Genomic DNA, 144,179 nt, shown 5'->3' with positions numbered 1-144,179 from the left:
GGTTCGCCGTGACCGTTCCTTTAGGTTCGCCGTGACCGTTCCTTTAGGTTCGCCGTGACCGTTCCTTTAGGTTCGCCGTGACCGTTCCTTTAGGTTTTTAACTTGAAGAGAACTCAAGGTGTTATATCACTCGGTCTCCGTACCTTACGTCATGCCTTATTGACCATTTGTCACGCCGTCAATTTGTTACAGTGACAGTGTGTCACAGTGACAACTTGTTACATTGACAGCTCGTTACACTGACGTTTCGCTGGTTATTCTCTCTGAATTATCTGTGTACCTTTTAACTTTTTGTGATATCTGACACCGTCACAAACACAGAATTTGGGGTTGAACCCCATTCAACTGTTTACCTTTCGCTATAAGTGGATTGTTGTAACAACGTACAACTTTCGCTTTTATAATGGACATGATTCTAGAGTAGAAAAAACAGAATAGCATATTTTTTTTCTTTTTGTAAACCTATTTCAAACTTTTTCTTTTCCATTCTCGACATTTTGATTCGGCAGAAATAAGCAGTTCTGGAAAATCTAGTTAAAATCGTGGGAAGACATATAGCCACAAGACCACAGTTACTTTAAAAGAGATATTTACAGTTTACTACAACCAGTGTTGAAATGGTGTGGTGGTAGACGTGCACTCAGCCCAGCTCGTCCTGGTATTACAGGCCATGTAGATGATTACAGAATCCTGTATCTCTCATCTGTATCACCCAGTTGAGACGACAGATTGCAGTGCTTTGAAGACGACCAAAACACGAATTGCATGCGAGAGCAAAGCAATATGGACTTTGGTTGCTATGGTTAACTGAATTGATCGTAGTGGAGGGACCTATGTTGGGGGGAAGTAATAATCCACCCACCCACCACCATCGTAAACAGGAGTACATTGACTCGTTGTGGAATGTGGAGTAATTATGGTCATGGAAGAGTCCTGGTCATCAGGGTCATGAAGAGAGACGCTGGTTCATGCTATTGTATATATTGGAGTCCCAGAAGTGAAGTGAGAGGGATGACTTATCAATGCGGGGGTCTGCGACAGTGACAGTATCATGGATGGTCCGTCAGTTCTCTCTCTCTCTCTCTCTCTCTCTCTCTCTCTCTCTCTCTCTCTCTCTCTCTCTCTCTCTCTCTCTCACATCACCACCTTCCAATCTGTTGGCCCTGATGGTGTCAACCTCACCTTCGGGTTGGGTCAGGCGGGGTTAGACTGTACATAGAGAATCCTTCCATTAAAAAAAAGTAGTAGTATGCTTGCCGTCCTGCTCAAGGGTCGTACCTTCGTCGTGTTCAAGGGTCGTGCCTCCGTGCCACACAAGAACAGTCGTGTTCAAGGGTCGTACGTATATACTAAGTGGCTTAATATAAAAAAAAAAAGAAAAGCTGTGGAACCACAAGAGACTGAAGGTCTCTCCCTGACCCATAGGGAGGTCAGTCCTCAATATGTGGTCGTGCGTGTGTGTATGTGTGGACGTGATCCAGTGTTTCCTCTTCCTCGGCAACGCCAGAAGTCCTCAGAAACGCGCGCGACTTTTGACATAAAACCTGGAGTAATTGTGTACCTTAGAACTCCCTCGATTCTGACCTGATATATATATTTTTCATTATTTTAGTTACTGGCGAGTGATTTTCGGATGTGAAATATTTTTCGGGTGTACAAAAGATAATGTGTATCTACGTAAAACCACTTTTATGTCTTTTGTAAATGAGAAGTTGTTTTCTGGGTGTGAATATACGTCAGTGAAAATCATGAGTGGGTAAGTGGAAGACATGAAGGACGAGATTAGTGCCATAGCCAAGCTTTGACATGTTTTCTTAAACCAATTTTCCCCCCAAAAAAGAATTCTTTTCCTCTCATTTCTGCTTCTGTTGTCAGAGAGAATGACGTCGCCCCGATCTGGTCTTTAGTTGACGTGTTCAGTAAAGCTTCACCAGGTTTGCTGAGACGCGAGGATAAGCTTGAGCTTTGGTGGGTCCTGCCGTTCCACTGTGTGTTCCATAACCCTCCCGCCTGATGCTGTTGTGCTCTGACCTCACAACAACCCTGAGGTAGTTGTTGTGGTGGAAGCTCACGGCACCCGACACCACAAACCCAGCAGGGTGGTCGCACGAATATTTTGAGCGTTCGAGGAGGAGGACGATTTCTGAGGCCTGCGTGAGACCTCTCTGCCTCGAGCGAGGTCAACAGGGGGGAGGGGGGGGTTGAGGACACCCCTGTGTTCTCTCTCTCTCTCTCTCTCTCTCTCTCTCTCTCTCTCTCTCTCTCTCTCTCTCTCCAAGGATAATCTTCACCACCTCTCACCCCCCCCCTCTTCTCCCCCCACACGCACACCTGTTCATGATGCTAATGAGGGATTTCCAGTCGTCACACTGCCTCAGGGGCATAATAGGCTGGAGAGAACATTAGGTTATTTTTATTTTTGGAGAGAGAGAGAGAGAGAGAGAGAGAGAGAGAGAGAGAGAGAGAGAGAGAGAGAGACGGAGGAGGAGGAGGAGGAGGAGGAGGACGGAGTTACCTTCAGGTTTTCGTCGTAAATGGGACGTGCAGGTTTGCCCATGCGGAGGGTGGTATAAACAGGACACCAGTGTTAGCCGTGCGTACCAGTGGTTAGTTAAGGGGTTAGTTAGAACCGTTCTTAGACTCGGTTACGTCTGCTCACAGTTAGAGTCGTTATTAGAATCTGCTAGATATGGCAAGAGTTAGAATCGTTGTTAGACTCGGTTAGATCTGGCAAGAGTTAGTATCGTTGTTAGACTCAGTTAGACCTGGTGAGTTAGTATCGTTGTTAGACTCGGTTAGATCTGCTGAGAGTTAGAATCGTTTACTTGGTGGCTGATCGTGTTTGAATCTTTTTTCTTTTTTTTTCATAAAGAATACAGACGATTTGGGGTACCTGAGGTCGATCTCGCGCGGTCGTCCTCAGCAAAAACTGAAGGGAGGAGGGGCAGGAAGCAGCGCCTGAGCGTCCTTCGTCAGGTGTCATGAATCCCTTCAGGTAGTGTAGGAGGTACGCCAAGGATGGGTTAAGGGGGGGTTGGTGGGGGGGGGGGCGCAGAACCCCCTCCTTCCCTCAGGCTACACCGGACAACAACGCCACCTTGGTTGGATTGTGTCACCTTGGGTAGTGAATGAGGAAGTGTAGGCCTGGAAGAAGGTGCTGGAAATCTTTGAGTACGACGGTACGACCAATGAGCACGAAAGGTACAACAGTCATTGGGACGGTACGACCAGTGAGTACGACGGTACAGTTGTTGAGCAGAACCAGTGAGCACGAAAAGGTACCGTCCTTTGGGTCATGACCTGACCCTTTTCACAGAGTCAGGTCGGAGGCCCAAGTTTCGTACCGTCGTGCTTGAAGGATCTTGCTGCCGTGCTCTCAGAGGTCATGCTGAAGGGCCGGACGCTGGTGCCCAACCAGTTCATTCTCTCTCCCCAGCAGGAGTTTGCCAGGTACTTCGTTATCACCTACGATCATTGCCCTTCAGGATTTCATCCTTTGAGACACGTATACACACACACGTCACCTCGCCAAGCTTGGCCCTCCTCCTCCCAGTCGCAGCGTGGAAACAGGTGGCGTTGAACAGCTCCCAGAGCGTTGAACAGGAGCCATATAATTAGAAGAGAAGGCCTTTAGTTTTTCGAGACTGCGTTCTCTCAGAGAGGGTCTTGGCCCTGGACTCGGGGGGGGGGGGATGATATAGGGGTCCTTATAACAGCGGCGGCGTCGCCCAAGGTGAGGCATTGTGTCAGGCGGAGGAACTGGCCGGTGGTCGGAGCTGTGAGGGTGATATGTTGGGGGGGGGGGGGGGGGGGATCAGTTGAAGCGGGTGTTAATTGCCTTTTGTTGTGGGGTTGACGCGGCGGAGGTTTGAATAAGGGGAAGGAAGTGGGGTTTAGTTTCGTGAGTGAGACTGTGGTTCTGATAGTGATGATGGTAGTGCTAATGGTAGTGATGATGGTGTGTAGTGATGATGGTGTGTATAGGTGATAGTGATGATAGTAGTATGGGGTGCCGGTTGATAGTGGTGGTGAAGATAGCGATGGTGGTGATTTAGCTAGTGGCGGCGGCGGTGGGGGCGACAACAACTGCGTTGATAGTGATGGTTTTTGGTGAAGATAGTGATGATGATGTGGGTGGAGGATATCAGGTATCAACACAGCGGGAAAACTGGCACACTCCTCCGCTCTGTGGCGTCATACACGGAAAGGCCTGAACAGGACCATGACCTTTGATGATGGCTAAAGTGAAATACATTGGTGACGTATTATGACGTCAGCCGTCAGTATTAAACTAGCTCTCTCTCTCTCTCTCTCTCTCTCTCTCTCTCTCTCTCTCTCTCTCTCTCTCTCTCTCTCTCTCTCTGGCTCACACACACACACACACACACACACACACACACACACACACACACACAATCATATATATCTTCCCTATCTATTTATACATCTAAGTGTCTATCTTCTATTTATATATCCTTCGTCTTCACGTCTACCCGTATCCTCTGGTGTTTTGATCAGTGGTATTATAACACACCTTGATGACCCACAGTCTCAGGTTCTTCCATGAAAAAAACAACTATGATATAAAAACTAAACTATTTATCCTATTGTATATATAGCGATATAGAAACTGGACTATATCCATCTGGTCTTTATAGTTTTTGTAAGAGAACACTTAAGAAAGATTTTTTTTTGTTTGATATGTTTATCTCAGTATGTCTCTTGTTTGACTTGGTGATTTCAGTATGTCTCCCTCTTGTTTGATATGAGTATGTCTCTTATTTGACATGTTGACCGCAGTCTATCTGTCTGTTGCTTGACCTATTCACCTTAGTGTATCTCAAGTTTGACATGATGACTACAGTCATCATTGTATGATGTGACATGAGGTCATCATGTCATCCAAGAGGCATGTACTGAGGTCATGTCATCCAAGAGGCATCATCTCCATGATGACCTTATTATCCCCGTGTCTGACATGATTCGCATCTCAACCATCGTCTGAGTCACCTCACTTGTTTCCTACTTATGATTCTCCAGTCCCGTTACCTCGTCCGTCCGTCCCTTACCTAGACATTGGTCGGTGTGGCCTCCCTCCGTCGCCTCCTGATGCCAACGTCGTCCCATTCACTTCACCTTGACACAGGCTTGGTGTGGTGTGTCACATTCGCCCCCTCTCCTTGATATGCATCCCTCGACGTGGTCTTTTGTTCCCGTCCATCCGCCCGTCCGTCTCAGCGTTGACCACTCCGCTGGGGGGACGTGCTTAAAAGTCATTTGGCCGTCCGCGGACCCCATCCTCTGGTGGTTCGGTATTTGACTTCTCTTGTCTCGCTGTTTGTTAGTGGGTTCGTAACCCGTCAGGTCCGGCCCTGAACTCTGGTTGTAGAGAGGCCCATTGTTGTTGAAGGGATGGATGGTTCCGGAGCCTCGTTTGAGCTGGCGTTACCGTAATGTTGACAGGCTGTGGACAGTGCCCCTACCTCGACGTATATCCTTTGTCTTCTTCCCTTCCATCGCTAACTCTCACACCGGTGAAGGGCCGCGGGAAGGCTCAGTGGGATGGAGAGTCCCCCGTGTAAACACTGGGAGGCGAAGTTTCAGTGGGGTGAGTGTCTTAGAGTTACGACTGGCGTTGGCGTTTGCTGGGACTAGGAAAGTTTCAGTGGGGTCAGGCTTTTGCCGTGGTGTGCCACGGTACTCCCCTCCTCCCCGTGAGGACTCAGAGGGACATAGCGAAGGGAGCGAAGATGGCAGGTCTCGAAAGGGAGAGTATGAAAGGGAGAGTTAGTGACTATGAAAGGGAGAGTTAATGATTATGAAAGGGAGAGTATGTTAGTATGAAAGGGAGAGTATGTGAGTATGAAAGGGAGAGTATGCGAGTATGAAAGGGAGAGTTAATGATTATGAAAGGGAGTCTTAATGATGAAAGGGAGAGTATGTGAGTATGAAAGGGAGAGTAGGTGCGAGTAAAACGTCATTGAGTATACGACCCTTAAGCACGCAACGGAGCGACCGTTAGATATGATGGCCTAGTCTTCGACCTGACCTCCAAGGGAGGTCAGGTCAAAGATCATTCTCTCAATCCCCAGTGGGGCGTGCCGGCATGTCGGGTCGTACCGCCGTGCCCAGGGATGAATTACGTACTCTCTCTCTCTCTCTCTCTCTCTCTCTCTCTCTCTCTCTCTCTCTCTCTCTCTCTCTCTCTCTCTCTCTCTCTCTCTCTCTCTCTCACCATTTGTACCATAGTGTCCAGTTTTCATTCGTCCAGTACCGACTCTTCAACCTTCATACCCTGAGACTCGATGAATATCGTCGGTGAATATTGTGGGATATTCCATTCTGTAATCACTGCATTCACACGATCTTCCCAAGGTCGCGTGTGTGGGCGGGGGTCAAGACATGCCGCTGCCAGTGTACTTACCACTTTCTTAAGGCTGCTGTCAAACATACCGGATGGTTGTAAAGCACGTAGAAAGACAATTGCGAAGTCTTCCTTAACCTTCAGCGGCGCAGGTTGTATCGCCGTATGAACTGATTTCATTTTACGAGTATTTCATTCAATTAATCAAGCTTCCTTCAGTTGTATTCACTGTATGAAGTATAAAAAAGAGGGTAATATGGCTTCATTGTATTCATTCCTCTGGTTTTTCTTGTGAGAACGGAGGGAGTAGTTAAGACTGGAAACTTCCGCGTTAACGGAGGGAGTAGTTAAGACTGGAAACTCCCGCGTTAACGGAGGTAGTAGTTAAGACTGGAAACTCCCGCGTTAACGGAGGGAGTAGTTAAGACTGGAAACTCCCGCGTTAACGCCTTCGTGTCTTAGTATGAGCTGCCTGAGCCGAGGTTCAGGTTACCACTCATAGATGGTGCTGTTGTGCCGCTGCGCAAGAACTGTTTTCTTGATGAGATAGGCTTCTCTCTCTCTCTCTCTCTCTCTCTCTCTCTCTCTCTCTCTCTCTCTCTCTCTCTCTCTCTCTCTCTACGGCAAGGTAAGGGGCAGTTTAAGGACGTACCCTCCACCCGGAGGGCAGCGAAGGTCGAAACGCCACTGATAAAGGAAGGGAAAGTGTCACCTGTCGGTTATCATTATCCTGACCCCATAATATGCACAACGAGAGGTCGCATTTCCTCTCTGATCAGATTAAAAACAATCTAATTGGTAGTTTTAATTCCATGCGAGTTATTCATTGGCTTCTTCAATCTAATTGGTAGTTTTAATTCCATGCGAGTTATTCATTGGCTTCTTCAATCTAATTGGTAGATTTATTTCCATACGAGTTATTCATTGGCTTCTTCATTTTTTCGTGTGCGCGCGCAGGTTGACGAACCTCCAGCGGACAATGGAGGTAGCTCTTTCTTCTTTATGATTCTTTCTCGGATATGATTGTACGCTGTACCGGAAGTCATTTTCTGACCACAGGCTGTTCGGGGTTCGTCCGTCCAGCTCCACAACGAAGGGACGACGAGTCCCGGATGCACGTTGTGGATCGCCCAGCCAACGACTAATGGCTCAACTAGGCGGAGCGGGGATGTAAGATGATGAATTAGTACAGGAATTATATCTATATGCATCTCATGGCCAATTATTTTTTTGTAGGTTTTTCTGTCCACTCGAGTAACCGATGGCATTAAGTAATTGATGTCACGTAAAGTAATTTTGAAAGTGTGCAAAAGTAATTCGTCAAGGCTTGGCAACCCTTTATTATTGATTACTGATAACATGTAACAAGATGTTACAGGTTAACGTCCTTAGAATAATTCATAATTCAGCTATAAAACCCACAGCTATATCCCTCGTGTGTGTGCGTGTGTGTGTGTGTGTGTGTGTGTGTGTGTGTTATTCCTTCTGCTGTATAAACCTCTTCTCATTTTGGGCCAAAATTCACCACGACTAAGGGGAAATTTGGGATTAGATGATTATAGAGATCTTGTGCAGAAAATGCTGTCCAGCAACTATACTTAAGAATGAAAGGCTGGATTGAAAGAATGCAGAAAATGGGAGACTGCCCACACGAGGGAAAAAAATGGACGGCACACGCACACCGAAAATGGGAAAAATTGGCACGATGAAAATGGGAAATGACCCACAGGGAAACAAGCCGGAGTACACATCCATAACGAAATTGGAGACTCTGAGTACCCGCACGAAGAAAACGGAAAAGTATCCAAACAAAGAAAATGGGAGAGTACCCACCCAAAGAAAATGGGAGAGTACCCACCCAAAGAAAATGGGAGAGTACCCACCCAAAGAAAACACACACTTAAGGAGTTCTTGTGTGCAGAAGAACTTTGCTGTCTCGGAGGCATCCGTGGAAGTGAAGATTTTCCTAAAAGAATGCCCGGGTGACCCCCGGTTCTTGCAGAGGAGAACTGGGTGGGTCCAGTGTCCACAAGGAGGCTTATTGCATCGCCCCGGCCTTTAATGTCAACACGTAAAATAGGTTAATGGGGCCAGTTTATAAGTCAGGCTCATTATAGCGGTTTAGAAACTATTTAAAATAGGTTGATGGGTTCGGTTTATAAGTCAGGCTCATTAAAACGGTTTAGAAACTATTAAAAATAGGTTGATGGATTCGGTTTATAAATCAGTTTCATTAAAACGGTTTAAAAATTACAAAAAATAGGTTAATGAAGTCGGTTTATAAGTAAGGTTCATTAAAACGGTTTGAAAACTACAAAAATAGGTTGATGGAGTGTCTTTATTGGTAAGGTTCATTAAAACGGTTTAAAAGCAGTGTTTTAATGATGCAAAAAGGACACAGTATAGTACCATATAAAAACGGTTTAGAAACACTTTGTTGTTAAATGATGCCAATGTTTGAAGGACAGTGTTAGTGTCATTCCGAACGGTTTATAAACAGTCTGTTGATGATGTACATGTTTACCGTTGTAAGTGATGAGTGTATGCAAATCGCGCGTCTCCTGCCTCCTCCCTCGTACCGTTAGCGGGTAAGGTGGTGTGTGAGGATGAGCGACTGTACCGCACCCGGCGGTGTGCGTGGGAAGGGGTGGGTGGCGCGGGTGGTAAGAGGAGGTGTGGAAAGTCCCACACACACTCACTCTCTCTCTCTCTCTCTCTCTCTCTCTCTCTCTCCAGGCTCAAGGGTGCAGGCAAAGAATGTTGTTTCATGCTGTCTCCTCCATGACCCTTTTATCTCCCTTCTCCCCCTTCCTCCTTCTCCCCTCTCCCCCTTCCTCCTTCTCCCTTCTCCCCCTTCCTCCTTCACCCCTCTCCCCCTTCCCCCTTCTCCCCTCTCCCCCTTCCTCCTCCTCCCCAGCCAGTTGTACACACCACTGTGGTGTTCATCAGTCCCTTCCTCCCTCCCTTATTATGAGCTCGATGAACACACACACACACACACACACACACACACACACACACACACACACACACACACACACTTGACCCTCGTTTACCACACATCACATTCTCGTTAAGCAGAACAGCTCACACTTTGTCAGAAACCATGTCCCTGTCGTTGAACTATTCCTTTTAAACGCATAGTGATAGTGTTTTGACACTTGATAAAGTTTTCGTTGAATTGGCATGAGTTTTCGTTAACCAGTCACTTACTCATCGTTTAATCCCCCCCCCCCCCCCCTCCTTCCTTCTCCTTCGTTAAGCAAGCACCGTCCTCCCATTATTCAACACCACCACCCCACCCCTCCCCAAACCCACACCCCCTTCCCAATCCCAACCCCATTTCCTTCCCCCCCCCCCTCTCCTCTTCATCCGCCCCCCCCCCCACCTCCCCCCTTCCCCTGTTCGTAAAGCCATCACGGCCCCATTAACACTCCCCCCCCCCCCCCCCCGTGCATGAAGGTCGTCAAGCAGCAATTGAAAGTCTTCAGCAAACGACTGACGGGTCTTCGTGTGTGTGTGTGTGTGTGTGTGTGTCATCCTTTCACTTCACAAGTTCTTACTCTCACTCCCCCACTTGCCCCTCTCCCCCTCCACCAAACCTCTGCAGTGTGGCACGTATATGTATATTCGTATATGAATTGTTTTATATCCCCCCACTTACCGTAACGTATTTATTTAAGGCATATTTGGAAGAGTATATATTTTTTTTATGTTTAGTTTCTTCTTTTTTCTGATATGTTCTTTTGATATTTTGTCTGACTTTATATAGCCGGGTTCGGAGAAATGTTTATAGTGTGTGTGTGTGTGTGTGTGTGTGTGTGTGTGTTTTACGGGCATGCATGTATGTGTATTTATGTATGCTTGTGTGTAGGGATATGTCCTCGATGTATGTCTTCTTCGATTTGTCTTCATTTTTTTTTATTATTATCATCTTTATTATCATTATTATTATTATTTTTATTGTTGTTGTTGTTGTTATTATTATTATTATTTTCAGTATGATAATTATTGATTATTATTATTATTATTATTATTATTATTATTGCTATATACATATAATTATTCATGTTTCACATACTATTACTAGTCATAGTAGTCTTGACTGCAAGCCAAAATCAGGAACTATTCAATGATACTTCAGAAACAGTAGAGGCAGTATAGAAGAGCGGAAGGCGTCACCCAGTTCTCCACACCAACCCAAGCGTGGGGGGGTTGACATACCCGTCTTAATCACTCGTAAGATTAACAATTAACAATGACTTGGATGTGGGTGGGTACGTGTCGCGGGTCCTTTACCTGGAGGGTATATGTTTCTCTCGGCGCTGGGTAGCGCCTGGTTTTTCTCCTTTTGGTCCAAAGATAGACTGTGTACTGTGAGGCCATGATGAGGTTTCCAAATTGGTCGATTTGGTTCATTGTGTATGTTGGATGCTGGAGGGTTACTTCTTACCATAAGTTCGATATGGTTTTTCTTGCTTAAGTTATTGCTCTGGACTCTGATTGCTCTATCTATCTTCTCGTCTTTCAAAAAGGCCTGTTCGCCTTCGACGTCGTCAAATTGCTGTAGATATTTATTTTGAAGACTGTGATCAGGTTTTCCCCCATATTCTTCTATGAGTGGACAGATGTATAACCAGTCACCATAATTCAATTATTTCAGGAAACGTCTTTGTCATCTTTCTCTGGATTTCCTGTTATCACATCTACACTTTGATAGATACGACCAAATCTGAGATATGTGTTATATTCAGATTTGAATTATTGCGTATCTCATTGGTATGTTTTTTTGTTGTTTTTTTTTAAATGCAGTTTTCATATTAACTGGAATACAGTTGGCCTCCTTCAGAACGCTCCTGACGAAGTGTTTCAGCGGCTGGCTGGCTCGATCTCTTGAGTCTCTTCGGCACACAGATTCCTGTACATTGTGGCTTGCTGGAGGACGAATGTGACACACACACACACACACACACACACACACACACACACACACACACACACACACACACGCCTACGTACTCTCACTGTGCATCATCTTCATCCCTTTCCATTTGCTGGGGTCGGATCTCATCAGACCATGTATAAACAGTGTCCAACTCCCTTTGCAAGATGTTGTACACTCTTGCTCAGATTGTAAGGACGTGTAGCGACCTATATGTACTGTAGGGGGATGGGAGGTCTACATTCGTGGGGGTTCCATCTCTTTGACATTTCTCTACAGCACAACAATTGTGACCTTTTTGTACTTTGTTTACATTGGCAGTTTCATGGTTCAGTTTATTCCGTGTGTGTGTGTGTGTGTGTGTGTGTGTGTGTGTGTGTGTGTCTTTCGTACGCCTGGCAGTGCAGTAGGTGGCCGTCTGTCGAAGGTGGGACCCAAGCTGCGCCCGCTGCATGTCATCTCCTTGAAATTATCTTTACGCCCACCGTTCCTGGTGCTTAGGATGACAGATCCCGGCCGCTAATTCTAACCAGAGGCCTTCCTTCCTTCCCTCCAAGGCTTTTCTTCCCTCTCTCCCTCCCCCCAAAGCATTCCTTCCCTCCCTCCGAAGCATTCCTTCCCTCCCTCCGAAGCATTCCTTCCCTCCCTCTCTCCCTCCGAGGCATTCCTTCCCTCCCTCCGAAGCATTCCTTCCCTCTCTCCCTCCCCCCGAAGCATTCCTTCCCTCCCTCCCTCCGAAGCATTCCTTCCCTCCCTCCCTCCGAAGCATTCCTTCCCTCCCTCCCTCCGAAGCATTCCTTCCCTCCCTCCCTCCGAAGCATTCCTTCCCTCCCTCCCTCCGAAGCATTCCCTCCCTCCCTCCCTCCGAAGCATTCCCTCCCTCCCTCCGAAGCATTCCTTCCCTCCCTCCCTCGCTTACCCTTTCCGCAGTGGCGCCGTGTACCGACGGAGCAGATATTTCCCCCACCTCCACAAACCACTGGTTGAGGCAGCGTTACCCTGAGCCATTATCCCCTCCCCAAATGTCGGGCCAGCCACTACAGGTCTCCTTAAAAGTTGCTAACTGGGAGAATTATCTCTACTATTATCCCTTTTTTTTATTTTTTTTTTTACTTTATTATCGAAAAACACTACTTTTTGCCGTCGTGGAGTTGCCCTATTATCTCCTGATAGCACGTAGTGTTGTCGAGGTGTTGGGTGGTTAGGGCGTCGATAAAAAAAGAGGAAGCTCCCGTTATCACCTAACTGCGAATTTCACTTTTAAGGCGCTTATCTCGAAGCGTTCCGACCACTGCAATGACATCCGAGAGAAGGAATTAGCATATATATATATATATATATATATATATATATATATATATATATATATATAGTCAGGGGTTATATAGCGGCTGAGGCCAATGCACTCTGTCTGGTCCAGCTCTGGGCGCTGCCAACACTGCCCTCATACTCTTGCCCTGCCAACACCCACAGGATCCCGCTGGTGCAGCTGAGGAGGTGGATGGTGTCAGGTGATGCTGTCGTGGGGATGACTGTGTACGCTCGACGTATTTAACCAGCTCCTGTACGTGTGTTCACAGCTGGCGACCCGTCAGACGGTAGGGAAGAGTCACTAAAGACGAGATCCGCATTGGCTTGTACTGAAGAATTGTCTTAAGGGTTGTTGTTGTTTCTTGTTACTCTGTCGTAAGCTCATAGCAACGATTGGGGGGGGGGGGGCGCAGCAGTGTTGTGTCCAGAGCTGACGGCATTGGTAGAATTCTTCCGTCAGAAGGTGACGATGCAGGAGGAAGCTGTTGTCTTACAAGACCACAGCTGGAGGATTGATTTGATTCATTGATTTGTGTAAACAACCCCCCCTTCCCTCCCCCCCACCCAGGACCCCCTTTGTCTGTGGTCCCTGCAGCTTCAAGGCTGCGCTCCGCGCAGGAGCAGGGAAATGATGATGGACCTCCTTTATTAGGAAGCGAGAAGTTCCTTGACGGAGTTGAACTTCTTTCCGTCCGTTGACAGCGGTACGACCCTTGGGTATGATGGGTAGGTTATCATACCCAGGGGTCGTACCGTCGTGCTCGAGGGTCGTACCGTCGTGTTCGAGGGTCATACCGTCGTGCTCGAGGGTCGTACCGTCGTGCTCGAGGGTCGGTCGTACCGTCGTGCTCGAGAGTTGTGCTGTCGTGCTTGAGGGTCGTACCGTCGTGTTCAAGGGTCGTACCGTCGTGTTCGAGGGTCGTACTGTCGTACTTAAGGGGGTTCATCAATAAGCCTTTTAGCTGAATCTGACTTTAGCTTTTATCTTCGCAGTTGATTACACTACCTTCCAGCTTGATTGAAGTTTAGCTTTCATGTTGAACTGTTAGCTTATAGCGTGTAAAGACACATCTATCTGGTTATATGGTTTAGTTAGACGTGTTAGCTTTTTAACTTTTACCTGTGTACTCGTTAGCTTTGATCAAAGGTTACGTGAGCTTTAAAGTGTTAGTTAGATGTTTACTAGTTGTTAGATTTTAGCTCAACTTAGCTGTTAGATTTTAGTTGTATACCTGATATTAGCCTTTATATTTTAACTGAGTACCTGTTAGCTTTTATTTTTTAGCTAAAATTCTGTTAGCTTTTAGACTTCAGATGAGCATGTATTCTCTTTTAGATTTGAGTTGAGCTTCATTGAGCTTCTAACATTTCGCAGAGACACTAGAGTTTTATACCCTGAATGAAAATATATATATTTTTTTAGTCTTCTAACTCACGAATGTGCTTTCAGAAACCATTTGGCTGAAGACCAGTCAGCTATGATATAACCTTTGAGAACCACCTTGAACGTCATAACGTCGTGTTCCGGTACCTGATGAACGCTCCGATACGCCTTAATTGCATGTAAAGGAGACCAGCCTTATCTCTGTTATCTCAGCCTTATCTTTGTTATCTCGATTGGCGTCTGTATGATAATGGATCTGTTGATGCCTGGAGGGTGTGTGTGTGTGTGTGTGTGTGTGTCTTTGTCTCTACGTGTCTTTCCACATCTTTTCGTATCTCTCTTCCCCATTTCTCTCGGTCTCTCTGGTCTCTCTCTCGGGGGATGGAGATCTCCCGAGAACCACCTTTGGAGACAGGTGGCTCGATGTCAGAGGGCAGCAGTCACGCCACACGAGGAAGTCATGTGTGTGTGTGTGTGTGCCACCTGGCGGCCCCTCCTCCCAGCTGGTGCCGCTATCTCGGAACACGGGCGTAGAACGTGTGGTTCTCCGTATTGCATGTGACCCCCGTGTGTTCTCATGAGTCGTCCCAGGACGTCGTGGCGACCACAGTGGGGCGCCAGTGGGTCGCCCCGTGGCAGTACATACCCACCGTCATACACCCCGGGGGGCGGGGCGGGGCTGGGGGTAATTGGTGATTAAGGATGGCGTTGGACGGTGTCGGGTGTCAGGGCGAGGTGAGGTTGTGTGTGGTTTTGGGTTGTGCGGGAGAATGGAAAGAGGTTATGGGACTGGTTGAGGCTAGTGGTTCTGAAGTTCATGACAGACGTCCCCCCGTCTCCCCTTCCTGAAGCACAGCGCCCCAGCCCACCTCCCCCCTCCTGAAACCCCCTCCTGAAACCCCCTCCCCCGCCTGTCCCCCTCCCTGCCGTATGTATGTCGTAGATCACTGATGATGAGTTGTGTGTGTGTGTGTGTGTGTGTGTGTGTGTGTGTGTGTGTGTTGGGCATGAGGGAGATGCATGGAGGGAGTCACCAGCTCACCTTGGGTGAGTTGGTCCTCCCTCCCTCCCTCCCTCCCCCTTGGTACGGTACGGTACCACCCTGTACCGTTGGTGTGGTGTACCTTACCACCCCTCACCCCAGACTTGCCCCCCGTCGCCCCTCTCAGAGGGCAGCACCTGCCGTAGCCCAGGGGCGCTCCCATCTCACCCCAGGGCAGAGGTTCCTCTTTACACACACCCCCACACCACCCCCAACCTTCACCCCAAACTAGCAATTGTGTGGTTCGTGGCTGGCATCCGGCATGTTGGCGAGACACTCCTGCAAGAGACACTGTTAGGGGGGTAGGTCTATTCAAGGGTCGTATAACCGTGCACACGGGTCGTACCGTCGTGCTCACGGGTCGCACCGTCGTGCTTACGGGTCGAACCGTCGTGCTCACGGGTCGCACCGTCGTGCTCACGGTTCACGGGTCGAACCGTCGTGCTCACGGGTCGCACCGTCGTGTTCACGGGTCGTACCGTCGTGCTCACGGGTCGTACCGTCGTGCTCACGGGTCGGACCGTCGTGTTCACGGGTCGTACCGTCGTGCTCGCGGGTCGTGGTGGACAGCATGCGATTGTTGAGTGAGGCAGTGGCTGCTGAGCAGGTTAGGTTGGGTCAGCATCACGAGGCATCGCTGTCTCGCGTTTGCCAGTGTTGTTATTCCCATCTCCTTTGTATTTGTTTTTCACTCGCACTGATTCCTTCCCTTGACCATCGGTCTTTCTCTTGTACTCCTCCCACTCGCACGGATTCCTTCCCTTGACCATCGGTCTTTCTCTTCCATTTGGTGATTTTTGTCGCAAGTGTTTTCATCCGTTTTCTCAATGTTTCTTCATCTTCAGTACATTCTTCTTTTCATGGCCTTTTTGAAATTATCTGTTAAGATTATTAATTTCATAATCATTTACTTTCCTTGTTCATTGTCTACCTTTTTTGGCGAATGCATTATATTCTCTTATGCCTTATTCCCTGTTTACGTCTTTTAACATTTCTCATTTCACCTCCCGTTAGTTCTCCTTGTAACAGTCTCTATTATATATCCGAGTTTTTCCAGAATATTAAACATTATGAATATATATAGAGCTGTTCTCTCACCCTGAACGAAAACATATGGTAAGAAGTGCCAGTGTAACGCATGATTCACTTTCCACTTGTACGTAATTAAGTTCCGTCGGCGCGCAGAGTCTGCTGGAGGAATGGATAGTGTTCAGTGTGCATGTGTGACCTGCGGGAATATATTATAATCCCACGACGGTGTTGACTGAGAGAGAGAGAGAGAGAGAGAGAGAGAGAGAGAGAGAGAGAGAGAGAGAGAGAGAGTGTACTTTCAGAGTTTGTGTGTGTGTGTGTAGTTCCAATGTATTACAGATGATAGTGTGAGAATGAATGTAGGCGAATGAGGCATTTTCTTCGTCTGTTTGTGGCGCTACCTTCCTAACACGAAAAACGGGGAAGTATATATATATATATATATATATATATATATATATATATATATATATATATATATATATAGAGAGAGAGAGAGAGAGAGAGAGAGAGAGAGAGAGAGAGATACAGTACCCGAACGCGACCCACAACTAGATATCTTACCGTCGTTTGATATACCAGATGTGTCTGTACCGATGATCTCATTTCACCAGGAAGAGAAGAAAAAAAAAAAGGAGTTTTGGATTTCGGTCGAGCGAGGAAGGAAAGACAGACGTTTCATCACCCACACCTGGCTTTCCAAACCTTTTTTCCCCCAATGCGCTCGACCCCAGAGCTCGAACCAATGTTCATGACTAATATTGCTTTTCACTGCCCCAATCTGCGGTTCATAAGGCCCTGCTGCTGTGTCCCAGAGTGTTCTGGAGTCGATAGACGGACGAATTCATAAGCAGTGTTGGGATGAGAATGTGATAGTTGATGCGTCAGTGAACTAAGGAATTTTATATATATAAATATATATATATATTTTCACGTGTATCCGGCATTACACATGTCTGGAGACCCGGATAATGTGCATAGCGCTCCCGTTTTCTGGGGAAATCTCGTCTTGGTTCTTCACAGCTGAGTGAGGAAAGAGAACATGGTGTTTTCATTTTACAGCAACGTCATTCTTTTGCCGGTCTGACGTATGAATAAATCCCTTCACCCCCTCCAAAAAAATGTGTAATAAATGTTATTTGGTTTAATGTGCTTCAGGCAGATATAATGAGTGAATATTGCTGAAAGATGTATGATGTATGATGAATTATTACTTTTGACAAGTAATAACTTGAGAATAATCAGTGTATTAATGATAACGATATGCTAATAAGGTTAATGAACTATGACTGTTTCGTGTGTTAGAATAAAGAAAAACTATTGTTTTTGTTTCCCTGCAGAAGTAAAAGAAGAAAATGGCAAAGTCCGAGACAAAGTGTTCTAAAGTTGCAAATTTCGGGCATCTGCAACGGAAAGTGTTGGAGTGATAAACAAACGGATAGTTTCACAAGCAGCACAGTTTGCTGGAGATTCCGTGTCATGGTGTCGACAGCTGTCACTGCAAACCTCTCTCAACGAAGGAAATATTTTGTATAACGTAACACGACTACGTCACTTTTCTCAAGGGGTTATAATTTAAGTCTAGGAAAGGTGGAGGGGTCGTAAGGTCGTGCTCAAGGGGGGGTCGTACATCCGTTCGTAAAGGGGTAGTCGTGTCGTGTCGTCTGCGACCTTATGCAACTGCAAGGTAAACACATGGAGGGAGTAGTAGCCCAGGTCATTCAGGCTTCCACTCACAGTGGGCTGAACACATTACCCTTCACCACTGTGTAAACACCTCGAGATTTAATGGGTGCCCCTTCCATTTCCCCCAGTGTGCACGATGGGAAAGGATCGTCATTGTGAGGCTGTGGGAAAGCAGATGTTGCGATGACAAAATTTTTTTTCTCTTTTTTTATTTTTTTTGAGCGGGCGATTAGCAGTGGTCAATAGAGTCTACTTTCCTACGGTAACACATGAGGAAACACGGCCTTCGAGGTCTGAATTTCAATGTTTCTTTAATTCTCACACGAAAAACACGTTTTTCTTTGCATAGATCAAGTCCAACCTTAAGTTGTCTGTGCATTTCAGTGGCTGTGGAGAACGAATTAGTAGAACTGGCTGTGGCATGAATAAATAGAAAGAGACAACGTGTATAGATACGAATAATGAGTAAAGATAATTGATAAATGTAAAATTATAGTATGGGAGATCAACGTAGAGAGAAACAGTGACTGAAGATAGTGAAATGCCGGTACTGGAAACAGTATTTCACAGTGTTTTACAGGAAGTGGAACTCAACAACCCTGACGAAACGGTTCCCCAACCATTCTTCCCCCTCCTCCTCCTCCTCCTCCTCCTACTCCTTCCCCTCCCCCCTTGTGTAGCGCCCTTCCATCACCTCCCTGACAAACCGCTGGGGCCAGGGATGACAAGGCTATACAGCAGCAGCAGCAGCTGCTGCTGGTGGTAACGAGCCGTACCTGTGCTAGTTAAGCACCATGACGACAAACAACCCATGGCCTCCACACTACTATTCATCCTGTCCGTAAACAGAAGACAATCGCTCGTGGCTTCTGAATACAAAAGAGCAAATTGCTAGACGATGCCTATCATGGCATTAGATCCCTAATGGAGAGATTTTTAAACCGTAATTGTTGAATGAGATCTTAAAAAGAACCTGGTGATTAAGGCGATGAATTGCGACGGAAAAGGATGAATGGTAATTAAGATGGTAATTAGGGTGGTCAGTGTGGTATATAAGAGGTTCGGTAATAATGGTTTGGCCATGATGTACAGGGACAGAAGTGTTGAATGTATGGGGCAAAGTTGTTTGTGTACGAGTGAGAAATTGTTAGCTTGCATAGGGAGCCAAATTATCGTATTCTGAGAGTTGTTATCGTACGCAGGCACTTGATTTATGTGTACAAGGAAAAAGGGTATCATCTTTACTCAAGATGTTTTCTGAGTGGGTCGTGTAGTATTGTATTCAAGATATCATCCCACTCAACAGATTTAGCTAGAAGAGTCGACGAGTAGGAATATGATTCTCATTGAGTTATCATACTCAAGGATTCTAAGTCATCGTACTTGTGGAGTCTGCGGTATCGTACTCACTGAGTATAAGTTATCGTACCGAGTCAAGTCTAACTTTTCGTAGTCATTGAGTCAAATTGTCGTACTCATGGAGTCTTTAGGTTGTACCCATGAATTGTAAGTTATTATACTCAGTGAGTTGTACTCATGAATTCTAGTTATTATACTCAATGAGTTGCACTCAAAGCTTTGAGATTCAGCACTCAAGCTTGTAAGATAAGTTTAGCTGGTCATTTTCTCGAAAGGTGTGTAATATCTGGCTGGAGAGGTTAGGTTGTTCAAGGGGGTTAAGCTTTTATCAGGCATAGGATGGGGTGAGGTAGGAGCGGGGCAGGCCAGGAACGGGGCAGGCTAGGAACGGGGCAGGCCAGGGAACGGGGCAGGCCAGGAACGGGGCAGGCTAGGAACGGGGCAGGCTAGGGACGGGGCAGGCCAGGGACGGGGCAGGCTAGGAACGGGGCAGGCTAGGGACGGGGCAGGCTTAGGGACGGGGCAGATTAGGGACGGGGCAGATTAGGGACGGGGCAGGCGAGGAACGGGGCAGGCTAGGGACGGGGCAGGCCAGGGACGGGGCAGGCTAGGAACTGGGCAGGTTAGATATGGCAAGATATGATTGTAACATTTCTTGATGGGGAATCACCATCCTTGTGTGTGTGTGGTGTGTGTGTGTGTTCAAGGAGAAGAATAAGTGAATTGATGATGAGGTGATTAAATTGATCGTTAACCAACCAATTTGATGAATGAATCCATAAATGAACGTATCCTTGCGATGTTTAGTATATAAACAACAGATGTGAAGATGGGCTGATTTATAGAGTAGTTTATGATGTATTAAGATAGATTACCAACACAGCTACTGTCTACTTACAAGAGTGCTGGGGTATTGTATTGTTGACGAGAGTGTTGGGTTATTGTATTGTAGGCAAGAATGCTAAGGTATTGTATTGTTGGGAAGAGTGTTGGGGTATTGTATTGTTGGCAAGAATGCTGAGGTATTGTATTGTTGGCAAGAGTGTTGGGGTATTGTATTGTTGACGAGAGTGTTGGGGTATTGTATTGTTGGCATTGCATTAGGTAGGGCGTGAGGAACGGTGGCCTTGCCTGGTGCATTCAGGGCTAAACAGACATAAACCACTTATGGACTTATCGTAAAGAATTTATTCAGTGAAGTTCTCGTAATGAATTTATTCAATGAATTTCACCGGGTAGTGAGTGTTTCTTGTTCCCGTGTATATGACGTCTCCAAGGGAAGTGCCAGGAAGGTCGAGTGTGCCCTACCCTCATTGGTGATATGTGTCGCTCTGTCTTGCCCCGTGCAAGGTAAGCACTGCAGGAGGAAGGGAAAGCCGACCTTATACCATCCAGGCTGGAGTGATTCCGTCTCTGGCTGGTCGTTAGTTGATAATGTAACCCTGAAACCCCCCCTTTCATAGGGTCCCCTGCAACTTCCAGGTTGCACTCCAGGCAGGAGCAGGGTAAGGTGGGCTTCCTCAGGGCGAGAGAAGTTCCCCCCTCCCCTCGCGACGCCCTAAAGATAATACATATTCGCCGATGGTGATGTCTCGGTGTCGCTGTTGCGTGCCCCCCGCGCGGGAGCAGGATAAGGCGGGCTCCTTGATTATGGACGAGAGGATCCAGGGCGACGTTTTACGCCTTTTCGTCCGCTGACGATGACGGAGCCTCGTCCTTAGTGGCTCTCTCCTGTGTGTGTGTGGGAGAGAGAGAGAGAGAGAGAGAGAGAGAGAGAGAGAGAGAGAGAGAGAGAGAGAGAGATGGGACGAATCATGGGAGGTAGGGTGAGAGATAGAGGAGAGACGAGAGGAGGGAGAACAAGGACTAGAAGAATAGATGAGGGCGGAATAGATAGGGGAAAAAAGGGAGTGAGTGAGGGAGAATGAACGGTGGTGGTGGTTGTGGTGGTGGTGGGGAGGGGATAAGGCTGTTCGAGCGAGCTGAGTCATGTGATGGTGCTGGTGATGCGTCAGTGTTCAGAGCATTTCCGACAGAGGGCGTCTGTAAGACGTCGCCTGCTGCCCTCCTGTATTAGTAACTGATCCGACCTTGTTTTACGTCCGGGGAGGGAAGGAGGGGGTTAATACTGACTGCTCTCACGTCTGGACAACCCCCCTAACCTCCAAACCTCCCTCCCACCCCCTGCACCACCTCAGACTTACGACAGAGAGTCCAGGAGCATTGCGACCGATGTCATCTCTTCCCCCAGCCCGACCTCACCTCTCCCCCAGCCTCGACTTCACCTCTCCCCCAGCCCAACCTCACCTCTCCCCCAGCCCCGACTTCACCTCTCCCCCAGCCCCGACCTCATAGCTTGGCCCATTTGCCCCACGACGCCGCCACAAAGGGTTGGGTTGGTTGGTTGGTTCACTTTCCCTCTTCTGAAGGTATTGTTCCGGCTTGTGTTTCCCTCGGAGCTGGCTGGATGCGTGCCACCTCCCTCAGCTGGACCACGTACTACCCAGCAAGCTACTGCATTACATTAGTACTCCGTGTGTGTGTGTGTGTGTGTGTGTGTGTGTGTGTGTGTGTGGCAGGTGTGGTATCTGTTTCCTCCTTTCCTCCGCCAAGCTTTGGAAGTGTCTCTACCTCCACATGTCTTTTCTGATTGGTATGACCTGACCCCATTTGAAATGCAGGCTTTCCATTTACCTCCAGAACACCACATTATTTTTTTCCCTTTCTTTGTACTTTTTTTCAAGCTTAAATTCCTACTATCTTTCTTTGTAGTGTTCTTTAAACTCCTGGCCTCTAGAGGAATCGGTTTGTGACCAGAGTTTATGATTTTAAAAGCAAAAAAAAAAAAGATTATTAATACCTTCTGATATGTGGTGTTGGCAGGCCTAAAAAAATCATTTACACCTTCCAACTTGTTGTGTTGGCAGGCCTCGATGATGATACTTTCCTCTGTGTGTGTGTGTGTGTGTGTGTGTGTGTGTGTGTTATGTTGGTAGCCTTGCTTAGTTAGACCTTCCAGAGTGTTAGCAATGTTGGCAACCCCCTCGCATATTCCCTGGACCTCCCCGCATGTCTTGCGTTGGTGGGTCTTGCATATTGATGCCTCACTGACATCTTCCAGCGTAATGATTGCAGGAGAGTTAATTAATTAATTAATTGAGTCATCTGTATTGTCTGTTTCTTATGGTAATAAGTGGCAGTCTCTTGCGTTCGCTGTAGTGTGAGGGTCAAAAAGATTTTTTTTGTCTTCTCGCTTATTTCCTGTCGGGAGCTGGGGGGAAAAAAATAGAAAACGAAAAGTCTGGGTTGTTCGTTGGCAGACGACCTTGTTGGCTCCTTGGGCAAGGTCAAGCGCGCATTCCAAGCCCCCAGGGGCTGCACCCCGGAGTGGTGGTAGTGGTGGTGTTGTGGGGTTGATGATAATGATGGAAGTTTTGTGGTGAAGGAAACGCGTGTCTCGACCCCCCGGAGAATCCATCCCCCTTTTAACCATTTCTACCTTTGGGGGTAGAGAGAGAGAGGGGGGGGGGGATGGAAAGGGGGGGGGTTTCTTCTTGCTTGACCCCATGCCTTACTGTAGTGAGTTATCTTGATATTGCGTCCTCTCTGGGCGTCTTTTGGTAACTAGCTGTCTTCCTATACCATCTATTTGGTGCTATTTGGTGGTCGGCTATCTTCCTATACTACACATTTGGTGCCACAACATGGTACCTGGCTATCTGTCTATCATATCCTATGGACCATAGGACGATAGATATCCCCTGATCATCTTAAAGACCTTATTACCGATCCAGTTTGACATTCTCGTCCTTAAGAAACCCGACCATAGTGTCTTCAACAGCCTGGAAAGATTCGTTTCTTATACCCCCTTTTAGCCCGTGTGTTGTGCCTTGGATCACGAATATTCCTTTTTTTGTAGCCAGTACAACACCGTCTATCGACTCCCGTGAATCATTAATATCGTGTGATTCATCCGAGCTAATGTATCGCTAACAAGGGGAGGAGGGGTTGCCGGAGGAGAGAGAGAGAGAGGTGGGGGGAGTTGGTGATTCATGTGTCGTGTCGTAGAGCATCGTAATGATAATTGGGACGCGCGCGTCATTTATTTTCGTGTGGCGATGGACGTGTGACGTGGTGCACGGGTGTCAGCGTGTCTCACCTGCGAAGGGACGATAAGAGAGATAGGGGGAAAAGTGAGAGAGAGAGAGAGAGAGAGAGAGAGAGAGAGAGAGAGAGAGAGAGAGAGAGAGAGATGACAGGTAAACATATCACTCGACACAAGAAAGGGTTACCCTTAAGCCACCCTCTAGAGACAAGGGCCACGGGGCCTTAGCGCTCTCTCTCTCTCTCTCTCTCTCTCTCTCTCTCTCTCTCTCTCTCTCTCTCTCACCTGCCGTATGACTGATGTCGTTATGACTTGACCAGCTGGGCACCCGAAGTCAGCTGGCATGTCGTATGACTACTTCCATAGTGGAGGGGTCTTCAGCTGGTGTGTCTTGGGCAGTGGTGTTGTGGGGTCTTCAGCTGGTGTGTCCTGGGTAGTGGGGGTGTGTGGTCTTCAGCTGATGTGTCCTGGGCAATGGTGTTGTGGGGTCTTCAGCTGATGTGTCCTGGGTAATGGTGTTGTGGGGTCTTCAGCTGGTGTGTCCTGGGCAGTGGTGTTGTGGGGTCTTCAGCTGATGTGTCCTGGGCAGTGGTGTTGTGGGGTCTTCAGCTGATGTGTCCTGGGTAGTGGTGTTTCCAGGGCAAGTGTGCCTAGGGCTCACGTTTGTGCTAGATACACACGTCCTGGGAACAGACATCAGAGAGATGTAGGAAAAAAATGTATAGTGATTTTATTCTGATTTTAAATTTATCCTAAAGATGTGTCCTGCGTATATACGTGTCCTGGTGGAAGTGTCCCCTGGCCAGATGTGTCCTGGTTATGGCAGTGTTATAGTTGTGTATGGCGTTCATGTATGACCTTGTAAGCATATGTATCCTATTTATGTGTTCGTGGTACAGTATACTGTAGTCATGTATTCCTGGTACAGAGACATCCTATGTATGTATTCCTGGTACAGAGACATCCTATGTATGTATTCCTGGTACAGAGACATCCTATGTATGTATTCCTGGTACAGAGACATCCTATGTATGTATTCCTGGCACGTGAATATCCTAGAATCCTCTTTGCCTCAATTTCGTGGGATGGTACCTGGGGCAGGAATATACCCTGGATAAAGATACCAAATGGTATATATATATATATATATATATATATATATATATATATATATATAATCTTGGTTATAAGTGCGTGTGGGTTTCGAATGGTTCGTGGGGATGAGTGTGTTCCAGATGGGGTGTGTGGCTCAGTCAGTGCGTCCTGGGTAGAGCTACGGCCTGACGACGTGCATGACCTGGGTATGGACTTGCCCTGGAGTGGGGGAAGGTGCCCCCGCGTGTAGAGTCGTAGATCTGCTGCACCTGATGTAGACGTTGATCCCCAGGGTGTAGATGACGGTGGTCCTGGGCAGGGGGTGAAGAAGGGAGTCTAAATGGTGGGTAGGAGGGTGCTGGTGGGCAGGAGGGTGTCAGGGAAGAAGAAGAAGAAGAAGAAGGGAGTGTTGTTGGGGGGGTGAGGGGGTTGGTGTCGGAGGGGGTGAAGGGAGCATATATAAGGGCGGGCTTGTGGCGGCCACGTTCACTCGTCAGGTAGTCGCCGTGTGGAACATATCTGCCAGGCGGCTCCTCTCGCGATCTGCTCCTCCGAACACGCACGCACGCACGCACTCACCCCGGGGCCTGTGACAGTGGAATATGCACTAGGACTATTGTTATTAAGTGCTCCGATACCCTTGCACTCAGTGTCTGCTTCTCCTGCGTGGGCACCATGCAGATCCTAAGGTTAGTATAGTACCCACCCGACGAAGAAGTGAACTATTGCAGCAGTGGTGGTTTTTGGGATTACGATGTGCGACGGCGTTGAAATCTCCCGAGGGAGGGAGATCGAGAAGACGTATTTTTCTCTCTCGTCTTCGTGTGCGAGTGTGACTTCGAGCGGCGGTGTCGCCAGTGTCTCGTCGACGGTAAAAGATGCCACGGGGGGGAAAAAAATGTATATTAGGAGCCGTGTGACGGTTCCGGCTGCCCCTTCTCCCCCCACAACTAAAAGGCTAATGCAGAAGGTTTGATGACGAGAATGGATCAGGTCCAGTGAACGTGATCGAGTGTGTCGGTCGCTTACCTACACACAACGCCGTCGCTTGAGCTTCCAGCGGAATGTCGACTGTTGGCAGGGTTGCGATGAGCGATTCTTGTTTTATTATTGTAGATGAGGCAGAAGTTAGGGTTGGCACTGGTGAAGACGAGGACAAGGGAGGAGGTCAATAGTGTTACTGGTGTACTGCGTTATAAGTTGGGATAGATTGTGTGATAAGGACTTCGGCGAAGAAGCCGGGCCCCTCTGACTTCGAGTCCTTAATAGACCTTAAGACGATGTAGGGGGGAACTTTGAGATAGGTGCGGTGGAACGATGATACAATTCATAGGGAAGCTTGGGAAATGTCTTATTCTTTAAAAAAGAAAGGAAAACAACAGTTACCCTCTGTAGATTACACAGCGGAGCATGATTCCACGTTAATCATGGTGGCTTGCGTAAGCCATTGATCTGACCCTGGCTTATGTGTTCGTGCCTAGAACGGTTTACGTGAGGGAGATACATTACACAATACACTTCTGGCAAGAGAGAAGAAAGAAAATGGACGATTTCTATTAACATCTGCGTCATTGCACCACTTAATTTCTTCTTTTTTTTTGTGTGAATGTTTCGTTAGGATCATCAGCTGTCTAGAAGGAGGTAGAATGATTTCGTGTGGGCCAGTGTTCTGTTGCTAGAGAGATGGTCAGTCGCCCGGAAAGATTAGCTAAGAGCTGCCGTACCTTCCACCACAAACTACCATACCTGTATTCTCCCAGGCTCTTGTAACAACCACCCCCTCCCTCCTCCCCCCTAGAGTTCGTTGTGGTAGCCCTGGATGGTTGTGGTAGCTGTGGTGGTCGCCGGATGCTCTGGTCTGACCCATGAGTGGGTTAGGGAGCAAGACACAACTGGGAAATGGGTTGGAGACGATGGTGTTCCTCATGGAAGTTGTGCAGAAGGAGGAGGATCTGTATCCATTTTTTTATTCATCTCGTTGTAAAGTTGATGTTGTTAGCAGACTGTTAGGGTCAGGTGAATGCATTACCAATGGTCTCTTTAGGGTAGGGGGAAAGAAATTTAAGCCACCACACTCGGGGGACCCAGAAGAAAAAGTGTAAGTCAACGCTTAAGCTGGCTAAAGATGAGTTATGCCTCGTAGCATTTGAAGGTGAAAGGATTCCCTCCTGTTTTATCACACAACATGTTCTTAGGTAAGTGGTGGTAGTAAAGGATTGTTACCTGACGGGTATGATAGTGAAAGGATGTCTGAACTGTACTTCTTTATGATGCATTTTCCTGTTGAAGGCAATAAATGATTTGCATGTTAGGGGCTAACAAAGGATATTTACATCTTGGAAAATCTTATATATATATATATATATATATATATATATATATATATATATATATATATATATATATATATATATATATATATATATTACTGACTTTAGTCGATGGTTTCCTTGACCATTGCATATCTGGAACTATAGTTTACCGGTAGGAAGGGAAGTTAAACACCATTCAATTCACCTTTAATATTACCTCCAGAAATTTAGGAGGAAAAAAGGATTGTGTCAGGGATCTTGGCGCCTCACCCCAGCCAAGCTGGTGTGGAGGGAACCTTTACCCAAAGGACACCAGGCGGTGGCGACTTGGGCTCCCACTCCCTTTTGCCTCTTGTGTGAGCCATCAATCTTTGCTCTTTTGTGTACCGTAGCGTCACCTCGCGTGGAATGTCAAAGACAGAAGTGTGTACCTGCCTGAGGCCGCGTCGGTGTGACCTCGAGTCTAAGGACGGAGTAAAGACTTGAGGGAGGACACTTTCGTTGTTCCTGCCTCCTCCAGGTTAGAGAGGCGAGGGAGAGGCGAAGGGGAGGCATCGGCGTTGTCTTTTCCAGTCTGGAGACAGAAGAGAGACACGGGGAGGTTTTCAGCATGGTCATATCCAGTCTAGAGACAGAATATAGTTATTTAGAGACTTCAGCATCACACTACTACCAGTGTAGAGATAGATGATAGACACAGGGAGACTCCAGCACCATCTCTTCCAGTGTAGAGACATGATATTCACATGTGGTGATTCCAGCAACGTTACTTCAGGTCGAGAGACAGAAGAGATGTACATGTGAAGTTTCGAGCGTTGTGTGTCTTCCAGAGAGACTCTACCATGGACAGCTACGATCAGACATGTGAAAGCTAAGCCCTGGATGATGTGGTACCATAATCGTAAGGTGCGAGACCCACTTGTTTGCCTCCAGGAAGCAAACAATCTTCCATGAGACGAGGCAGCCCCAACAAGACACAGGTCTTTGTGTACGTGTGTTTAAGGCAACACCTCGCAGCAAGGCCAGATATACACCTAGCCACACAGTTCTCACTAGTTCGTGAACGTGTGTACGTGCACAAGCGGTCATGAGTACATGTGTGGTCGACCATGAGGTCTTCAACGAGGTACACATGACACACACACATGTATATACACCTGCCACACCCAGTTCCCAGGTGTGTATGTGTAACACATGGAAGGCAAGACCGGACCTGCATCTTTTTGTTCCCTTCCCTGGTCCACGTCCGTGATAGCCGCCCCTCCAGCCACCCACCCAGCCACCCAGCCAAGCCTTCCTCAACCCCATCAGCTGTACTGCTTCCTTGGGCCCATCACTTGTTGTGCCCCCTTCATGTCCCCTTCACTTTCCCTCTCTCGGTTCTATCACATTCACCCCTTCACCTCTGCCCCATCTCGGATCTCGTTAATTCTACCCCTTCCCTTTATCATTCCCATCATAGCTTCCCCTTCATCTAGTCTGGCCATCTTTTCATCCCATTTCTTAGGCCCATCACCTATACCCCTTCTCTAAACCCAACCACCTCCTAGACTCCGCCACCACTACCTCCCCTCTCCAGGCCCCGCCTGGTACCACTTCCCCCTCCCCAGACCCCACCACCGCCTTCCCCTCCCTGGCCCTGTTACCACTTCCCCCTCCCAGGTCCCATCACCACTCCCCCCCCTTACCCTGGACCCCATCACCAATACCCCTCACCCTAGGCCCCAGCACCACTACCTCCTTCCTGGGCCTCATTACCACCACTCCCCCACTCCCCGGACCCCATCGCCACTACCCCCTTCCCAGACTCCCCCACCATGACACGTTGACCTTAGCGTGTTCAACTAACGCCGGTCCTGTTACATGACTAACAGGATTTCACCAACGGGCAACGGGACACGAGGGTACGGAGTGGAAGAAGAAGTCCTTCACTAGGATGTCTCCCTCAGGGATCCTTCCAGGATGGAAACCACGGAGATCGGACATAAGGATCTCCTAATTGGTGATAGTGAAGTGTGGATGTATAAGGCCTTCCTGGCGAAGTAGGTGGACCCGGGATCATAATGTCAGTGGTTGAGTCTGACGATGAAGGACAGGACCGGTGAAGCTCCTGCCTCGTTAGGATCTTCCAGGACCGCGAGAGTCCCTTTTTTTGTTTGGTCCATGTCTCCTGCCAGACCACACTGCAGGACTCAGCGGGTGACTCGTGAGTGTGTTTTCTGAACTGAAGGAAAGCCACGACTGCTTCCCTGGTCGCTGGAAGGCAAGTTAGAAGTGCTGCCTTTCCTGGCTGGAAAGCAAGGATTGATTCCAGGATAGCCAGCCACCCAGCCAAAGCTCGAACATGGGTCGGGGGTTCGAGTGGAACGGAAACCACAAAGTTCCTCGACGTATCGTAAGAATACAGGACGATCGTCCGTGGTGTATACACCCATAGATCTTTATTAGCCTTGCCTTTTCCTCTACCTTGGTGATTTTACTGCCCAGTATCCTGCCGTCTGGATCCCTGAGGGCCAGAGTTCCCGTGTCTCGTGGCCATTAGGGAGGACGGAACGCCCCTGGTGGCGAGGCAGTAGCTGTCTGGGTTCGACAGGACTTCCTCCCGCCTGAGATTATCGTGTTATTTATGTCGTCTTAACCCCCCCGAGGTCCCTGGGTTATCTGTGGGCATCGCCGGCGCTCGGGAGACGCCGTCGGGAATAGATCGTCGCCAGTCGTCAAGGGTCATGGGTTGGGTCTGGGAGACGGCGCTAGCTGTGTGGAAGGTTGTGTGTGTGAGCATCAAGGGACCATTTAGGGTTGCTGGTCGTCGCAGAAGACCCTCTCGTCTTCTGCTGTCTGTCCTGAGGTCACCTTCTGCCTGGCCCCCGTCAGTAGTGGCCAGCAGTAGGGCCTACAAAGGGGCATCCAACACCCAGAGACGATACGCATCAAGCGTAGGTGCTCTTGTTTACATCTCTCACGGATGACGGAGGATACGCCGTAATGCCCTCGTTCCCCCATAACTGACCAGTAACTTGAACCTTATAGACTGATTCTGTCAACCTGATATCCATCAAGGAGCCACCAGACTTGTCAAACCATCTGTGTCGTCTTCCACGACGTTTGGCTTCAGGTGCGGCCCTTTCTTGTGTTGCTGGGAAACCCGATGGAGAAAGTGTTGAAGGAGGAGAAGAGTCCCAGACGCCAACACAAAAGGGGTCATAAACAGACTGAAGGCCCTCTTCAGGCAAGACAAAGAACCCTTAGCAGTCGTCTACGAACTGTTCCTCCACCCTAAGATACGCCTCATTTTCATCATCTCTTGCTTCGCCAGCCCATGCCTCCCCCCCCCTCCCCCTTGCCTGTGATGGACGTGATCGCTGCCCCATCACTCCCCCCCCCACCCCACCCCTCTCCAGCCCTCTCTTCTCCCTACCACAGAGAACGTAGCATTGCCAGGGGGAGGGCGGAGGATGGTTTGCCCCTCCTCCCACCCACCCACCGCAACACAACACAACACAACACTTTCATATTTGCTGCGTCAGATATGATCAGAAACACTTCCTGAAAGCGTCCACCTATGTTGTTCTCTCTCTCTCTCTCTCTCTCTCTCTCTCTCTCTCTCTCTCTCTCTCTCTCTCTCTCTCTCTCTCTCTCTCTCGAGGGAGGGAAATGCGACCCTTAGGGACGACGGTACGACCCTTCAGCTGCTCAGTACGACTTTTGGGGTATATGATGGCGTGACCTTTGACCCGACCCGTGAGGCATAGGTGAAAGGTCACACCATCAGCCCCCAAAGGTCTTGATTTCGTGTTCGAGTGACGTACCATCGTGGTTAAGAGTCGTTCCTTCGATCTTAGTTGTCGTGCTTTCGTGCCCAAGGGTCGTACCGTCGTGCTCGAGACGTTATGATGTCATGGAAGTAGCCTGCGAGGCGAGGTCATCGTTGCGACAGCGAGGCTGGGAAGACGTAACGTTACGTGGAGTAGCAACTGACCGAGGAATAGAGATGATTGGGGAGAAAAGAGAGATGATCGGAAGAGAGAGATAGAGAGACGAGGAGTGTGTGTGTGTGTGTGTGTGTGTGTGTGTGTGTGTGTGTGTGTGTGTGTGTGTGTGTGTGTGTTAGAGAACTCCACTGACGTATCGTATTGATTGATCATTTGGCTCACTTGATCATTAGCTTTGGGTCTGTACGTGCGGACATGTGCGCGTTCTCCAGCCTCGCTCTCCAGCAGGCAGACACAGACCTATTATAATGCCTTCCCCTCCAGCGATAGATCGGATGAAAAGATTCATTATGCGACGGAAATGAACCAGTTGACGTCGCACGCAGGAGAGAGAGAGAGAGAGAGAGAGAGAGAGAGAGAGAGAGAGAGAGAGAGAGAGAGAGAGAGAGAGAGTCTCATTGCTAAAGAAGGGAAGGAGACGAAAGAGAAAGCTCAGGAGTATAAAGGAGAGAGAGAGAGAGAGAGAGAGAGAGAGAGAGAGAGATAACGATGTGATAAACAAGGGGTCAGACAAGGGGTGCTGTCGGGAATGTAATGAGACCGACACGAACACGTCTCGTGGGGATTCGAACCCTCCACCCTCCCTCTGGCGATGAGAAACACTACGGCTGCCATATATAATTATCATGGCCCACGGCCTCCTCGCACGAATGATGATAATCACCACAACTCCCTCGGGTGATTTGGAGCCGTGTGTTGACCTACCTGGCGAAGGGTCGAGGGGGCCTCGTTGAGCGAAACAGCTTCGGGGTGGCGTTCGAGACTCGCTGCGTTTCGAAGTGGTGGCGCGGCTTCAGCTCACAATATCCGAACTATCAGTCTCGAAAGCCATGATTATAATTAGATTTTCTCGATGTTCCATGGACAAGACTTTACAATAGTATTAAAGTTAAGTCGTGCGTAAAAAGCAGAAGGAATGAACCTGGGAATGAGGCTGAGGAAAACGTATAATATTATGTTTTGAAATTTTTGGAAAGTTTTTTCTTTTTATTTTCCGAACAGCTTTTGTCGAGTCTCGAGACTTTATTGAACTCGGAAAAAGTTGTGTTGTGGTTTGGATCAACTCGGCGCGTCCGTTCGATATCCACTCCCCCCCCCCCCCCCCCAAAGTTGTGATAGCGTGACCTTTGACCTGACCCTCGGGGACGTAACCGATTGTCTCATCGTCGTGTTCGAGGGTTGCGTCGGCGTTCTCAGGGAGGGAGGGACGGACGGAGGGAGGGAGGGAGGGCGTAAAAGTCGTGCTTAAGGAGTCGATTGTGAACTTGGAACGTCCACATATAACACTCACACCCTCACACTCTCCCACGACCTCCTCTACCCCAGCATTGTAGCGACCTCCTCTCCCCCAGCATTGTAGCGACCCCTCCTCCCGCTCCCCTACCCAGTCAGCCCCCAGCATCCTACTGACCTCCTTTGATTTGAATGGCCCGCCGGAGGCAAGTGTCGCACCAGATGCGTTGTGCGCCTCACAAACATCCTTTTATTTCACCTCCTTACCGTCATCCTGTCACTAGCCACCCTCTCCACTACGGTCCATTCTGTCTCAGAGAACCGTTCATCAGTGTCTGTCACCCACCTCTTCTCTTCCACACCCACACAACCCACATCATCCACATAGATCCACCAAAGTCTCCTTCCACATCCCCAAGTGAGGATACTCATTTTAAACCCATCCTCTTCGTTCCCTGTTGTTCATCCTCTCTCTTTTTTATTTTTCTTACTCATTCTTCACTCATCCATGAGGAACTGAAAGACCTTGTAAGGGGTTCCTTCCTTCATCGGGGGCCAAACTGACCTCGTTTCTCCTCAGTGATTCCCTCAGCGTTCCCTCCACCTTACCTGACGAGGAGGCTGCCCACACGCGGCCAGATTTCTATCATGATAAGATGATAAGGATTATCCTTTGTGGTGAATTATGCTGTAAATCTTGAGCTCTTTGTCTGACCAGAGGATTATCTGGGGGAGTGTTTGACCTGGGGGGGACACTCAACCTCGCCAGGATTATCTGGGGGAGTGTTTGACCTTGGGGGGTCACTCTACCTCACCAGGATTATCTGAGGGAGTGTTTGACCTGGGGGGACACTCTACCTCGCCAGGATTATCTGGGGGAGTGTTTGACCTGGGGGGGACACACTACCTCGCCAGGATTATCTGGGGGAGTGTTTGACCTGGGGGGGACACTCTACCTCGCCAGGATTATCTGGGGGAGTGTTTGACCTTGGGGGGTCACTCTACCTCGCCGTCCCCAGAAGCAGTCCAGTTTTATACGCGTTCTTGGATCTCTCATGACTCAACCACATCCCATAATCTGGTTTTCGCTTCTGGCATTGAACCAGTTTTGTTTGTGTTCACTCAGCATCCTCGTCTTCTGTTGTTCTCAAGTGGACAGCTTCACGCGACTTCTATCTAATTTGCATACAACAGTCTCACTACCACTGTATCATGTGCATACAACAGTTTCACTACCACTGTATCGTCTGCATACAAGAGTCTCACTACCACTGCATCATGTGCATACAACAGTCTCACTACCACTGTATCATCTGCATACAACAGTCTCACTACCACTGTATCATCTGCATACAACAGTCTCACTACCACTGTATCATGTGCATACAACAGTCTCACTACCACTATATCACGTGCATACAACAGTCTCACTACCACTACATCATCTGCATACAGGTTTCACCATCAGTGTATCATCTGCATATAACAACATACAATTATTTCCCATTTCACACTCGCCAGTTTCCTTACCAAAATCGCTAGCTGAAATACAACGTTTTCTATGATGCTGAGTGATCTTGAGTTGTTTTCTATTAAAAGTCCGTTTTCTGAGGGGTCTTATCTGCGGTGCCGGTTGTCCACTATAGAAAGTGAACCCTCCAGCAGCTTGACCCCCCCCCCCCCCGCCCCCCTGCAGAAATATGCGGCAGGGGAGTCTCAATTATGCGAAGCATGTGAAAAGCAGGTCAGCGAGAGTAGAGGGAGGGAGGGGGAGGAAAAAATAATATTTATTATCAGATGTACCAGAGTGGAGAAAGCTGGCATTGGGGTGGTCAAGAGCGGAGGTCGTCTTCTTTCTCTCCGTGTGTCACACCGGTAGAAAACGGGAGATGGGGGGGGGGGGAGGTTCTCGTTGTTATGACTTGGGCGAAGGTGTTCATCGATCGCTTTGTGTTCTCGACGGTACGATGTTGCACGACGGTACGATACTTTGAGCACGACGGTACGATACTTTGAGCACGACGGTACGATACTTTGAGTAGGATTGCCTGACCTTTGACCTGACTCTTTAAAGGTTCAGGTGGTCAGAGTCCAGGCTACCCTACCCAAGGGTCGTGTCGTCGTGCTCAAGGGTCTTACCACCCTCGCTCAACGATCGTAACGAAGGCCTTAAGGGTCACACCGTTGTGCCCTGAAGGTCGAACTGCAGTCGTGCACAAAGGACTTGAACTAACACCCGAACAGGTGTATGTGTGTGTGTGTGTGTGTGGCAGGGTGTGTGGGGAGGGGGTGTTGTATCTCGGGTAATTTCACCAGTGGTTCTCGAGAGGGAAAGTTCGATGCTTCCTTGAAGTGATGGAGAGCAAGTCTGTTGTTGCTCCGTGGCTCAGGAGTTCTCTCTTTTCGTTCTGTTTCAGCCGTGTCCAGGGGGTTCGAATCACATTTTCATAACCTCTCGCGGCTTCGTTACCCGTCAGAAATGACTCCTCTGTATATTTCAAGAGACTTTGTTGTTGTTGTTGTTGTTGTTGTTGTTCGTTGTAGTATATTGCTGTCATCCGCAGGGCGGGTTGGCTGTAGATATGGATCACCCTATTAGACGGACCCGAGACGAGTGTATGAACTGCTATGTTAGATAATGGTCATCTCCCTAGTGTCAAGAAATCTATTTCAGTTCGATGATGTAATTTATGCATAAGCGATTATCGAAGGTTGTATGTAGGAGGTGTGCGTTATCGTTGGGTTAGCTGTTGCTGGGGGACGTGTTTCGACGACTGATTTACCTCATTGTAATTTGGAGATCCACTTTAACATCACATGTTTTTTTTTTTCGTTGTTGTTGGTGCAGGAGCGGTCGGGGAGTGTTGTAATATCCGCAGCTGAGAGATAATTACGTTGTGGTTATATTTGTGAAAACAGAAGACATTACATCTTTACTTTTTAGATCCCAGAATTATATTTAGAATATTAATTGGTTTGATAACCTCCAGGCGATGTGTCATTTGCTTTGTGAGTTGTTACGATGTGTTGTGATGGTTGTAGAGGATGTTCTTGACGGGTGTAAGGGATCCCTAGGGTCTTATAGTCTCGGACCATGAGTGAACCACTCGCTTCTTAACTGTGGCTTTCCGTCACCTGGGTCTCTACGGAGGGGCGACCGTGTACGTAAAGTAAATAACCATCATACACTCTTCCTTAGCGACAACCCTTGATCCCCGTGTCGTATCTCTCGCCAGTGTGTGTGTGTGTGTGTGTGTGGCGGGGGCAAACCTGTCTCTGATAACTTAATTAAGAAGCAAAAAAAAAAAAGAAATGAATATATATGTATGTTTGACGTCTCCTTGTGGGTGTGTGGAGAGGCGGCGGGGGTATCCTGTGCGAGGGAGTGAGGGAGTGAGGGTAAGGCAGTTGATATAGACGACTTTCCTCCGCGTCTTTGAGGTTTCTCCAGTAAGGAACCTGCCCGAAGCTGCGACACACACAAGACCTCAGATAAGCTGGTCATACCCGGACCTCAGCGGCCGAGGTCATAGGCCACATTATTCATGATAAGTGCCACCTGGCAGACACCACCACCTGGCAGACACCACCACCTGGCAGACACAACCACCTGGCAGACACCACCTGGCAGACAGACACCCCCACACCACCACAGGTGCCGGCTTATGTCCCCCGTTACGGGTGTAGTGAATGGCTAAGCTAAGCCCACCCCCCACGGGGGATTGAGTAACCGTGTCGCTCATTGGCTGGTCCACTCCATCTCCCGTCGGGTCTTTGGGAATGTGGAATTCCGTCGGGTCTTTGAGGGATGTGGAATTCCGTCGGGTCTTTGGGGGATGTGGAATTCCGTCGGGTCTTTGAGGGATGTGGAATTCCGTCGGGTCTTTGAGGGATGTGGAATTCCGTCAGGTCTTTGGGGGATGTGGAATTCTGTCGGGTCTTTGAGGGATGTGGAATTCCGTCGGGTCTTTGAGGGATGTGGAATTCCGTCGGGTCTTTGGGGATGTGGAATTCCGTCGGGTCTTTGAGGGATGTGGAATTCCGTCGGGTCTTTGGGGGATGTGGAATTCCAAGGCCCCCATTTTCTTTCTGTTGTCGTGTTGTATATCAAACTCGGTGCTATCGCCGAGGCTAGCGATATATAGTGTTGTACGGACGTCAGAGGCCAGCATCACGTACCTCAACCCCCTTTTTTTCGTAACTGGAAGATGACCATCTTGGTTTCGTCGGGCGTTTTGCTCACCCGGAGACTCAGTTCGTGGTAGGAATAGTACCCGACGCAGTGTGTGTGTGTGTGTGTGTGTGTGTGTGTGTGTGTGATATTGAAGGGAAAATCGCTATAAGTGCCGGTGGTCCGCAAGGCCGGATTTCTTTATTGTTGTCGCCGCAACACGGCCTTGTGGTGTCACGCAAAGTGGCGTACTGTTGTCTCACCTCCCAACCACAGGCAGCAGGGAGATATGCAACGGGGTTGCCACTTTGCTGGCCGGTAAGATGGTGGAAAATTCCTTATGATAGAGCGTTGAAAATGGCTCCTGGACTGTGGTTAGGATGTCTTTTGGTGGGGGTCGGAACTGCACACACACACACACACCCCTCCTCCCCTTTTTGTTTTGGAGGTTGAAATCGAAAACGCCTTGTGGTAGGTGGCTGTCCATTTCGTCCCGTTGTGATATAATGGTCGTTAATGGTTCTTGTACTGTGGTTGCCTGGGGCTGTTACAGGGCTGATGATTGGGGATAGGAGGGAGGAGGAGGAGGGGTTCGATCCTGACAAGGACCTAGGGTCGTTTGTTGTATCGGCTGCTCGCACCTGCCGCCAGAGAGAAATTGTTTGATATGAAGGTCGGGAACAAGTGAACAACGGCTTCGCGTGCACACACGCACTGACCAGTCCTCGTATATGATATACTGAGGCCAGATCATGTCCTCTGTAGCTAACGTGTATCTTGACAGCCACATATATATATATATATATATATATATATATATATGTATATATATATATATATATATACCCCACGTTCATCCCACGTCTCCCCCCATATACCACATCAGTCCTTTCTTTCCTTTGCACGCCTCTCACCCTCGTCAATGTTAAGGCTTCGGTTACCTGAAAGCCTCCATCACTCCATTCCTCCGTTCATTGTCTCCACCCATTCCCCATCACCCTCATTACTTCCTCCACTTCTCAGGCTCTCTCTCTCTCTCTCTCTCTCTCTCTCTCTCTCTCTCTCTCTCTCTCTCTCTCTCTCTCTCTCTCACGGGAGACCCGTTATTTAAAACCCCGGCGCTTCATTTGAGCTCAAGTGTACATCTCGCCCAGGCGAGGTCCCTCTGTCAACCCCCCTCCCCCCTCCATTCCTCCCCCCCCATTCCCCACCCCCTACCCCCCTACTCTCCCCCTCTCCTCTCCCCTACATGTGGACCCAGCGACCGTAAACCACAGGAGCAGCAGCCAATCAACTAGTGGCTTGTTAAGGAAGACTTGGGGAAACTTGACGAAGCCTCCTAATACGTAAGGCATGGCTGAGCTCTCGTTTTCTATGGTCACCATCAAGAAAGGTGCAACGATACCATTTTTTTTTTTCATCTTCTTATTCTTCTTCTTCTTCTTCTTCTTCTTCTTCTTCTTCTTCTTGTTTTTGGACATACTCAGATCTTTCTCCTCTTTTCCTATCCTGGTGGAATCTTTATGTACCTATTAAACATTTTTTTTTTTGTACTGTACTGAATTCATGTCGAAATTTCACCTGCTTAAAACCTACCATTGACGCGTTGTATGTTGAGTATATGTGATGTCTCGTTCTCGATCAACGTAGAACTTGACCTTTACGTTCAAAGTGACCTTTTCGTTCAAAGCGACCTTTACGTTCAAAGTGACCTTTACGTTCAAAGTGACCTTTACGTTCAGTAAAGTTGGGCGGCTTTTTTGAACGCAGGTCACAACACAGGCCACGAGAGGTTTGTCTTGTCAAAGTTCTGGGTCGAATTCTTACGTTCCACTGTGACCGGCGTTGAAGTTCATAGTGAAATACGAACGTTTTTAAGTCTCGAACTTTATTATATAGAAAATGGGGAGAAAAATGCGTTTATGTTAAAAGAAAACGATTAAGATGTCTCAAGAATGAAGAGAGATAGAGAGATGGACTGTTGTTCAGAGAGAGACAGAGAATGAAACGATGAGATTAGATAGAAAGAAAATGGGGTATGAGGGTACCTCCTGGACGGGCTCTTACATTGTTACCACCTCCCCTCCTGCCGTCAACACTGCCGGTCGCCCACTTTCTCTGGGGTAACGTGGCCAGCTGCCGGCCCTGACGCCACACTCCTGACTTGGCAACACTGTTCCCTGCCCTCTCTCATACACCCTGGGTGTCCATGGGTCGTACCGTCGTACCCAAGGGCCGTGCCTTCGTATTCAAGGGTCTAACTTAATGGTCGCCATTAGAACTGTCCCCAGGTAATTAAGTCGTTACGAGTTTTATGGGTTATTACGTGTGTGATATAATAGGTTGTTGATCACATAGATTGTATAGTAATTGGAGTCATGTGGCTGTAAAAACTTTGGCGTTGGACATTGAAACCTAAATCGTAATTGGTCGTTAATTGCCGTGGTGGGTTCTCCTCGTTTTCTTAATGCTAATTACCTCGTTAATTAGACCCAGGAAGCCGATAATGATTAGAGGATTTCAAAGAGATGTGTGGCTTTACAAACTACAGATTGTTAATGTGGTTAAAATCATCTGTATTAGTATTGTTATTATTATTATTATTATTATTATTATTATTATTATTATTATTATTGTTGTTGTTGTTGTTGATGATGTTTTTGTTGTTGATTTTGATTAATGTACTTAAATTGTATCATCTTGATCCAGTTTCCTTTACATCCCAGTAAACAAACACGTACTTAGAGAGAAGAGAAATCTATCTATTCGTTACTTAAACTCATTCTGTTCAGCACCGACAGCAAGTACACACACACACACACACACTTGAACAAAAAGCTATAACACTTTGAGCCAAATGAAGGCACGAATGGTCTGTACGTGATTTGCTGTTTTTTATTATCTGTCGGCGTGAGTATCTGTCTCCAATCACGTACGGTGTGTTACGCACGCAGCCATGCACAAGCATGCACGGTCCATGCACGCCTCAAGGTCTGTGTGATGATGTGTGAGCAAGATTGGTGTAGAGGTAACGAGGTGTGAGCTGGATTGGTCTAGAGGCTCCTCCATTCCCGGCAGCTGATTGGGCGCAAGGGATATATATATATATATATATATATATATATATATATATATATATATATATATATATATATATATATGCAGCTGGGGCTGCCGTATTAGTGGCTTCGTAGGGGAGATTTAGATAGGTAAGATGGGTACTTGAAATGTATATAAGTAGATGGGGTTACCGTATAGTGAAAGAGGCAGACTCTCTCTCTCTCTCTCTCTCTCTCTCTCTCTCTCTCTCTCTCTCTCTCTCTCTCTCTCTCTCTCTCTCTCCCGACGCATCTGTCGTATGTGTGGCGTCAGTCTCGTACACCTAAAGATACGGTTTTATTATTTTTATTATTATTATTATTATTATTATTATTATTATTATTATTATTATTGTCATTATTATTATTATTATTATTATTATTATTATTATTATTATTATTATTATAGGCTATGTATTTATCGTATGGTACATGAAGCTTTATCTTATACATCCAGCCGTTCGTGTATAAGCAGGCGGATCGTTCATTATCATCCTTGATTCCTTTAGTTTATATTTAACGTCATAAGTGGTCGTGTATATCATGCTATTACATTCTTACTGCCGGGTAATGACTGTTTGTTTACATGCTGGTCGTCAGGCGCGGCGTTCGTGCAAGAACATTCCTTTAGCCATCTCCGTTTTTTTGTTATTATTCGTTCTTTTAATATTTTCTTTGTTCTTTATCAATTATTATTTTTTACTCGTGTCTTCTTTAAGTGGCTCTGAGTCGTTTTCTTAGACTTGTTCTCTCATGTCTATGTGATTATTATTATTATTATTATTATTATTATTATTATTATTATTATTATTATTCTATTTATTATATTATTATTATTATTATTATTATTAGTAGTAGTAGTAGTAGTATTAGTGGTGGTAGTAGTAGTAGTAGTGTTGCGCGTGAGTGTATACCACTTCAACACTTGAGTACAACACAAGAAACACACCGCAGGTCAGCTGTTCTGCCCCCCTCCCCCCCTCCCCCACTGCCCTGGCTGTCTGCTCAGAGCCCCCCCCTCCTCCCCCCTCCCACCATATCACTTTCTCTCCTCCTGAGAAGGTATTATGTACCAGCCTCCTCCGAGCTGTGATGTCACACATTCCTCTCCCGTGATTGGCTGCTATTTTGTGGCTGCACACATTCCTTTGACTATGATTGGCCTCTTGTTTTATGGCGTCACAAATTCCTTTACATTGCTTGGGTCTTGTTTTGTGGCCGTCACACATGCCTTTAATCTGATTGGCCCTTGTTTTGTGGCGTCACACATTCGTGTTATTTGCTATTGTTCTGTGACGTAACACATCCATATCCTCTTAGTGGCTCTTGTCTTGTGGCGTCACAGAATCCTCGTCTCGTATTAGCTATTGTTCTGTGACGTCGCACGTTCACCTCCTCTGATTGGCTCTTGTTGGAAAGGAGAGGAGGAAAAAAAAATAGGTGGAGAAAGTCGGGATATGGTCCTCCCCCCCGACTATGGTCGTCGTCCCAGACGTACACATGTATACATACACACCACAGTACCACCCCGTCAGGCCAGACGCACACGTGGTATACATGTGCACCTAAACAACGGCCCGATATGTGGATACATATGTACGTAAACACTACTGAAGGGAGAGTGTTGGTTACACACACACACACACACACACACACACACACACTCATTTCAATGGTGTGGTTGTTAGCCTTGTTGACTATGGTTCACGTGTTGGCCCAGGACGGATTCGAATCCTCGCGCGGCGGCAGTCAGCCCACAGTCAATCCAGATGTTCATCAGTAGGCCTTGAGTTGTTTTGTGTGTGTAAACATATGAAAGACACGATCCATATATACAAGGTTAAGAGACGGGGCAACGCTAGTGTAAACCTCTCCCCTCCACACACACACACACACACACACACACACACACACACACGTCTTCTAAATTAGGTTAAAATGTGAAAATAAAGACGTGTTGGCAACTACGTGTTGTTTATGGAGTAACGAAAGTATTATATAATTTTTAGTTTTATACAATTTATGGAATAGTTAAATCATACCTGTTACTGATGCCCTGAAGTACTGTGCTAATACACCAACAATATTTTGAAGAGAGGAAAAGTGTATCTATGAATATCATAAATCATACGTAAATGACATTGGAGGCAACTCAGATACGGAGAGATGCCGGCTAGGTTGTAATGCTCAGTGAGTGTTACCCCCACTCAGGGAGCATAGTGGACGTGAGGGTGTTGTAAGATGTGGACGCTGGTGGACATGGTTTCGTAAAAACATTTTTCCTCACAATGGAATGTTATATATTTATTTATTTCTCTCATGGAGATATGGAAGATATGGAGAAGTATTGTTCTCTGAAGTTTATGTTTGTGGTTAATGTTTGGATGGGAGAGAGAGAGAGAGAGAGAGAGAGAGAGAGAGAGAGAGAGAGAGAGAGAGAGAGAGAGAGAGAGAGAGAGAGACTGGCAAGACTCTCTCTCTCTCTCTCTCTCTCTCTCTCTCTCTCTCTCTCTCTCTCTCTCTCTCTCTCTCTCTACCAGTTTGATTATTTTAGCTAAGTGTCAGACGCCAGGAAGAATGTTTTTTTTATCCCCATTTTCTAATGGGGGTCACTATGTTATTCTTGGAGAGAGAGAGAGAGAGAGAGAGAGAGAGAGAGAGAGAGAGAGAGAGAGAGAGAGAGAGAGAGAGAGACCCACCCCAAACCCCGTTATCTCGCAACGATTATTTATCCCGTGTCGTCGAAACCTGTGGATCGGCGCGCGCGATCGGCACAGGATTTGGGGTGGAGGGGAGGGGGGGGGGGGGGTAGGGGGGATTTGCATAAGGCGATAAATCATGATCCACCAGACTGTTACCTCCGGCCGGCCGCCGACGACGACGCCACTTTCACTCTCGCCCAGCCCAGCCCAGCCCAGCTCACAGGACAGTCCACGCTTCCTTGTTGCCACCTCGCGTGTGGGTCTCTCTCTCTCTCTCTCTCTCTCTCTCTCTCTCTCTCTCTCTCTCTCATCAGCTTTGACCCCTACCCCATCGTCTACCTCCCTCCCAACCCCCATCACTATCACTTACATCGGGCCCCATTCTTGACCTTGTTCGTGTGTTTACGGTAAAGATCTTTTCTTTGGAAACGGGGCCCATTGGCAGGGACGGGGGCCCATTGACAGGGACGGGGGCCCATTGACAGGGACGGGGGCCCATTGACAGGGACGGGGCCCATTGACAGGGACGGGGGCCCATTGACAGGGATGGGGGCCCATTGGCAGGTACGGGGCCCATTGGCAGGACGGGGCCCATTGATAGGGACATAACCTCCTGGTAATTTTTGAAGGTTCCCCATTTGGCTGGGATATTATGATTCTGTGTGGGATAAGCCCTCTCGTCATTGTCCATGTCTGGCCATATTAATTAAACCATTTCCATCATCTCGTTTCTCCCACGTATACGCAGTTATCCTCCACCAATCATCTCCCTCAGTTCCTCAAACTAGTCCTCTAACAATCCCTTTACCAATCCCCTTACCAATCCTTCAGACAGGTTCAGGGTAAGGAGAAAGGGATCAGATTCACAAAACTGTGCCGACCCGGGATCAGAGGGCAGTGTAAGATATGTAAATGCCATTCCACAAGAATTGCAGAGTTTTATTTTCCCTCTGCCCAAGAATGCCTCTGGGATTTGGGTCTCCTGGGGGGGGGGGGGGAAATGATTCTGGTTGTATTTTGAATGTTGAATTTTGTGGCGTGTCTTGATGTGCCACACATATTTAGGCTACGTGGTTAGCCCCACATACTGATGTGCTGGAGGGAGTGTGGTGGCTGGGGAGGAGCCTTCAGCTGTACTATCCTGTCTCCGTCTACAGTGGTGGCTGGGGAGGAGCCTTGAGCTGTACTATCCTGTCTCCATCTATAGTGGTGGGTGGGGGAGGAGCCTTCTTCTGTACTGTCCTGTCTCCATCTATAGTGGTGGGTGGGGGAGGAGCCTTCTTCTGTACTGTCCTGTCTCCATCTATAGTGGTAGGTGAGGGAGGAGCCTTCTGCTGTACTGTCCTGTCTCCATCTATAGTGGTAGGTGAGGGAGGAGCCTTCTGCTGTACTGTCCTGTCTCCATCTATAGTGGTGGGTGGGGAGGAGCCTTCTGCTGTACTGTCCTGTCTCCATCTATAGTGGTAGGTGAGGGAGGAGCCTTCTGCTGTACTGTCCTGTCTCCATCTACAGTGGTGGGTGGGGAGGAGCCTTCTTCTGTACTGTCCTGTCTCCATCTATAGTGGTAGGTGAGGGAGGAGCCTTCTGCTGTTCTATCCTGTCTCCGTCTATAGTAGTAGGTGAGGGAGGAGCCTTCTGCTGTACTGTCCTGTCTCCATCCATAGTGATGGGTGGGGGAGGAGCCCTCTGCTATCCTAGCCTGTCTCTGCTTATATAGAATAGGAATGTATGATACTATAACTATCCTCCAGCAGGTGACTCTGTCATAGACCATCAGGGTCTTATGTTATCCCTCTCCCCCACAACCTTTTGTATGGTCCCGCAGCCAGAGGGAAGATCGTCGTCTTCGAAGCCTCACATTAGCATGGGTGCTTCATTCCCACTTAGTCCTCTCCCATGTCCTTCTTTCCCGTTTAGTCCTTTCCCATTCGCTACCTTCATTAAATCCACTTACCTACATTCCTCTCCCACTGAATCCTGATTCCCTTATCCTTTCCTGAGCTCCATCCACAGATCAGAAAACGGGGATTGGTTAGTTGCTGGTGACGAATGAGACTGAGGTTCGCTATGATCTGAATCTTTTTTGTTCGTTCGCTTGATTCGTTCCAACTGATTCGTCCGGTTCGTGAAGACGAAGACTTCCTATGGTAGGAAGTAGCTCGTCGGTTCATTACGAAGCTTCGTCCTATTGTATGAGATGAACCATCTTACTTCTCTGAGGTTCTCCTGGTGTACAGGCATATGTGACGGTCCTGCCGGTGTACCGGGCCGCCCCCGGTACATGTACCAAGGGCAGCTTTCCTTGACCATAACTCCTCCCCTCCCCACCGCCATCTCTCCAGGCGAATTCAACGCTTCGCTGGATTAATTGGATGACCTCATTTCCTCGGCCAGGCCATGGGAAGTGAGGTCACCGGCGCAGAGTAGGTCAACAGGTGTGTGACCTCATGTGTTCCACACGCCCACTTCCCTTGGCACTCCGCAACCCCCCCTCCCCCCTTTTACCCCCTTAAGGGTGTTTTCCTATTCTGAATTTAGGTCTATATTCTCAGGGTCATGAGTGATGCTTAGGGCCAATTATCCTACACTGATCATCAGTGTCTCGATGATTGTGGTATAATTGTTATAATTTCTCTTTTTCCTCCCTCCAGGTATGTGGTTGTGGAGTGTTGTTGTCGGGTACAACAAGAGAGGTGGGCTGCCTGTTGTAAGTACCCGTTGTTGTTGTTGTTGTTGTTCTTGTTGTTGTTGTTGTTGTTGTACCTCTTGTGAACACCTTTTGTTGCACTCGTTTGATTATCAGGTGATACAGGTGTTGTGAGTCATTTTGTGTCATCTTGTAAGCTGTTTCTTTTCAGTCTCATTCCTCCTCTTCTTCCTTCTCCTTCTCCTCTTCCTCCTCCTTATCCTCCTCCTTTTCATCCTCCTCCTCCTCCTCCTCCCCCTCACAGTCCTCTTTCTACGTCTGACAGGAGATATGTAAACAAACGGAAGGTGCTGTTGTATACAATGCTTTCTTCGCTTCCCCCATTAGTCTCCGTGGTCTTAAAGACGAAATTCTCGTGCAGTTCGAATTACTAAACAAACAGTGTATAATGAAGGTGTATAAATGTTATTACATATATGTAATCAATGTTCTTCTAAAATTGGCATGGAACATATCAGATGATATGTACGTCTCGCCAGAGCCAGTCCAAGATTACTCATTTCACAATCGAAAATGATCAAGATGTTATTATTATAAGATACTGTAAATGTAATGCCTTGAATTAGTTATTTTTTTCTTTCTCTTTTAGTCATATGATTTCAGTTGACAAGGCGTCTGCGTGGGAGAACAAACCGTAATTGTCACAGCGCTGGCCTCATCAGCTGATCGAATGAAAACAAAGCGTTTGTTTACATTCAATCAGCTGATTGCACCTCACAATGGAGGCTAGACATTAAAAGATTATTTTTTTTCTTCTTGCTAATGGCATGATGAGCAACATTCTCTTCTTATTTAGGTCATATTTTCCTCCTTTTAAAAATGAATCATGCTGAAACGAGAGATTGGGAGACTGTATGCAGATTTTCACACTTGCTAAGTATATTGTAATTTGAGGCATTTGAGACGTGTTGGCGTATTTGTTGGTTTTTTCATTTATGATTATTGGTGTTATCAGGAAATATTGAAGAATATAAATGAAAAACCATCGTGATATATATATTTTTTGTTATTATACTTTGTCCACATCTTGATATATATATATATATATTCATTTTTGATTGCCGTTTCACACGTTAGCGCCAGGAACAGACGAAGAAAGGCCACATCCGCTCACAACCATTCTCTAGCTCTCATGTGTAATGCACCGAAACCACAGCTTCCTATCCACCACCAGGCCCCCAGCGACCTCTCTATGTTTTACCCCGGACGCTTCACATGCCCTGGTTCAGTCCCTTGACAGCACGTCGATCCCAGTATAACACATCGTTCCATTTCGCTCTATCCTGTATATATATATATATATATATATATATATATATATATATATATATATATATATATATATATATATATATTGCCAGTCGTGGATTCTTGCGTATTCTTCACATTCTAAATGTGTTACTTGCTGTGACTCCACACTTTGTGACTACCAGGTGGTGGTGTAAACCTTTCCTTTCTCAGAAACTCTCTCTCTCTCTCTCTCTCTCTCTCTCTCTCTCTCTCTCTCTCTCTCTCTCTCTCTCTCTACTTTTCCTTGACTTTCGAGATGAATTCAAACGTTAGAGCAATATATATATATATATATATATATATATATATATATATATATATATATATATATATATATATATATATATATATTCGTTTTTTAGGATATTCAAATCAGGAGGAGTGAATGTGTTTGCTTTCCCATATAAAGTGTGGTAATTGAGGGTGAAAGTCCTGAAACATCATAGGGGATTCACGCCCGTGGATCCCGAGGGTGTGGCTGGACGGTGGTCTAACACTGTTTTGGAGACACTTCCCCTTCCCCCTGTACGTGTGAGGCCTAACACGAGATGGTTTGGCACGGGAAGAAGAGGGATAGTGAGTGAGGGTGTCGGAGCCTCTCTCTCTCTCTCTCTCTCTCTCCACACACACGAACCTGGAGGTGTGGGGGGGTGGGTGGGTGTCCGCCAGACCACAAAGGGCCTTACACTTTCTACACCTCTCTTGCTTTGGTTATTTTTGTTGGAGATGAAAGTAAAGTGACTCTGCCGTTCCCGCAGCTAATGGTTTACCTAATGATGGGTTTACCAAATACAGGGTTTACTTCAGGATCGGCTCTTACAAAGTGTACGTGGTTTACTGAGAACAGCGGCTGGTAAACTTTAAAAGTTTAGTCTGTAGTGGGTTTACAAGTTAAGAAAAGGGTTTATCTGAAATATTCCTGAGCAGGCGCTTGGTTTACAATGAAGAGAGGTTTACGTAAATGCGGTTTGCTGAAGAACCATCAAACTTTGAGTTTACAAAAAAAATACAGGTAGCAAGTACAGGATATACCTGTTTACACGTTTTACGTAACGTGGTTAACCTCAGAGAGAGAGAGAGAGAGAGAGAGAGAGAGAGAGAGAGAGAGAGTCTCTTTAAACAATGTGTCTTTGTTTTCCTTTTGGCATATTAAGTGGTTAAGGTTTTGGATATATCGTTCAGCTTCTTATGTTTTTGGACAAGCTTATATATATATATATATATATATATATATATATATATATATATATATATATATATATATATATATATATATATATATGTGTGTGTGTGTGTGTGTGTGTGTGTGTGTAGGTGTGTGTGTGTGTAGACTCAGTTTCCCCGATTTTTCCAATATACGGAAAACATCCAGTATCCAGGTTTCATACATGTAGTTTGGTAACAAAATATATGTATTTTTTCACGACTTCTTCCTTGTCATGACTGTCAGAATTACATGACATGACAGCCGCCCCGGAGGCCAATATACTTCTTAGTCATGCAAAAAAAAAAAAATTTGTTTTTATATTTTCTTCTTCACACCGGTAGAGAAAACGTGGTGTTCAATGGGGTTTTCATAATCTAGATAGATGGAGAATGGATGGTACAGCAGAAGGCTCCTCCCCCACCCACCACTATAGATGGAGACAGGACAGTACAGCAGAAGGCTCCTCCCCCACACACTACTTCCTCAGGCAAAACAGTCAACAAGGCAGTAACTGCCAAGAAAAGTAGTGTCCCACAGAGAATATATTGTGACAAATATATTGATGTTATTATGATATATAAATAGATCACGTATTCCTTGGCAAGGCATATTTATTGATGATCAATACCATTAGAATTTGCGTGTGTCGATGTAAATGTATTTGTAACCCGTAATACTAGTGTTTATCATCTCCAAATCTGATATTCATGATAACTTTTTAGATTTCTTGAGTTAAGTCGGTTCCCTCCCGTGTGGTGGAGTTCAGAAATAGCATAGAAAGTTTTGGTGGGTTTGATGATTTAGAGGTTGTGGGCTGGGGGGTTGGTGGGTGGGTGGAAGGCATGACACAGTGGAGTGTTGGGGGTTGTGTGGCTGGAGGTTGTGGGGTTCCATTGTGTACGATGGAGTGGTGGGGTTGGAGAGAGTTTTTTTTTAAAAAGTTATTGTTCTCTTGTTTGTGTGGTGTTGTATGTGCGTGAGGCTTGAACTGGGGTCATGGTAGGTTAAACACCCTTTTGCACGACCGTATGATCGTCTGGCCCTTTGACCCTTGAGGATCAGGTCAAAGGCCAGCGTATTATAAACATAAGGGTCTTAGTGTCGTGTTCAAGGGTCGAACCATCGCACGCAAGTGGCTGAGATGATACCATCGCAGCAACACACACACACACACACACACACACACACGGACCGAACCGCAGTTATGAGTGCAAGCGATTAGCCTGACCTCGGAACAAGGCCCTTAACGAGGCCATTCATCGGTGCTGCCACCATCTTGATCCCCTATTGGTCGGCCAGTGACACACCGCTCAGACGTCAACAATACAGTGTCGGGAGAGGGGAATTGGCGTGCGTGACCCTGATTTATACGACTCTGCTACACGACCTGGATATACGAGCCTGCTGCATGACCTGGATATATACGTCGGTGTGGTTTAGGCTCCTTTGTTGCCGAGGGAGAGTTGTACACGTGCGTCATATAAACACTTCAGAGAGACAATTGCAGTTAAGGGGTTTTTTGAGGGGGAAAAAGGAGGCGAAATGTGTCCTGTGTGAGTCGAGATCTTTCTAATATAACTCATACTCGAGAGATATGATGGTCGTAATGATACAAATATGTCCGTATTTACGAACGTGTTTTCCCTGCCAATTTTGTCGTCGTCACTAACGACCCCCACCCCTCCCTCCTTCCCCTCCTTCCTCTGACGACCTCATCCTACCATCGCCTTTCTCCAGGAACGAGGCATGCCTCTGTTAACGACCTTTTGTCTCCCTTTTTTGTGGTCGTTCTCTTCCCCCAGCGAATACTTCCTGTGTCAGTGACTTCTCTGAAATCCCCTCTTGTGTCGACCTGATTTTCCAATAAGCTCGTCTCAGCACTACCCCCCTCCCCCCCTCCACCATTTTTATATTTGGGGTGGGTGGGGGTTAGAGGCTTTCCTCATGAACCTTATTGTTGTTTTTTATTTATATTTTTTAGTTATTGACACAGTAGAATATTGATATAAGTAGTAGTCGTAGTAGTAGGGGAGCAAGAATACTTCCCACACATTCCCCGCGTGTCGTAGAAGGCGACTAAAGGGGACGGGAGCAGGGGGAGGGAGGGCTGGAAACCCTCCCCTCCTTGTATTTTGACTTTCTAAAAGGGGAAAAAGAAGATATATATATATATATATATATATATATATATATATATATATATATATATATATATATATATATATATATCACATCGAAGCAATATAGACTATTAAATTTGCAGCCTACTGACATTTCATAACCTGTTCCTTCTTGATGCGTTGGCATTATAGAGTTTAATAGACCAAAATGGGCATTAAGAATGTGTGTCAACTCGGGTTAAGGTGAAATGAAAGGTTCAACGCGTATGGCAAAAATGGCATCATAATATATTATTGGTCAATATTTACATTATAGTTTAGCCGTAATTAATACGTTGTCATCATGTCGAGCAAGATTTTTTTTCAAATTGATTGACCCAGATTTATTCTTTGATAGTGTGAATTCATATTTTTATGGAAAAAAAAATTATATTTTTCTCGCCTTATTCATACAGACACCAGCCATTTTACCCCCACCCCCTCATCTTCATGTTGAGGAAATGAAACTTCATTTCCACTCGTCATGTTACACTTAAGATGCCGGATGTTGCAATACCGCCAACGGAAAGGCATACGTAATGTCATGACGAGACACAGCCGTCTTGGCTCTAGTAATAGGCGACTGACGGAAGATCGGCCGGAAATCTCTCACAAACTGTGTCGGGAGAACGGTTGGCATTGTTTACCTAACCAACACAGTTCTAGATAGATATACGATTGAGATATATTCTTGGAAATTTGTTTCGTCCGTTTCCTTGCGCTACCTCGCTAACACGGGAGACAGCGACAAAGTATAATAATAGAATATATATATATATATATATATATATATATATATATATATATATATATATATATATATATATATATATCTGTATTTGGAAAAAAGAATTCATCTGTCGTATTGTGGAATGCAATATTTTAACTACGTCATATTCCAAGAGATACTGGCTTTTTTTAAGTATTCCTTTACAGCGTGTTAGATAACTAACTTTTGCTTCAAGAACAGAACAGTCGAAAAATTATTGATACAAGTGAAGACGTACAGATCAGTCGAAAAACTATTTACACTCGAAGTGAGGAAATTGAGTGAAAATGGGATTAATGCGTAAGAAGAAAACGTAATGATCATGTGAGTAGTGAGAGAAAATGGGATTAATGCGTAAAAAGAAAGAGAAAACTTAATGATCATGTGAATAGTGAGAGAAAATGGGATTAATGCGTAAAAAGGAAAAGAAAACATAATGATCATGTGAGTAGTGAGAGAAATTGGGATTAATGCGTAAAAAGAAAAAGAAAACGTAATGATCATGTGAGTAGTAGAAGTTATACCACAGACCGTTCAATACTTTCTCCAAATCTCTCTTCAAAACGTATTCTTTTTTTTTTTTTACTTGTTTATCGGAGAGACAATCTGCCAATTTTCATTGTCCCCGAATTACGACTTGTGTTGGTAAGGTATGAATTCAAAACAGATGACATGACATCTTGGAGCCCGTCCGTACGGTATTAACCGCCGATCGCTCGCGCGTCCGGGACGCAAGATTTTTATTCTTTTAAAACCTCCAAATTTCCCGCCAACACTGAAGGTACTTTTCAGTACACGTATATTTTCTTTTTACCTTTGATTGTTTTTTTTTTTGTTTTCTAATTTCCTTCAATAAGTGAAAGTCTTGGGTATTTTTCAGGGAGATTTTACTCTCAAGGTTTTAGATTTTACGAAGATGTGACGTATTTACGAAGATGTGACGTATTTGTAAAGATGTGACGTATTTGTAAAGATGTGACGTATTTATAAAGATGTGACGTATTTGTTAAGATGTGACGTATTTATAAAGATGTGACGTATTCATAAAGATGTGACGTATTCATAAAGATGTGACGTATTTATAAAGATGTGACGTATTTATAAAGATGTGACGTATTTATAAAGATGTAACGTATTTGCAGAGATGTGACGTATTTGCAGAGATGTGACGTATTTGCAGAGATGTGACGTATTTATAAAGATGTGATGTATTTGCAGAGATGACAGTATGATCTCTGAGGTTACGTCAACACAGCATCGTAGGATCGTGCTCAATGGGTTTATGAAACAAATTCAAACTATTCCCGGGTCGTAGAAATTACGTACTGAACTCTTTTTTTTTTCATTTTGTCTTGTTACATTCGACCTATTTTTGGATGTGGATCATCAGCAGGTAATAGAGTTGTGGCAAAAGCAATTCCAAACGAATGTCAGCTCCCTGAAATTTCTCCCAGTGATATCGGAAAGAAAAATAGACGATTGGTTTGAATCTATATATGGCTCGGCTAATGGCGGCGAGAAAGCTGCTGGAAACCAATGACCAGAGGCATCAGAACCTTTTCTTTTCTCTTATCAATAAGAAAATTAAACGAAAAAAAAAGAAATCGTTGTTTCTCATCAGAGGTTTAAGTACCCGGGGTCATAAAAGTATTATATAGTTACTATTTTGACATATTCTGGTGTTCCGTACAAGAATTAGAAAACCTGAAAATTTAGGGATACTTTCCCCAAAAGAATGCATTCCGGATTTATCTTCATGAACGGGTTCGAATCTTCCCTCCCCCTGCGTAACGTAGACAATAGGCTCGAGTGCGTGTCATGGCAAGTGATGCGATTATGTCGGATGATGCGAACGGAGTCGTTGTGGAATCGGCCGGGCACTGGCCGACAGAGGATCTGGTTTCTTTGGTTATGGCATCTATTATCCAGAGAAAGTGGCGCTATTCTGGATATATATATATATATATATATATATATATATATATATATATATATATATATATATATATATATATATATACACTACCCAGAGAACTGTGAATATAGTACATAAGAGAATAAGATTGTATATCTTAAGCCCAAATATTTATGTCAATTTCACTCTTGTTTATATGTCCCGAAAGTGATATTTGTCATGATTGTGGGACTTTCGAATCTTGAATATCAAGAAATATTTTTCTTTGTCATGGTGGTCGAATTTTGAATAATATTCAGAAATAAGTTGGTTACATAATGAGTATTTTTCCCCAAATAGGTTAGTCACTAGCTTACAAAGGGATTCAAGTTGATGTCTATTGTTTTATATAATTTTCCCAATTACTTTTGTTGTAAGAATTACATCAACATTAAATGGAAGTTTTGGATTACCTTTTTACCCCCTCACGGGTAAGTCTCTAAAAATAACGTCAAAGAAGGGAACAGTGTTTATAGTGGTCCTTAAAGTGGATCCAGAGCAAGGTCAGTGGAGAGGCATTCCACCACAGTGGCGGCGCTGTGGAGAAAGCCCCAGTTATTCCCGGCTCCACAACCACCACCATCTCCACCACCACCACTACTCAGCCCTGACATTACCATAAAAGAAAGCAAGCCTCCCTACCTTGTGAAACTCTCTCTCTCTCTCTCTCTCTCTCTCTCTCTCTCTCTCTCTCTCTCTCTCTCTCTCTCTCTCTCTCAACAAGTTGACTATTTTTTTTTGGGGGGGTGGATGGTGAGAGGGACGATTCCTGGTGCTGAGGCTAGGAGTGAGGGAGAATGGGATAGGTCAGAGGACGTATGGGAGCTGGGAGGGGATAGGATAGACGAGTCTATCCTATTTGACCCATTTCTTTTTTTTTTCTTCCTGTGGTCGATATTGGTCGCCCCCGGCGGCGTCGACTCATATCGACCGGGGTCTGGTCGTGGTCATCCAACCACCCCCTGACTATGTAGGGGAAATATACGGGGGGTTTAGAGTAGGGGAGGGAATAGGGCGATTGATATCAGGGGGTTCAGGGGGGGATATCCTCCCCTGAGCAGGTGGCGGTCCGGCCCATGGAACAGACCAGTTCAGGCATTGGGAGACTTTCTCTCTGGGGGTGAAACTTATTGGTCGTTTTCAGCGGGGGCATCGAAGGTAAGGGGAGGGGGGAGGGGGAGGGGAGGGTTTTGTGGGGGGGGGGAAGAAGTGGTTGTTCGGGGGAGGGAGTGTAGGGGATGGGGGGGGTTGGTTAGTAAGGGAGGAGGAGGGGGGGAGGAGGAATGTATTGCGTAATGGAATAAAGAGTTAGAGAGAGAGAGAGAGAGAGAGAGAGAGAGAGAGAGAGAGAGAGAGAGAGAGAGAGAGAATATAGAGAAAAAAAATTGTGAAAGTCAAATGATTATGGAGGAAATTCTGGGCGGGGGGGTGGGGGTGGGGCGGTCGGGTCGTGGCACAGTGAGGGGGGGTTGTGATGGCATGAAACCCCCCCCCCATCTCCATCCCCCCCTAAAGAAAATAGAGATAATGACGTAGTGTGGGTAAACACAGAAGTATCTGAGAAGTTAAGAGATAATCGAAAGGTTGGCAGACGTCTCTGTCATGTGTTGGAAGGGTCCGATGTGGTGTCAGGGGGTGGAAGTGGTGGTGGTGTTGGTGGCAGAGTGAGGTTGTGAACGTGGACACACACCACCACCCCTCACCCTCCCCCCCTCCCCCTCCCTCCCTCACCCTCGGGTATCAGGGGGGGGGGGGGGGGGGGGGGCTGGCTCTGGCCCGACGCCAAGAGAAACCACAGTGTGTATAGCCAAGCCTCGCCCCTCCTTTTCCTCTCTCCACCCCAGTGGTCGACCCCAGGGGGTAGAGACGTTCTGGGGGAGATCTCCTCTGGGGGATAGAGGCAGTAGCGGAGGAAGATATTCTCTCTGGGGGGAAGAGACCGTTTTGGAGGAATGTCTTCTCAGGGGAAAAGAGACATCATGGAGGAATATCTTATCAGGAGAAAGAGACATCATGGAGGAATATCTTCTTAGGGGAAAGAGACATCATGGAGGAATATCTTATCAGGGGAAGAAACATGTTGGAGGAATATCTTGAAGAGAGGAAAAGACAAGAGGAATATATTTTCAGAGCAGATGATATTTTGAGGAATATCCATAAAGAGAAAGAGACAGTGTGATGAGAAAGATAGTAAACATACCCCGTAGAGCCAAAAAAAAAAAAAAAAACAATATGGATCCCATTTGAAATGATAGAGTTTTTGAGAAGTATATGGTGTCTGATATACCTTTTCCCCACCCGTTAGTCTGGGGGTTCGGGCGCGCCATTTCACAGCGCCCAGGGAGCAGGCCACGTCCTCTGGGCGGGACCACAAGTCAAGAAGTTAAGTGATATCTTTATAGACGTTGATATATATATATATATATATATATATATATATATATATATATATATATATATATATATATATATATAAAAGAACAGAAAAAGAAGCTATAGTAATTTGAAAAACTGAAACGAAGTTGAACATATATATAGAGAAAACGTAACAAGTTTGGATTACGCTTGTATAAACAACAGAAAACGAGATGAATCTAATGTAATCGACAGAAAACGAGATGAATCTAATATAATCGACAGAAAACGAGATAAATCTAATGTAGTCGACAGAAAACGAAATAAATCTAATATCGACAGAAAACGAGATAAATCTAATGTAATCGACAGAAAACGAGATGAATCTAATGTAATCGACAGAAAACGATAGTAATCTGCTCTAAACACCAGATTATGACAGCAGCCAGACATCAACCACTGAATACGACATTCATCTCATACCAGCAACAGGAAGCGAGATCATCATGCTGTGAACAACAGAAAATGAGAGTAATCCGGTGTGAGCAATAGAAAACGGGTTGATCTGAAACAAAGAACATCAGTAGAGATCTCGTCATGAATACCGTCTCTTGCATTACCAAGTACCGTGGGTTCGACCCCTCCGTCGCCATCACTTGCTGCCTTGCTCTCCCCTGATGGTTGAGTCGCCATTTTTTTTTCCTTCTGAACCCGCAGTCACCACCAGCTTTGCTTTCATTTGTGCCTGCAGTCTCTCTCTCTCTCTCTCTCTCTCTCTCTCTCTCTCTCTCTCTCTCTCTCTCTCTCTCTCTCTCTCTCTCTCTCTCCAGAGAGAGGAACACTGAATTCTTCCCTCAGATATTTGTAAAGTGTTTCTGGAGTCTTTTGCTGTTGTAGAAAATGGATCGTGGACAGTGTAATATTGACTGTCGTCTGAAAGCAGATGTTAAGGAAAGTCTATCAGCTTCACATAAAAAGCTTATGTGAATGTTTGCAAAAAAAAAAAAAGAGAAAAGGTCTTTTGATATGAGCTGTGAAACACACACGTATTATATCTTCGCTGACGTCAGGTAAGATAGAAAACGTGAAGGTATGTTTGGGTGAGGTGGGGGCGGGGGGTTAGAGACAATCCCTGCGATGATTGACCAGCTGAGAATAATTAGAAGTCACCGTGAAGATATTTCTGAGGTGATCAACACACACACATAGAGTGCGTGGTGTAGCTACGGGTAAGTGCGTTAGAATCTCTCAGGGGCCTTGAGTGTGTGTGTGTGTGTGTGTGTGTGTGTGTGTGTGTGTGTCTGTGTGTGTGGAGGTATGTTGAGTGCGTGCGTACCTTTGGATAGAGTGATGGTGAGGTATGTGGTACTCGTGTTAATGTTATCATTGTGTTTACATGATTTTTTTTCGTTTGTATTTGTTACAGCCCACCAGTTGTGTTCGTTGTTGTCCTTGTTATGGCTAATATTGTTCATTTGTTGTTCAAGAGACAATCTTTTGCTCTAGTTCTGAACTCGTATGGGTAAACTATAATTTGGCTTCAGGGATGAATGGTTTTCTCTTCAGTAAAGTTCTACGAAAACTTCTGTATGGATTACTTTTAAACTTTGTGAAGTGACAGGTGTTATAATGTAGACGACACTTGACGAATATAGGACCACTTGGTCAAAGGTCAAGATCATAGCGCTAGGTCAAAGTTCGAGATGGTAAGACCACCCTTACTAGGAAATATGGACACGTAACTCCCCTTACCTTCCCTTAAGTAGAGAGTAGCTTTTCTACCGTTATTAAACTAAAATAATTTGGATTTATATTAACAATTTTGACTTGAAAATCGAATGTATCCAGGTCATCAACCCCATACCAAGAATGACCTATTTCCACTAAACATACCAGTGAAATAAGTTGGTAAGCGATAGGCTTGGACGATACGGTTTCAGTATTTTCCTTCGCGACATTATTTCACCGACGTATATATATATATATATATATATATATATATATATATATATATATATATATATATATATATATATTGGCGAGAGTTCAAACGTGACGGGGTAGAGGCAACTTAACGAAAGAGGAGAATGGGTTGGGCTATTATATGACGGTCTACTTCCAGGGATGGCAACGAGTTTTGAATGCAAAGGTCAGTGTCTCCAACGGACTATGTTTAATGTCAGGTGCGGGTCGCTGGGCGTGTGACCGGCCGCTCCCGAACCCGACATCACACTGACACTCCCGCCTGGGCCTGGCGCGGCTCTGACCGACTTTCTACACAACAGCTGATCCCGCCTTTTGACTCTTGGGTTATACATCTTTTAAAATGTACCAGTCTCAGGTTACCGAACCCTTCATCTTAATTTGTACGTTTTAAACGCAGAATATCATAATTATTGCAGTTTTGATAATGATTTATATATATTTTTTTATAAATTTTCGCCATGTCTATCCTTACCGAGGTAATAATGATAATTACTTTTAAAACACGTAATTTTCTCAAATTTGACGAAGAGGATGTGCCACATCACAGAAAACGAGTTACATTAGTCCAATAATGGCTACGTATATATATATATATATATATATATATATATATATATATATATATATATATATATATATATATATTCCTATGAGTCCACGGGGAAAATGAAACACGAAAAGTTCCCAAGTGCACTTTCGTGTAATAATCACATCATCAGGGGAGACACAGGAGAGAAATATAACAGTCAGTTGATATACATCGAAGAGACGAAGCTAGGACGCCATTTGATAAACAAATATATATATATATATATATATATATATATATATATATATATATATTAACCTCTCATGAAGCAAGAGATAAGATTTTCCAACTTTAGGGTTGTCATCTTGAGAAACCGTCTGACTCCATGTTAGAATGCAGGTGTGTCGGTCGCTTACCACAACACGAATGAGTTTCTGCTTCCCGCACCCCGAGACCTGACGAGATCTTCCACCAGCGGGAGGAAAAAGAAAAAGTATAGCAAGAATGTTGAGAGAAAATAATGTATTGCCTTTGGATTTTGTGAACGTTCAAGTATTTTCATATGCAGATATTTTTTTTTTATTTATTTATTTATTTACTCCCTTTTATAATCTTACGATAGGAATGTATGTAACCAGTCATATATTTTTTAACTGATTTTTTTTTTTATTTTTAAAATGGTAGTTACGTTACATAGTACTGATTTCAAACTCTAAATACGCTGATACAGAAGGGTACCTATCATATATATATATATATATATATATATATATATATATATATATATATATATATATATATATATATATGATTTTTTTCACCACAACAATGGCTTGTGGGATTTCAGATTCTTGGCTCGATCCCAATCTCACCCTCGCTGAGGTAGGAAATCCAGGTTATTAACTCTCAAAATGAGCCATTTAACCCTAATCCATCTCGGTCGTAAAGAAAACGTGACCAGCCATTTCCTCGGAGGCGACCGTAGTTCACCAGTGGGTCATTGTCTCGTGGGATGTAAAGGAGGCTTGTTTCTAACCCCTCCCGCAGCTAAGGAGGCTTGTTTCTAACCCTTCCCGCAGCTAAGGAGGCTTGTTTCTATCCCCACCCGTGACTCAGGAGGCTTGTTTCTAACCCCAACCGCAGCTAAGGAGGCTTGTTTCTAACCCCTCCTGTAGCTAAGGAGGCTTGTTTCTAACCCCTCCCGTAGATGAGGAGGCTTGTTTCTAACCCCTCCCGTAGCCTGTGGGTCAGAACCATCTTAACTACTGTATGGTTGTTAGGTAGTCTCTCTTCCCAGTGGCAAGGCAAGACCTGGAATGGGCTTTTAAAACACTAAACAACCGATGGATAATTGGGCAGTTGGTGGTTAATCGTGGCTGCCGTGAGATAATTGGTAGTTTGGTAGATAGTCCAACCCATTGCTGCTCATACTGTAATTGTATCTTTATTTGTGAGATAATTGTATTTGTTGTTCACGTACATAACTTTCTAAGTTCAAAGTTAATGTGTCATTTTATAGTTTATATTTTTCATCATATATAGATTTTAGTAGAATTTTACTGTGATTTGGATGTCTATTATTTCATTATAGTTTCCATGTCTATTGTTTGAGAGCATTATTGTTTCTTGATATTAATGATATTGTTTTTCTTTCTTGTAACAGGTAAGGAAGGGGTGACTGGCTTGGCTGTTGGTGGGGGCAAGCGGCACGGGCGGACATGATGATGATGATGAGGTAAGACACATGTGTGGGCAAGATTGGTGTGGGGGTAGTGTGGGGGGTTGTGGCTTGAAATCCTCCAGTCATGAACATTTTGGCGTGCCTCTCTCTCTCTCTCTCTCTCTCTCTCTCTCTCTCTCTCTCTCTCTCTCTCTCTCTCTCTCTCTCTCTCTCTCATATGCACTTTCTTACCCTAAGACCAATTCTCTCCCTCCATCCCTCGCCCCCCAAGAAAAGCACCCCTCACCACCCTTCACCCCCCTTCCCTAAACACCACCCCTCACTCCTCCCAGCCCCCCCCCCTTTCCCTCCACAGTGTACCCCCTCACCACAAACATCCCCACAGAACACATCAGCCACCCCCTCCTCCACACCACTGTTGCCACACCGGTACTCCATCACAACCCTCCAACAGTCTAGTGTTTCAGTTACACGTTAACGTGTAACCTTATATGATGTAGCCCAGGTTGCTCTGCCACGGGTGTATGGTAACACTTTTATTCCAGTGTGTGATGCGTGGTACCATTTTTTTTCTAGTGGTACTGGGGAGGGGGCCATACATTTAAGGGGTACTGGGGGTAATATAGTGGTATACCATATTTCCAGAGGGTATAGGATTGATTTAGATATGTACGTGGATTGCTATGTGGAGAATATGTTGATAGAAAGACTCCAATGCGTTGTGATTGATGGGATAAACTACACCCCCCCCCCCAGAGATATGGAGTTAGATTATATCCCCCGGAGATTGAAGTGCCTAACGTACATGTAGTACAGAAAATGATAAAATTCCATAAATATTTAAAAAAAAAAAAGTAAGAATTGTTCGGTTTTGGAGGATATGGCTAAGTCTGGGCTAACAACCATTGACTCGTAAGTGTCAGGTTTAGGCCTTGTTAACGACCCCGAGTCGATTTTGAATGTACGACGACACGACCCCGAACGTAGTGGTACGACCACCGTGAGTTTGAGGGTACGACTGACGCGTCCAGGGACAGAGTCCCGCCACAGTATGAAAAAGAAGGAAAAAGTTCCAAGTTTGAACCAAAGTTTTGAACGCTGCAGGAAAAAAAATTTCTCTCTCTCTCTCTCTCTCTCTCTCTCTCTCTCTCTCTCTCTCTCCCTGCACACTTGAACTTGGGCGTCCTGTTTGCCCAGCGTCTCCGTTGAAGGATTACGCGTCAACAGAACTGTTGACTCTGGCCGGGTGCGCCAACACCGCTGATGATCCTCCACACAAAAAATTTCTTTTGGACTTGCACATACTTAAAAAAAACCGCGAGGGATGTCAGTTTGACACCCACCCCCCTGGTCCCCCCGTCCATGGACTCGCGCTCTGAACCCATCGGGATCAGAAATGACCCGCTCTCATCTGTACGTGGTAGAACGCGTTGGTTAATTCGTGGGGAAGGTGTTGTTATGTAGTAGTCTTAACAGGGCAGGTGGAGAGAGAGAGAGAGAGAGAGAGAGAGAGAGAGAGAGAGAGAGAGAGAGAGAGAGAGTAATTGTGTCATCATAACCTCGTAGTCTCTGTCTATCTTGCCGTCGCTCTGTACACACACACACCTCACCCCAGCGGTCGGCTGGGCTGGCTTAAGCAGGCCCGGCCCGGCTCGGCCAGGCCTTAGCTACTTTCTTGGACTTCCTCGGACCAAGATAGTGTTACAACCAGTTCCATTAGGGGTGGATTTTGTTTGTTTTTGGCTTCCAGATTGTCGCCCTCCCCCTCTCCGTCATGTAAAGACCTGTAGGGTTGTTCCCACAGGGGGTGAGGGGGTAATAGGACGGTTTAAGCCATGGTTGTTACGAGTTTAGAAGTCGTTAACACTGTTGGGTTTTGATTGACTTGGGATGTTCTCAGGGCTGCCTTCCCAGAGCAAGGTGAGGTGTGGGGGGGGAAGGGGAACCTCCCTCCCTCCCTCCCTCCCGTCCATATCGACCCGGTCGACCAATCCCCGTCCAGGAAAGAAAGTAACGCCGCTTTCTACCAATAGGGTCTCAGGGAAGCTCTACTACCGCCCCCGGGCCAACCAGCGACGTTGTTGATGCTCCCCGTGTTATCCAATAGGAGAACACACACACACACACACACGCGCGCGCGCGGCTTTCGCTTTTCGCTGAACAGATTGTGAGACTGACTCTTGCTCTCGAGAGTCGTCATGGGTGCGGGAGATAGAAAGTGAAACGGGCCAGCCAGCCAGCGTCCCAGACCTGACCTGGGGTAGCGCCAGCGTAACTCGAGCGAACACACCCCCTGACAAGAGGCCGCTAGGAAAATAGATGTTCTGGCCAGATAGATAGATGGATGGATGGATAGATAGAGCCGAGCGAGATGTGATGGTGGTAGAGAGAGACATCCGTTGGATGATAATGGAAGAAATGTTGATATTAGGAGAGTTTTTGGGTTGCCTTGTATTGCAATTTGGGGCAGTTGTTCTGAATTTATATATATAAACTGTTGCGCTAAAGGCATGGGAGAAGGGGAGGTCCCGTTATCCGAAAACGTTAGAATGCTGCATGTTTGCTCGTGTCCCGTTGGCTGGCGTTGGTCGACGCTTGATGCCGCCCGCCGTTACTCAAGCTGTTAACAGGCGGCGGCAACAGGACCTGACGCTACCAGTCTGTTGGACTGTGGAGAAGCAGGTGGCCTCGCCTCACAGACCGGTCTGTGCACAGCCTACCACCCTCCCTCCCCACTACCCTGTACCAGCCAGCAAGCCAGGCAGTCCGTCCTACCTCCTGTTAGTTCACCTCCGCCTGTATCTCCAGAAGGCGCTGGCCCACAAGGGACAAGGGACGGGTGTAAATCACTTTTGTCTTGGGTGAAGGAGAGGTGTCAGTGAGGCCCCTTGTGGTACGACGAGGGTGGAGACAAAAGCACGTTGCCTTGTGGTAGGTAGTACAATGGGCCCGACCCCTGTCCTGTAGGAGGAGTGAGAGAGGCGTCTGAAGCAGGGGAGGTGGTTGGTATGACTTCAGCGCTACACTCGACGGTGAGGTGATGGGGATGACCCGTGCCTGAAGTGCCTAATCCTTCGAGATTTTCGTGTCCCGTAAATTATGGCGAATTAATCGCGCCGTTTCGCGATCGACGGCGCAAGAGAGGTCACGTAGGACTCAGTGGGTCCAGGAAATGGGTCACCAAGATTGGCCCCGCCTGGGTTGCCTAATGAATTGTACGTACAGGTACGCCAAGTTGGGGATCTTTCTTTCCTACTTGGCGTTAACATCATGGACGAGGATTAACGGATTAATAATATGTCGGTGGGGGGGATTACGTCTCAGGATTCCCTGGGGTTACGACAGCGTCGGAGACGAGTTTTAAGAAGGTGGTGGTGGTGAGGAGGCGGGAGGGAAGGTGGTTGAAGGAGCTGTTGTTGTCGAGGTAGCCGGGAGGGAAGGAAGATCAAACCCCGGGTTGGACTCCCGCCAGGAACGGGACCCCCGGCGAGCCTCAACTCTCACTGGTCACCTCGCCCGCTGACCTCCTCCTCCCCCCCTACGTCCTACAGGAGGAGGTGGTCAGGGGTCACGGTGGGATGGGGGACGAGCGGGTTTTCTGAGGAACTGGCTCGGTGTCTTCATGTAGGTGGGAGGGTGTCGCAAAACCCCAATTTTTAATCTTTTTATTCTCTTCCAAAAAGCCCGATTTTTATCTTATTTTCATTTAGTCTTTTCTCCAAATTTACGACGAAATTCTCTTGAGATGGTTGAGCCACCAGAGGCCTCCCGAGATGTAGTGAGGATTATTAGTGTTTCTATTAGTTTTTTTGCTTAACGTCTTGTGTGTGTACCTCTCCCGTGTCTCCAAGGGATTCTGGCTTGGCAGGGAGGTGGAGCGCTGACACAAAGAGGTCCCCCAATAGGGGTCCTCACTTCCCTCCCTCCCTCCCTCCTCACCCAGAGATCCTTCGTCGGAGAAATCTTGTGACCGCCCTTCTCCTATGACCTGGTTCCCCACCGGCATGAAACATGTCCCTGACCTGAGCCAGTGTATCCTGCCACCTGCCATGACCCGAGACGCCCCCCTCCGGTAACTGCCGCCGCTGCTGGTGGTGGAGGTGGTGGTGAGGTCACACACACACACACACACACACACACACAACACACACACACACACACACACACACACACACATTCTCGTTCCTCCTCCGTTTTGCAGGTTTGCGATTACCCCCCCGTCGTGTACAGCACATCACGGTCTTATCTGATGTATAACTCGTCTTTTATTTCCTTCCTTCACGTTTTTGTACACATACGACAGCTTCTCCGGATGGGTCCATTTCTCTGTTTTTGTGTGAGCACGGCGCCTCTCGCTGGGTCTGTCTTCGGTTAAGCAACACAGCTCGTGTGGATGAGTGTGTCTTTTGGTCAAGTAGCGCTGTTGCTATACCATTTCGTAGTCGTCCCTCCTCCCTCCCTCCTTTTCGTTTTCTGTTTTCCCCTCCTCCTCTTCTCTAAATCCTTTTTACCGTATATTATTCTTCATCTGGCCCCCTTCATCCTTGCGGGCCCTCGCAGACCACTGGTAAGGGTGACAGTGGTTCGTGGTGGATGGGGATGGCCTCTCATGGAAGCAGGAGGACCTATTAGCGTCCGTCTTGGACCCCGAGTCACCGACCTGCAGAGGACCAACCCAGGGTTGTGGAGGGGTAGACCCTCGTCTCCCAACTTGGTTTGACGTGTGACCCATTTCCCCCATTCAAAGGAATCCAGAGGCGCGATAGGAAGCGATGGAGGGTTCCTACGGGACGTGCATAGGGGAGGGGGGGAATCCTACGGCAGGAGAGGGACAGGAACGAACACCACACCCCTCCCCTCTCTCCCCCCTACCCCCCAGTTACCAGGCGCAGGACCTGGGAAATACCAGGAATACCACGAGGTGTCCTTCAGGCTGTCTTGACCCCCCCTTCTCCCCCCCCCACCTCCCCCTCGCCTGGTACTCCTGCAAAGGTCCTTGATACCACAGGGTGACCTGCCTCTCCCTGGTACCTCTCCTGCTTTCCCCTAGTACCCCTCCCCTCACCTGGTACCTCTCCCGCCCCCCATGGTACCTCCTCTGTGCCACTGTGGTACCTTTCCTGTTCCCCTGGTCCAGAGGGGGCAGCCAAGACACACTGACACTGATTGGATAGGGCGGACATCTTGGTATCGCCTCGTCTTCATTGATTCCCCTTAGGAATTACATAATTACCTTATCATATATATATATATATATATATATATATATATATATATATATATATATATATATATATATATATATATATATGCATATGGTGTGTATGGATATTTGTATTGCAAAAGGTCACAATGGGTCGCGTGTATATACCTCTGTATGTATGTGTGTGTTTATATTTGTGTGTGTGTGTGTGTGTGTGTGTGTGTGTGTGTGTAACACAATCTTAAGATATCTTTTTTTCCTGTGAATTATCCGAATGACAATTTCCTTATGACCAAAAATTCTGTCCCGTCATCCCGTGTGTAATAGTCCAAGAGGCTTCGTATTTCCTGCTTGCATGACGGCAAGCAGAAGCAGGAGCAGGTGTCTGTGTGTGGGGAGGAGGGGGAGACAAAGACAGCAGTACCCCCTCCCCAGCTGGGTACAGTTGCCTCCCTCCTCCCCTTCCCCCCTCCCCCCTCTCCCTCCCTCCCTCCCTCCCTCTCCCTCCCTCCCTCCCTCCCTCCCTCCCTCCCTCCCTCCCTCCCTCCCTCTTGACCTTTGGCTGGTAACGGGAAGGTTGGCGGCCCTGAATCCTACCCCCCCCCCCCTCCCCACCACCACCCCCTCCTCATTACAGTCGCTTACACCCCTCACACCTCAGAGCATCACCGCTGTATCTTGCTGTAGCCTTTTTGTATCCCTCCCCTCCCTCCCTCCCTCCACTGCTGTAACGACCGGGAGGGGTTTATGACAGCACCAGCGAATCAAAGTTCTCAAAATGGCGGGCGAGCGGTGATAGCGAAAGTGGCAATAATGCAGGCTTGGAGCGCAGCCCTTGTGTCGGGGAGCCTTTTAAACCCGGCTGTTGCAGGGCCCAGGGGCTGCAGTAACGGCACGCAAGTTGCAATAACAGGTAGAGTAAATAACTACGTTCGATGCCCCGGCGACGGAAATGACAGTAATGTCGTCTTTGGAAGTATTGGCAACCCCGTGGCGCCATGATCAGTGCTGCCAACACCGTGGAGTCGCACTGCTCTGGGTAGCCATATTAATTTAACTCGTCACACGCGTCATTCGTGAATAAATTCTCCTCACCGGATGTATGTGACGGTAATTACGAGTCGTACGTTAATAAATGTCAGTAATGAAGGGCGCCAGGTCAGGTGTGAGCACTGGATTGCTTGTCGTCAAGTGATAAACATGGACGATTTTATTGGTATCATTTGGTATAATTGAATATATTTATATAAATATTTTTTTTCCTCCTCATACTTTGTATTTTCATTCTCTAGACTGTATGTCATAGAACCGCGAAAGGGGGGAACTAAACTCATTTTTTTTACCATTTGCACCACAACGGACCCTCATATTCACTCATTTACCCTCTTGTCTCATTTCGGACCCTCATTGAACCTGCTGCCTCACTACAGACCCCTCACTCTCCCACCTGCCTCATTACCGACCCTCACGTACCCACTCCTTAACGGACCCTTATTTTCCATTCTACCTCATTACTACTAACCGTTATTCTCCCTCTTCCCTGTGAAACCTCATGTCTCCCTGCTGTGCCTCACTTCAGACTCCTCACTCTTCCCTCTTGCCTCACTGTTAACCCCTCACTTTGCCTCTGGCCTCACAATGAAACCCCCTCACTTTCCCCTACCTCACTGAAGACCCTCACTCTTTCTCTTGCCTCACAACGGACCCTTAGGTAACCCCCTCGTATCTCATTCTTTCACTGTGTCCATGCTACGGACACCTCACACTCTCCTCACCTCACCTCACTACAGACCTTCACTTTCCCCTCTTGACTCACAACGGATCCTCACTTTCCCCTCGTGACTCACAACGGATCCTCACTTTCCTCCTGAACTCAGTATGAAACCTCACCTTCTCTCTTACCTCACCACAGACCCCTCACTTTCCCTCATGCCTTACCACAGACCCCTCACTTTCCCTCTTACCTCACCACAGACGCTTCACTTTCCCTCATGCCTTACCAAAGACCCCTCACTTTCCCTCATGCCTTACCACAGACCCCTCACTTTCCCCCACTCATCACAAGAGGGACACCTCATCCTCATGTGGTTCCAGCCTCATACCTCCGCCTCTCACTCAGCTCGTCACGACCTTCTCTCAACTCTAATTACTCCCCCTTCCTCCCCCCCAACACCCACCACTCCCTTCTCTCATCACGTCTCTCCCTCCCTCCCTCCCCCCACCCCCACCACCACCCCTCCTTCTACTCTCCCTCACCCTCTCACTTTCTCGCCTCCGCTTCCCTCTCATCCTTCGTGACCCCTCCCTCTCACCTCTCCTTCCTTTCACTCCCTCTGCTGTTCTTGTTCCCCTTTTGACCCCTCTCTCTCTCTCTCTCTCTCTCTCTCTCTCTCTCTCTCTCTCTCTCTCTCTCTCTCTCTCTCTCTCTCTATGTCCTCTGTACTGGGACATTATTGACCTCTGATTGTGACCCCGGAAAGAATATTAAGATAGCGACCCCCGAGGAGAACGCGCGCTGGTGAAAATGTTGGCCTATGTGATTTCCCAGCCTGACACTCCACAACAATGATTGGGGGATCAATAAAGCGATTTCTTCATATTTTCTCCCCCCTCATTAATCACCTCATCAGACGTTAACTACCTTGTTTAACGACCGAGAACCGGTAATGATTTAAGCACTCCATACCAAACAGAGTCTCTTAATGTGATGGATAATGCGAGAGATAAGAGAGATAATATCTCTCGTATTATCTGAGCATGGTAACACACATGGGGGAGGGAAATTACGAGCTGGGCGAATGGCAACATCGGCCGACCAATGGGAGAAGAGTTTCACAAGTGGCGCCCGCCATGACCACCTTGACTACGTCATCACCACAGTTGGGGTGGGGGGGCGACGCGTATTGCAATACGTCTGTCTTAGGCGAAGATTATTGCTCGTATTGCCTGCGTGTGTTAATGATGAGGGACACTGGTTGAAGTGATTACGAACCGGTTTTAAACACTGATTTTCACTGTGTTCTTGCGTGAATATGATAATTCCGCTGAATCTTCTAGAAAGGTGAATATTGTAAGGGAGTTTACAGGTTGTTAGAGGTGAATATTGACGTAAACATGCGTAGTTTTAGATCCTTACACATTTAACGTCTCCTGTTGATAATTCAACAGTGTTTATGATTAAACTGTTAACGCGTAGAGCCCAGAGGATCGATCGGCCCTTGGGCAACAACGCTATGATACAACGGGTGTGATAACCTGCTCATTAAAGGTTAGGTCAGAGGTCACGCCTTTGTACCCAAGGGTCGTAACGGCGTTCACCAAGGGGGTTAACAAGGTCTAGAACTGTTTTGAGATTGATGTTCATTTGAACACACTTCACTTTAGGGGTAATTTGAGCATGCATTTAACGATGTCCAATTGCTAACGGAGTTGATGGATGGCTTATGTTCTGTAAACTATTTACTTTTGTTGTCAACTAGTCATAACGAGCTAACTGCGAACGGCCCATTCGACCGCTGCCACGTGGTTTGTAGGTAGTTTGTAAGAACATGACTGGAATATAATACGATTGGAATGTCACCTTCACAGATGGCTAATAATGACGACTTGGCAACTTAATGGGGTCACGTTACAAGGCATTTATTACTTATTTATTTTTTTTACTCGATTTAACGGAAATTATATATATATATATATATATATATATATATATATATATATATATATATATATATATATATATATATATATATTCGTTATCTTATATGGAGTTTGTGTTATAGGGGTCAAGACTAACCTCGTTAAGTTTAATGCTCAACTTCATAAGGTTAACGACAAGTCTCGTTAAAGTGATTCTGTGGCTTATAAGGTTAAAGGCAAACCCCGTTAGCCGATGCATGACGATGTATGACTAAAGGTAAGCCACAGGGACTTGATCCGTAACCCCGCTAACTCGATGCTTAACCTTATTAAAGGCAGATGACAGACCTCGTTAATATGATGCATTCGCTTTATAAGGGTCGAGACATATCTTAAGTAGTTTGTTTACCTCGTTAAGTCATGTTAGATGTGACTACAGGGCTGATGGGAGATCCCGCAGACTTAGAGACGAAGCATAATAATTCCACCAGACCTCGCTATCACAACGCCTCACCTCGCCACCTCATTACCCAACCTTAAACCACCTCATCCGCACACCCTCATAACCTCATAACGTCACCACGAACCTCAGATAACGCGTTAGACAGTGACTAAGTATAATGAGAAATAAAATCTAGATATTGTTAAACACGACAGTAGAAAACTAGGTAGTGTTGACTGTAATTGCCTGTACCGTAATTACTGCTTTGGGGAAGAAAGTGACATACCGGTCTGTCATTTGAGCAATGAGGAAGGTCTACTTAAAGAGCCGGCCATAACGTAAACCGCCGTAATGTATACCCGTAAACCACAGTTGTCGATGGAGGTAAACCACTTGAAAGCTTGTTTAAAGGAGGTTAAGTGTCGACTTAAACCACACTTACAAATGCAGGAGGATCGCGGTCAAGTATTTGGACGTGTTTAAGTGCATATTGATCATACTTACATGCATGAGAACCACATTTAAGTGCGTGAAAACCACACTTGAGTGTTTGAGAGCCGTACTTACATGCATGAGAACCACATTTGAATGCATGAGAACCACATTTAAGTGCGTGAGAACCAGAACTTATACAGGTGGATTACAGTGAAGTATACAGTGGAACTACAGTCATGTATACAACAGTTTGATACACTGGGAACATATCAAGGAAACTGGTATTATACAGGTATCCACATAGACAGTCATACAGAATACAGGAGAATACAGTACCGTGTACGGGGGTACTGTAGTTAAATATAAGACCAGTCAGTTAAACAGTGGATATACAGTTCAACATACAGGCATGAGTAGCCAAGTATACAGGGATGTTATGATTAAGTATACAGGTAAACCGTACTTAAGTAACAGGCATGAGTAGCCAAGTATACAGGGATGTTATGATTAAGTATACAGGTAAACCGTACTTAAGTATAGAGGGTTACATCGTCATGCTATTAAGATTACATGGGAAACCACAGTTAAGTATACAGTTGAATAAGTATCGAGTATCCACATGAACTTTATTATGGAAGTAGGAATGGTTGAAGACTGCATGTTATCCTCTGTGGGTTACAGTGACACTATGTATTGGTTATCTTGCCTTGCCTATACCTGTTGTGTGTTGTCTTGCCTTGCTTATACCTGTTGTCTATTATCTTGCCTTGCTTAAACTTCTGGGTTATCTTGCCTTGCCTATACCTGTTGTCTGTTATTTTGCCTTGCTTAAACTTCTGGGTTATCTTGCCTTGCCTATATCTGTTGTGTGTTATCTTGCCTTACCTATACCTGTTGTCTGTTATCTTGCTTGTACCTGTTGTGTGTTATCTTGCCTTGCTTGTATCTGTTGTCTGTTATCTTGCCTTGCTTAAGCCAGAGATGGATTATTATCTTTCCTAACCTAATTCTCGTAGGTCACCTTGACTTACCCGAGATCTGGTATGTGTTATCTCCTGCGAACCTCAGGTCACATTGCCTTGACCTGACCTGGCTCGGGTTCTGTTGGCTCTTCTGGTTATAGTGATGGAGGGAGAAGGGGGGGGGGGGGGGGGTGGAGGCCTGCTGACCCCACACACGCACCTCCAGTACGGGTACTGGAAGCCATGTCGAGGTCGGTACGTTAACCTGGAACTGCCTTACGATCTGGAATTCATGGGTCGACATGGCCAGGCCCAGTGGTCAAGGAGCCAATCCAAGACTTCGCTTACGGGTGATGTATATAGAGCAGACCCAACGTGCGTGCGGGTGGGTAGGTAGGGGGGTGATGTGTATAGTCCAAACTCATCATACACAGCGATAAGGATAGCTTATAGGTCGACATCTAAGGCAAAGGAAAGACGACAATTGTGGGCGAAATTTATATAGACGACCAAAATTGTATGAATAGAATATCTATTACGGTTCTCCGTTACAGCATTATATATATATGATGTGGATGGACAATCGCATGTTTACCAAATGGCGTCCTAGCTTCGTCTCTTTGATGTATATCAACTGACTGTTATATTTCTTTCTTGTGTCTCCCCTGATGATGTGATTATTACACGAAAGTGCACTTGGGAACTTATCGTGTTTCATTTTCCCTGTGGACTCATAGGAATATATATATATATATATATATATATATATATATATATATATATATATATATATATATATATTGAATAATATAAAGGAATTCATGAGTGATAAGGTATTTATATATGTCTGCGGTCACATGGTCACACACACACACACACGGCCCAGGTCGGGTCAGGTTGGGTAACGTCAGGTGACGAAACAAAGACCCACACGTTGGTGATGTGCCGTGACCTCGTGTGGTAAAGTTCGGCTCACCTCGTGACCCAGTTCGAATCCCAGGCCCGGGTGTGGGAAGGGAGAGAGAGGGGGAGGGAGGGTGTTTAGGGAGGAGGGGGGGGGGGTTGGTGGGTTGTGGGTGGGCGTGTTCCGATTACACCCGCCCATTTTTGTTCTCCTTTGTCTAGCTCTGGAATGGAGAGAGAGAGAGAGAGAGAGAGAGAGAGAGAGAGAGAGAGAGAGAGAGAGAGAGAGTTGAATTTCCCATTGGAATTAGGTCATCAGGAATGGGTTGTAATGGGAAGAAATCGCACGAAGGAATTGCCACCATCTTTGCCAGAGTCTTGCGATGTTTCGCCCTGGTCATTTCGGCGACGGAAAACGAATCGTTCAGCCTCATAGAAAACGTACGGCTGGCTGACTGCTCGGCTGTGTAAATTACGGGGAAATGTCGTGACCTGTCAGGTGGAGAGGGGGGGGGAGGGAGGAATTAAATCGAAACCCCGATCGTGACTTGGAGTCGTGAGAGGAAGAGGGACCTAAACTGGTCTTGGGAGAGAGAGAGAGAGAGAGAGAGAGAGAGAGAGAGAGAGAGAGAGAGAGAGAGAGAGAGAGAGACGTACCTAAACTACCTAGAAATAACCGAGAAAGACATATCCAAAATTCTCGAGAGAGAGAGAGAGAGAGAGAGAGAGAGAGAGAGAGAGAGAGAGAGAGAGAGAGAGAGAGAGAGAGAGAGAGAGTACCAGACTCACACCAGAGGAAATAAGCCAACGTCTTTTCCCAGACTTTCACGTTTTCTGTTGCCGCCGGATCTTAACAGATGAAGGCCTTTGTGAAAGAAGGTCCGCCAGCCAGAGGAAGTAGGGGGAGCGACGGGGTTGGATTGGGTGAGGGGGGGGGGGGTGAAGGAATGTTCACCTAGAACAATAGGCGGTAAGGGTGTGTTTGTGCTCGTTTCCAAGGCCTCGCTGACCCGTAATAGTAACATGGGGTTTGACACTCGATATCAGGTTAAGCGAGGTCGTTCGAAGTGCAACAGAAAACGTGAGAAGTCAATTCCTCTTTCAAACCGCGTCAGGACAACATTGTGGTTTGTGTAGAATTGTTTTTTGGGCTTAACGAATAGAGTTATTTGTTCATCATCCCCGTCTTCTGTTTATGGAGTTCATTCGCCATCATTTCTCACAAGAATAATGTGATCTCTGATGTCTCTTTCCTCAGCATTGGTTATGTATGTGGATACACACACATATATACATGAAACGAGGCCCTACGAGTGTTAGAACTCCCTCCCCGTCCCGTACAAATATGTAATTACTTATAAGTAATTACATATAAGTAATTACATATAAGTAATTACATACCACTTCATAGTCGGTGTCGTAGATGAACGGAGTGTTCAAAAAGTTGTACGATGAGGGAAGTTCAACTGGCGTGGGAGGCGGCGGCTCCCGCCAGTGTAGAACTCCTCCCCTGTCGTTCAAATAGGAAAGTAGAACTACCGTTTGAACTTCCATCCTGAAGTCGATCTCGCCTTTTAAGAACGTCCGAGGCTCTGACTCACGCCAGGCTCCAGACTTGAACCCATTTTGAAACAGGTGTGGCATAGCTATGCCATTAAACTCGTCACAAGGAGGGAATATATATTTTTTTCCCACCTCTACATCATAGCGATAGAAATCTTGGCAACTCTGAGGTTGTTATTATAGAGCTGTCATGCTGTTCTCGTAGAAAGTCGCTTGATCTCGTCCACTTCAGCTGGAGGAGAGATTCAAGTTCAGATTATTCTCATTCGAAATCTATACATCATCTCAAACTGGTATATGTGTAGTTTACGTGTGTGTGTGTGTGTGTGTGTGTGTGTGTGTGTGTGTGTGTGTGTGTGTTCGCGGCCTATAGGTTTTATAGTTGTATTCCTATAGCGGGAGCCTGCACGTGACCTTATATATTTCCCGTGCTTTTTACAAGTCTGGTTCAAGCACGTATGTAAAGAGGTCACTCCGAACAGGGTTTGCTATACTCTCCACATGCTATACTTTCCACATGCTATACTTTCCACATGCTTTACTCTCCAACATGCTATACATCCTCTACTGACCTGGACAAAGGGGGGTGGGGTTAGAGGAGAGTTCGCAGGCGACCAATAAACTCTTAGTGAGGGTCTCTGGGCGTAAGGTCTGGAGACCTTACGTCGAATGTCTGTGGGTCATTTTCAAGAGAAGCGTTCCAATTATACCAGGTCCCTCCCCGTGCGTGGTGGCTACACATTGAAGCGAATTGAAATGTCAGATACGCGTATGAGCGTTTGACGTGATCACAGTGTTGTTTCTAGGTGTGTCTACCACTGGGGAGGGAAGAAAGGGTCAGTGGGAGGTGAAGTTTTCCTCTACGTCTGTATTGATCATCGTCGGATCCGTGGACGTAACGGGTCTGGCCGGGCTGGGCTGGCCTCCTTCGACGTTCTTGCCTCACACTCACGACTGGCAAGTGTCTACTGGCTTGGGGGAGGGGGTCCCTCCCTCCCAGCGCCTCTCTGACTCACGTAGATCCCACTGATGAACCCTCATTTCTAGTAGGGAACTCAGCAGGCGTCGGCAGAGGTCTGGTGAACCCTCGTTCCTAGCAGGGAACTCAGCAGGCGTCAGCAGAGGTGTTTAAAACGTTGCTGCTCATATCGTCGTCTCTCGTCCACCTGGCGTGAGCAGGAGTCTTTTTGACTGCTTAAACTCTGATGTAGCAGGTAGCCAGGTGTGGCCAGGGAGTCTCTCGCCACTGCTTAACTACGTTCCAGCAGGTACTAGCTCTCTCCTTCTTCTACATCTACTGTGCCAAACGTACCAGCAGCAGTAGTAGTAGTAGTAGTAGGGTGAGTATAGAGAATGAGTAAAGGTGATGAAAAAACCACGAGTCACATATATCCTACGCCGTAAAGACTGGGTTAACCCACACATGAGCAGGGCTACACCACCTGACACCATAAGACTGACTCATACAGTGTTGTCAGTGTGTTGCGTCTGTACTGAGTCTGTTATGGCCCCTGGCCAGTCTGCCTGTGCGACGCACCTCGCGCCAGGAACAGAAGACACCTTTGGTATCACATGTTCGCTTCTCGTTATAGCAATCCCTAAGCGTCTCGGTCTTCAAGTGTGTTGGTATGCCTCGCTTTCATACGTACGTCACGACTTAAGCTGAACAGCTTACATCAAGGCGACAACAGCAGCTGGCTGCCTTCATGCCGCTGCTCGCACCACAAGCTGGTGGTGATTCCCTCAGCTTGAATCCGGATTTGGCGGTTTTTTGTACGAACGCCCTGAGTCACCACCACCACCCCCGGCCTAGTTTACCCGTGGGGGAGGGGAACGAAACACGAGACATTTGGTAATAAAGTGGAGGGAAGGTGGGCGTCTCGCTTGACCTGCTGCATCCACCGTAGTTACAATGGGTTCCTTCGTCTCGTAGAAGCTCGCTGTCGTGCTTGTAATCTCCGGTCGCCAAGAGACTTACGACGAGAAATATTGAAGTCGTCGTTTTCTTCCCCCCCGAGTTCGAACCCCCGACACAAGTGGGGGGGGGGGGGGTTATTACCTTCTGAAATCATCGTAAATTATGATCTCCATCCTTGCGCCGTTCAATAGGATGGGACCAGCCTTGGGCTGGGATTGGCCATGGCATCCTCTGACCTGACCTTTGCAAGGGTCAGGTCACAGGGTCACGGCGTCGTATCCAAGGATCGTGGTGGAGGCAGTTGAACGTGAGGGACGCGATGGTTAGAAATGTTGCCATAGCCTTAGCGACGGAGAGACGACGTGGAACTGACGTGACCAGTGAAGACCTGACGTGACCAATGAAGCCTCATTATTATTATCATTATTATTATTATTATTATTATTATTATTATTATTATTATTATTTATTATTGTTATTATTATTATTCTAAGGTTGAACCTCTGTAAGTCTCGTGTGGAACTCAGACGCTGCGCGGGTGGAACCCACGCCATGTTCCGCCCACGGGCGGCCCTCCCCCCCACTCTGCACCCCCCCAGATGCCCCAGCCCTCACCAGGGCCCTGAGGGCTGCCTGCCCGCTAAGCCCGCGCGTCGGGTCCACCGTCGGCTACTCACCAACCACGGTGTCCTTGTACTAGACTTTCACTCCCTACCCGCTGACCCGTCACCCCTGCAGCTGCCGCTCCTCCTCCTCCTCCTCCCGCTGCTGCATGTTGACGGTGGTACTGCATGTTGAGGGTACTGCTGCATGTTAATGATTCTGCTGCATGTTGATGGTACAGCTGCATGTTGATGGTAATGCTGCATGTTGATGTTACAGCTGCATGTTGAGGGTTATATTGCATGTTGAGGGTACAGCTGCATGTTGATTGTTCATTAGTCATTATTATTATTTATATCATCTTCATCAAGCTTTACTTTTTGTCGGTTTTGACTAATTTCGTGAGGCAGGTTGTTTGCAGCGGCCTTGGGTTGTTAACAACAAAATCAAACCAGTTGTTCGGCATCCATCCTGAAAATTATATGGAAAGTTGTTAGGTTTGCTGGGGAAAAGAAAATGGAGACTTAAATGTATCTTGGGGAAAGAAAACGTGGATAATGTAAGGATTGGTGTATAAAAGTCGGAAGGTGTGGCTTTAAAGGCGATGTGGGCGTGGTTTATGGAGACCATGGGCGTGTGTTACACGAGTGACAGAGATCGCTTGTTAAGGCGCCAGTGAGCGTGCTCGTGAACAACTGTGGGCGCATTCGCTGAAGCCTTAAGATGTGGGCGGTGCGTACGTACATCAGTCATGGGCGTGGCCTGCGTCGGAAACGGGCGTGGCCTGAGAAATGGGCGTGAGAAACCCGTGTCATCACACGTCTCCCAAATCACGTGCCTCCGTTCTTGCCATCACAACGTTCAAGAAAAATGGGAGAAAATCTCATCGCCAAGGATAGCGAGTTTTTCCCAATATAGTAACGGGATCTCGTACGATAATAGTTCCCGTCCGCTGGTGGGTCCGACGCGGCGGCGCTGCCATCACCCCGGGGCTGCCAGACGCCCTAGAGTTTATTAACACGAAATGATCGTCCTAAAAAGAACTGTCAAGGTCACGAGCGGGTAATTCACAGATGCTGTAAGAAATTTCATACCATCTGGCTCAATTCCGGAAGACCTATGTCTTTTTTTTCTCTCGTAATATAGAGAGCAAAGTGAGTTGCAGAATTATTGCTCCTTTTTTTTCGCGCCATTTTCGTTAGGGTGACAAAAGAGTTAGTTCTCTTGTCTTTTTTATTTTTCTTTTTTTTTAACATAGCGATAAGACCGGCGCCTCTGAGCAGCCATGACATTTCCATTGCCAGAGGAATTTAAGGAAATAAAGCGGAAATGAACTTTAGCGGACTGTTAGTGTGTGTATACACACACCCCCTCAAGGACAAAATATGGACCGAATCTAATTAATTGACTGAACGCACTGGAGCGTTTTATCAGGGGATGGCCTCGCCCCGCGCTCCGTTAAGTTCCCACGGACAACGCCATTTTCCTTGACGCTACACACTTAGCGATCCTTTGATTCATTGAGTGTGACTTGGTTCATTAGCATGCCAGTGAATCATGAGAATATGTAAACTATGCGGATTTAACGTTCACTGAGGCTGGAGGGCGACGGGTACTGTACCGGGAACTTAAAGTTGGCTCACAAATGGAGAGAGAGAGAGAGAGAGAGAGAGAGAGAGAGAGAGAGAGAGAGAGAGAGACATAACCCTGTTGACCTTCCAGTACCCGAAACTACTTTCGAGCGGACAGTAATTTTCTTGAAGGTAGTAGAGGTGGTTAGCTTAATACGGCAGGTTGATCTGTGTGGTGGTGGGCGGTAGACCACGCCCTCGAGAGGCGAGTGCTGAAGAGGTACTGCCTGCCGTTATCCCAGCGGATTTCTGTATGCGGTATCCCTCTTCAAGAAGACGCCCTGTTCCACTTATATATATATATATATATATATATATATATATATATATATATATATATATATATATATATATATATATATATTGCATGTCTCAGCTGCTGTTTTATATGACGTGTTCACCGATTCATGGTTCATCTGGGACTGACTTCGACCATGTGTCAAGTTTTCTTTTGAATGTTTGAATGAGGCGGAGGGGACTGTGTTCACCACCCGGGCGGCAACAGTGTGACACGGGTCGTGGGACAGGCGAGGTGCCGTTACGCGCCGTTGACCCACCTCCTGCAGGAGAGAGAGAGAGCTCCAAGGGCGCTCAGACCAGACCTACCTTGTGGCTGGTTGCCTGACCCTCTCCACCCCCAGGGCAGGTCACTCTGCCAGCTCGGTCGAGCCTTACTCTCCCAGGACACGGTGGAGCCTTCCTCTCCCAGGACACGTTATGCCACGACCAGGTCAACCTACTGCGATACCAGGGCGTGTCACACGACGCCCCTCATCATGACAGGTCATCCTACTTCCAGGGCAGGTCATCCCACTCCCAGGCCAAGTCTTTACACTCCCAGGCCAGGTCACCTCCACTCCCAGGCCAGGTCACCCCACTTCTAGGGCAGGTCACCTACACTTCCAGGCCAGGTCACCTCCACTCCCAGGCCAGGTCACCTCCACTCCCAGGCCAGGTCACCCCACTTCTAGGGCAGATCTACCCGTCTTGCAGGTCATGTCAACCCACTCGCAGGTCAGCTTTCTGCAGAAGCAGAGCGGGGTCACCTGTCGTCTCCGGGCAGGTCACCCTATCTCCCGGGGCCAGGTCAAACCCCACACCCAGGGCAGGTTGCTATGCTACCGTGGAAGGTCACCTTGTCTCCCAGGGCAGAGAGAGAGAGAGAGAGAGAGAGAGAGAGAGAGAGAGAGAGAGAGGAGAGAGAGAGAGAGTCTTTTGTAGGGGCTGATGGAGGAAGCCCTTTTGGAGGCCAAGGAAGCTAGTGTGTTTGTGTGTGTTGGGACCCAGATGCTCATTTTCTTTGAAGGTCCAGGAGGGGGGGGGGTTGTCGTTCAGGCCTCCTTAACCCCCCCCCCCCCCCGTCAAGCTGTGAATCACCAGTAGAAATTACCTTAAAGACCTTGAGGTGTTCAAGGTAATTCCCAGACCCATACACGCTCTCTGCATATATGGCTCCCAATGCAGGGTGGTTACTTTTTGTTGAGGGAGAATGGGATGGGATTCTATACGGAGATGTGAAGGGATATTCTTTTTTTTTTTAGGGGGGCAGAGGGGTATCTATGCGAAGGCCAAGGTGTGTTAGGGTTTTTGCAGATTGGTTGTGTACAGGAGGGGAGTACTCTTCCTGAGTTGTGTACAGGAGGGGAGTACTCCTCCTTAATGAGAGCAGGGGAGGAGCACCAGTGTGTACGGACCAGGAGGGGTGCCTGCCTTACCCAGCTACGGGGGTTGCCTCGTGACACCATAGGTCCTTCTCGAGGGAGGAACATTTGGACGCAAGTGGAAAGGTCGAGAAGTTGAAGGACGACCTTTCCCAAAGGTATTCCGTCGAGGAGGACCTCCTTGTGTCTCGTGTGTGACCGTGGGCAACTCAAAGGTGGCCCGTTGCGATGTCTGTTTCTTTCATCACACGGCTAAATTTTAGGAGTTTACCTTCTCCTACATCGGTTAGCTTTGGGAAGGTCTCGACGTGTTCTCCTACATTGGTTAGGTTTGGGAAGGTCTCGACGTGTCCTGCCTTCCCCCCTACGCAGCTAAGGTCCTTCTCTCTTTCCCAACACAGCTAAGGTTTCGGGTGGTCTTACCCTCCCGTGTCTTCCCCATCATCTCTGGCATGACCCTTTATAAAGAAAAGAGAAAAGAATAAAAGGGGGGCGGGTGTTTTACTCCCTCCAAAACTCGTCGATTGTTTCCCCTACTGTCCATACATCTCTCTCTCTCTCTCTCTCTCTCTCTCTCTCTCTCTCTCTCTCTCTCTCTCTCTCTCTCTCTCTCTCTCTCTCTCTCTCCATGTTCCACTTGATGCCTGGGTTCGATGCGCATTGTCGGCCACGACTCGATCCTTCGACGTGACAACAAAGAGAAGAGAAGAAGTACGTTGGTGATTCTAGGGCTAAATGGTCATTGATGTGGGGGAGTCGTAGTGTTTGGGGGGATTAGTGAAGTGAAGGGGGGGAGGGGGGTAATTGCAGCGATGGTTGACGACCCTCTTGTTTTGCGAGGTCTTCCTGACCCCCGTCGACCAGTTCCGACACTAGTGATGGGTCGTTGGGTCGTCCTGACCCCTCCCCCCCCCCGTCGACCAGTTTCGACACTAGTGATGGGTCGTGGAGTCGTCCTGACCCCCCCGTCGATCAGTTTCGACACAAGTGATGGGTCGTAGGGTCGTCCTGACCCCCATCGACCAGTTCCTGGTGATTGGCTTTTGAGGTCGTCATGGCCACCGTCGACCAGCTCCCACGTCACGTACCTGAACGACCCTCAGCCAGTTTCTGTGATGGTGTGTGTGTGTGTGAAGGGTACATGGCGGGGGGTTAGGTTGAGGCGAGCATAGTGTGGCTCAGCGTCTGACTAGGTTCAATTCATGGACACTTGGGTGGTGGGAAAAAAAATAATGAGAGGCCCCAAGTGGGCCCTGGGAACAGCGGGGTCCTCGTCCTATTAGAAAAAAAAGGGAGGGAAGTAATTGTTCTGACTTTTGGGACAATACAGAGGAGAGCCATGAGTATCTCTTTACCACAGATATGTTCATATAGCGTATCAAACTTTAGATACAAGATATACGATACCTGGAGTATACTTATTGGAGTATAATTCCGTTGATCATACCAGAGAAAGTAACCTTCAGAAGGCATACTGAACCTACCAGCATCGGTAATATGACAGAAGAGTTTCAGGGTTGTAATGTAAATATCAGGTGCAGGATTTCCAGTGATACGTCATGACAGATCTGGGTGAGGTTTACCTAATGCAGACTTCGAGCGTTGTGAAAGGACTATCTTAGAAGAGCATCAGTATCAGCGACGTGATTACAAAGTTATCAGGACTTCAGGTCCGGGTAACCTTTCATTCACAGGTGTTGGGCGAACTCAAAGCGAGTGTAATGTCTCAAGCAAATGTCTCGATGGTACACGGTAGTGCGCCGACCTCTATATAACGTTCGGAGGTGGTCCTAGATTACTGTAACTTTGCTCTGTAGTTATATATGTAGCTGTAACCCAGACGTTACAGACGGTACAGTACCACACTCCCTGGTAGCGTTGATGTTCTCCATCCTGGTGTTTGATAAGAGAGCGAGCTACCTTGTCGAAACTACAGTATGCAACTTTTTCCCCCACCACCACCTCCTCCTCCTTCTCCTCGTTGTCGCGTTTTCCTTGTGATTCATAAAGATCGAACCCAGGGAATGCAGCGAGAGATTACCAGTAATCCTCGCGTCCCGTTACAGCAAAGCTGTAGTCCTTGAATCCGCCGCAGTTTTGCATAGAATTTCGTACACGCTGAGTCTTGGGGGAATCAAGAGCCGTGGATACTGGGGCAGGAAGAGTGTATACCGCTGTGGCCACACGTCAGCTGGACACGTCACCCTTGAAGACAGGTCTCATTAAGCCTTGTCGGACCCCACTTGCCATCAGGAGTCCATGGCGTTCAAATGTCCTTCCTGCCTGTAGGAGGTTACAGGACTCCAGGGCGAGCTGTGTGTTAACAGTAGTAGTAGGAGGAGGAGGGACGTCTCACAGTATCGTGGTGAGGTAATGAGAGGACGTGGGACGCGCACCGTCTACCAGGCCAGTTGGGCAGGAGGGGAAAAACAAGACATACACACACACACACACACACACACACACACACCAGTCACGAAAGGTCGGTGTTGCGGGGTCCCCGGTCACCCTCGCCCTCCTGACGGGTGTCAGTTTCACCGGTGGGTCTCCCGTCGCGTCCACCGCTCCCAAGGACGCCAGGTTCAGGCCGGGGTCGAGGATAGGGGGAGACATGGGTACTGTCGTCTCCTAGGGGTGAGAGTGGCAGGGGGAGGGAGTGATCCAGAAGGGATGGTATGGCGGCGATCTGCGGGCGACAGAGAGGGAGTGTCCTCTGAGCTGGAAGAGGAAGCAGTAGTCTGGAAAATGGAGTTGAGGTCTTCCAGGATGGAACAGGAGATTTTGTTCCAGGACGATGGAGAATTAGGCCCTCCATGCTGGAAGGGAAAAACTATGGCCTGGGAAATGAATAACAGTGCCCTCAGGTTGGAAGGGGAGGATATGGCCTGAAAAAAAAAAAAAAAAAAAAAACATAAGTACACTTTCTAGGCTGGAAGAGAAGGCTGTGGCCTAAAAGATTAAGAATTATGCCTTCCAGGCTTGAACAGTAGGTTATGGCCCGGGATATGGAGAACTAGGCCCTCTAAGCTGGAACGGAAGGCTGTAACCTGGAAGAGTGAGAATGGGACCCTCCCAGGCTTCAAGGGGAAGCTATATTCTGGAAGTGTGAGGTGGTTTCCTCGGCTGGAAGGAGAGGTTATATTTTGGAAGTGGAGGAAGAAGATCTTCCAAGGCGGAGAGAATAGTTTAAAACATGGAAGAAGGGGAAATAGATCTTCCAGGCTGGAAGTAGAGGTAGAACATCGAAGAAGGAAGACTGAAGACTTGAAGCAGCGTCTGCAGTCCAGTAGGAACGAAATAGATGGAGAGAAAGGAGTGTTGAGTGTTGAGCACTACGAATGTACAGTTAGCTTGCGTCTTGAAGGAACGTGAGGGATGGAAGTTCGATAACTCTTGCAGTGCTTTCAGATGCCAGTGTGAGAAGATTAATATTCTCGGTCCTCGCGGAAGGCTTCGGTATAAGCTGTTAAGCAAACACTTCATGAGGGAAAGTCCTCAGTACCGTAAGGACGAGTTGGGTCAGGTAACTGAGCACACGGGTGAAGGGGGAGAGGTGGTGCTGGCTGGTGGCTGCTGCTGACCTCCACAAGACGTGTCCTCGTAAAAGAAGTTATCAAGACTCATCCAGCACCATCGAAGGCACTGACGGGGAACACGCTCGGCTTGTGGCACAACCCCAAACTTCACGTTCGGGGATGTGTGTTGCTTGAAGAAGGGCCGCTGTCATGTGGGCCCCGGGAACAAAGAAAAAGTGAAAGGAGGGAGAAAACAAGGAACTCCCTTTCATTGCGGACAAAAGGAACCAAGAGGTCGAGGGAGAGCAAACATAAGCGGAGAGGAATGGGTTAAATTATGAGATCTGTTCCCGTTCTGGTTGTCAAGAGACAGAGGGGGTGAGGCTTGTAGACATTTTCATGGGAATGTACGATGGTGTGGGGACCGGCCGTGCATGTCGGAGCGGGACGGGTACCGCTTCCAAAGGGCCTTTAAAGTCTCTTGTAGACCTTGTTGCGTCATAGGTGCCGGAGACCGTGGGAGGCGGCGGGGATGACCTCGTCCGGACAAGTCGTCATGCAGAACAGGGACTGAGAATAGTGATGATGATGAGAGAAGGAGAATAGTGATGATGATGAGAGAAGGAGAATAGTGATGATGATGAGAGAGAAGGAGAATAGTGATGATGAGAGAGAAGGAGAATAGTGATGATGATGAGAGTGAAGGAGAATAGTGATGATGAGAGAGAGAGAGAGAGAGAGAGAGAGAGAGAGAGAGAGAGAGAGAGAGAGAGAATCTTTTAAACAGTTTGACGGGATCCCGGAAGCTCGTTCTTTAGACGGGGATGAACGTGTCATGCGCAGGAGATCGTGCGAGGTCGAGGGTGGGAGACGGGAGGTCACAGCATGACCCCGACGTTGTCACCTCAGCTCCCAGGGAAATGCGGCCCCCTGAGCGTGGGTGATTATGCTGTCCTTCACGTGAGTCATTGAGAGAGAGAGAGAGAGAGAGAGAGAGAGAGAGAGAGAGAGAGAGAGAGACTCAGTTTGTGGCCGGTAAAACATCTTCATAGTTCACTTGACGCTTGAAGACTTCTTCTGCAGAGTCTCGAAACCACTTGAAGGTGAGCGGCTCTCCTTCCCCAAACCTCTCAGCTCCCTCACCTCTCCCCCTCCCCTCTTACCCCCTCCCTCCCCCTCACTTGGGGACATGAACCAGCTTCCTTGGCATGAGGTCGTTAGTGCCAGGGAAGGACTGGTGTGGCGTGGCACTAAGCATGACCGTTAGGGAGGCGAGAGATGGTCCTCTCCCTGGGTCTGTGCTAGTTCGTTGAAGACTGGATGTTCCGGTTGTTTCTGCTCGTGTCGTCCAGGGGATCTACCTGCTGCAACGAACAGCCAAATAAAACATTATTAAATATTAGCCCAAATTACTCTCACTTGGAGTCCTAGCCTCGCATATATTCTTTTTCCTTCGTTTTTATTTCATATTTTCTTTTATGAGCGACGACACGTCTTCGGTCTTCTGTCAGTGTCGCAAGACTGTGCGTTGTGTCGTTTATTCTTGTCTCCCACTGAGGTTCACACTTGTATTCCGATCCTCTTCGCTCGGCTGGTAATGACACGGCTCTTGTGGTATCGAGCGGCTGGTGTTGTAAGATCCGCGCGTCTTTGTTTTGTTCTCATGGTAACAACACTTTCGAGCCAGATATGATGCCTGTGTTCCCTCGCTGCCTCTATTGTGAGTGAGACTTTCGAGGCATATAAGGTGGCTCGCCGTCTTTACTGCCTTTGCTTTTAATAAGACCTTGAAGATAGATTCTATTTCTTCGTTGCTTTATTGTTATCCAGACTTCTTAAAAGCAGTTAATGGTGATTCGGTGTCTCATTGCTTTACCAATAACAAATGAGTTTTGAAGCAGATAACAATGGTTCTGTTTCCCTATTGGTTTACCGGTCATAATGCTCTGTAAACAGGCTCTGTGTCTGTATTGCTTTGCCGTTCATAAGACTTTCAAGGCATTTATAATGATGCTGATCCTTTATGGCTCGACACACTAACAAGATTCTCAGGGCAGAGATGATTGTTACTTTGATACTTGGACCAGAGGAGTGGAGGGGGGACCTGTTTTGACCTGGTCACACTAGTTTATTACCAGTTTGGCATACATGTACACATACACACACACACACACACACACACACACACACACACACACACACACACACACACGACTAAAGAACAATATCCCTGTTATGTTCTGGTTCGATTCCTTGTATCAAATGTCAGTAGGTAACTGAAGCTCATGATACTTGGCTCAGTCAAGAGCAGACACACACAATGGCGTCGTTTGCCTACATTCTCTCTCTCTCTCTCTCTCTCTCTCTCTCTCTCTCTCTCTCTCTCTCTCTCTCTCTCTCTCTCTCTCTCTCTCTCTCTCGCTGTCATGTTTTATCTTACCGTTTCCGAATTTCATTCCAACGTAATGAAACAGGTTTTGCCATCTTGTGGAGTCTAAGTGTAGGTGTTATTGGGTAACTGATAACTATAATTGAGATTATTAGTATCATTGATGCTTAGTTAAGATTCTTTATGGATTATTTCAATCTAACGGTAATGAGGATTATTTTTCCCTATGAATTTATGGTTAATTTCTCAAAAGTTAATTGCCTTACCTACCTTGAGAAGGCAACGCCGTAGCCAACCAGACAGCGGCCTCATTTGCATACGTACTTCATCGTCCAGTTGTTGTTTTTGAACGTCCTGAAACCATAGCTGACCATCTACAGTCAGCGTCCCCCCGAGACTATGCCATGGTTTACCTTGACCCCTTCTCATGCCCTGATTCGGTCCACTGACAGCACGTCACCCACCCCTCCCCATATACCACATCGAGCCATTTCATTCTACCAATAGCGCACCTCTTAACCCCCCTCCCTCCTCAGAGAAGTTGAAATCCCGATACCCCAAAGCCTCCTTCACCCTTCCTAGTATTGCTACTCCTACTACTATTATTGCTGCAACTGATGCCCATATCATCAAAATTCGAAATTAATTTCTTTATTCATATAGTAACGGACAGATGTACATATAGTTAAATAGTAGTAGTAATAGTGGTAGTGATAGTAGTAGTAGTAGTAATAGTAGTTATTGACGAGTTTTAGACATGATATAGAGTTATGGGGAGCTGCCATTGTGTCATGAACTAACATGGCGCCTGTCTCATGACCTCTGGCGCTCTGAATCCTCCTCCCTTGTGTCTTGACATTTTGCCATATGGTTCCCCCTTTCTGCCTCCATCCCCATTTCAGAAGGTGTCTTGTGTGGGATGGCCCCGTTTCCTTTGTTTTCCTCTCGTGACGTAAGCTCCTCAAGGGGTTTCTCTTAGCTTATCCCATTATAAATTTTTTTCCTATTTCAATTCTCTCTCTCTCTCTCTCTCTCTCTCTCTCTCTCTCTCTCTCTCTCTCTCTCTCTCTCTCTCTCTCTCTCTCTCCGTTTTTCTCCTGGTTACGCCCTCGAGGAAGGTCAAAGAGGAGGCGGTGTAAGGTCTGGCGGTAACACCAGGCCAGGCCCTCGGCAGGTTATATAGCGAGGTCAGGTCTTGACCAGGTCACCGGTGGAGCTAGAGAGGGCTTGGGGAGGAGGAGGAGGGAGAGGTGGTCATTTACTGGGAACCAGCTCAGCTGTTGGAGACATTCGAGTAGACTCTCGAATCGCGAAACGCTGTGTCCCAAAATGCCCAGACTTTAGAATTCAGTTGTTACCTTTAGTTCAAGAAATGTTCAGGGTCATGAAATGTCATTTTTGTTACGTTGGACATTCCGTGAACTGAATGTGACTTGTGGATTCCGGATCTGAGAACGAATTTTTGAAACACACACTCTCTCTCTCTCTCTCTCTCTCTCTCTCTCTCTCTCTCTCTCTCTCTCTCTCTCTCTCTCTCTCTTTCTATGTTGGAAAGGATCACAATGTGCGCGTGATCAAGTATATTCCTATGAGTCCACGCGGGAAAATGAAACACGATGAGTTCCCCTGATGATGTGATTATGACACGAAAGTGCACTTGGGAACAAGGGTCGATCCTGGCTGTTGGAGGTTTGTAATGTTCTCTGAAGGTGCGCGTTCATATACACTTTATTCGTATATATATATATATATATATATATATATATATATATATATATATATATATATATATATATATATATATAGGAGAGTCATGGACTGGTCGACGACTCGATCATGAGATTACACATTCCGCCCCGGTAGCTCCGAAGTCTGACTCCCTTTCATGAACAGTGTTGTGGCAACATGTCCTCTCTCCCTCTCCCCTCACGACACCGTTGACATTTAGCAATAAGGTGAGCGGTGTTAAGTGTGTCACCAAGATGTGTGTGTGTGTGTGTGTGTGTGTGTGTGTGTGGAGGGGCAGGACCTGTCTATCCAGCCGGGCTAGTCCGCTAGCCAGCCACTCCCGCATCCCCTGACTAGGTCCTCTGTGAACGCGAACTAAGCGACAGAGCGACCACTGGCAAGCCTGAAATTCTGAGTTCCATTCTAAACTCTGTTGTTCTCACTGCTCTGAAATCTCGATTTCCAGCAATACAATTGTACAAATATGTTTCATACCTCCATACATGAAGTCTACCATATATTATTTTCGCTCTATATCTGTAGAATTAATAAGTTCAACGTCTCTCTCTCTCTCTCTCTCTCTCTCTCTCTCTCTCTCTCTCTCTCTCTCTCTCTCTCTCTCTCTCTCTCTCTCACGAAGATATGATGGTTTACTAAAGATAGAAATCCGGGAAATAATCCAAGTGCTGTAGTGTGAACCCTGAATAAGCTTTTGCCAATTTTGTTTTCCTTTAGAAGGCGTAATTGAGTTATAGGGGGAGGGGGGCTATAGAAACCTCCCTCCCCCCTTCCCTATGGCGCCCCGCGTGGTTGGCAACACTGTCGCTCGGCGTCGGTTGACATGCCGGACGACCACACAAACGGCTTAACCCACCACACAGTGGGGTCGGGGTCGGCGCTTGGTTGGGGTCATCTCCAGGGGACGCCCAGATGCTCTTTGGTATATATATATGCATACCTGATGGTTAACATTCTCTCTCTCTCTCTCTCTCTCTCTCTCTCTCTCTCTCTCTCTCTCTCTCTTGGCTTATCTTTATCTTGCCTTCTCTCCGCGCTGGCTGCCCCCACCCCACAGGGCAGAGGAGGGCGTGCCCACCCCCGATGTTCACCTTCCTTTCTACTAACCCCACTACCTCCACACCCCTCACATACTGCACCACTACCTCCACACCCCTCACCTACTGCACCACTACCTCCACACCCCTCACCTACTGCACCACTACCTCCACACCCCTCACCTACTGCACCACTACCTCCACACCCCTCACCTACTGCACCACTACCTCCACACCCCTCACCTACTGCACCACTACCTCCACACCCCTCACCTACTACACCACTACCTCCACACCCCTCACCTACTGCACCACTACCTCCACACCCCTCACCTACTGCACCACTACCTCCACACCCCTCACCTACTGCACCACTACCTCCACACCCCTCACCTACTGCACCACTACCTCCACACCCCTCACCTACTGCACCACTACCTCCACACCCCTCACCTACTGCACCACTACCTCCACACCCCTCACCTACTGCACCACTACCTCCACACCCCTCACCTACTACACCACTACCTCCACACCCCTCACCTACTACACCACTAACTCCACCTACTACACACCACTACCTCCACACCCCTCACCTACTGCACCACTAACTTCACCTACTACACACCACTACCTCCACACCCCTCACCTACTGCACCACTAACTCCACCTACTACACACCACTACCTCCACACCCCTCACCTACTACACCACTAACTCCACCTACTACACACCACTACACACCACTACCTCCACACCCCTCTCCTACTGCACCACTAACTCCACACCCCACCCACTACACACCACTACCTCCACACCCCTCACCTACTGCACCAATAACTCCACACCCCACCCACTACACACCACTACCTCCACACCCCTCACCTACTGCACCAATAACTCCACTTACTACACACCACTACCTCCACACCCCTAACCTACTACACCACTAACTCCACCCCCACCTACCACACACCACTACCTCCACCCCCACTCGCTACACCACTAGAGCTGACGTCTTTGTGAGGTGAACGAGACAGACGCCCAGGACTCGCTCCACCTTCTTGACCTCCTTAGGACCTTCAAGTGACTAGAGGAGAGAGGTGGGGGTCAGCCAGGGGCGTGGCTGTACGTACGGGACTTGTATGGTGTTGGCCAAGGTCACACACACACACATGACGTGTGGCAATGTGGAACATATGAAGCAAGTTTATGGTACTAAGTCTTCTGGTTGGGTGGGCAGGGGGTGGGGTTAACTAGTGGCTGAGTTATTTCCTCATAGCATTTCAAATTTCTCTCTCTCTCTCTCTCTCTCTCTCTCTCTCTCTCTCTCTCTATATATATATATATATATATATATATATATATATATATATATATATATATATATATATATTTTATTCTATGTTTTCTTGTTTATTATACTTAGTCGCTGTCTCCCTCGTTAGCGAGGTAGCGCAGGGAAACAGACGACGAATGGCCCAACCCACCCACATAGACATGTGTATATGTATAAACGTCCACACACGAACATATACATACATATACATTTCAACGTATACATACATATACATACACAGACATACATATATACGCATGTACATATCCATACTTGCTGCCTCCATCCATTCCCGTCGCCACCCCGCCATACACGAAATAGCATTCCCCCCTCTTCAAACATATTCGCAAACTATCAGTGACATAAAAAGAAAAGAAAACAAGCCAATCCTTCCTTGAATGCAATCTTTGACTGGAGTCAATAACCTGAAGATGCTACATACAGCCTTGCCCTCAAATCCTGTAAGGCCTGTTCAGTATTCTTGTGGAGGGAAGATCCGTCTGTGTGTGTAACGCTCAACGCCAGGCCCAAGCGGACTTGTAAAGATGCTCTCTGAGTGGCCTCCAGCAAGTAAACAAAGAACCGTTGACAATTGGCCAACTGAACTGTCGTTAACACAGTCAGGATCGATGTTCAAAAGGCGTCCAGAGCAGTTGCAAAATAAAAGTCTCACTTGACATTTTCACCTGTAGCTGTTAAGCTGGTGTGAAGATCCTCAAAACTTTTTCCCGTGTTTAAGCGGTTACAAATATTTTTGAATGGAGAAATTGTGGCTGCCAGTGGTAGTCGGAAATGCCCGTATCATTTCCTAAGATTCCAGTTTTCTGCCCTCAAATATTATGGTGTTCAGTTTCAAAGACATGTCCAGAGCTGACACATCAGGTCTGGGCACTGGGAGGTTACAACATTCATATCAGGTCTTGAACATTCTCTTAGGTGGCTGAGTATCGCTGCAGTTGAGGCTGAAAGTAAAAGCAATTTACATTCTGAATGGTTTTTTTCTCTCTCTTTTTGCCACTGCGTAAAACGGATTCGTTCCCAGTAGTGGAGTGTTGTGTGAGAGGATGTTCTACAGACGTAGTAAGGATATGCCTCACCTCGAAGCATGAGGAAGAAATAAAAGTATCCATCTTCCCTTTATTTAACAATAGCCTCACACTTGGTGGTCTGGTCCTACGCGATGCTGTTGTATTTATGGGTCGCACTGTCGTACGGAGTTGTTGCTGTTGTATTTACGGGTCGCACTGTCGTACGGAGTTGTTGCTGTTGTATTTACGGGTCGCACTGTCGTACGGAGTTGTTGCTGTTGTATTTATGGGTCGCACTGTCGTACGGAGTTGTTGCTGTTGTATTTATGGGTCGCACTGTCGTACGGAGTTGTTGTGTCTTGTTGTTAGGGCCTGACTGTGCTTCCGTTGTAGCTGGTGGGGTTGTGTTTCGTCGTGAAAGTTTGACATGTTGTCGAGGGCTGTGTTAGAAGAGTTCTCTGAGTAATTCTTATGTTCTCCAACACTGCAAGTTTAAAAAGGTGTATGCCAGCCCATCTCTACTGGGGTACTGCATCTTTCTTTTACATTTAAAGATGGGCAGAGTGAACGATTCGTTTAAAAGTATACCTAATCTGTGGAATGGTTATGATAATCTGAGCAAAATGACTGTAATACCAAAGACGTAGAAAGTAGAAATACAAATAGAAACACCGTTAACATTCGGATTCATAATTTCAAGTTGTTTTATAAATCGAGAAATTTGAAAATGAATTGAACGAAGACTAGTGTTTATTAGGTATTTGTTGTGTAGCCGATCAAAACACTGTCGCAACGAGTATAAGGCACAGGGTTAAACGAAGAGTGAAAAAGAAAAAAAAAAACGAATCGTTTAGATCAGACTCGTTACGTCGTCAGTCACTGGAACCCCAAGGACATTTAGTACTAGTTAAAGGTCACTAGGTAAGTGGTTTAGGCCACACTCCACAGCTTGCCGACTCCAGAGAGACATATAACTTTTATTCTGATTCGTTGGAGACGATATATATATATATATATATATATATATATATATATATATATATATATATATATATATATATATATATATATATATATATATATATGGCCACCAAGTGCTCAGCGGCGTGGCTAAGGCTAATTCACCTGACGACATTCACTTCGATTTGACATCTTTCCGAACTCTGAATTTCGTCCTTAACGAAAACCGAAAGGAGAGTAAATAAAACCATATGGATGTTCTCTTAATATGATTTTGATTTCCAGAAGAAAGTTACGTGTCTTGCCTGACCATTTCTTTTTTTTTTTTTCCTGTCTTGGTTGAGCATTAGTATCAGCGCAAGTTGTACGATCCTCCTTTACTTTCACAGGCTTGCCTACCATGAGCAAAAATAGTAAGGTGTATAAAGTTAAAGTTGCAGGAAGATATATATATATATATATATATATATATATATATATATATATATATATATATATATATATATATATATATATATAATGGACATATAATCGCCAGGAGAGTAATACTGAACAAATATTTTTTGGCATCACTTTATGCCACTGCATTTGCTACGGTTGTATAATGTAGTGGATATGCTACGAATCATGCAAGAGTGAAAGAACACACATGCTAGGCAGGACATATGTTAAAGAAATCCTTTGTCATGAGTTGCACGCATTCTCAAAAGGGACATTGGAAAATACATTGATAATGGGCCATGTGTGCTGCCGAAATCAATACAAGTGAGCAATATCTAAAGTGCTTCGGCTAGGCTATTCCCATACTTTCTGCTATATATGCGAATTTAAGAGGTCTATGTAGATGTATTTAACCACAAGAGGTACTGTTAGTTAAACTATCACCCCATCAGAACCTTTGCTGTCTTTAGCTGAGCTAAAATAACACTTCATCCGTCTTTCCATGGTAGTTGGTGCTGCTCAGAACTAACCAATTGCATATGTAAACAAACGAATCGTATCAGCTTGTTCGCAGAGTAAAACGTCACCAACTCGTACAGTAAATCGTCTCCTGCGATCATGTGGTAGTGCCACACCATCGTCTGAAGAACCAGTAAACCGTAGCGACAGCTGGTAAACAGAAAGTGAAAGGAACTTGCCAGCGGTGACCCAGCTCAGGTAGGATAGAACCGGTGTGAACCAGACGAGGAAGAATAATCTCCTAGGATGAACATTGTCCTCAGTCGACGATGCGAATCTGTTCAGATTCTCCACAAGCGGAATCTACTGAGGATCATTTAACCAAAGCTTACACTATCCCATATGAAAATACAAAAGGTAAATTCAGTAAAATGTTGGCATCTCAAGTTGCCTTCGTAATCCTATAAAGACAAAAATTTTGTCTTTGGTATTAGATTACATGTTGAATGCCGATTGAAATTACGTCATGCCTTTCGATGTAATAATTGATAATGCTTCTATTTTCGGATGTTCTTGGGACCTTCTTGTTCTCCCTGGAAAATGAATCGTGATCGTAGCTGACCTTTGACTAGTCTAGATCAGTGATCCTTACATGTAACCTCTCTCTGTCAAGGAGGCCAAGTCATATATTATATATACACAGACTTCAAGGCTCAGGAATAAACAACATGTTGATTTAGAGGCCATATTACCATCAGGAGAATAAGAAATATACGTTGGTTTTGCAGCGTAGCGTAGCGCAACTGTCCGGGTGTGTGAGCGAAAGAACTGTTGGGAGGCGAGAGTTGCCGCCGACAGTTGCCGCGGGCGATGTGGCCAGCGCCTCTTGCCCAGACGGCTCGGCCAGGAGAGACGACTCCTCGGAAATATCTTTTATGTATAACCTTAGGGAACATCTCTGAGATCCTCGCTTGTAGATGTGGTTTTTGCGGAATCTTACTAGTAGCAGCCGCACAGCCTATCATTGTGTGAGTTAAGTTTGAAAGAAAGAAATGATGAAAGCTGAAAAAGGAGGGTTGATTTGCAATGATGAAAATGAACAGGATAGTTTCGAATAGAAGAAAATTACGGGATAACCAGAATAATGAGTTTGTGAATATATTTGAATTGTTCTAGACGTTTTAGCGAGAGCATTGCTTTTCATTTACGAAGGGGACGGACACACACTGCGTTCTGTGGATCTCTTGAATTAAAAGCCTAGCCTCCTTCATTTGTGAATGTCCGTGTGTGTATGTGTGTGTGTGTGGGTGTGTGTGTGTGTGTGTTTGGAAGGAGCATTTGAGTTAATTTACATTTTCCATGTCGTCGTGCAGTCACCACAGCGTATGCTTAACACTGTTTACTGGTTAACCTATATTGTCCTCGGCGAACACAAGCCATCGAAATATTTCTGGCCAGCGTATTGTTAACCGACCCGCGACCATCGTCCCACACATCACAAACCCGAGACTGACATGTAGTGAAGATCTGAGACGTATTTAGAGGGGATGCTAAGGGGCCTAGGGTCCGATAGTGCTGGGGTTGGCCCTGAAAATGCCCTTCTCCCTTGGAAGGTGAGAGAGAGGAGAATATCCAGGCCCCAGGGTCTGAAAGTCCTTATCTATATATACGCCACTGGCGAAGACCACGCTGCTGAAGATATTACTCTCTCTCTCTCTCTCTCTCTCTCTCTCTCTCTCTGTTCAGACTCTGCCTGGGATATACAGGCCTTGGATGGCTCTATGAGTGCGTCCTATACTGTAGGGACAAGGCCAACCATTGTTTCCCAGCTTGATCGCTCTGAGGTTCATGTTGACTATTTTCTGAAACATTCTCGCTCCTTGCAAGTGTTCGTCGGACGGTCAGGCGAGGGATCTTTGGGAGTCTTGACTTTGGTCGACGACTGAGCGAGCCTCAAGGGTGTGGGTGTGTCTGTCCGGTTCCCACTGGCTTGGTTTGGCTTCAGGGGGTCTGATGGTGACCCCTGAATGTTTGCTCGTTGTCTTTGTAAGCGGCTTTCCGTCCATCCATATTGCGCTGTGTCTGGAACCCTTGTGTACCTGACCTTAATATCAGGGTGGGTACTGAGTTGTAATGGCTTCCAGGTGTTTGGGATTTTGTTTATGCAGCCGGTGGGTGAAGATCTCCTGGTGTTGCTTGGGATGCATTTGGGCTGAGATTGTATTTGGGAGTTAGGTGTGTCGCTGGGGCCAGTTGTAAGGAGGTCATCTGGCTTGCTCTTTGAATGTCAGCGACTGTTAAGGATGGATGAGTATTTGTTTCAGAAGGGAATTTGAGTATTTTTTTGTTTGTTTTCATTTTTCTGTTTAGTGGTTTGGTTGGTTTGTTTTCTCTGGGAGAGAGGATTGTTGTTGTGGGTCAGCGATGCCTTTTTCTATTTTGTGTCGGGTTTGGATTGATGTGTGTATTGCTGTCCACAGTTGAATTTTGTTCTTTATAGTTCACCGATGCACTTATAAATTTAGCTTTGCTCCTATGGCTTGTCTTTTTTAACGCGTTCTCCTCTTCCCGCAGGTGCTTGCTCATGCTGGTGGCTCTGGCCGCATGCGGCGCCCAGCAGCAGCAAGACCGACGCCGCCTCCTCTTCAGCACCCGCAACCGGTCGAACCTCCTATCCCGCCGCACCACGACCACCACAGCTGGCCCAGACGACGGCGTCGCCCCCTCCACCACCGCCTCCCCGCCTTCCCAGGATGACCAGAAACCCTCCAGAGGTCGACACTCCTTCCGCAGGCCTGGCATAAGGTTCGGCCTTCGTCCAGGCTCAGGGAAGGGTAAGGCCGAAGAGGAGAAAGCCGAGGCCGTGGAGCCCAAGGTGGAGGAGACGGTCGTAGTCAACGAACCGCAGCCAGGCCAGGAGTACTTGGCCTTCGTCGCCGCCGAGAACGCCTCCGACAGGACCCCGGTCGACAAGCCAGAACCTGAGATCCTCACCAAACCCATCACCGGGCAGGAGTTTGTGGCGTTCAAGGCTTCCGATCCCTCCGTTGAGGGCGCTGCCCTCACGGCCGAGGAGGAGGGCACTACCCTCCACACGAGTCAGGGTGAGTTCCCAGAGGCACACCCTCCTGCGGATGTGGGAGAGGGCGCTCCTGAGACACCACAGGTAGGCCACCACACCTTGGAATCCGAGATTGGTAGCATCCTCCTCACCCCGGACGAAACACTGCCCCTCCTGGGAGGAGGAGAAGAAGAGGCAGCGCCGGCGACCGAAGCATCAGACGCCGACTACGATTACGTGACTGAAACGGACGCGGCGGCACACCCCGAGGAAGAAGGGGTCACCGTGGCACCCGAGGGCATGGAGAAGGTGACGCAGGAAGAGCTGGGGGTAGAGACCCTCATGTCTCTCTTGAGCAGCCTCGCTACCAAGGAAGTCGAGGGTGAGGGCATGCCCATGGAGCACCACCTGGATTTCCTGGTGGGACCTGACAATGAAACTCTGCTGGAAGGACTCGGACATGAGTTCGAACACCTCCTTGACTTCGAACACCACCTGGAGGGTGAGTTCTACTCCGACGCCATTCACGCAAACGAGACTGAGTCCGCCGCAGAACCTGAAGCTGCCGCAGAACCCGAACCTGCCGCTGAACCCGAACCTGCCGCAGAACCCGAACCTGCCGCAGAACCCGAACCCACCCAGGACTCTGAGCATGAATCTGTACACGAGGAGACCACCGAGGCCATAGAGGACGCCACGGAAGTCCCAGCCGAGGCTGAGGTTGCCGTGGAGGCTACCGGAGCGGAAGAACCCAACATAGAGATCCTCAATCCAGGCGAGAAGGACCAGAAGAACCCGCCTGTGAACGACCTCTACGGAAAGTACTTCGATGAGAGTGACCTGGACTTCGGGAAGGGTTCCAGCGACCAAGAGAAGCTCCTCTTCCCATCTGAGACGGAGCAGAAAACCAGAAGTAAGATTGAGATCAAGGAAGTCAATGGACAGCTGTACGAATACGAGTACATCTACTACTACGACGACGAATACCCTCTCTACGACGACCAGTACACCTCAGTCGTGGACACAGACCCTGCCCTGCCTGAGCTTCCTGAAATTCCCGACACCACCCTCACCACAACAACGAGCACCACCACCACCACCACAACAACACCCCGTCCCACCACACCTTCCACCACCACCACCACTACCACGACGACTGAGCCCTCAAGTAGCTCCAGCAGGACCCGGGGAAGCAGCAGGTCACGAAGCGGCAGCAAGAGCAGAAGCAGGACGGAGGAGAGCAGTGCAGGACACGAGAGCAGCAGGTCTTCCCACAGCAGTAGGACGAGAGGCCGGCACACCCAGGTGGAGCCGCAGGAGGAGAACGTGATCGAGGAATCCGTGAGGGCTTCCGCGCGAGGTAGGACCTTCGATTCTAGCCGGAGCTCGTCCCGAGGAAGAGGCAGCTCCCGCGGCCGCGAGAACTTCATCAACGGCGCCGCCCACGGCGTCACGGTCGAGGACGAGAAGCTTCCTGGCCAAACCCGCTTCCCCCCGCGCACCACAGGCGTCACCACTCCAACGCCCTCGCACTCCCGCGAGCCGCTCTTCGAGGAGTCCGCCCGCGTGGGAATCGACGAGCAGAAACAGGTGCCCCTCATTCCCGATGTTACGGGCGCTCACGGCTCCCGCGGAGACCAGAGCAGAGGCGGCCGCGTGCTGAGCGCCGAGGTCGCCGCGCCGGAACTGGAGGAGGAACTGACCACCGACGAACCGCCCACCACCACCATGTCTCCCACCTCGATCTCCATCGCCAGCCTGTACGCCCTCTCCCGCGTTGCCGATGCCGAGGACGCGAACGAGACCACCACGCAGGTGCCCGAGGCCTACGATTATCCCACGGAAATTCCGCTGGAATACCAGGACTTGTATTACGATTATTATGACGAGAACACCACACACGACCCCTCCAACCTCACCGAACCTGTCACCGAGGCAGGCGAGCCCCAGGCTGAACCCGAACCCGAACCCACTACGGAGGAGCCGACTACCTCTACCACCACCTCCTCCTCGACAACCACGACTACTACCACTACCACCACCACCACTACCACCACAGAGCCCACCACTACTACTACCACTACAACCACCACCGCCAAGCCATCGGGTCGCAATCGGTTCGACAGACCTCGCGGTCCCTCACGGTTTGCTGGGCGCACCAGTAACAGGAGCCGATTCCAACCACAGAGCTCGTCGACCACAGAAGCGCCTGAAGAGGAATCGAACCCCCGGTCAAGTCTCACCAGGCCCGGAACCCGTTTCAGCAACAGGAATCGTTTCGGAAGCAACCGATTCAGGCCCCATGCGGGGAAGGACGTCGAGCCAGCAGTGAGGGACAGTCAGGCGACAGATGTAGAAGCAGAGGCCCCTGGTCAGGATGAAACCATCCACAGGAGCACTGGCGGCTTCAGGACCAGGTTTAGCAAGCCTCGTGTATCCTCCCTAAGAACTCGAACGAACGCAAAGCCCGAGAAAGTGACCGAAGCGCCGGCGCCGAAGACGCCAGCGGCGCGACCCAAGCCCAGCTTCCCCCGAAGAGGCGGTTTCCACAGTAGGGTCAGAGGCCGCGGGACCACGGCAGCAGCGGAAGCCAGCACCGAACCCACTGTAGAGGATCCTGTCGAAACTCCTATAGGATTTGGACTGAGTGAGGCCGAGGGTGAAGCAGCGGTGACTACGGATGGCCGTACGACGCTGAGCACCGCCGCCCCGACGAGCCCCACGGCGTCGCGTGGCCGAAGGCCCTTGAACAGACACCGGTTCGGAGGCCTGACGAGAGGGAGAGGTTCACGCCCATCCGCCAACACCAATACAGAGGAAACTCCTGAAGAGACCCCTAGTGAGGACCCTAAGGAGACCCGTGCCGAACCCTCCACTCCGAGACGTTCGTCTCTCCTGAATCGAGGTCGCCCTAAACCTTCCTTCGGCATACGCTTCAGGAACCGCTCCAACCCAAGACTTCGCGGGAACGCTCAGACTGAAGCGCCTGAAGAGAAATCGGACGCCCCCGTTGAAGACGCCCATTTGGCGGAAGGCGACGAGGGTCAGGCTGGAGAGGAACAGCCACAAGATGAACTGGCCGAGGTGGATCCAACAGCCATTGTCCCCGAGGAAGAGGCAGCAGAGGATTCCAGCAAGAAGCCCGACTCTCCAGGTCGCGGCGGCGGCGGCGGAGGAGGAGGAGGAGGCAACAGACGTGGCGGCTTCCGGAACCGATTCCGTAATCGCCCATCCGTGGCGCAGAAGCCGGTCAAGAAGCAGAGGGTCACTACACCGGCTCCTGCCGTCCGTCGGGGGGGCATCTCCCTCTTCAACCGCAGGAACAGGAAGCGCGGCGAACAGACCACTGAGGCACCTGTCGAACTAGACGAGGCCGACCCTACTGTCGCAGAAGCCGACGCCGATGCAGCATTCCCCGGTAAGACGTTGGACGTCGTTAGGTTTAATGACATTCGTTCATCTTCCTCCGTAAGCTGTTGTCGCGTCTCGTGCCTTTAGAACACGATATCCATGATATAATGGGAATATATATATATATTTTTTGTAATTTTCTGACAACTCCAGTTAATTGATTCATGAGTCGAGTGTATTCAGTTATACATATTTGACCATATTTATAGAATAGTTATCATTTGTTCTGTGCTTGATGCTGTATGTGTGTATGTGTGTGTGTTTGGCTGCCTTGACGCTAATGAAAATATCTTATTCTCGGAGACGTTTACCCCAAACATGCATGTTGGACGAGGTCTGGCACCCTTCCCACTTGGCTGCCTGACAGACGACACTATGATACCCACTGTACGACGACTGACCACTTGGCAAGTGGGGTGCCCGCAGGACCGGGTGACGTCGACGGGCAAGGCGACCTCACACGACTTACGGAGATGACGTCTAATAGGTTACAGCGGGAGGGACGGAATGAGCGATCTCACCAGCGCCTCGCCCTACTGACGACCTCCATCATGTCCCCTTCCCCTTCCCCTAGAACTCCTAAGACCTCCCTGATACACAAGCTTCAGTACTTTTAAGAGTTATTCTGTAGACCAGTTGATTGTTAGCACAGGTCGTATTTTTACGCTAGACCATTTCCCTGGACGGCCATGTTCCCATCATTATGTTGTCTGAGGTCTGTGCTGCTGTCTCCTCTCAGCATGATCATGCTGCCCTAAGTCAGCTGTCTACCCTCAGCATGGTCATGCTGCCCTAAGTCAGCTGTCTACCCTCAGCATGGTCATGCTGTACTAAGTCAGCTGTCTCCCCTCAGCATGGTCATGCTGTACTAAGTCAGCTGTCTACCCTCAGCATGGTCATGCTGTACTAAGTCAGCTGTCTCCCCTCAGCATGGTCATGCTGTACTAAGTCAGCTGTCTCCCCTCAGCATGGTCATGCTGCCCTAAGTCAGCTGTCTACCCTCAGGATGGTCATGCTGTCCTAAGTCAGCTGTCTACCCTCAGCATGGTCATGCTGTACTAAGTCAGCTGTCTCCCCTCAGCATGGTCATGCTGCCCTAAGTCATTTTTGCAGTGGCCACAGTGATTTGGTAAGGTGTTGATAGAATGATTACCAGACAAGATTGACATGACTCCCACCCATTTTAAGTGGTCCCCCTTAATCCTCCACTAGATCCCTTCTTAGCCTCATCATGGTAGTGCAACACCATGACCTCAGGATCCCAAGTGTATCAATTTACTCATCCAAGACTCTCTCTCTCTCTCTCTCTCTCTCTCTCTCTCTCTCTCTCTCTCTCTCTCTCTATAAAGACCCCGTCAGTTTTATCCTTGATCTCTGAATGTTGGATGCCATAAGTCTTGAGGATATTTTTTTTCATTTTGTTTCCCCTCAGAGGAGTAGCGTAACTGCGATCATGTCGCATCCACTGCCGTCAATGTTGACTGATTCATACAACTCTTACAGATGAATTCCAAGCTGAGGGAGAGGCCCAGGCACCAGCGGTGGAGGAGGCGCCCCTTGATGCAGAGAGCCCCCAGGAAGAGGCCGCCGAGGCCCCAGCGGAGACGGGCCCCAAGGCCAAGCGTCGCAACAGGTTCTCCTTCTTATCCAGGCGACGCAACCGGAGCTAGAGTGTCGCCCGCGGCCCGGTCGTTCCGCCAACCCAGCCCGTCATCCTCATTTATCATCCTCCTCACACAGTCACCCAGCGAGTCTCACCCGTCGCAAGAGGTCCGGTCCACTGCCAGGTGCCCGCCCCGCCCCGCCCGTGCCGCCGCCCACCCTAATCCCCCACCAAGATGGCTGTCTGTACCACACGGGTGCCAGTGGTCGCTGTGACGCAAACGCGACGGTCGCTGGCTCCCGCCGAGCGGGTCCAGTACACACGCCTGGCGCACCCTCCTACTGGCGAACGAGACGTCCCACGTATCAGGCTGGTGGACGGTCGATCCTGTGTGTGTGTGTGTCCCAACCTGGCCACGAAACCACACACCCCCTCCCTCTCTCACCTCCTCCTCCGTCCCTGTACCTCACCGTGACATGCGCCATGTCTGTACCTCCCTCCGCACGACCCTCTCCGCGCACCTGAACGCTCCTCCGCTCCGACCTTCCCTGAATCCTCAGTCTTACTAGGGAGGGTCAGAGATGGCCAGCTGGACCGTGAGGTGACCTCGGTTGTGACACCAAGACTGCTGCTGCTCCTGCGCCCCTGTCCCCTCCCCCTCCCTCCCTTCCCCACCTCAGCAGGCGAAATGTGACAATGGGTCCAGGTCTTCCTCCCCCCCAAGACTGTACCCCGGATAGAACCCACCTCCCCTTCCTCCTGATCAATACCCCCCATGTGCTATGGAATCCCCCGGTCCATCGCTGGATCCAGATTCCCCCCCTTGTCCCCCCCCCCATACGAACTATACCTTGGGTCTAGGACCCCTCTGGTCTCCTCCCCTCCCCCCTCCACTGTACCTTGGGAGCTCCGGTCCACCACTAGGTGTGGGAGGGGTCAGTCGCCCCTCGGGGCGCCGCGCCCCCCCCACTGCATCATGGGGGCCCCTTGGCCGACCATGCCACTATGACCCGTGAACCAGTTCTCCCACCCACGGTGCCTGTAGATAGCGATTTCGTTTGACCTTTATTTAATGAATCGTAGACTGTAAATATTTTGTATTCGTTTGTTTTTTTGAAATCTACCCTTTTGTAATGTTAAGACTTAAACGGTCATTTGTTAGCTCCCCTACTACAAAGCTTCTTTAAAAGTAAACATCATCCGGCAGCTATTAAAATCCGTTTATGTGAAATTCTAAGATCATGTTAACAGCATATATATATATATATGTGTTTCCCCTTGAGGACAGAGCTCCATACACTGTCGTTCTAGGACAGTTGTTAAGACACGACTCATGGTTGAAGGCAAAACTTTGTATGGTTCCCCATCACTTTAGAATATCCCATTGTTGTCCCAATATCATATTTCTTGAACCCAGACCCAGTTGATCTTCATGGCATAACCGAGTTCAGGATTCAAATTCATGTAAAATTCTTAAAGTGTTATGAAAGTATGATTATAGTCCATTTACCGATCGTTAATAAGTATAGAAAGAAAAAATTTATGTACGTTTAAGGAATACATGACTTCACAGAGGCCCCGTCCTGTATGAGGTGGTTGCTATAGGCTGTGACATCAGAGCCAGAAACCAGGGTCGATGTCACAGCTCAGGGCCTTCGTGGCGGCAGCCCGCAGGGCGAGGTGCTGACAAGTGTTGTGTTGCTGACTTCAGCGAGTGTCATCTGACAGAACATTGACTACCTTTCTACTTCCCCAAAGTAAATGTTTTAAAAATAAAAAAAGATGAAACCAGTTCACATACACAGACTTCCTCTGTAAAATCCAGGCTCGTAGTCAACAATGCCCGGATGATAAACCAAGGCGTTTTTCCTTTTCTAGTTTGATGCGTTTAAAATGTTGTGTTTTCTCAAAATGTATGTATGACAAGGATTGTGATGAGAATATTTCCATTTAACGAGTGTTGTACAGTCAACTGATATACATGAATACATGTATTTTCTCATAGAACCTTTGTCATAAATGATTAAAGAAAAAAATTGAGGAAAATTTTTTTCTGTGATGTTTAAAGTGGGAACAAAAATATTGCCAAACCTGTCATAGCATTATGTGCATTGATGAGGGTAAATGGTAATCTGTATTTAAAGTCGCCCAGATTTATCCGTGTGTTTTGACTGAGAGCCGAAGAACCACTTCTACTGGACACAGTTGGACAACGCATTAATCCGTGGACCATGATGTTTGCCGCTCCGTTAAGTGGAAGCAAATTTTATGTACAGTTTTATGTTATTGTAAACCATAATGATGATGATGATGAAATATATATATATATATATATATATATATATATATATATATATATATATATATATGTCATTGATGTAGGAGGCTTCACGGAGTGCGTCTGTCCCTCTGTCAGTCCACACAGTGGGTAATGTTATAACGAATGACGTCATCATGCGCCCAGACCAATTTCCTGGGTTGTGCCAAGATCAGTCTGTGTACAGTGCCTTTGTAAATAAAGATATGGTTACTCAATTGCTTAATGTGTTGTTTTATGATCATCCTTCTAATTCTGATATAGATTGATCTAAGTATCCAAGGAAAATACATATTTTGCCTTTGAGGCAAACCTGAGCATTCAATAACAATGTATTTTGTCTTTAAAGACATTGAATTGATATTAGTTAGAAGTCTTTAAATAAATTGTTAGGCCAATTTTAAAGCTTACCCTATGATCTAAAAGTGTGGTTAGAGAAGGCTGTGCTGTGGCTAAAACTGAAAACGAATCTAGAACATTAAGAACAAATATTTTGAACAAATTATTCTGTTACATATACATGTGGACTGGATAGAAGACTAACATGAGATAAACCTTGTCTTTTAGTTCAAATTCAGGGAAAATCTACACTTACATCAACATATAAATAATCACTGATTGTTACATAAATATATATATTTCACATGTTTGCCATTACCCACGGTGGCGAAGTAGCGCAAGGAACATATGAAGCCTACACGTGTTTAATAAGACGTGAAGATCCACCTTCGGCGAAGATGAATTCTCATCGGTTGATGGAAGAGAATGCATTCATGTCAAGGAAGTTCTCGCCCAAAAGGACCCCTTCATTTCCCATGTTGATTCTGTGTTTGTAGTGCTGTAGAAATTAATGGTGTAATAAACACAGACGTAAAATCGTCACACATACCTGTGGAGTATAGTGTCAGGTAGGGAGTTTGTCTCTTGTACAGAGTCAGATTTAATCCTATAATGTGGAAAGCAGTCACTGAGGGAGCCGAAACACTGACCTAATCCGAATTAAAGTTGTTGTTAATGTCGAAAATTGTGCTCTTAAAGTCGCCTTTGATTTTCAATAAAAGCAAATAATAAACCTAGATATATTTTTATTCATATGTTATGATATCAATAATTTGTTAAAAGCAGTGGCACTCATGCCTAGGGAGATGTTGATGTGGTAACACTCATGCACAGGGAGATGTTTGAGGCGAGATGTTTGTATGGTCTTTTTGAAGAGTTATATTGAACACCAGAAACGAGGATGTTGAGAACAACAACCTCGGTTGATGATCGTAGTTTTAATCTTGACGGCTTTAATTGCTCTGGTGATTGGTGGCCTCAAATGACCAACGACTCTTACAAGATAACAAATACTGATGAAAACCTCCTTAAGTTATCATAATTGTTTGTGATACATGACAAAGACGCCTGAGAATAACCCTGGAGTGAGTGATCATACGCTTGCAAGCAGAGCAGCGTAATTTAAAAAAGTGCATAACGATTTTTTTCAAACACAAAATCCCATATTTTTCTGTATCGTTTTCTTGCGTGTATCCAGGAAGGTTGATGAATATGTAATTACCGTGTCGTAATTGTACTGAATGACGGTAAATGGGAAAAGCCAGAGGTTGAAACGGCAATACACATTTTGTTTTACCCACTAGGTATAAAAAGTCTCATCTTGATTTTTATGCTGTAATTCCAACCGATACTGAATAGTTCTCAGGGGTATATATATATACCAGCTTTAACAGTCTTCTAGGATCTACTTTTTAGAAAAATTGTTAAGGGTGGCTCATATCATTGTGATTGATAAAAACAACGTTGTATTGCTTCCTCAGTACCTGTTACTCTCATCCTACCTATCATTTTCATCACTGACTTTCCATTTAATTTAGATGTGCAATTATATTTTTCCACCCTAATTATTCACTTAACATTTTCCATACACTTCAAGCGCTGACGATTCAGTCTGGCAAACTTGAGTGAGCTTATGACATCTGAATCATGTTGATTAATTCTGCCCGGCAGTGGAAACTTTAAGATACATGTAATCCAGTGATTTATTGGCTGTTCCTTTGGGCTTCAAGAGTCTTGAGTGCCAAGGTAATTAAGTCTCTGATCAATATATCAAAAACATATTCTTCATTTGCTCGAAATGATTGTAAAACAAATCCACTGTTAATGGTAGTAAGTTATATATACCATTTTAGCACGGTGTTAGTTAATTTCATGGACCTCTGTATGTATGCATTTATATGTAATCATATCTTCAATTGTATTTATGAAACGGAAATCAGAAAATAATCAATGACGCGATTGGAAATGAAAAATGAAATGTTTTGAGTAAAGGAAACGAAGATAATCAATGTTTGTCAAAGTCAATTTACGCTTATTTTTAGTATTTTGACCTTTTTTTAAGAAAAAATTATGCATCTAATACATCAATATGTAATTCTGAATCGTATCAAGTAATTTTCACATGTCTAAGTTTAGTTTACAAACAATTGCATTTGTCATCTGCATTAAAGTTGCCGGGCAACGTATAACCCAAAAGGATTTAAATAGTTTTTAGTGAAAGGTCCTTTAAAAGGATATTGTAATATAGAATATAACATCTAAAAATAAGTATGTTTTTTATTCTGACAAAATTGGAATGAAAATCTTTGTAATACAAGATTAATAATGGATAATAATTATTCGGTGATGGCAACTGTAATGGTGACGTTTGCAGGCAGTGGCGAGTCCTGTCAGTTGATCTTCCACAAGGTAGGTGTCAACATGTCATTTGGCCTCTTGAGTTTGACCCTTGATCATGTGTATGGTGATAGTGTATATGGTCTTGATATTTTAGTTGATAAGTGAAGAAAGTGCTGTTTTTTTTTTTGGTTGTTGGATAAAGTAGAACGTTTGACGGACTTAATGTACCTAATAGTTGTCAGTCATCCATCATATATATATATATATATATATATATATATATATATATATATATATATATATATATATATATTAGAGAAGTCTGAAGGTGATTGGCTGGTTTGGCTTTTAGGCCCATCAACTGTCAGTGAGGGTCATTAAGGCACAACCCGTTTAATTAATAATGGACTTATGAATTTTCAAGTGATCTTCAGATATTAACGAAAAGAACTCCTGGGTTTCTAATGACCACAGCAGACCATACAATACACCATTCTGTCATTAACATAATTATTTTGGTCAGTAATGAACCATAGAAAATTAGTTATGTCGTACGAATGACTACCTCGTCTTGCCGTAGTATGTTAGCTTTGAATTGGGCTAAACTGAACAGAATTTGGAATTTTAAGGATTGCACCAGCTTTCTAGAACTGTTGGAATGGTTGCACACGTTGAGGTTGTTTCATAAATTGGAATTTAAACTGAATACCGGATGTTTTAAGACGCTGTAGTTCTAGGGCATGACTGAACCTATAGATTTGACATGTAGAATGGTTGTTAAATTCGTTAGATATTCTTCTAAATGCGACACCGTGACTTCCTAAATTTGTTAGATTAACTTATAGATTTGACATGTAGAATGGTTGTTAAATTCGTTAGATATTTTTCTAAATGCGACGCCGTGACTTTTTCCCCTCATAGAATTGTATCAAAAACTCTTGTGGTAACTAGATTTCACAAAACTGTTGTTTGCACAGCGGTAAATAAACTGAAATGTAACTTGACATAGAATAACCATAAGATAAGAACTTGTAATATGGTCTGTTGCTTTGTGCATGTTCTTCATGGTGGTTCGCTTCTTGCAGCTCCTGTGCTGTTAGCGTCAATTAAACCAGTAATCTTAGTAGTTTTACAAGGAACAAAATCACTTCATCTACGTTGATATACGGAACTAGGAAACTTGCAATTATCTGAATATGTTTTGCTTTGCGTGTGAATATGTGTTCTTTGTGAAGCAGATTTTTCTGCTGGCAAGGTTAGTCGCACACTTTAAGCCAAACGGAAGCTTAGTGTAGCTTATCAAAGCTTTGTCGAGGTTGCAGAGATTATGCATTCAGGTATATATATATATATATATATATATATATATATATATATATATATATATATATATATATATATATATATATAACGCAAAAGCAATCTATGGTATTGAACGCCTCTATGTGTGGGCTTAGCACGAGCATGCTGGACGGGAGTTATGAAGAATGAAAGGGAAAATGAGGAATTAGTGGTGACAAAAGTTCATATAATGGTAGTTCATTGTGTATACTTAGAATTGTTTCAGTACAGCCGTAATATTAGGAATTTACTGAATGATTTGAAGGATTCTCTCGGTGGAAAAGGTACGTCACGTATTCTAGTTATGATAGTGTTTAAGACAATATCATAAGCATATTTTGAATATATACATAAAGATTAACTGTATTTACGGCCAGGTCTGCTCTGCTCTGGTGGGTCTAAGTTTTCCAATGATGGTAAATGTGTTCCTATGTACCCTTAAGGGTCATCACAGCCGATTGCAAATTGTAATTTGAATAGTTGGATAATTCACCCAACACTGCGAACTCCTAAGATGGCGTCGAATAATGTACTCTCCCACAACCTTGGTGGACGTTATGTGCTGTATTTGATACTGATTTATTCACGAATCTCTTAATTTTGCAAAAACTTGTCAGTAGGGGAAGTCGATGATAAATCTATTATTGAAACCTGTGCTAAAGAAAAGGTAGTTGGCAAATGGACCAGTTTGTATAAAGTGGCAAAATCAGCTCCGTTTATATTTAATTTAAAAAAAGATTGTTCGATTTTTTAGTATTATTGAGGGTCACGTAAAACATGTTTTACGTTGCTAATTCATGTACCGATACCACATTATTTCGATATAGATACTAATTTCGATAAATTCGGTATATTCATCTTGGCATTATTTTATACGTTATCTGTTTAGAGTTAAGCTCATTTTCGATAATTGGTGATCATGTCGGGGGAAAAGTCAGAAAACGAGGGTAGGGTATGAATGAAGAATGTATTCCTCTGAAGTTGGTTGAGGAAGGTTGTACTGGGAGAGTTAGAGCCATGGCACACGGGTAATGAGTTAGGGCTGGGGCACGTGGATAACAAGTTAGGGCCATGGCAATTAGGTATTGAGTTAGGGGCCAGGGCGCACGGTGAGCGAGTTTGAGGCCTGGGTGCAATATTAAGTGGGTCAGGGGAAAGGCATCCTGGAAATGTTAGGTAAAAGCTGGTGCAGAGTATTATAAGTAGTTAACATGGCTTATTTAGAGGCCAGTTCTCGTTTAAACAATTATAACTTAAAAATGTATATCTGTAGAGAAAATACATGAAATTAAGCAAGCCTTACATATACCAAAATTTTATTTTTATTATGAAGGTAGGTAGTGAATATTTTCTAATTTACATACACGTCAACATTGCTGGTTTCATGAATTACATCAGGAAATAACTTAGGATATTCTCATTAAACCTAAGATTTAATGGAGGTAACTTTTCAGTTGGCGAGGAGTCTGAATACATTGCCCTTTCATCCTGACAATTATCTCTACCATCATGCCTTATGTCTATTATCTCCAGATTTTTAATTGTTTGCAAGGGACATGTTGGCCAGACCTCGTACTTTTGATTACTGTCCAGCTGTGGAAATTAGCATCCAGAAACTGGATGCTGGTAATGACTGTAAAAATCCCATCCTTTGTAAGGAAACTTATCAGGTTTACAGCTATAAAACTGCTGATTGTTTTTTAAGTACATTATTCTTCAGTTCATGAAATATAGGTATTGAATAGCAGAACTAGATCCAATGTGTGTAAGTAGCTGTACATTGCTTGTAGCTTTGAATACTCACTAATTTTACTCTTTAGTGGTAATGAAGGGTTTAGAGAACACAATAAGATGCAGAGCATGATTTAGAGTATTATATTTTATTGAGTAGTGTTCAGTAAGTTGTTAAGGAGGATGTATGTCATTAGAATTATAAAACGTGTGGCAAGATGATTAGATGTTTATTCATCAGATTTAGTTACTGATTAGCCGAACCACTCTAATATGTATGATTCTGAGAATTCTTTGGTAATGTATGATATAATGAATGCCTTTTCTTGTATGGAAAAAAAATCATATCATTTGACAGCAATTCCTTCACATATTGATTTCCTGAATGGGCAGGTTGTACTTATTTTTCTGTAATGCTGTGTATATTGACTGTTTCAAGCAAAAGGGACCCAGAGGTAGCTTGCTTTACTGTCAAAGAGAATGAAAGGAAGGGTAGTGGTTAAACAAGTATTCCATTTACATGGACAAAATTGTGTGAAAAATTTGACTTATAATCTCTTATAACTTTATCAAAAACCAGTTAAAGGTATTTTTGAGTAAAAAAAAACCATGATTTCAATGTGGCACATGAATAACATTTTTAATATGAATAACCAAAACTACTCCAAATTTCTTTTGGGGAGAGATAGGTAGCAAAATGAAATACAGTAAACTTGTATTTATTACAGAACGAACTTACCACATTCTGGCCCCAGAATCATATTCAGTTTGGAAAATTTGACCTATAAAATTGTCAAAGAAATTTGTAATGTTAAGAAATGTGGCTAAAAATCCAGGTTATTCTGGCAAAAAAAAAAAAACCAAAAATGTATTTCATCAAGGTGTTATTGATTGATTGGTAATATTAGATATCCTATGATGCTTCCTGGGGCATGTAGGTAGCAAATAATCTAGACGTACAATGAACATTTATTAATTCTAAAGCTTAATTACAGATGCTAATGTTACTAAAACCACATGTTGACCCTATAAATTTGTTTGGTAGTGAAGATATGACCTGAGAATTTCAAGTAAATCCTTCATGTGAAAAAATCTGGCCAAAAAAAGAATCTTATCTGTGTTTAGGAATAGAAATGTAAATATTTGAGATCATGATTAGAGGAGCTAATGGTCCCAAAGTCACATTTTGAACCCAGAAGCTTCGTAAATATGTAAAATATGATCTATTTTGAGAATTTGATGTATTTATATTAAGAAAACTGACTAAACATGCAAGTAGTTCAGGGTATTTTGTAGGTAAAAAGCTTTTTGTGTAGAATTAGCCCATGAAAACTTCCGTACCTTGAATAACGTAAATTATTTTTTAATGGTTTCTAGGGCTTATATAGAGCAATTAAGGACATTTTTAGACCTGTAACTGTGTGAAGGCTTGGCTATAGAAGTTAATGGTCCTTAAGCCACATTTTAAACCCAGAATCTTGAGTAAAATTACCTGTACATAGAATTTAAAGCAATACTGTTACATTTAGGAAACTAAAAAAAAATGTAGGTTTTAGGTCAGGATATTTTTCAGGTGAAAAAGTATTTTGATATTGGATTATAACAGTATTAATGGCTTAATTTACGTAAGCAGAATACCCGTATTGTTTGCTTGGGCCGATAGATAGCACATGAATAAGAAATACCTTAATCGTTCATTTATTGCAAAGTTATGTTACCATTGTTAGTGGCCCTGAAACCTTATTTTGACCTCAGAATCTTGTTCAGCATATGAAGTATGAATATTGAAATTTTAAGGCAAATTCATGATGTTAAAAACTTTCTAAAGTGCCAGTTGTTGGTAAATGTGAACTAATGTGATGTATTGAAACAAATGTTTAGAGGCCATCTTTTATTTCAGTCTTTCTGATAGTATTTACAGAGTGGGGTCACAACACAGATTATGTTGAGGATGCTAAATACTTCACATATGTCATGTATTAAAAGTAACTAATGAACTAATGATAGTAATTTGAAAACTGGTCTGAAAATTTGTTGCAGTGCATGTTTCATATTTTGATATACATGGTTCAGTTTCTTGAATTGTGATAAGGAGTAGCAGAGACAAGTTTTGTGCTCATACTTATTTGCAGTTTCATGTGTCAGTGAGGTAGCCCTAGTACCAGGCAAAGAAAGTTCACATTCACTTGTATCCATTCTCTAGCTGTCATGTGCAATGCACCAAATCTACAGACCCTTATCCACTGTCAGACCCCACTGACATTTCCATGGTTTCCCTTGGCTGCTCCACATACCCTGGTTGTGCATTGACAGCATATTGCCCCTTGTATATCACATCATTCTAATTCACTCTATCCTTTGCACACCTTTCATCTCTGAACATGTCTGAGTATGTTCAGGCCCGAGTCACTCCAACTCATTTTCACTCTAACCTTCCATCTTCAATTTGGTCTCCTCATTCTCCTGGAAGCAAGGAGTGAATAGTACAAAGCTGATATGACAGGGAAGTTTATGAAGGATATAACAAATAAGATATTAGATGAGAAAACTAGTGTAATAATTTTGTAGTTAAAGAGACCTGGAAAGTATGAAACCAAAAACTGTAAGAAACATACTGAAGTAGTCAGTCTGTAGAACTCCTGTTGCATTCACTAAGGGTACTGAAGTTTAATGAGGAATATTAGAATTTGGGTGAGGATAGAAATAAAAGGTAAGATGAAAAAGCCTAGTTTTTTTTTAGGTATAGTTTTTCAGTCAAAAAATTGTTAAAGTTGAAAATAGCATATAATGAGAAAGAAGACAGTGGAATAAGAAGAAATAGCTCTCTATCAATTGTAAATTATCTTATAATCAATTAGATATACGTTGAAATGTAAATCAAGTATCCAAGTATGGTAGCATGAAGCACACAGTTTTAAATATTGAGGATTATGATACTTTAAAAAAATGCATTGATTGAGGGAGGGGGGATAATGATAATAACTAAAAGGAACTGCATGAAAATAAATAAATTCTCAATGAGAATGCAAGTGGAATTGATGGCAATTTAACATGAGAGAAAATAACGGCAAACAGTATATCAGAAAATAAAGTTATGCTTCAAGCATGAGAATTCATAGATTGTTCATTTTTATAGTTCAAATGACCTTTCATATGAAGTAATCTTCACGAAATGGTGAATCTTGATATTGGGTACATGGAGAGCAATAAGAATTTAAAATATGGTGGTCATACTTGGCACAACATATAGCATTCTCTAAATGCCACAGTATTGTAAGTGTGGCTATAGGTTTGATGCTTTCTACACTGGTAATTTTACTAATTTAAGTAATTTTTCGTTGATGGATGCACGTATTGTAGTGTTTAGGTCTTGAAAATGGTAGCAAAGGGTTTCTTGCACAAACTGCAGTTGATTCAGAGTGTGGGATTATGTGTGTAGCACCTCCTACTCTCTTGCCAAAATGTTGGGTGATATCGAATGTCTTTAAGTATAAAGGGATGGAATTAATGCTTATAGGACCTTTCCCCGACGGTCAGATTCGTATATTACTCTACATATCATCCTGTCCCTCTGTGAACCAAATGATTAATGGTGCTAAGTGAAGCACGTTTTAGTAATTGATTTTTCACCAAAAATAGAACTTGCAAGTTATGTGTAGCGTTGAAATAGGCAAGGTTATATTTTTGTATATTTGTTGGTATTTTATGTCATTGTATATATCATGTAACCCCCTCATTTTCCCTCTCATAACCTTAGGAAGAACGAATGATGGGATTCAGTTTAGTTTACCCTTGCAATTGTAATATTCCGTTGTTTGTGGTTTTCTTCTATCATAGAAAATGAAGATAATATGGCGGTTTATTTGTTGATGGTGATCTCTGGAGAGTTTTCGTCCTTACAAGAGTAAGAGGCTGTTTAAGAACGTATTTGGTTTATAGAGAGCATGAAATAGTCTGGATACATTTCAGGGGAGTTGTAGGTGTGATAAGAGGCTGAAACTTAGTAATCTCTAGAATTTACTCTGGAGAATTTGAATTTCAACGTAGTGGTTATTTAAGTGATTTTTGACGATTTGGCGTTCGTATAAAGCGATATCGATTGAATCTGGTCTATTTTGATGAGGTTTAAAGCCAATCTCAAATGTTTCCACCTTTTCATCCCATCCACGTCTTATTCAAGTAGGAAGGTATATCACACTTCAGTGTTAGAAGGAACGCATGTATTTTCTAACATCTATGTGTCTAGGATGAATTAGGTTCGTAACAATAATTTTATTTTTGGTAAAGTTTCCCTTTTGAATTCGTAATCGATATTGAAGCCCAGAATACAAATCTGTAAGGCATACAATTTTTGCGAAGACATTTATTACATTGCATACGTAATGGAATACGCCACGTTTTCTAACACATTTGATCACCTTATGTATTTCTCATGTGGGAAAATGTATCTATTCAATGACGGCAACTTATTTGTAGATGAGTAACTCGTACGAGAAAACTTGTTCCCGTCATTTTGATACTTAAAGTAAGAATTTATGATAAAGTTCGAGGAATTCACTTTTATTTTCAGTGCTTCAATAAGCTGGGTTGGGATCGCTCTGGTCATTTAGCTTTTACATGGGCATCACACATGTCCAGGGACGGAGGAGGGGTAATAATGTTAGTTTGAACATTTGCATGTGCCATTTTGCTTCTGGTAGGGTAATGAAATGTTAAATTCACTTATTGGTATGTCTTGTGTTTGCGTCATGACACTTTCAAGCATTAGAATGATGTTAAATTAGGCCGTGCTGCTACAGATGCCCGGGTCGAAGTCAATAGATCTTCTGGTCAGAATTAGAAGCTGAAGTTTGTACCGGAAGCATTAACTTCCCCCCCAGTATTATGCAGCGCTGTTGTGGCCGAGGCCCAACACCCGCCAGTCACCCGCGCTAACACACACACACACACACTTGACAGCAGGAAGGGAGGCAGCCTTGTTGTTTATTTAGCGAAAAGATTCTCCATGTCATTCTTTTTTTTTTTCTGTCTTAAATTGATGGTGCTTTTCGTCTAGGAATGATTGTAATTTGTAGTAGAATGACTTAATAGAATGGAAGCTATTCTAGCGAAATTTAGAATATGGTACAGTGTGCAAATTTCGTATAGTTTTGCGGATTGAATTGATTTTTTTGAATGGTGTGCTTCGCCTCGATCTTGAAATTCTGTGATATGCCATGAAAAGTGACAGAATTTATATGTACCCATACTTCACGGTCGACGACCTCCTACATACAAACATTATGGAAAGCAGGTATATGATGTTTATCTTAATGTATTTCTCATTTATATAACTTTGCCAGTTAAGATTGTGGCGAAATAAATCTTGCGATCACAAGACGAAAAGGGAACTGGGAGCATTTTCTGAGTTTTGGAAAGTTAGTTCAATTTATCATCCTTACCACTTACTTTTTCTGGTCAAAGGCTACAGACTGGGAGGAAGTATATAAATGTGGTATCATGCGTATCTAGATAGACTTATACTTTCAAGTAGAACCTTAGACTTCAATCAGCTAATGAAAAAATGACAAAGAATGATGTAAAGATAATTGAATAGATAGTTGCTTCATGGGCCAAGCTGCACATTTTTACGAATGTATATAATTTTTCAATAGGAAGCAGGACATGAATATAAATCATTAAGTTGAACGATTTATATAAGCACATGCGCGTAATTCCAAGGCACTGTTGTTACGTATTAGACTAACATAAAAAAATACCCGGTCATGTTACAGATTTTATAACAAATAATGCCATGATTTGAGTGGTTGCAGTGTTGACATGATTTTAATGGCCCGTAAAAGGATATTCTAACTCATGGAATAACCTGAACGCGGGCGCATGTGCAGTGAACACGGGGCCATGATTCATGCTCACAAGATGAAGTCATGAGTAACTGATTTACATGTCTACGAGTAATTTATGTCTCTTGATGTAGGCCAGCTTTTAGCCAGTAGTTAACTTCGAAATCATATAATCATCGAAGTGTTTCTCAATAGCTGAATCAGAATAAACACGATTGTTGATATACTAACAAGAATTTATTGTTTTGAAGTTAGCTGACATTACGTCAGGCAATGATAGGAAATTGTAATGTAATGTTCATAATTTCCTTTGATATGTTACAGGAATTTCGTGATGATATTTATGATTTTCTTTAAATCGTTCCAGTGGACGACTGAATATGTTGTTAAAGCTTTATATATATATATATATATATATATATATATATATATATATATATATATATATATATATATATATATATATATTAGATTCAGTAACATTTCAATGATTTCATGTGATAGATAGACCAGACTTATTCACATTGATTGAGTTATATAAACTGACTTTGTATGAGAGGATGTGAATGTAAGATTTTAAGTTTCACGTGTACTAGATTAATTATTTTCACTTAGTCGAATTTGTTCTAGATGTGTTCCACACCTAAGATTTTCGCGATGTTAGTAGCTAGGTCATACGTATGCTAGAAATGTTAGCTAACTAGTTTGTTTGCTTGAAGTATTGTATACCTATTTTTGGTTTGCTTTTCGTAGCTAACATTTGCTGAAAGCGTTGTGTCTGGCAGCTCGGGGGGAAAAAGATGCTAATCCGTGTAGTGTTTGGTAACATTGGCATCGTGTCATATACATTTACTAGAAATTCTGGAAACATTGTGGGTATGCTAACATGTGTATACACTAGTGTTGGCTACCATGTTTATATTTATTAGCAAATGTTAGCAGCGATACATAAGTTAGAGGTGCTGGCTAGCTTTCTATGCTTGCACGCAGCATCGAATGCCTGTGATGCGCGCTAGAAGCGCTTCCTAGGTGAAAGTGTGCTAGAAGCTGTTCTAGATGATTTCTATAAGTGTTGATATGCTTCACGTATTTCCCATTTACATCATATTCATTTTGTTAAACATATAGTAGTAAAAGCCAGCTAAGGCTTTCCGAATCAGGGCGTTAGGAAAGAAGAATTTTAGTAATGTTGCATGAACTGATGAAAAATTTGAAAAATTTACTCTCTCTCTCTCTCTCTCTCTCTCTCTCTCTCTCTCTCTCTCTCTCTCTCTCTCTCTCTCTCTCTCTCTCTCTCTGTTGTAGTCAAGGCATTCGCATTGCTCTGCACCAGTTTGCCATGCTCGAGGCAAACCATGCGAGTTTATCAACCCAGCTTTCTCCCTTGAGTGTGTTGAGGGATGGCCATCTGAAACTTGCTGCTGTTCTTCAGAACGAACACTAAACACCTAGAGATGAACTAGATTTAGAATGAAGTATATGAAGGTATATTTGATTATTTCGTGAGGACAGAATAGTAACTACCTTGTTGTAGGTCGCTTTGAATTGCGAATGAATGCTTTAAGAGTATTTGTTTTCGAAACATGATTTAAGTCGACGAGGTATATATGTATGTAGTTAATGATGCATTGTGTATAATCAATGTGTTTATTGTTCTGTAAACGCGAAACGCGACCCCCCCCCCCCTCAGGAAAGTTTAAGTTAAGCTTAGACTGATTTAGGTTAGGTCAAATCCAATTAGGTTAGAAATCAATATTCCGATCACACTTTGTGTCCATTTTTTTTTTTATCGTCTGATCCCGCGTAAAACGCATGGAACAACATCCTTTGTTGTGATTGTAAGGTTGTGACATGTCTTCTTAGTCTTGTATAGTTATTACAGTAGTTGCAGTGGCAGTAAAGTCTCCATTTATCACGTATTAGTTATTAAAAGATGATGAATATGTAGTGCACCAATAGAGCAGTAATAATTTCTTATATTCGGGATGTGTTGTATGTATGGTTTCTCACCTCTGTCTTCCCTTGTTACTGCATCAAGGTGGAGAACTTTGCTTAAAGTACTTAAACTCACTTTTCATTACATAATTCCTTATGACAAAAAGTACAACAGAAATTTCGTAGTTTATATTGTTCAACATGCGAGAAAGAATCTCCAGAAAGATGAATTAAACAAATCTGCTTTATTTTATGGATTTTGTCACAATTGGCTCACAGTTTGATGAAGGCAATGTGTCCAGTGGCTTAGAGGGGTAGAGGTTGTGTCAGTAAAACAAACTTAAGGCAGATACACAGTTACTTGCAAGATATTTTTTTTTTCCGCTAACCATTCCTTACATAACTGTTCACCTGTATATGGGATGGTTTGTACGTTTGGCAGCGAGGTACTCTCGGGCGGTTACTAGTTGATGTAGCTTACGTTGTGAGTTGCATCAGCTACAGTGTTTCACATCTCGATACAGATGAGCCAATCCAACCAAAGTTGCATCAGCTGATGCCATCTGGTAGCTAAATTGTTCTCTGGCCTGTCTTGAAAAGCTTACATTTCAGAATGTTTTTTTAGTAATACAGAAAGAAAAGCATCTAAAAGCATTTTGCACTCATAGTGGCTCGTAGGGCAGTTGACAACATTAATTTCTGACTTAAACGCTCACAAGTCTATGTAAAAAGAATTTCACCTCGTGTACTTGTATGAAAAAGCCTAGAACACTTTATTATAAGGTCATTGACGTGTAGCTACAAAGGTATTGCTGGAATCAGACACAATTGCTTATACATTTATCTGTCCTTATGTCATTATGCCTGAGCTTAGAATGTTGCAAGAAGTGACATGGTGCATATATATATATATATATATATATATATATATATATATATATATATATATATATATATATATATATATATGCAACCAATAGCAGGAAAACGATAGGCTCCATTGGAATGAGAAGCTCCTCAAGTGTGATTGTACTTCACTCATTTCGTCCCTTGTCGACGTCGAGAGCTCGGCGGAGGTGGCTTTCCCTTCGCGGTGTATTATAGAGTTACTGGCTTGATAAATGCAGTTCGCAATTGAGTGAAATTGTTATTGTTTTCTTTCAGGTCAACCAGAATGGAGTGGGCTGGCAAGACTTTGTGTTCCTCTAGTCCTGGTTACATAAGGTCTTCCTCTGTGGTTGGTTCCTCGTGCTTCATCTGCCGAGAATGTAAGTGGTGATGTCTTTTTGTAAGTAGCTAACCACAAAGTGGATGTGGCACGCTAGGATGCATTTTTAAGTATATGAATCATTATGGTTTTTCATGTTACCGTATGTGTTATACTTAGATTTCAGGTGAGGTTGTAGTATTATATGAGTAACTGGAGCACGTTCATGGTTGTTACACAACACGTAGTTAAATACGTAGAGCGGGTGTTTGGAAAGTTTTTTGTTGTGTTGGGAGATAAAAAGAAAAAAAATAAATGGATGGGTGGGTAGGCATTGGGGTAGTAGTAAAGTTAGAAAGAGTTTGGGCAAATATTTTATCAGCGCCATACGCATTTGACCAGGTAAGTGCATGAATGAGGAATTAGATTGTGGGTTGAGCCGATAGGGAGACGGAGAAAGGTTTATAGACTAGTCGGTGAATTAGTTTCTTTTCAAGTAACTCGTCATGTTAGTAGTTAGATAGATGCATGGGATGTTAGTTAGGAAGGTATGTAGGTGGTGATGATACATAGGTTCAGGTGAGGGGAGCGCCCGACTCTCACTTGGGGAAACAAATTCTTCAATGGTTCTGTTTACTGACGCCCAGTTGAGCCTCGGGGGTCCGGGGTGCAGGCTTCAAACCTGTAGCTGACTAGCGTCAGAGTGGTTCGACTCCACCTACTGGGCGGAGGTGGTCACCAACACAGCCGCGTCCTCGTCATCTCCGATAATCCAAAAATATTACGCTGGAAAAGGTTGTGATCTGGATGTTGTGGCCGTGACAACATGGTTGTTGTAAGTCGACGACACTTGCCACAGACAAGGCTTCGAATCCTTAGAGAGTTGAATTCCTACTTTATGCATAACTTACCCAAACTTATGTATCATTTTTTTTTTATCATTGATCAGTAAAACTGGGTTCGATTTTGTTGTTCAGCCGGCTTAGTTATTTAGCCTTACGTGGACAACATTTCGAGGAATTGACCTTCCGTCGTCAGGGCAACAAGCGCGGGTGATGTACATGTTTACATTTCCTTTGCACTGGAAGCCACTACGGCGATACCCAGCCTCCCAAACCTTCGTCAATGACTTTATGTTAATTACGTCGTAGTTAAGGGGTAGTTTCTTCTCCCATTTGCACAATATTGAGAGAATTGTCTCACGTAGGCGTTGTGAGCGGTAGGGTGTCAGAGATGGATTATTTATTGTTTTCTGTTCCCTCCCTTGAGCACGACGGTACGACCCTCGAGGACTGTGGTACGACCTACAGAACACGACGGTACGACCCTCGTGGACGGCTGTTACGACCTTAGGTAACAATGGCCTGTCCTGGAGTAGCTCAGATGGCCTGACCTGGTATGGCTCGGGTGAACCAGCATTTCATAACACAGTTCCGGTGAAGGTGTCATAAGTATGGTGGGGGTCGGGGTATGATGTCGTTATCTTCGTCGTGTCCTTTATCAAAGGTGAGATCAAGAGTTTACACCATGATAAGGGTTATACGATAATCGCTTTCTTAAGATAGCACCGTTTTATTAACATGACTTAACCCAGGCGTTTCAAAGGGCATAGTGCAAACAAAGGCAGGAATAAATTTACGGTATTTGGGTGGGTTATGGAGTGACGGCATCGAATTCCTAACATATATTCTCCCCACATCAAACTGGCTTCCTTTGCCCTTGTTCTAATTGTCTTGAAGAGGCGTTTGTGAAACGAGTACAACCCAGGTGTACATTAGTACATTTCCGTAGATTGCAGGCGATGTAAGCCATGGGTCTAGGGTACTTGGGTGATACGAGGTACAGGTAGCGACTCAGTGACACTTCGATACAAGAGGTTGATTGTGAAGGATCGCTGACGCCCAGTTGAGCCTCGGGGGTCCGGGGTGCAGGCTTCAAACCTGTAGCTGACTAGCGTCAGAGTGGTTCGACTCCACCTACTGGGCGGAGGTGGTCATCCACCACGGCCGCGTCCTCGTCATCTCCGATGATCCAAAAATATTACGCTCGAAAAGGTTGTGATCGGGATGTTGTGGCCGTGACAACATGGTTGTTGTAAGTCGACGACACTTGCCACAGACAAGGCTTCGAGTCCTTATATAGATTGGAGTTGAATTCATTTGTGTTATACATGATTTTTTGTTCTCCTGTGTTTCATTTCATCACATATTCCCTGTTACTATCCTCAGCAGGTGAGCAAATGCACCTATACGCCAAAGACTCGACACTATTACTCCCACCACAAATCCTCCTCGTCCTCTCTTGTTAGAATTTCCTCTCTCTTGTCTCGCCTCGACTTCCCCTATAAACAAAAGACTGGCGGGATAATATGGGTTAAGTCCGCCTTCTAGAAACCTAAGGAGACCTGTTCAGGTCTAGATTCTCATCTGTAGATATTTGTTCCGCTTATACAGTGGATTTATCCTTCCTTGAATTGGAGTTCTGCTCTCACATCTGGGGAGGTTCTTGCTCTGCTTACTTGTTTGTAAGACAACATACGTAGAGTCCAGAGCATTCCGAGTTATCGACTCTCACAGTCTGTCCAGGCCAAAATGATCCACTTTGCCTCACCCCACAGTTGTATACATGCAGGTTAATGCATGAAAGTCACAACTAGGAAACTGAAATCACGATTATCCAAGCGCTTTTGTGATGGCCACGAAAGAACATGGATATCTTGTGTCATTTTTCCACATATTATTGTATCTTAGGAACTACATGTAAATGATACAATGTATTCTTTGATATGCCTGCGTCAGATTTCCCCCAGATGTAGAGAATCTTGTATCTTGGTATGTTATTCTTGTAACTGTAGAATGATTACGTCTCGCCTCTCAAAGAAATATTGACCTTCGTCTTCGGTTCACGAGATTAAGAGATTTAAATGACCAGGTTCTGTATACATAACACTTGAGAATGCACGTGACACTGAATTCACGCAGGTTAGATAGGTAAGGAGTGAGTAGACAGGCGAATGGATTGGTTCAAAGCTATTATTTTTACGTATTTGATTTAAATGAGTCTAGAGGGAGGGAGGGAGTGCCTGATCCGTAGAGTATGCGATCGCTAGATCAATTTGGTTTCCCCCGTGCTTGTAAATAGTTGATAGTGCTTGTGAAACAAGAATAACCCAAGCGTGCGTCAGTGCATTTCAGTAACGTTCACCTGACGGAAAGAAAGGCGCGTATATTTTCGTACTCAAGGTGATACAAGGTACAAGTTTCGTACCCAAGGTGATACAAGGTACAAGTTTCGTACTCAAGGTGATACAAGGTACAAGTTTCTTGCCCAAGGTGATACAAGTACGAGTTTCGTACCCAGGGTGGTACAAAGTATGAGTTTCGTACCCAAGGTGATAAAAGGTACAAGTTTCGCACCCAAGGTGATACACGGTACGAGTTTCGTACCGAAGGCGATACAGGGTACGAGTTTCGTACCCAAGGTGATACAAGGTACGAGTTTCGTACCGAAGGCGATACAGGGTACGAGTTTCGTACCCAAGGTGATACAAGGTACGAGTTTCTTGCCCAAGGTGGTACAAGGCACCGGCAGAGATAAGCATGGCGCTGTGGTACAAAACCTTCTTTGTGTATAAATTCCAATGCCCAGTTGAGCCTCGGGGGTCCGGGGTGCAGGCTTCAAACCTGTAGCTGACTAGCGTCAGAGTGGTTCGACTCCACCTACTGGGCGGAGGTGGTCACCAACACAGCCGCGTCCTGTCAACGCATCGTTAGGCTAATATATTATAGTTAGAAAGCTTGACTGGATGTCGTGGGAAGGTGTAAAACCCACTTGCTATCGATTCGTAAGTGTCGAACGAAAATTACGATCCTCTCGTCCCGAATTCGAATCCTTGTCATGGCAGATGATATATTTTCATTCCTTCCTTTATGATTTTGTTATAATTGACGTCAGTTACATGTTCTAAATTGAACAAAAACGTTCACCAAAAATGTATGGTACCGAGTAATAAATTGTCAAAATTTTGGAAATATTCGAGTTGAATGGCAAGACACCGAGCCAGGCTTCCGCGAACACGATGTTATGTTTTTATTATTGTGTTTAAGTTGAGCGTTAATGTCGCCGTAATTTTTTCTCCCTCTACAGCATTTAATATCATATTTGGAATTTAATTATATTTTGCGACTTATAACTTCGAGAAGCAGTGAAAGAAAATGTAAATTAAATGTTACGTGTGGTATTGTCAATGTATCAATTATTTCTTTGTTTTAAGATATGAGATTGTGCGGACTTTACTTCACAGAAGGAATTATTAAGACTATGAATAGGTTCGGTCTTTGGTGGTAAATATTCGGACCCCTTCAGTTTAATAAGAAGCGAGGAACAATGGACGGAGAATGTGGGTTCCTGGCAACACGAGTGTGACGTAGTGGCGAGGCTCCGCCCTTCACCTGCTTTGTTGGCGGTGCAGTGGTGCACCACTGACTATTCGCAATAGTGTACCATAAAGGTGGTCGATATTGTATTCCTTATTCCAGCGATCTTATTTTTGGATCGAATTCCTCTCTCGTTCATTTTTTTCTGTATATGTTATGGTTATGAATAGATAAGATGCTATTGAAATCTAGTTTCAGGTGATGGTGTGAGGGTAAATTGGCTTTTGAAGGTCGTTAATGGGAAATAGATCAGATTTTGCAGTATTTATGTCAGCATCAAGTTATGATACTACATGATTTTCGTTCTTGTAACAAATATAGATACATTTTATTCCTTGTCATAACTCGCATCCCTGATAATAAGTATGATCTAGATGTTTGAAAAATTCGGTTAAAGCCAAAGATATTATCGAAGCTGGACCATAGTTGTATAAAGCATTATTATTTTCTATTTCGTATTTTATTCATGTTTTCATGTCTTATTTTATCAGTGATGTTTTAACCAACGTACTGGACACATTGTTGAAGAAGCTCCTCCGTTCATTGTCGATACAGATAATTTATTAAACAACTAAGACATTGAAATGTAATGTAGCATTAAAGTCTTCCATAGTTGAGGGTATATACATAAATGAATTGGAAACCAACAACGGACGAGTGGAGAGAGAGAGAGAGAGAAGAGAATAGCACGAACTTCGCGCGCTCGCTTACCAATCCCAGACCGGCCGTGATTATACTCGGGCGCGTGTACCGCAACCCGCGTGGCTCCCCACCTGGGGTTGGGGGGGTCAAGTTCCTCCCCACCTTAATGGGGTGGGGTGTCGGGGGTCAGCGGAGAAGGGGGGCGGGCGCTGGGGGTGCGGCGGCACATGTCCGCTGGCCCTTGCCTAGTGTCCCGCTGCTTCGCGACGTGGTGATGAGAGCAACAGGAGAACATAAGTCGAGTTGTTGTGCGTTGCGGGTGGGTCCGCTGGCATGTGTGTGTGTATGGGAGGTTGTTTCGTAACTCCATTCCCGTAGGACTACACATTTATTTATGTATTCATTTTAGATCAGTTCTTAAGGAACTTGAATCAGTTGCTACCTGTCTTTTTTAGTGAATGGAAGGTGAATAATGTGATGAACGGAAGCCTGGACTTTCCGCAGGTATTTTTCATGCAAATATGAACGAATTAAAGAGGAATAACACTATGATAAACGTAGCGAGATGATATGAAAGTTTTGGACAGAATAAAGGAATTATCCCTTTCAGTACCGTAGTATGACCCTGGGTCATAGTAGTATATAACCTTTGACCTCGATCGAAAGGATTAGGTCAGTGCACAGTCATAACTGTTTCTTGTTTTCTACATTATTGTGGTACAACAAGGTCGTCTATCGCACTGGGATATCTTCGAAGCGGCAGTTAGGATGAATGTTGGATTATGGTAAATTATAAAGACTACATCAACCTACTTTATGCTTATGTTAATACCTTGAGTTGGCCTTCAGCGAAGATATTCTACTACTGCGAAAATGTAGCACACTGATTTATATTTTTACTCAATGTTGCTGCGAATATGTAAGTTATTTACTCAATATTGCTGCGAATATTATGTCATTCTTGCCCCTTTTTATGTCATCCTCGATGGGTAAAGGTTAGAACACCCTCCCTCCCTGGAACCCATTGAAAACTGAAGTTATTATCCTCGGGTGTTTGATTCATCTTACTCGCCACGACACGGTATGTACGGGTTAATGATGACACGAACGACAAGGATGTGCATCCCTATTGGTTCGTTTTTTACTGCCTTGTTTTCCCCTTCATGGTTATAGAACCGCTTTTTGGTAACACATCTGATGTGTGTGAAAAGATTTCGTAGTGTTTTTAGTCGTGTCACATGCCCTTGTGGGTGGCAATCCTTTCTCTAGATGCCGATCCTGGGTACAGGTCATGTGTTTGCGTATGTCCTCGTGGGTGCTGTCATTGGCACGGGGCGTGTGTGGGCGTCCTCATGGTGCCATTTCTGGCACAGGTCGGCCCTTGTGTGTGTTGGGGGCTGGGGCTTTTATTTTAAAACAATGCATACAAGTCGCGTCGAAATCGTGTCTGAATTTTGAATATTTCATTTTTCTTTTTCCCATCGTATCGTGGCTTGTGCAAAAACCGAATCTTACTTAGTTAAGGTCAAGGGCGTCCACACCCATTATGTATCGATAGGGAGATTTCGTAATTTGCTGACATTCTGTAGTGGTGGGATTATATCACTAGGCGATAACTTGTCTTTGGTAGAGGAGACTTTTAACCCCCTTGTCTCCGGGTCAAGATATGGATTTCTCCGCCAGCTGAAGAGATCCCCGTGTTGAGTCACAGATGATTGCAGACTAAACTGTTGCTGTAAAACAGTTCTGTTTATGTCTTACGCATTGGTAGAGACCCTATGTGTGTGTGTGTATATATATATATATATATATATATATATATATATATATATATATACTGAGGTGATTTATAGCATCAATAATCTATCAGTTCAGCAGTGTCCTCCTGTCTGTCTGTCTGTGTGTATGCTTGTCTTGCCTTTATGTCATCGAGTTTGCTCCAGATTTGATGGGGACGATCAGGTTGCTAATGAACATTGGGGTGTTGACAGCGTGGGAGTAGCTAGATTAAGTGTGCAGCGTTGAAAAGCAAGGAATGTTAAATTGTTGCGTTTTCGTTTTCTGTAATGATAACAGGAATAATCTATCAGACCTTTGAGTATAACGATGAGACGCGCGCGCACGACGGTACGACCCTTGAGCACGACGGTACGATCCTTTGGGTAGGGATAGCCCTGTTTTTTGACCTGAATCGGAGAGATCGCACCGTCGTGCTCAAGGATTGTACCGTCGTGCTCAAGGATCGAACGTCGTGCTCAAGGGTCGTACCGTCGTGCTCAAGGATCTTACCGTCGTGCTCAAGGGTCGTACCGTCGTGCTCAAGGATCGAACGTCGTGCTCAATGGTCGTACCGTCGTGCTCAAAGATCGTATCGCCGTGCTCAAAGGTTGTACCGTCGTGCTCAAGGATCGTACCGTCGTGCTCAAGGGTCGTACCGTCGTGCTCAAGGATCGTACCGTCGTGCTCAAGGATCGTACCGTCGTGCTCAAGGGTCGTACCGTCGTGCTCAAAAGATCTCACCGTCGTGCTCAAATTACTCTCAAACATTTTACACTAACCGTCCAAACTACGTCATTTGATGTATTTTAGGTTATGAGAATGGCTGGGGAGGTTCAGCATCCCCCTCATTTGTTTACGAATCGGTTGTTGACAAGACAAACGTAAATGATAATTTCTCCGGCGATAAGACAGATATGGAGGACAGCGAGATACCGGACGACCTAAACCACTAAGGAAAGCAGTTACTTGAAGACTGATTATTTTCGTTGCGGCTTATCTGTCTGAGAGTATAGGCTTAGTTCAGCTTATGTAAGGAAAAAAAAAGATTCGTCAAAGCTTCTTTAAGAATAGACATGCTCAGCTTAGCTTCTGAAGGGAGAACGGGCAAAACGTTAGCCCAGCTTTTTCAAGAACAGGTTTAGACGCAGCTTAGTTTCTGTAAGGAAGATAGTCTTACTCTCACCTCAGCTTCTGTGAGAAACAGACTCAGCTTTCTGTAAGATAGACCTGAAACTCTGCTTATTATACCTCTTTTATCCCCCCCCCTAACCCCCGAAGCTCACTCGAAACTCAGCTTAACCTTCCTTAACCTTCCTTAACCTTTTGTTTCGATAACCAGCCCAGCGATGATCAGATGTCATAGGAAGTCTGTCACAACACGCAGGACCCGTACGAGAACGGAAGGGGGAGTGTTGTACTGCGTTGGGCTGGGCTGGGCTGCGGGCTGCCCCCCCTTTCAAATACACCCGTCCAGTCTTTACCTCTCGTGTTCGTCTGGGCTTTGCTTGGCGGTTTTGAAATATATGTCCCGCCAACAGGAAGTGGACGGTGCAGCTTTGGATACCGTAACACTGTTTTTTTTTTTTTCATTTCTTTCGAAATATCGAGAAGAGTTCAGAGGGCCTCTCTCTCTCTCTCTCTCTCTCTCTCTCTCTCTCTCTCTCTCTCTCTCTCTCTCTCTCTCTCTCTCTCTCTCTCGGCCACAGCAGGCAGGCGTTCGTTACGCAACTGACACACCTGGGGTCGCCACGCCGAGATATCGTGCGATGACGGTAAGAAAGATAAAAATTCTCAGCTCGGACTCTCGTACCCTCACCCCCCCTCACCCCATTTTTACACCGCCTGGTCAACACATGGTGTCCACGTGAGAACAAGGGGAGATGGGGGGATGACGCCCCCGCCCTCAACCATCCCTCATTCACCATAGCCTCTCCCCCCCTCCCCCCTTCCCCTTTACCCCTTTCTCTCCCCCATCATTATCTCCGAGTCTTATTTCGGGGTTACGCGCCGAGATTGTGCGTATGGCAGTGAGAATACGCTGTTATTACGTACCTGGGCACATTCGTGTGTCTTAAGTGCGTCGGAGGAGTGCGAAAGTGCGTCAGTTGCATTTCCAGCGCCATGATTTTCAACGCCTTCAGACGCCGCTCTGTATGTATAGTGAAGCTTACTGTATGTATAGTGAAGTATACAGCATGTATAGTGAAGCTTACTGTATGTATACTGAAATGTACTTTATGTATAGTTAGTACTATATGTATAGTGAGTGTACTGTATGATTAACTAAGTGTACTGTATGTATAGTAAGTGGACTGTGTGTTTGATATGAACAAATATGTATAGTGAGAGTGGACTGTATGTATATGTACAGTATGTATAGTGAGAGTAGACTGTATGTTGAATGTGTACAGTATGTATAGTGAGTGGACTGTATGTATAACATGTACTGTATGTATAGTGAGAGTTGACTATATATATAATATGTACAGTATGTTTAGTGAGAGTGGACTGTATGTATAACATGAGCTGCATGTATAGTGAGAGTGGACTATATATATATATATATATATATATATATATATATATTTAGTGAGAGTGGACTGCATTTATAGTGAAGTATATTTCAAGAGTAATCTTGAAATCACATTGGCAGTAGAGCTGTTCGTGGTTGGATGCACACTGACAAACCTAAAAGTTCAGGTTGTCAAAGGCTTGTCCTTTGATCGTGGGGAAAGTATTCAGTCGGCTGACAGATGCAGGTCAATAGAGTGACCTTGACGAGGTCAGAGGTCAACCAACACGTCAGGTCACGCCGGTCGCTCGTTACGACCTGTACAGACATGGAAGGAGAGAGAGAGAGAGAGAGGCGGGCTGACCTCGCTACCACACCCCCCCCCATATCGTTGTCCATGCACTTCGTCCATGACCTAACTTGAGTAGTGGGGGGGGGACATAGACAGGGACGACCTGACAGCAGCGCGTGATGTACCTTGGGTACGCGCGCACACCTTTCTTTTTTTTTTGAAAGACCCAGGCAACCCACACCATGGAAGTGGCCTCCCTTCGTACCAAGAGTGAGGGAATCAGGGTCGTACAGACCGACTCACAGTCTATTTGTTTACACCCGGTGCGGAGCGGGTTGGAGACCTAGTGTTCGTTCGTCTTGGCCAGGTTTTATCCATTTGGCCTGAGTTTGCGTGAGGGGTAGTATTGACGGACTGTTATGGTGTGTGAGGTCTTCTTCCTCTTATATTTCTCCTATTATCAATTTGGTGGTAGTATCTATTCGGTATTAGTACGTGTGTGTGTGTGTGTGTGTGTGTGTGTGTGTGTGCACGCTTCGTATATACCCTGTGTATATATACTTTAGGTAAATTATGACACATTTGCATAAGATTATTTTGGTTTCTTCTTTGTTTTTCATGGCAGCCTCGTGTACATGTGGTGTTTGAACACACTGGACACGTGGTGTGTCCATGACCCCACACCACACGGGGGAAACAAGGGTGTAACAAGGGCGTACTCCCATAAACAAGGTCGTTCAGTTGTTCTTGATATCATCATGTCAGCTGGGCCGGATTTCCGAACTGGCCATCGAGGGACACAGGCAAAAAAAAAATTTTTTTTTTAATTGTGACGACCCATCTCCAACCAACCCTTGTGGCCTTTGATTAACGTAAAGGGCGTCTTGGCAATGGCGGAGCGGAACACGGCGGGGATACAAGCGTACGGCAATTGCAGGGTTTGACTGCCAGTTGTAGCGGAAGGGATTGGCACGGTAACACAAGAGAACAATTCATCATTGCGGTAATCCAACGCAGGTGTGTGGGGTTGCACGCGGTGTACCGCACGTGTATGCGGTCGGGCGTGGTTCACTGTGGTGGAATTGAATCGTATGGAATGGCGTAGAATCTGGCTCGCCTAAACCAGCGTTATGTGTCCCAAAAAATATTCTATTTTGTCCTTACTGGAGATAAATAGCCACTAATTTATGGTGTATGTGCGCTGTTCCCTTTTTTTTATGGACCTGTCGCAGAAGGAACGTCGGAAACGAGGCACGTGGTTCCTTCCATCCCAAAAAAACTTCGTAACTATAAATATATATACGTGTCCAAAACCCGCCTTGCGGAACGAAGGTAACCCATGGAAAATTCCTGCGATGCCAAGAGTCGCTAGATGAATCGACGCAGCTGGGGATTGACCCCCGGACTAAGCCACCATCTCGTCATCAGTCCTCACCTTAGCTAAACTTGCTTTTGCAAATCACATTTTATTGAATTTACCTCTAGTATTTCCCATATAATTATGTCCATGGCATTTATTTCTCCATAATACACCCATTCTTCGTCATTCAAGTGATGGAGTAGTGCTGTTTTATACAACATTATTGCCATATTTCTCTCTCCAAATATATTCCTGTTCAGATTCGGGTGTGATTCAGTTCGAGTTACTATATAGCTGTTTTGCTGATTGTCAGAAGAAAACATACAACAATTACATCTATAAATATCTCAATAATTTACATATCCGTTCCTTCTCCTAGTTTGTATGAAGTACCGGTGGAATTGAACTATTTATGTCTTACAAGTTGCCAAGTATATTTTCAAACGCGTTTTGTTACGTAATGGCTATTCTAAGCTTAACGTCTTGTGTTAACGTGTATGGTACACATTGAAGCCAATAACGCCATTGTCACTAGAAAATGGATACTTTGTTTTTTTTAATGTCAGCCAGGACACATATTTGACAGACCCAGATTTTTGTATTTTTTTTATTAGGAGATCGGCTTTGCGTATTGACAATAGGTCAGATATTTGTTTTATTGAGAATAAAGGGCTTCGTGTGCGTATCTGACCTGATGGTTCAGATCTTCGAGCATTTCAACAGCAGAATATCTTTGCTTAAGGAACTTGACCAAGAGATGTTATGCCCCGTCTGCTAGTGTTGGGAAAGTAGGACCCCCAGCTCTTTTGAGTTTTCTTCACCCATCGACCCACCCCTGGGGTAGATGAACAGCTGGGTTGACTGTGGACCGACTGCCGTAACCAGGATTCGTCGAACCTATGCGCTCGACCCTGGCCAGCCCTTAGATGCGTGTCGGTCAGGAACGCTAACCAATACACCACGTCAGGCAAGAAAACATTGCGGAAAAGTGTTGTGTGTAAGATGGAGAGAGGGCGTGTGTTCGAGGACAGTAATGCCACCAACCGGCGCGTACGTGAGGAAGAAAGAACGGAACTTCATCTGGGCCAGGGAGGGGAGCTTGACAGCTTCGCCGCTTCTATTAGCTCTCCTGATACAAAGGTTGTAGTACTGTCCCGTGTGCGTGTGTGTGTGTGTGTGTGTCATAGAGGAAGTCGTGTAAGAATTGGGTTAGATAATACTAAATCTAGGATGACCACGTGTAATGTGAGCTATACAGTATGACGATTTCATGTCCTCAATTCAGAGACAGGATTTCCTACTTGACTACATTCTGACGATTCCTCCTCGCCTTTGTTCAGCACCTTGAAATGAGCGTTCACGGGCCGCCCGGGGCCGAGTCTGCGGAAGTTCGAATCCTGGTCGCGGCAGTCGACCCATAGTTAACCCAGCTGTTCATCTTCCCATAGGGGCTGGTCATTGAAATATATGAAGGCAGCAAGTGTGAATATGTACATGTGTATATATGTATATGTCTGTGTATGTATATGTATGTATGCGTTGAAATGTATAGGTATGTATATGTGCGTGCGTGGGCGTTTATGTATATACATGTGTATGTGGGTGGCTTGGACCATTCTTTCGTCTGTTTCCTTGCGCTACCATGCTAGCGCGGGAGACAGCGACAGAGTATAACAATATTGTATGATATATATCTTTTTTTTTTCTTTCATACTATTCGCCATTTCCCGCATTAGCGAGGTAGCGTTAAGAACAGAGGACTGGGCCTTTGAGGGAATATCCTCACCTGGCCCCCCTTCTCTGTTCCTTCTTTTGGAAAATTGAAAAAAAAAACGAGAGGGGAGGATTTCCAGCCACCCGCTCCCTCCCCTTTTAGTCGCCTTCTACGACGCAGGGAATACGTGGGAAGTATTCTTTCTCCCCTATCCCCAGGGATAATATATATATATATATATATATATATATATATATATATATATATATATATATATATATATATATATATATGTATGTATATAGTAGTTGGACTTTGTTGCTGTCGAAAAGACGAAAATATATGATACACTCCGAAACGTTCAGAGCTCTGAGAAAAAAAAAAACGGGGAGGTACTTATCTGGAAATACCAATGGAGAAAAAAAAAATATATAAGGGTTAAGTTGATAATGGGGGAAAAAAATCGTTCGTTGAAGTCATCTTGATATTCTGTTGTCCTCTGCCCAGAGCTGTATAGGCCTATTGACTGGCAGGGTTAGGGTAGGTCTTCATCATCAAGCCACAACCTCTGCTACGCTACCAATCTTCTTGAGGTTTTGAGGATAATTGTAAGACCACGTAATTACACATGCAATGTGCATGTGGCCCATGAATTTAGGTAGTGGTTTAAGGGCAAAATAACTCATGTGCATATATATATATATATATATATATATATATATATATATATATATATATATATATATATATATATATATTTCGCTCTGGAGTAATTTATTGTATCGCGGCCATGCGTTGGGCAGTGTTGGCAGGCGCTTGGAGTTTGTGTGTGTGTGTGTGTGTGTGTGTGTCAACCCAGGTAGCTCTACCGTCTGTTGTTCTAGGAGAGATATTAAGACAAGGTTCTGTGTAAAGTTGACGACATTTCCTGTTAGCATGACCCATCTCGCGCGGGAAGTTGCATTGTTGTGTCGATTAGATTCGGGAGGTCCGGAGTATTTGTCCTCGACAGCGAGGTCATAGGTAACGCCATCATACCCAAAGGCCCTCGCCGTCGTGGTCAGGGGTCGTACCGTCGTACTCAGCGGTCGCACAGTCGTGCTTAGGGTCGTACCGTCGTGGTCAGGGGGCCGTAACGTCTTGCTCAAGGGCCCTACCGTCGTGGTCAAGGGTCGCACCATGGTGATCAAGGGCCCTACCATCGTGGTCAAGGGCTCTACCGTCGTGGTCAAGGGCCCTACCGTCGTGGTCAAGGGTCGCACCATGGTGGTCAAGGGCCCTACCGTCGTGGTCAAGGGCCCTACCATCGTGGTCAAGGGCCCTACCGTCGTGGTCAAGGGTCGCACCATGGTGGTCAAGGGCCCTACCATCGTGGTCAAGGGCCCTACCGTCGTGGTCAAGGGTCGCACCATAGTGGTCAAGGGTCGTAACGTCGTGGTCAAGGGTCGCACCGTCGTGGTCAAGGGCCGTACCATCGTGGTCAAGGGTCGCACCATCGTGGTCAAGGGCCCTACCATCGTGGTCAAGGGCCCTACCATCGTGGTCAAGGGCCCTACCGTCGTGGTCAAGGGTCGCACCATGGTGGTCAAGGGCCCTACCATCGTGGTCAAGGGCCCTACCGTCGTGGTCAAGGGTCGCACCATGGTGGTCAAGGGTCGTAACGTCGTGGTCAAGGGTCGCACCGTCGTGGTCAAGGGTCGTAACGTCGTGGTCAAGGGTCGCACCGTCGTGGTCAAGGGTCGTAACGTCGTGGTCAAGGGTCGCACCGTCGTGGTCAAGGGCCGTACCATCGTCGTCAAGGGTCGTACCATCGTGGCCAAGAGTCCAGTTGGTGTGATTCATCTTTATCTCTTGTGTACGGCTGTGAGTCCAGAGGTTAGAGAGAGAGAGAGAGAGGCCCCCCTGGACCTTGCTTCTCCCCGAGGTGACAGACCCGAACCAGTGAACATGTCCTTCATTATGTACACTACGTCAGGACGCACAGACGCAACCCTCCCCTCACACACACACACACACACACACACACACACACACTCGGGACACCTGTGTCCGTTCTGAAGGTGGTATTTTAACCGCTTCCCCCGTGTATACGCCCCCAGCCCTCAGGTTCTAACTTACGGTACGTGTACCGTTCTTGGTACGCGTACCGAGCTTGGTACACACACACACACAGGTGCACGTCTAGACTGGTGGTACCCGACCCCCTGCCGGTCCCCCTTGGGTGGAGTTTGGGTATACTTGGAGTGGGGGGGAGTGCGCCCCTCCCCCCCAAACCCCGGAGGGAGTGTGGTGCAGACAGGGGGGACCTAGGGGTTGCAGGAGTCCCCCTGGTTGAGACAGGAGGGCGTAGAGACCTCCCGATGAATCCTCTTGGGGAGCGTGGTCCAGACAGGGGGCGGGGGGCGGCGACGGACGTGGGGACCTCCCCAGTGATCCCCCGAGGTCGCCCAACTGTGACAACAACACCAACAACAACAACAACAACAACAACAACAACAATAATCTTCGAGACTATAGGGGGGGGGGCGGTGAAGGATGAGTTCTTCCAGCAGCAGAAGCACCACTCATGGGGGGGTGGGGTGGGGGTGGGGCAGTATCTACAATATTGAAGGGGGGGGGAGCGAGTCAGGGGGGGTGGGGGTAGCAGCTTGACGCCGTGGGGGGGGGGGGTGCATGGTCACGTGAAGCGGGCGTGGGCTCCAGTGGCCCAGACTTTCCTATGATGGTCTTAAGTAAGGTGAAGGAACAGGGTCTCTCTCTCTCTCTCTCTCTCTCTCTCTCTCTCTCTCTCTCTCTCTCTCTCTCTCTCTCTCTCTCACCTCGTTCGACATCTTGCATGACGCACGCACGCACGCACACACACACACACACACACACACACACACACACACACACACACACACACACACTAGTTACAGCATATTTGTGTTTACAAGTGTTCCATCTTCTATGTGAAAAAGGTAGGCATTTCGTCTGCATGCCCAGGCCCATCAGTAACGTATGTGTTTACTTACAAGTATTCGATAATCTGCACGACTTGTTTACTCTCTGGCGGGGTATCACCTAGGCCGATATATCATGTGTTTGTGGTTTGCATTATGTGGGTGAATGACTGGAGTTCACTCGGGTCTGTAGTGTTGATGCCCTGGACTTTTTTTTTTTTGTTGATGTTGATAGGGGGACTTTTATCATGTTATTTCTAAGGTATTGTAGTGAGTAATTTGGACGAGAGGGGTCCACCACACCCTCTCTCTCCCCAGGTTACCACTCACCTCTCTCTCTCTCCCTCTTGTACTGTACTTGAAGTGTCTGATTCCACTTATCATCAAGTCTGATAATTATATTGGACCACGATAATGTGTTTTGCATGGTCATTGTTCTCGCGGGGTGTACAGTAAGTGTGTGTTATTGGTGGCGTCATTGTCTCGCGGGATGGTAGACGGGTCAACACATTATTGTCATGGGTAGAAATATAGGCAACACCTTACTGTCATGGGTAGAGTGGACGGCCAAGGGTAGTTCCGTCTTGCTGCAGCTGTTAAGGAAGACCCTACACAGTATAAAGGACGCGTTATGGTCCTTAATGCTACGTCTAATCTGTTTTTTTTTAATGGTGCAGGCTCCAGCCACGGACGGAAGTCCACATCAAGGCCTGTACTGAATTACAGAGGGTAGAGGAATAAGAAAAGACGAGGGAAAGTATTTTATAGGAAGAGAAAAACATGTCTTTTGAAATGTGTCAGGTCATAGTGAGAAAGACAGCAGGATTCGAACTTGCACCATTCGTGAGGGAGCTACGTACGCTACCCACCTGGCTAATTGTGTGCGAGGCATGATTTTCACTTGGCTTCTCTTCCTAATTTTGGAGAGTGGCAATACAGAAGGGGGGAGGGGTATCTCCAACATAGTCCTCGTCCCCATTTATCAAACCCCTCCCACATGCTATAAAATAAAGTTACATATAGAATAACAAATGCCTGAAAATATGTCTTCCTATTCTGCATCATAAATTAACACAAAAATACTTAGACTTGAGGATGAGGCCATCAAACATATGAGAGATATATTACCACAACCATCATCATTCACAAGTGATGAAGACAGTTCATGTTTGTGCGCAAGCTCATGTTTCTCCACGAACGGTGTGTCAGATTTTCTTACCCAAGCAAAAAACAGGGCACGTGGCTAAAATTAATAGCTTCAGCGTTGTTCACACGTAAAAACAAATGTTTGTGCACGAACACCAGTTTTGAACTTGCAGAACATCTCAGTTTTGTATGTCATAGGTGGTGTTTATGCTGAGCCAAACGTATGTGTCCGTACTTCACGCACAAATGTTTTTGTGTCTGAATGGGATTGTTATTTGCGACTGCGCGATAACGATCTAACTGAATCTTATCGCGACGCTTTCTGGTAATTGCCAGCATCCTCTTCAGGGCTCCCTTTCTCCCTTCAGACTGCTTGGTATGGCTTGCCTTTTGTAGTCGGTGTGTCTACAGATCATTCGGTTCCTATGTAATAATAAATAAATGATTTACGGACCATATTTGTGAAGGCTGACATGCCTAAAGAAAAAAAATATACATATGTATATATATATATATTATCCCTGGGGATAGGGGATTAAGAATACTTCCCACGTATTCCCTGCGTGTCGTAGAAGGCGACTAAAAGGGGAGGGAGCGGGGGGCTGGAAATCCCCCTCTCTCGTTTTTTTTTTTTTTTTTTTAATTTTCCAAAAGAAGGAACAGAGGGGGCCAGGTGAGGATATTCCAAAAAAGGCTCAGTCCTCTGTTCTTAACGCTACCTCGCTAACGCGGGAAATGGCGAATAGTTTGAAAGAAAAGAAAGAAATATATATATATATATATATATATATATATATATATATATATATATATATATATATATATATATATTTGGTATTTGCCATTGAATGGTTGACTAATTCAGGTATTATTAATTAATCATTGAACTGATGAAATTATTATTGATTGATAGTGATGTAATTATCATCAACACTTGAAGGATTTTTTCCCCTGTGACAAGAGATGCATTATTGCCAACCGCGTGACAGGATGGCTTATCATCGGAAGTGTCAACATTGTAGCACCATAGATAACCCGTGTATGTCGTTGCATCATCAGGGGAAAGTCAAAGACAAGCAAGCGTGAAGAGATCTTCCGCCCATTTTTTTATATCATATTTTTCTTTAATGTGATCAGATTCGTGTAATAAAGATTAGCGAGGTTATTGGGGATTTCTGGTGTATACTACACAAAACTACATTTGATCTATATATTGTAGTTGTATAAATGTATTTCATGTTGGAATAGAAGTACTGGCCCCATTTTTCTACATGCCCTGAGTCAGACCTGACAACTCAAACGGGTGTTTGTGAGTGTGTACGTTGCCCCCCGCCGTCCGTGCCATGTGTCGCTAGCATACCCAACTTCCATAAAGACATTTGGAGTCATTATTGCTTCTTTTCGTATCATTGTGCGATTAAGTGTTACTTACGAACTTCACAGTGAAATCATCGGAAGATAAGGTTGACCGCCTATATGAACGGAGGAAGAAATGAAAATGATAAGTTTTTTGAGGGGGGAGCAATGAGGACGGAAAATACAGTGTGGGGGGTAAGCGCTGGAGACGGGAATATTCCATAGTGCGGCCGTCTCGTGCTATCCGCCTTTATAAAGGAAGCGCAGGAACACACTCGCCACCACAACCACCCACGTCTCACCTCTTGAAGTCACCGTAGCAGCATCTTACCCGTCCCTCCTATGGGTGTTGCGTCTTACCGTGTCTGCGTGACCTCCGCGGGACCCACCGGGCGTTGGCGGCCCCACCCCTCTGACGACAGGTTAAAGCGAAGAACGGAGAGGGATATATATAGATAGGTCATTCTATCTTCCTCGCTGGCTAGTTAGTCTTGAGTTGAAGTACGCGTGAGTGTGAACCCCGGGGGTCGGCGGAGTACGTCATTTCCACCGGGAATGTACGATGATCTGAGGTTTGTGTACGACACTTCCTCCCGACTTGCACTCCGGGTTGCCGCGGTCGGCGGCAGCAAGGCGGGCGCTCGTCTCTCCAGCGTATATAAACAGCAGGTCCGGCTATCCATCGCAAATACTCCAGACGCAGCCCAGCTGATTCTTGCATCTTATAGGTGCTTCCAATTGCTTAGTGCAACTTATTTTTCTTCGCAAGAAAGTTTTCATTTTTGTATGGTCCATAATGGTGCCGATCCGTAGAGTGCTGGGTCCCTGTGCCCGGCTTCCCCTGAAGACCAGGAAAGTTGACAACATCGCCCGCGACTCCCTCCGCGCTGAAAAGCCCGCCATCTCCGAGGGAAGTACGAACGCCCATCCCCAGTGGTACATGAAGAACGGTGCCAAAGGCGCTTCCCTCCGAGTCTCGCTCCACGGAGCGAATCGTGCTCGTTCCTTTGGCTTAACCGGCTGTCCGAAGCTGGCTACCGTAACCTCCTCGCAAGTCAACCGTATTCGACATTACAATACGCATACCTACAATGTAAGTAACGTAATGAATTATTACATAACTGGCAGTACTACATATTATTAGCCCTACAATCTGTGCAAACATAGTTTATATTTTATGTTTTCAAGCACAGGATCATTCAGTAAATAGGTATTATTATATGACGTCTCCCTTTGTTTGTGCTGCCTCTTAAAACAAAATATTGTCTAATGTTTAATATAGTGTGTTGGATTATTGTACTCTTGTTTAACTAGGACTGTTGCAGATGAATCGCATTACTATATTTGTACCTCGTATATTTAATTTATGTAGCGGATTTATATAGTCGTCTAGGGCTAATAATTTATATATTTACGTCGTCAATCTTCCTTGTTCTTTGAACTTTGTCTTACTCCCCGACAGGACTTCTTCAAGAGACTGCACATGGACTCTCGCTCCATCTCGCGCACTGGGAGCGTCAGGGCAGCCTTCCAGCACCGCCAGCAGTTGCAGCACGCCCAGCGCATCGTGGTCAAGCTAGGCTCCGCCGTCATCACCCGTCAGGATGGATGCGGGTTGGCCTTAGGGCGCCTCGCTTCCATCGTCGAGCAGGTGAGCGCATACTAGTTCATCTCTGAGATACGCTCCATCTCGTATGATAAAGATAATATAATGATAATAATTGATAATTTCTTCATGGGGTTTATTGTATATACATAGAAACATTCTCATGTATCAGAAGTTAGATGCTGTTATATGTATTGGTAACAACAAACCCATGATTATTGATACTGACGTCTTTGTTCTTACAGTGTGCTGAGCTCCAGAATGAGGGCCACGAGTTGCTGATGGTGACCTCAGGGGCAGTGGCTTTCGGGGCTCAGAAGATGGCCCAGGAGCTGCTCATGTCCCTGAGCATGCGGCAGACGCTCTCCGGCAAGGACAGCCTGCGTGGGGTACGTCCTCGTTGAATTCTAACGATAATGACAGTAATTGATCATGTGGTTTGAGTGGTCCTGCTTGGAGACCCAGGTTCGGGAATGATGATATTTCGGCTATATTTACTTACGTCTTAAGTGGCGGTGAATGTTGTGTATAGAAGGTGCCGCGAGGTGATCACTTTAACTCCTTTTCTTTCTGCAGGAAGAGGTGAGGAACACTTTAGCACCGCGGGCGTCGGCTGCCGTGGGTCAGTCCGGACTCATGTCGCTGTACGAGGCCATGTACGCCCAGTATGGGGTCAAAGTGGCCCAGATCCTCATCACCAAGCCTGACTTCTACAACAACGAGACTCGCCAGAACCTCAACTCTACCATTAACGAGCTGATCGCCCTCAACATTCTGCCCATCATCAACACCAACGACGCCGTCACGCCCCCGCCTGAGTTAGACGAGGAGGTCAGCAGGAAGCTGGACATACGCGACAACGATTCCCTCGCCGCTCGTTTAGCCGTTGAGGTGGACACCGACCTCCTGATCCTCATGACGGACGTGGATGGCATCTACAACAAGCCGCCCGGAATTGAGGGGGCTCGTCTGATCGACAACTTCGTGCCGGACATGATCTCCAGCGTGGAGTTCGGCCAGAAGTCATCTGTCGGTACCGGCGGCATGGATTCCAAGGTCAAGGCCGCCAGCTGGGCTCTGGAACGAGGGACGTCGGTCGTCATATGCAACGGGCTGACGCAGGGCGCAATCAAGGGGATCATACAAGGTCGTAAGATCGGGACCTTCTTCACCACCAACAATGACAGTGGCCTGGAGGTAGAGGTGCTGGCTAAAAATGCCCGAAAGGGGAGTCGTCTCCTTCAAAGTATGGGTCCAGGAGAACGCGCCGCGGCCATCCTGACGCTTGCCGAACTCCTGGAGACGCGCCAACCCGAACTATTCGAGGCCAACCAGAGGGACCTCGAAGAGGCTGGTAAAGTTGGCCTCTCGTCTGCCCTCGTCTCCCGTCTGCGGCTCACGCCCCAAAAGCTCAACAACCTAGCTGACGGACTGCGTCAGATCGCGAAAGATTCAAAAGACATCTTAGGACGCACTCTATCCAGGACCTTAATTGCCGAGGGAATGGAACTCCGACAGGTAACCGTCCCGATTGGAGTTCTTTTAGTTATATTCGAGTCTCGTCCTGATTGTCTGCCACAGGTAGCTGCTCTGGCCATCGCGACAGGCAACGGGTTGTTGCTAAAGGGCGGCAAAGAGGCTCAGTACAGCAACCAAGCGTTGATGAGTCTGGTGAGGGAGGCCCTGGGTACTGTAGGTGCTGCCGGCGCGATCTCCTTAGTCACAAAACGCGACGAAATCTCGGACTTGTTGCATCTGGAGGATGACATCGACTTAGTGATTCCGCGAGGCTCGTCTGACTTGGTGCGCACCATCCAAGAGCAGTCCAGGTCCATCCCCGTTCTGGGTCATGCTGAGGGCATCTGCCACGTCTATGTGGATAAGGACGCAGACGTCGAGAAAACTGTCAAGATTGGTGAGTCTGTACGATACAATTTATTTGATGCGGTTTATCTTGATACATTACACAAGAAATTAAACTTTGAGAACAGAATTCTTAAGAGTAAACTAAACATGGGATGTTAAAAGTTTCACTTAACATGCAGTTGAGTAGGGCGGTGATCCTAGTGTTATTATTACTCCCCCTTCATACGATGAAACATCTCAATAATGACTTCAAATCTTGAATAGTAACTAACGCCCGACTTCTGCTGCAGTTCGGGATGCCAAGTGTGATTACCCGTCTGCCTGCAACGCAATGGAGACGCTGTTGATCCACGAGGAGATCCTGCAGAAGAGCAACGTGTTCAACAACGTGTGCCAGGCACTCCAGAGGGAGGGAGTCAAGATCAACGCCGGGCCCAGCCTCGCCGGCAAGCTCACCTTCGGCCCACCGCTCGCCAAGACATTCAAGTGAGTCCTCATCTTGAAATATTCAAAACGCAAAGAAGGCCGGGACGGAGTTGGCTAGGTCTATGGCTAGGTGTAGACATATGATGGACTGGCGAGCTAGATATATGTAAAGGGCATGGCGAGGGGAAATGGTAGAACAGAATGTGTTGATGAAAATTTAGTTGATACACAGGATTGCATACAGTATTATTATGGAAAGATCGGGATCAATTAAGGGTCGATTGAGGAGGAGCATAAATGCTGTTCGCGTGGGTTCGTAATACTCTGGCTGCTATTCGTTTTTCTTACATTTAAAAGAACAAAAATTGTTTACTTTACAATTCTTCAAGTCTGTCTGGTTTTCGTTGCATAAGGGCTCGGTTCTATTGGGAAAATATTACATGAATAATTCCCCTTGCTCGATAGAATGCTAAATCACCAAATTATTTCGTCTTTACCTGAAGGGCGGAGTTCAGCGATCTGGAGTGTATCGTCGAGGTGGTGCGGGACATGGACGAGGCGATTGACCACATCCACCGCTACGGCTCCTCCCACACCGACGTCATCGTCACAGAAAACCAGGACACGGCTGACCGCTTCCTTGGTTCCGTCGACTCTGCTTGCGTCTTCCACAACGTGTCCTCGAGGTTCGCTGATGGTTTCCGGTTTGGTCTCGGGGCTGAAGTTGGGATCAGCACCGCCCGCATCCACGCCCGTGGACCCGTTGGAATGGAGGGCCTCCTCACCACCAAGTGGATCCTCAAAGGCGACTTCGGAACCGCTTCGGAGTTCACCGAAGGAAAACGGGAATTCCTCCACAAGAAGCTTCCGGTTGATGATGGCTTATTAGAACACGTAAGATTGTTGACTGAGGATGAGAAGTTCGAACATGAGACGGAACTGATTGAAGATGAAAGTGTTGGTCAGTGACAACCACAGCCACCTCTGGCGAAGACGGCGATGGTGAACCCTGTGCGGAATATGGAACTCGACCACTATAATACCAACACCCTCCCTGCCTGTTTTGAAGACTCCACCCTTGAAGGATGCAGAGACTTTGAAGACCGAACATCGACTGAAGTTGCTCAAACCCGTTCAGAAGCTGATGTCCGAACCGAATCAGCCCAGAGGTTTTCCAGGAATGGAGAGATCGCATGTCTGAGGACTTGCGCCGTTGATAGGCCTAGAGAGAAATCGGAGGGAGGAATTGAGAATTGCGACACCACACCAGCCTCGACTAATGACAACACGCCGTTGATGCAAGAATATGTCTTTCCACTTCATCAATGGCATCCAGTGACCCTCTTCCACAGCTTATGTAACCTGCTAACCTATTGACGATAGGTAATCTTTAAGTTCCTTAGATTTTTGCATGTGTATTAGTACTGTTTGAATAAGTAGCTGTTGAATTGTCTTAGTTATCTTCGAACATGTTAAAGTGTTCAAGACTCTTGGACTGGTAATTTTGATAAGATATTGACCTTAATCATGACGGACGACAAGCCTCACAACCAAACGACACTTTCCTTGACTATAGTAACGTGTGGACTACCATACATGACTTAACCATCGGTATGTATTTCCACTTTGTAACTGGGGTCTTGACTTCTGACAAAACTTTTTCATTCGTTACTAACCTGGAAATATATTGACACAAGAGATATGCCAATGAAATATATCACCGAAGTTATTCTTATTAATCCATGAATTTGGAAGTTACATGTTTGAGAAACGAATGTTTTGGTTAATGTCAATGAGTCATTTCATTGACATTTTATTAGCAGAGCAGTTTTCGTGAACATCAAAGTATATAGAGCAAATTGAGGAAATGTAACCTATTAGCATTGCTGCTTTCGCAAGTTTGAATGACGTCTAGCAGGAAGTAAAGTTGCGTTTGCAACTGATTTAGGCAAAGGTACAGGAAACTCCCCTTTGCAATATTGAGGATAGTAGAGTTTGCTTGAGTAGCTTGTAGGTTGACATTCATCCTTGTGAATCTGTCATCGAATTGAGCAGGTCAGTTGCTGTTTGCTGATGACGCCATTGGTGGCATATTCCAGTGAGGAAATAGCAGAGGCAGATTGCGGTTATCTTTGCTGACCATGACTCGTTTGAATCCCGATTGCAACAATCGGTTCACAGTCTACCCAGCAGTTCGTACTTCCCTAAGGGTTTGAACAGTAAATTGAGTACTTGTAACGGTTAGCGTTACTGTGACATAGTTATGATTAACTGACAGGACGAAAGGTTTTGGACCCAACTATTACCAGTTTACCTTGAAACCATTCGGGGTATAGGAGGGATTCCCAGAATATTATTACCCATCCCACTTCAGGATGTACATGGGTTGCAGAATAAAGGTGCCAGTGATAGCGGCAAAGTTAGAAGAAAGCAGGACTGGGAAGATCTGTTTGGTTTCACAATCTTGACCGTGAATCAGAATTAAGAGCGCGAAGGCAAGTAATTACTTATGGAAAACTTAAAAGTCTTGATTGCACATAGGTAGAACAAGCTTAGAGGGTGTAAGGGGAAGTTCTGTAATGGTTTTACTACCCTGTTTAATGTGAATTTGAATTAAGAAGAAGTGAAGGACATTCGTGTAACGGTTGCTTGTATGTTGACCTTAGTAGCTTCTCGGTTAGGAAGTAGATGCCACGGACAGATCATACGGTGCGAGTGTATCATCTGAGCCAACTTATTATATCTATGGTGGCCTAGGGACCAGTAATATTTCCCTACCAGGACATGAGATAATGGGTATGGCTTGGAGGGCGGGGGAGGTGAACAGATCGCATTCCCTTGAGCCGAGAGGAATAAGAAATGTTTATACACTTCCCATAAGGTTGGGGAAACGAGGCCGCTGGAGAGCGTTGTAATACAGCCGTGAGAACTGGTTTGCGAAATAACACAGCCAGTTAGTTCATGAGAACCTGTTTGTTCTCTTGCCCTCCATGTCGGTAGATACGAGATTACTAAACACATCCCAGTATTAATGTCAAAGTAACCCGCATGAGGCCAGCTGGGTCTTGTACCACCACCTCCACCTGGGTGAAAAATATCACGGACGCACGACGACGTCTTTGAACTGTCTCTCGTTTTCCCGCGTACTCGTCTGTGGCCGCAGCCGCCGCCGCCGCCGCTGGTCACCTGTTGTGTGCGGGACGGATGACGTCAAGAAGCGTCCGGGCGGGAGCCGCCGTCCGACAGCGCCGCATAAAACGCGGGGTTACCCGGTTATTATTTTTTTTTTTCTTACACGGAGCAGGAGCGTGACCGTTGACGGCTGGCTGTTCCTCCCTCTACCCACCCACCCCTCCACCTGTTGCTTTGTGGGAATTATTATGTCTGTGCGTGTGAACGAACGCATGTTTGTAGCGCTAATCCTCTCTGACGTCTTGCTAGTAAGTTCGTGTCACATTCACTTGAGCTGGGTTGTGTTTCATTAGGCATGACAGCATTATGTGACACGAAGCATTAAAATGAAGTGGCCACTTACTATGCACACCAGATGCAGGGTTCTTCGTCTTCCTCTATATACGAGAGGAGCTGAGACTTGTTCATCTACCTTTAGCAAACAGGTTATCAGTTTAAAAAGATTGAACTTTTATCAATGCCGAGAAATTACAATCAATACCTTACGGTGAGTTACATTAGTACACGGTGTGTTCCCAACAGAAAATGGTACACAATCTCCCGGGCAGCGTTTTAAGTCGATGTCATTTTGCTCGGCATTCCTCGTCTTCCTTGTCGTCTCCAGAGGCACTGACATCCAAGACCAGTCCTCTCTCTACGTTGACATCCTCTCTAGTCCACCATTATAGTTGAAATCTGTCGCAACATTATGCCAACGCGCACTTCTTGCACTGGGGTCGTCGTCTTTCTATGTTTATGGTAACACTGCTCGCTAACGATAGCGTATGAGGAACTGTCTTGGTGAGGATGTGATGTTGATGCATCTTCGCTGGCGTGTACGATATAGATTGCTTTGTCTCAGAATTATCCACATGAGAATTCTGTTGTTCATGAGCCTCATAATGACAGCTTTGCGACCCCTTAGGCACGAAGGCATAGATTTAAATGGTGGTTTCGTCTTCCTGACGTCAGTTCGAAGGCTAGGCTAATACACTGAAGGGTCGAACCCACGCCCCTGTTCGTCATTTCCACTGCTTCCGTCACCCAGCTCTTTGTGTGAAGATACCATGAGCATAAACTCATCTGGGACAGTAAAGGCATAGATCTCAACTAGGGATTTAGCCTTGATTTTATCTTCCCTAAACACAGAATGATCTTATAGTAGGCTGTAATAGACACTCCATGACGGAATTTCAGTTTCGTTCAGGAATAACGTCAGTCATACGGAACCAGTATCTGATGTTTGAAGGTTGTACCTTTCCTGGGTTCTCAGAACAGAACTGACTGCTTATTTCCCATGTGATTTGTTGTGTGTTGGGTACCTGTCTCGCGCTTCAAGCCACCATATACTAGACCTTCACACTCGCCTCGTTGATTTTAATCTTCCATGTATCTTTGACCTTAGGAGGTGACTAATTTCCCGTAAATTATGATGTCGGGCGCTTACTGAAATAGACGTTATCTTGCGAGATAGCAATGCGATCTGGTCACTTCTATTTATGCCTCTTGGCTCATCACTCACTTATATTATTCCACGGGAGAAAGTTTCATTTTGCGTGTTTATGTGTCTGAGGTGAGGATATCACGTACACTTTTCATAGAGATTTTTATATTATTTATGGTCATGGTATCGGGCTATAACTGAAAACATGTTCACTTGCATATTTTTCCTTAATATATAACTGTCATCGGCGATGCTTTTGTTTCAAAATTGAGAGAAAACAAAAAGTTTGGTTAGGTTAGGGTTACTGGAATTCTCATTTGCAGAGGTTTATGACAAGCATTTTATAGTTTCAAGAAAATGTAACACGACGTTAGAATGATTTTTAACAAACTTATGACGAAGGCTTTACACTGAGTTATACCGAGTGAGCTACAGCCTAGGAAAAGTAATTTTTTATCCAAGTAACATAAGAACCACCATATTCGAATATAGTAGTTAGGCTGCAGTTCATAATGGGTCTGATTCAATTATCTATTTCAAGTAGGAGGAACCATAGGTGTTCGTGAGGTGCGAGTCATTTTTCAGTGAACAATGAAGTCGGACTCCTTGCTTTTGTGAGATTTAATGATGTATTATCCATTCTCTTCTGTACACAGTCTTGCATGAGTCTTCTTTGTCCTTTGACCTCGAGCGATACAACTCTACGGAATGTACACGATTTTATTTGTGCTAACATCTTGAGTAATGTTCATGATTTGTTTTATACGAATAAGTAACCACCATCGCAAGCTATACTCATCTATGCAAGAGGATCTAGTAAGTGGTAGTGCGTAGGCAATGTAAACGCTGAGTGTGGCAGGAACCAGCAGGTATCATTGCTGGATTTAAGGATGCGAGGCTGGCGAAGTCCTGGGCCGAGTGGAAGTGTGTTATGGGATGCTGTCCGGCGTGGACCACACTTGGGGCATACTGGTGATGGACACACTCACACAGCGGCCCACACCCGTCCGTAGCTTGCTTGCTTAGGTAATCAGAGAGGGCTTCAGAGAGAGAGGAGAGAGGCCGTTTCATGTAATCCTTTTATTTATGGTAAACGTGAGTCTAGTCGGTTTGGTCATGATGTAATACGTGTGTATGTGTTGTATTTAGAGGAGAGTGGATCTGTAGGTTTTATTGGAAGACGACGGACGAGCTACATTACGCAACTTGAGTGTATGTATATCTTGACACGCACAAAGCCCATCGACTTCGAAAAGTATATACGTACCTTAAATGCCTACGTTCGTGAGACTGCGAAGTAGAAATCCCTGACGTACTTGAGGGTGATGTAGGGTTGAGAAATAGTTTACTTTGTATGTCCATTAGTAATGTATTTCTTTTTAAGCGAGACACGTTTCGGAGGAGTTGAGAGAGAGAGAGAGAGTTTGGTGGTGAGCAGCGAGCGGTTGCCGTGGACCACACACACACCCAGGGCAGGGGTGCGTGCGGCAAGACAGTTTGTGAGTGTGATTAAAATGTCACCGGCAAATTATTCATAGTCAAGATGATATTGTGAACCGCTTGTAGCAAATTTATATGCTGTGGTGAGCGAGTTTCAAGGACTTGAGCCCATTTTACACAATTCGTATTGCATATAAAAATATTGTTGGTTTAAGATCACGTACAATGTCGGTCATTGATGTTTTGCGATAAACCAAAGAATTTTAGTGACAGTGTGGCAAGAAGCGGACGGACGTCTTTAGTTTATTTCATATCCGGCGTCCGCAGAATTAACAAAAGCGCATATGTAATAAATCTAATGGGGCGGTATACGGAAAAATGATGCAATACTGTTCGTATTCCTTAAGAAATTTAGGTTTGTTCTACCTTGATGTATGTAGCTAGAGAACGAGTCTTGCCGCCCTCTTGATATATGACTGATTGAAACAATATTTTTTTTCCTCGATATGAATCGAGTGGACAGGACTGGGATTAGTGGGTTCAGCAACTAGACAGACCCCTGAAGTCCGTAGTTTGGTTT

The 144,179-nt window shown here is 45.8% G+C and overlaps 2 protein-coding genes and 3 non-coding genes across 8 annotated transcripts; all 5 read left to right on the top strand.

Annotated features, from left to right (window-relative positions):
- The first annotated feature begins 24,804 nt into the window (after window positions 1–24,804).
- LOC139763242 (uncharacterized) lies at window positions 24,805–100,957 on the top strand. 3 transcript variants are annotated; one of them, XM_071689141.1, is made up of 3 exons: window positions 24,805–25,009; window positions 92,914–96,818; window positions 98,315–100,957. In XM_071689141.1, exons 1-3 carry the CDS (start codon window positions 24,996–24,998, stop codon window positions 98,479–98,481), a joined length of 4,086 nt encoding a protein of 1,361 aa, XP_071545242.1. In that variant the 5' UTR covers window positions 24,805–24,995; the 3' UTR covers window positions 98,482–100,957. The 3 variants fall into 3 exon arrangements, with proteins under 3 accessions (XP_071545242.1, XP_071545243.1, XP_071545241.1); XM_071689142.1 differs by lacking the exon at window positions 24,805–25,009 and adding an exon at window positions 58,488–58,519 and having other exon boundaries at window positions 98,327–100,957; XM_071689140.1 differs by lacking the exon at window positions 24,805–25,009 and adding an exon at window positions 58,488–58,519.
- Window positions 100,958–116,108: 15,151 nt separating this feature from the next.
- TRNASTOP-UCA (transfer RNA opal suppressor (anticodon UCA)) lies at window positions 116,109–116,195 on the top strand. Its single transcript has one exon. It is a non-coding gene; the product is annotated as a tRNA-Sec (tRNA).
- Window positions 116,196–117,366: 1,171 nt separating this feature from the next.
- On the top strand, window positions 117,367–117,453 carry TRNASTOP-UCA (transfer RNA opal suppressor (anticodon UCA)). Its single transcript has one exon. It is a non-coding gene; the product is annotated as a tRNA-Sec (tRNA).
- A 1,656-nt stretch (window positions 117,454–119,109) lies between these two features.
- TRNASTOP-UCA (transfer RNA opal suppressor (anticodon UCA)) lies at window positions 119,110–119,196 on the top strand. Its single transcript has one exon. It is a non-coding gene; the product is annotated as a tRNA-Sec (tRNA).
- Window positions 119,197–124,335: 5,139 nt separating this feature from the next.
- On the top strand, window positions 124,336–139,269 carry P5CS (Delta[1]-pyrroline-5-carboxylate synthase). Of its 2 annotated transcripts, none has more exons than XM_071689138.1 (6): window positions 124,336–124,475; window positions 135,109–135,297; window positions 135,498–135,641; window positions 135,829–137,167; window positions 137,409–137,604; window positions 138,048–139,269. In XM_071689138.1, exons 1-6 carry the CDS (start codon window positions 124,446–124,448, stop codon window positions 138,511–138,513), a joined length of 2,364 nt encoding a protein of 787 aa, XP_071545239.1. In that variant the 5' UTR covers window positions 124,336–124,445; the 3' UTR covers window positions 138,514–139,269. The 2 variants fall into 2 exon arrangements, with proteins under 2 accessions (XP_071545239.1, XP_071545238.1); XM_071689137.1 differs by lacking the exon at window positions 124,336–124,475 and adding an exon at window positions 133,916–134,739.
- Window positions 139,270–144,179: the final 4,910 nt, after the last annotated feature.

This window comes from Panulirus ornatus, chromosome 46 (genome assembly GCF_036320965.1).
Source record: "Panulirus ornatus isolate Po-2019 chromosome 46, ASM3632096v1, whole genome shotgun sequence".
NCBI lineage: Eukaryota > Metazoa > Arthropoda > Malacostraca > Decapoda > Palinuridae > Panulirus > Panulirus ornatus.
Note: the sequence above shows the minus strand (reverse complement) of the source record. Positions and strands in the feature narration are given on the sequence as shown.

Bases quoted from the DNA above. Each gene is read 5' to 3' on its own strand.
- LOC139763242 (XM_071689140.1), top strand. The intron at 96,819-98,314 runs GTAAGACGTTGG...CAACTCTTACAG, and splicing joins CGCCGATGCAGCATTCCCCG to ATGAATTCCAAGCTGAGGGA.
- P5CS (XM_071689137.1), top strand. From the start codon at position 134,443: ATGGTGCCGATCCGTAGAGTGCTGGGTCCCTGTGCCCGGCTTCCCCTG. The intron at 135,298-135,497 runs GTGAGCGCATAC...TTGTTCTTACAG, and splicing joins TCGCTTCCATCGTCGAGCAG to TGTGCTGAGCTCCAGAATGA. The intron at 135,642-135,828 runs GTACGTCCTCGT...TTCTTTCTGCAG, and splicing joins GCAAGGACAGCCTGCGTGGG to GAAGAGGTGAGGAACACTTT.